Source organism: Rattus rattus, chromosome 8, assembly GCF_011064425.1.
Source record: "Rattus rattus isolate New Zealand chromosome 8, Rrattus_CSIRO_v1, whole genome shotgun sequence".
NCBI lineage: Eukaryota > Metazoa > Chordata > Mammalia > Rodentia > Muridae > Rattus > Rattus rattus.
The window spans coordinates 20,680,880-20,825,058 of NC_046161.1; the positions used below are offsets into that span (position 1 = coordinate 20,680,880).

The window sequence follows — 144,179 nt, forward strand, 5'->3', positions numbered from 1 at the left end:
GGAGCAGAAGATGCGAAATCCAGTCCCCAAACTTCACACAGCAAGTGCTTTACCCATTGAGCACCTCCTGTGCACAAGGAGTTTTCATTTCAACATAGTCCCTTGGATTACTTTACTGGGTTAGTGAATCGCACTTTTGGTGTTGAATTATGAAACATTAAAACAAACAAAAGCAAAATAGCAAGGTTGCCTCATGTGCAGGCTATTTCATGCCAACCTGGAGTCAATTGGAAAGAGGGAATCTCTGTTGAGAAGTAACTCCACCAGAATGCCCCATGGACAAGCCTGTGGTATCTTTTCCTGATTCGTGAATGATGGAGGAGGGCTCAGCCCATTGTGGAGGGGGCTATCCCTAGGCTGGTGGTTCTGGGTGCCATAAGAAAGCAGGCTGAGCAAGCCATGGGGAGCAAGCCAGCAAGCAGCACCCTTCTGTGGCTTTGCAGTTCTTGCCTGCAGATTCCTGCCCTGAGTTCCCTAGATGGTGGACTATGAACCGTACGATGAAATAAACCATTTCCCCCTCGAGTTGCTTCTGCTCATGCTGTTTTACCACAGTAGAAGCAGACCTAAAACACACCTGGATTTTTCCCTCCTATTAATCTATGAAAGCTTTATAACTTTGTATTTTATGTTTATAGACAGCATTTTTATTTACCTTTTGTATATATGAGGTGTGTGTATCTAAAATCACTGTTCTGTAAATGAACATTATTCTGTTTGCAGGACAGCGCTGAAAGGTTGCTCTCCCCTAAATTGTGTTTGCTTCTTGATTAATTATAGAAAATAGCTATGCTTCAAGGCTCTCTATCTGGTTGTTTTTTATCTAGTCGCTTTTAAGAAACTGATGTCACATTGTCTATTTTACTGAGGGTCTCTTGTAAGTTTTCAAGTGAGGCACAGCTGCTCCTTTGACTCACTCCATCAAGACCGAGGTGGCTTGATGTATCTTTTCCCTTTTCTATATAAACTTTAAAGTAAATTTCTTTATAGAAACAAAGCATTTGCTGGAGTTTTGAGTAGAATTGAACTAAACTGATTGTTCGAAGTTGCGAATTGATATCTTGGATAACATGAATTTTTCATAAAAATACGACCGTGAGCACATCTGCCACCCAAATTTAGTTTTCTAACACCCTTCCCCACGAAAAAGAGCCTAGGTTCCTTCTAGAAAAGACTGGCAAGGAAGGTATAAGATGAACCTGAAATAGTTGATTGTAGCAGGAATTGAAGAATGTCTAAAAATGAATCAATAAATGCCATCAACAAGAGAAAGGGTCTTGATGATCAGACCTGGAATAGCGGAGGGTTAGAATACTTATAGATCCGTTATAAACCACTGGTGAATCGGATACCTTTGTCCTGAAACACCAAAACAAGCCGAGGAACTGCATGACTGCAGCATGTCATGCTGAAGTAAATCTGTATTGAAAGAAAATACGCTTGGCCAATTGACAAAATTATAATCTGGATCATAGGTCATTGTTAGATTTTTTTCAGTTGCCAAAACTACTAGGATATTGTTGTTGTTGTTGTTTAAAAATATGCTTTTAACTACTTTGGGAAATGGGCCATCGGGTAAACATAGTCTCCCTTGTTTCAGAAGGCAGTGTCTGCACTGTTTGCATCTGTTCACATGTGCCACAGTGTGTAAGACTCAGTGCACATGTGACAAGGCAAATGCAGCTTAGGCTAAGATTGGTGAATTTCAATAGAGAACATACAAGATTTCATGTACTTACAACATTTCTCTTAAGTGTGAAATTCTTCCAAATAAGACTCTTGAAAGCATGAATTCAGCATACACCAAAATGGTATAGTAACACCATGTATTCTGAAGACCTGTTGTGTGCATGATGACTAAGACCTTGAATTTGGCTAGTCCTACTTCGGTCAGCTGTAATATCACTACGTATACCATGGCTCATGGCTTAGATAAGGCAGGAGTTTTTACGATACATAGATCCAAGTTCGCAGTCAGTTGATATGGGAAACATAAAGTCATGTATCCCTGAAGGTCCCTTGAGTGGAATAAGTGAGTGAAGAGAGCTGAACACTAGGAAAGGAGAAAGGCATGGCTGTGGGGACAGTCTTCCTTAAGGAACAACCCCTCAGCATTGCATCATAACCCAGAACAGTATCTGGGAATGGCTAGGTGGGCTACAATGAAGTCATCTAATCCTCCTCTTTTTATCAGTTGAGGAAAAACCTGGTAAAAGTTCACAGACACCAAGTCTCAGAGTATAGATAATAAAAAGTGTAAGTGTGTGTGTATATAATATATACATATATATTATATATCACACACCATTTATATCACACCATTCTTAACAACAAAAAAATATATCACGCAGTTTGCTTCTGTACAATTTGGGATAATATATAATTTTAGCTGTTTACAAATAAGATGTGATGCATCAAATATTACATAGGGTCGATAATACATTTCTGGCAGAAATAAATATATTGCACTTAAACAGAACTTCAGTAAATGTTACTTCATAGCATTAGGCTTATAATTTTTCCCATAAAACATTTCCCACGCCCTTCCCCCCACCCCGCACACTGCATTACAGTGACTTTTCCACGCAAATTGTTAATCAAATGAAGACACAGCAAACAGGGAAACTGTGACAGGGCCTACTGAGCAGGTGTTACACAATCTCATACGTTAGCAACTAAAAGAACCTTTTCAGACTTTTGAGGAAAAAAAGTTTTAAAGCAACTAAATACAATGTCTTTGTGCCAGAGTAAAGTAAAATACAACAAATTGTATCTTTTGTCCAGATTCAGTATTTTACACACACACACACACTCACACTCACACACACACTCACACACACATACACATACACTCACACACACATACACACACACACACACACACACACACACACACACACTCACACACACACACACACACACACACACATACACACACACACACACACACACACACACACTCACACACACACACACACACACACACACACATACACACACACACATACACACACACTAACACATACACACACACACACACATATACACACAGACACAGACACACACACATACACAAACACATACACACACATACATATAGACACACACACATACACACACATACACACACACACACTATACACATACACACACACACACACACACACACTCACACACACCACTATTTTCCTTGCAGGATGCTTTCTTAAAGGGGTAAGAGATTGAAATTATATTAGGGAGAGAGAGAGAGAGGCAGATAAAGAAAGCTAGTAAATACTTGTGGATTATTAACACATCAAATACTTATAAATGTGCCTTTGTACGATTAAGCTTGCAGAGGAAAGGTGTTTGGTGTTTTATAACAGCTACAGAATAGTAAGCTGTGTTAAAGGGGCTTGTACACTTCCTTAAAACGTTAAAAGTGTGTAACCTTACCTTTGGTGTTTATAGCAATGTCTGTCATTCTAAAACAATATGAAAATGTATATAAAACCCATCCTTCCCTCAGTAACTCTATGGAGGAACAAACCAAATGTTCTATCTTTTGTCGGCTGCTTTGTCAGAGTGAGTATTGTTCTGTTTGCAGTAACTATCAGCTCCCTGCCCAGTTAATAATGGACGTAGCTTTTCTTACTCGGTAAAATGCAGAATAAGAACATGAATTTAAACACATTATCTTAGCCAGCTCATTAGTGACCACTAAGCTCACCCACCTAGCTAATGGGGTGAGAAGTCCGCCATCCACTTTATTCATTAACATATATTTAGTTATTTTTCTCAACCTAATTGCCCCTTACATAGGCAATGTAGCTTGAAAAGTTCATCTCAAGTCGAGAAATAGGATAAATATCCTAACATCTCCCCGAAGTGCTCATAGGCAGTGTGAGACGAGAGGTTTCACTACTGAGAACATTTCTTGAGTTTGGAAAGGATTCATTTTCCTTTTGCTTTGTTTTATTTTTCCGGTTTGGGGGGAGGGAGACAATGCTGTTGTATCTGGAGAAGCAAAGAGGCAGACAGTTATCCCCAGTGGCTGGGGAGGTAAGCACTTAGAATGCCCCAAAGTCGGTGCAGCTCTGCTAAATGATGAGCCTGTATGGAGAGCCTTCTTGTAGCCCCCACATAAATGCTCATAACTTTCTAGATTGGACGCCAGTGTTACAAGCTGGCAGTGCCATCGATGGAGCAGAAAGTCACTGAGCTAGACAATGCTACCTGACAACTGTTGATCTGTCACATACACCTGGAAGTATTTCCACAAGAACCGCTAAGGACAGGAACAGGGTGGGATGGTTCATACCTCAACTTGGAATTATAGAGGGGTCTTTTAAAACCAGAGCGTGAAGTTATGAGCATGTCCATTAGAGCTCAGTAAAGCGAGCCTGGCCAGGCCTCTTCAATAACTCCATTCGACCATTTTTTCTCACAACATAATATCCATAAGGAGGGAGCTCTGAACTGTTTCAAATGTATTATAAATCTTCGTCATTCTTATTCGATTGGATTTATCAATTAATATCTAATTATTACCATCAATTTCGGTGGAACAAACTTGGGGATTTTAAGTGATAAACTCCCCAAGGCTTAATAAAAGTTGACAGGGTAAATCAGAAAGGCACAGGTGGCCCCAGGCCCAAGTGCCAGGCACTCACATGGTGCTGTTTCTCTTGAGGTTTCTGTCTGGTTTATGTAATACCAACAGGGGAAACAAGCACCCAGCGAAGCCTTTTAGGGGGAACGTGTTCAAGAGCCCGCCTTGCTGTCTATCATGCATTTCAGTGCGTCTCATCCTCATGCTGCCTAATTACAAGCAAAATTAAAAGGTCAGGAGATTCCAGCAAAGGATCAGATGAACAGCAATTAAAAAAAAAAAGCTACTGTGAGGCACACCGCTTTGAAAAACTCTAAAAACAATATTAAAACAATCTTTTCATCCTCACGGAAAAGAAAACACAGGCATGAGTTTAGAATCTAACTTTAGAATCTCAACATAAACCAGGGGAGACATGAGGGGCACCCTGCACAATCACGCCTTGGGTTTTTCTGCTTTAAATGGCAACACTTTATTCCAAGGTTCTTTTGTGAGAGACCAATTATTAAATATCAATCCCTTACCCTAGCTCCATGGGCATTTATCTTAAACATCACTCGCAATGGGTTTTTAAGAGAAATGCACGTCTGTGTGGAAACCAACGACTTGTGGAGACTACTACAAGACACACAAAAAGCTGGGTGTCTGACATAAGAGTTTGAAATAGTTCTGTTAACAATTCATGCTTCTTTGTAAGTAAACTATGGACTTTCGGTGGAGAATATCAAGTGCAAAATCTAAAACCAGCATCCCACACTCAGGCTGCGTATGGTGCCTTGTTTCGTAGACTAGACGTGGTCTGGGAAGCCTAACATTAAAGGTACCAAATTAAACTTCAGAGTGGTGTGGCAAATATATTGCATTTATGCCTAAATACACTTCTACTGTCAGGAGAGCTATTTCCCATATCTCTGATTGGACACACTCAATACTTTTGAAGTAAGAGCAGAGAGGAGTAAAAGCTACATATAAAACAAAGTTCAGAGGACCTACATGAAGCAAGCTGGTCACACCCTACAGGTGGAATACACTGTCTTCAAAGCTGAAAGCCTAATGACTTTAGTAAATCTAATCTATTAGGGAAATGTACTACTGCCAAACCAGATGCGCTACCCTGACTATAAATGCTAAGATACATGTTGCTCGAAAATAACGCGGTGGCTATATAGGAAAACATAAGCTCTGGCTTATGCATAGAAGGAAAGCTTAAGAAAATAGCGAAAACCGGAAGAAGCTCCTGCTTGTTAGTGTTTCTGTCAGGGAGTCATTGAGTAAACATGCAGCTTCTTATTAGGGACCGGGGAGGATGGAAAGAAGTCTGTAAATGTAATACAGTCAGACAGGAGGAATCAGCTACAGGGCATATTCACACCCATCAGCACACACGAGAGCGTGGTGAACCATGCACATGGAGAATGGCCACTGGCAAATCCCAGACAATAATGGAAGCAACAGTAAAGCAGATTTATATCAAAAAAAAAAATCAGAATTGGCCCAGTGTGTTTTAATATGCAAAAGGCCTCCTGACGCTGGGGTGAAAACGAAGAGGACTTTGGTTCCCATGGCAGAGAAATTCCCCACAGAAGAGAGACACCAGATTTTGATCGTGTGAGGGAGAGCCCCAGCCATCACATGGGCTCTGGACAGGTCCTCAGTGGCTATGCAACAGCCTATAACTAATGCAGCCCTTGAAAGCCAACCTCTTTGATGATGACAGAGCCTCTTGCTTTAAAATGGCAGTGGAGGGTTTTCACTACATAACTGCAGGGTTGGTATGAGAAAAAGAATTATTAAGAAAAAGGAGGAACTGAAGACAGAGTTTATGGAGTCATGGCCCGTGGATGTGGCAGGGACTTGGTAAAGGCGTTCCCACGTATTCGTTCACGCCACAGGATGTACTAGCACCAACTCTTCCCCTTCTGCAGTAAATGACACAAAGGAAACTAAACATGCCTAAACTACAGCACTACAAACATAGCTACTGGCTTCCATTTTCTCCTGGGAGAAATGGACTTGAGTTAGTCGTGTCAATGCGTTACATGGTATTGCCTTCTGGACGATGCTTTGAACTTGTTGAAAACAGAAAGAAACCTCTAAACGTGGATTTTATACAGGACTGCATCAACAGAACTTTTAACCAGTGGGATTATTAAGCTTTCTGGGCAAACTGATATCCTATTAGTTGTAGGAGTTTGTTGGCTAAACTTCACACTGATTCTCTTCTGGATCCAACCACAAGTGAATCCTGGCCCACGATGCACACCCTTACCGGTAGTTTTTTTTGTGAGTCCAGCTCTCCTCTTTTATAAGTCCTGTGTTTTCTGGAGAGTCCCTGCTCCAATACCCCACTTCCCACCCACCCATCCCTCTCCTGTATTTTCATAGCCATTTGCACATTCTGTATCTAGCTTCCCCCACTCTCAGAAGAATCATACAAATGGTGTCATCACTGCAGAAGAGTGGCGAAGTCCCTGGATGGCAGCATAGGGCCCCTGTTGGAAGTAGTGATGGTATCTAGGCATGTGGAATGAAGGGAACGTGGGGCCACTTCCCTGCATGGAGCTGGCAATTGCAGATGGCGTCAGAGGCATTCCCAGGCGGCTGTAGGGTGGCAGAGAACCCTGGATAGGGTGAGGAATTGGTGTCGCTATGGATGCCGTACTGGTGCCAAGAGCAGTCAGGGGCTGTGGATGCTGAAATCCAGGAAAACTGGAAGACGATGATACCCAGGAACTGAGAGACAAATTGTCAGATGTTGTAAAGGCTGACCCTGGAAGAAAAACACTCATTAGATTCAAGTCGCTACTTCCGTATACTGATGAAGAACGGACAATCGGTTGGTTGTCTTTTGTTGTAGTTGCTGCTGCTGTTGTTCTAAGGCAGGCTGTCACTATGTAGTTCTGGCTGTCCTGGAACCCACTGTGCAGAGCAGGCTGCACTCACAGAGATCCTGCCTGCCTTCGCCTCCCCAGTGCTGGCATTAAAGGAATATGCCACCACACCATGCTTAAGAGCATATTTTGAAAAGTTGCTAATGCCCCATACCCAAGAGTAGTAAGGCAATGCAAATTGAACTTTTTCTTTTAAAGAAGGGGTTGGAGAGGTGACCCCGCAGTGGAGAACACTGTTACTTTTCCAGGGGAAGCAGGTTCATACCCCAGCACCCATACGGCTGTTCACAACCATCCATAACCCCATTCTATGGGAGCCTGACGCCCTCTTCTGACCTTGACAGGCACCAGGCATGCACATGGTGCACATGCATTTACACAGGCAAAACACTCATATACATATAAATGATATGTATATATCATAATAATATAAATAATACAAATATTTTAAATATTATAGATAAAAATATAAAAAAAGGAAAAGAACTCAAAGCTGGGTGGTTAAATCTGAGAAATATTTGGAGAGGGCTGGTGAATGAGATCACAATATACTACATTCTAAAGAAATTCTCAAACATTTGATAAAACTATTAATCTTTTTTAAAAACTCTATATTAGCAATTAAAAAAGATACACCAACAGTAGATTGATTAGAAGGTAGATCCATCTTTCTAGATGAGAAGACTTCATTTACTCCCAACATAGAAGGAAGAATTTACTAAACAGAAAAATATTCAACTGATGTCACGGCCTACGTACTCCAAAGTGGCTGAGCAGTGACACTTTGCCTGAGGATATGATCTCATTGCCTTCAAGATCTCCAAATATTAGCAGCACCTCTCTAAAGAAAGCTGGTCGTGTCTCTGCAAAGCCACCTTTTCCCAAAGCCATCATGAGAACAATAAACAAGAAATTCTTCTTCATCGGCATTCAGAAGTTGAAACAGGAGGGAATGCTGGCTGAATTTTCCAAGTAATGATGGCTTCCTTTCAGTGAGCTATAAAAGAATGTCCTGTGCTTTCCCTAATAATGTCATTTGGTATTTTAGGCAGGGGAGAGAGAGAGAGAGAGAGAGGAGGAGGGAGGGAGGGAGGGGGAGGGGAGGGAGGGGAGGGAGGAAGGAGGAAGGAAGGAAGGAAGGAAGGAAGGAAGGAAGGAAGGAAGGATAGAGATTTCTCTCCTCCTGTGATCATCCAAAGCCCTGTGTTGGGTCACCACTGGCCTCCCTGTCTCCCCCGTTCTCTCTATTCTTGCTTCCTATGTGCTGAGGCCGCTCTCTGAGCTTTCTGCCCAGAGAACCTTTGCTGAATTCTTTGGTGTTCTGGGTGAGCATACTCACATTTGTTGTGTGTACTGAACAACCTTAGACGCCACTTTTAAAATATAGCCTCTCGTTATTCTGGAGTTCACTCAGTAGGGACAGGCTGGGAAGCCAGTGAGCCCAGAGATTTGCCTCCCTTTGTGTCCCCAAAAATAGGGAATTACAAGAGACTGAGCCATCCCCCAAGCCTTCTGTTTAGCTTTCGCTTCAACTATGAGGGCCAGTGCTGGTCTTTGGTCACGACAGTCCTTTTTAAAGTGTTCTTCATTTTGAACTGACCCTAATAAAATAGCTTTAGTTTTCAATAATAAAGCTGAGATTCAAAAGTAGCATGAAACTGTTCCAAAGTGTGGTTGGTGTCTCTTTGGCCGTTGAAATTGTCCCAAAGTGTGGTTGGTGTCTCTTTGGCCGTTGGTCACAGAAGAGCCCACCACTAACCTGATCCAAAGGCTCTAATGCTCTGTCACTAGCAAATAAAACACCTCAGGTGGAGTAGCTACTCAAGCAAACTAACGAGGCACATGAGAATCAGCACCGCAGGCTGCCTCTTCTGAAAAGGCTCAACGGTACTTGTTGGCATATGTTCCCAGAGGTTCAGACACTCCATCAACCCCTGTCATCCCCTGCCAAGCGCTCTAGCCTGTAGCCGTTCCACATCTCCAGGCGGTGCATGGCCTTACCTCGGTTCGGAGTTGTCTGACTCTCCTCCCCCAGGACATCCTCCTCTCCATAGGTGCGGATGGGTGACCGGGCATACGAATGCTTCTGGATCAGGCTCTCCACACTCTCCCTGAGGAACACAGGGACACATACATCACAGGTTCACCTCAGAGAGGGACTTACGGGGAACTCACAGGTCTGTTTTCTCAGGCAAAGGGAAAGATAACATTCGAACCTTGTATGTTCACTGGCTGTGCAGAGACTTCTGGGACATGAGTTCAGATGCCTGAGAGCAACTAAATACAACTAAACATAAAAGGAAGGACAGGGCAGTGAAATACGGTCACGGGGATATGGAATTTAATTGAGCAAAAATACTACAGGGTGGCAATGCATCTTATTAACTTCAGCAGATGATGATTCAAAACAAGTTATGAATTGACCCAAATGTACTGGATCAGGATATGACAAAATATTGGGGAAAGTTCATAATATCAGTAATAAAGTGACTGCATTCACTAACGGCACAGATGTGAAGAGCATTGGCTACATGGACGGTGACGGTGTGGATAATAAATGTAGTAAATTGTTGTGCCAAAAGTAAAAACTACAGAGAGGCTGTGCCAGGAACATAGGCAGCCATTAAGAAATCAGGGTCCTCTTGAAACAGATACATGGTCTTTTAGGAGTGGAAATACCTCTTTCAAAAAAAAATAGCTGTGACCTAAAGACAACACCAAATGAATAACCAAAGAGACAAAGAAAACGAATAGTTTTAATTGTGCGGTATGAGAAAGGAGAAGCCAGTCACCCAATTGCATACTGAGCAAACGAAAATAATAAACCTGATGTCCTAGCTACTATTCGAAATGTAACATTTGACATTTCATATAGATGTATCAATACTTGTGAAAATTACTATCTAATTAACAGTGTCTGGGGTTCCAAAAGGTTACATACCTGGGACAATTCCCAACAGACAGTGGGGAAGGGCCCACTTCTGAGAGTTCTGCTGTTTTCTTAATCTCTATTTGCAGATCTTCACATGGAAGCTACCACTCCCTAACTGCTGTCCCTCTATGAAAATCTTGAAATTAGTTTTTACCAGTATCCCAACTTTATTTTTCTTTTTCAAAATTGTATTGGGTATTGTAGCTCGTTTATTTCCATATAAATTTAATGATTTCTTTTTCAAGCTTACTGAAACTTTAATCAGGATTGTGTCTAAGATGTACATCAATTTATGGGGAATTGACATTTAAAATGTTGAGCCTTTTTCAATCCGTGTACAGTATGTTCTTTCATTTATTTAGCACTAAAGTTAAATAGATTTAAATATACAAACCTAACGTATCTGAACCACATTTACCCCAAAACATTTCATGTTCTACTAAGTGCTTTCTAATTTTCATTTCTAATTGTTCATTTATATTAGATACAAATGTAACTTTCTTTTGCATGCTGATCTCGTATCTGGTAGATTTTTTTGCTGACATTCCTATTTGCCGCAATGGCTCTTTTAAAGATTTGCAGTTTGTGTGTGATCATTCTATGACCTGAAGTAATTTCAGTTGTTTGCTTCTGTTTGTAACAACTGTTATTTTAATTTCCCACAGTTTACTGTTTGTGATTACCTGTGCAGTGTTGAATAGTAGCCGACAGAGCCACTTACTAAGCTCTTCCACTCGGTGGACAACATGACCCCCGTGATTTGGTAGACATCCTTCACAAGACTTGGTCATTGGTCCCTTCTCATCCCATGTTGCTGAGAGGGTTTTTAAAAATCAGAGCAGATTTTGTTTTGGTTTTGGCTTTGATTTTTCTTTGTCTAGTAAGATAATCAAATAATTTCTCTTAGTGGGTTTTTTTGGTTTTGTTTTTGTTTTTGTTGGTGGAGGGTCTAATGTCAACTGTGTTTCTGAGGAACCTCTAATTGGACATGTTAACATCCTTTTGTTGAACTCAATCTCTTAGAATTATCCTAAGAATTGTCCCATGTATATTCAAAAGGGCGTATAAGGATCTAATTCTCTATTTTGTAATATCTTTCTTCAGTCTTACTGTTAAGGTAACGATGTCCTTGTGGCTTCATTTTTTTAATGGTTTCTTTTTCCGCTGTGATAAATACCCTTACCAAAGCACCCTCGGGGGGCAAGGGGAGACTTTATTTTCGCTCATAGTTCAAGGGTAAACCACGTCAGGAAAGTAAAGACAGGTTGAGTCTGGGAAAGCAGGTTATATTGTCGTCACAATCAGAAATGAGAGAGGGATGCATACAGGCTACTCCACTTACACAGTCCAGGACCCCAGCTGGTGAATGGTGACGCCCACAGTGGATGGGTTTGCAATTAATGCAGTCAAGATAATTCCCCCACAGGCATGATCAGAAGATTATCCTAAGCTATTGTAGGTCCTGTCGAGTTGATCGTTAAAACTAACATCACATATCCTTTCAATTCTGTTCTCTGGAAGTGCTTGGATATTTTTGCTATTGTACACTCTTTACATATTTCATATTAGTCATGGGGAGCACCTTAGCCTTTATGGAAATGTCAATTACAAATTTACAGCTTTCAAATTACCTTTCTTCTTGAGTGACAAACGATCGTTTTTTTTTCTTCCCTCAAAAATTTATATACATCATTTAAATTGTTGAAACTATAAGTGTGCTGATTGTTGTACTAGACGATACCATTCCTTTATTACTCCTGGTCTTAACTTCTTATTTTTTGCTGTAGTAAAATACTCCAACCAAAGCAACTTAAAGATGAAAAGATCTTTGCATCTCAATTAAAGACAATTCCCTACCATCATGCCTTAGACCAACCTGGTTTAGGCCATGCTTCATAAAGAGTCCCATTCCGGGAGATTATAGATTACTCAGACTATACAGTGATGTTGTCCCATCACGATTGATTAGGGGGATTGTGTTTTCCTCCTGGTCAGTTTGACTGGAGGATTGTCAGTCTTATTAAGCTCTGCATTAATGTCTCACTGTTTTTCTCCCCTTGTTTTCCACTGGGTTTTTTCCCTATGACTTTGAATCTGATTTTTTCTTCTTTGCCTAGGTTTTTTTTTCTTTTTTGAGATTGAAGATGGGGGTCATTGCCCTTAGACATTTCTTCATTTCTAAAGGAAGGCTATATACTACTCAGGAGTGATTTAGCAGCATCTCAGTGTTTTCTTTTTCCTTCAGTCCAAAGCATTCTGCAGTCATGTTGATATTTCCCTTACTGACACCTGCTATGTAGTTTACAAATATTTAGGCATCTTTCAAGGCTTCTTCATGTTAATGCTCTCTCATACAGGTCTTTGTGGTCCAAGACAAGATTCATAGGACACGGGTGTGTTTGACCTTATTGGGCCTCGTTTTATAGTACAGACCCCAGTCTTCACAGCACTTGTCTGTCACTTACGCAGAAGGCATAGCCCACTATTACTGAAGGGAGTGCTGTAAACTGGGTCAGGCTGGTTAACAGACCTGTTCAAATATTCTGACTTCTTTCTCATTTTTGCCTACTTAGTCAACTACTAAGAGAAGGACATTGAAATTTCCTACTCTGATTATTTGTCTGTTTCCTTTTCAGTCAGGCAGACCTGGGGTTCTGGTGTTAGATGTATAAACAGATACAAGAAAACACCTAAAGGTGACAATTTATCCCAGTCAACTTTAATGTTAGTACAGCTACTCTACTTTTCTTCTTTTTCTTTATTTGTTTTTTCTTTTTGAGGCAGGATTTCACATAGCCTAGAATGTCCTAGAACTCCCTAACCACCTTCCTCCACTTCCTACGTGCTGGGACCTGATATCTGTGCCACCTGTGCCACCATGCCCAGCTAGTCTGCTCTTCTTTTAGTGTTAATTTGTTATATTTGTTTTCTATTACTTTACTTTCAACTCATCTCTTTATATTCTAAGGTACTCTATGAGCACCAATCCAACCCAAAAGCTTCCACTCTTCTGTAAGGGTGCTTAGCATAAGTGCAAGTGACACTCCTGGTTGGCCATTGGTACCTTCTTTTGTCTGCAGCTTTGTTTTGTTTACTTCCTTTGGTTGGGTTGGGTTGGGTTGGGCTTGGTTTGGTTGGGTTGGGTTGGGTTGGGTTGGGCTTGGTTTGGTTGGGTTGGGTTGGGTTGGGCTTGGTTTGGTTGGTTGGGTTGGGTTGGGCTGGGCTGGGTTTGTTTGGTTTGGTTCGGTTCAGTTTCATTTTGTTTCGTTCCATTTGGTTTGGTTTGATTTCATTTCAGTTTTTGTCTGCTGCTCCTTTGCTTGTTCTCTTTGTCCTCTGACTGTTCTCTGCCTTTCTCCTCTTTCCTTTCAGGTTGCAACTTCATGGTTCCTCTTTATCTCCTTTTCTAGCTTAACAGTTAATGTCTCCACATTCATAGTAAATACTTAATTTGTCACAACCTACCTTGAGGTGATATTGTACCTTTCAAGGATTACAGAAGAATCTTATCAATCCTCAGCACTTAAAAAACTTGTATGTTTAATTTACCCTTTCTAGCTCTGTGCCCATCTTTTAAGTAACATTTTCTAATGATCTGTTTATTTTTTATTTTATGTGTACTAATGTTTGCCAGTTTGTACACCTTCATGAGGGTACCAGATCCCTTATAACTGGAGTTAAAGACAGTCATGAGCGGGGGTTGGGGATTTAGCTCAGTGGTAGAGCGCTTGCCTAGGAAGCGCAAGGCCCTGGGTTTGACCCCCAGCTCCGAAAAGAAAGAACCAAAAAAACAAAAACAAAAAAACAAAAACAAAAAACAAAGACAGTCATGAGCTGCCATGTGGGTACTGGGAATTGAAACTATGTTCTTTGGAAGGACAGCCAGTGCTCTTACCTGCTGAGCCATCTCTCTAGCCCCACTATGTAAACTTTTATCTGTCCATGTCCTCTGTATTTCTGCCAGTCTTCCTTTCCTCATGGATATCCAGAATGGGACCCAGCACAATCATTTAGCCTGAAGACTTCCTTTACCAATCAATAGACAAACTTGATGATGGTGAGTTCCTCAGCTTTCATGTGTCTTGAAAATTATCTTTATTTTTCTTTAGCTTTTAACAAGTAATTTTGGTGGCTGTTATAACTCTAGCCAACAGGCTTTTCTCCTCAGTTCTTCAAATACTGTCTTACTCACAAGGAGTCTGTCATTGTCCTGGTCCTCTGATGTAATGTCTTTAATTCCCTTAGTACCTTCAACACTTCCTTGTGTCGTTGATCTCAGCCATGTGATTATGACGTAACTTTTTTGCTTCTTGAGGTCAACCTTTTTTGGACCTTTTGGATTGTGTGTTTAATTGTTGTTAAATTTGGAAACATGATATTTCTTTTCCCATGTTCCCGTGACCTTCCAGGGTCCCCAATTATATACACATGGTGCCTCTTTGAACTCTTTTGGTTTTCTAAGTTGACTCTTTGCTCTCTTTCACTTCAGATAGTTTCTGTTACTCTGTCTTCAATTTTACAAATATTTTCATCTGCAGTGTCTGTCTGCCCTTAATCCCACCCAGCCACTAGTTCACCTTGTGAACAGTAGCTTTTACTTTCAAAGTTTGATGGGGATCTTTCCTTTATCACTCATATTTTTGCATAAATGAAATGCAAATGTGTCAACTCTCTGATTATCGTTATTATAATATCTGCACTACATAAGCTACTTTATTTTCAGTTGGTCCGCTTCATGGTCAGTCATATTCATTCACGTCTTTCATGCCTGCTTCCTTTCTCTCTGTGCAAGCATTTAGACTCAGCTTAGACCCTTGCCAGGCGCTGAATAGCCTCATATTCTGGTACATAATCTGAAACATTGTTGTGGGATTTGCCTATTTTAGTCAGAAATTGTTTATAGTTTTTCTTCCAAGATGTCTTAGATAGGACTGTGCCTAACCAAGGACTATTTTTTCCCTTCACTCATGAAACAAATTTTCTGAAGCATTGCCCAATGTCATATTGAGTAGAACACATCCCCGAGTGAATCCTACAGTCTGGATCCTGCCATCCTTTCAAGCATTCTGTTTCCACTTTCTGGAAATTCCTTCACATATTTGTGTTTAGCAACTTCCAGAACACCCCAAAAAGACTCTTTATAGATCTCTGGGTTTCTTTCACTTAATCCATTGCCTGTTCCTCTTCCTCAGTTGTTCTCTGACTTCTCCTATCACAGGACTCGTCAGCTCTGGCTTCTCAAGGTCATGCAAGCTCCCTTCTCTTTTTCCATCCCCATGTCATGGTCTAAACCAGTGGTTCTCAACCTGTGGTTCATGATGGGGATTGAACAACCTTTTCCCAGAGGTCATCTAAGACCATCGGAAAACACATATTTCCATTATAATTCATAACAGCTACAAATTTGCAGTCATGAATTAGCAATGAAAATATTTATGGTTGAGAACCTGACAACATGAGGAACTGTATTAAAGGGTCACAGCATTAGAAAGGTTGAGAACCACTAGTCTAAACACTCTTGAAAACAGTGAGCTACGGTATCACTTTTCTCTCCATTTGCTTTGTCCTCAAGGATTACGCTGCTGTTTGTTGCCTTTTTGAAAGAGGATGGTGAAAAGAGGAAGAGGAGGGAGGGGAGGGAAAGAGAAAAAAGAGAGAGAAATGTGGTGTCTATTCACAATGGTGTTGTTTGCAGTCATAAAGAGACTTTTTCAGCAAAATGAATAGGGCCCGAGGACATGATGTTCTGTAAAATCTCTGGCTGTAGAAACATAGGCTCTGTGAGCTCTTTCATGTGTGGCAGAAACAGAAGAAAGAGGTCTGACAGAAGAGTGGCGACAACTAGAGACTGGGGAAAGGGTGAGTAGGATGGGGAATTACAGAGAACTGATATTAATATGTGTGTGTGCACTTATGTGCATGTGCCTATGTGTTATGTATGCATTGACATACAGCACTGAAGCCAGCTAAATGCAGACAACTAGTACATGTTAATCAAAAGGAACAAACATAAAGGGTGGCTTTAATCATGACAGACAACTCTGGTACTGTTGAAGCGAGCACCCTCAAAAGCTAATGGCACTTAATGGATTCAAGCCACTGCAGTACCAGAGAGGGATTCTTTGTAGGGTAACTTAGGTCAGTAAGAAAACAGTCAAGTTAGCTGAAAAACCCAATACAATGACAATATAAAATACACCAAATTTGATGCCATTTAAGTCTGAGCCATGAGTCATGGTGTTAATATTTAAAATACAAATTTTAAAGAAATGGACCATTATTTGTACATAAGGAAAAGAACTTGCTTAAACAGCATGGAAAACCACCTCCTTCTGGAATGATTATAAGGGGCCGTAGCAGTCTATTTCTAAAGTATGTTCCTTTTACCACAACTTTCATGTAAGATGCTACATGCAAGCATTTAAATTCTAAAGAGGTGTGTGGTGCCTGCCTCTCTGAAAGGTCCTCTACGGAACATCATTTAAACATCTTCCACATTCAACAAAGGAAAACTCATTCTCCAAATGACATGATGAATCACTGTCTTGTGAAACATTTTGCTTTTCTATAAAAAGTGCATTATATTCATTCTGTCCTTGCTAGACCACTGGTGTCATTACTTATGCTATTCCCTGGGAGTTGGGAGAGACGGGATTTTATCAAAGTGATTTACTTGTGTCAGGCCTGGAAGTGAACTGAAAGCAGTAGCAGTTCTTCTATAAAGGACGGCCTAATTGTATTACTGCCTTTTAAGTGATTGAACACAGTGGTGCATATCAGACCCATCTCCTCAGAATTGCTACAAAGAGTAGACAGCCCATGATGTTTATTTTATAGGGAATCCATGATTGCAGCAGAAAGAAAGGAGCAAAGACTCTATTGAGCCTGAGAAACTATCAGAAGAGTTTCTAAGACACGGTCCCATGGAGAGTGAATAGCTCAGCTAGTGGACTTGTTTTGTACTGCTTGGGTCTGCTGTATCATGCTCTGAGCGACTATAATTTCCACTCCACTTGCCTTGGACCTGCGTACCACTGTAGACCAGCAGTGTCTCTAGCATCGAATGCTAAACTCATCTAAGCTAGAGGATGGCCTCTTTGCCTTAGCTGGCCTTCAGTGGATTTCTTTGGCCTGCTCAAGTCAGAAGTAACTGTCAAGTCTGGGAATGAGTGTTAGAGACACAAGCAGACAGAGATGTCAAGACAGAAAGTGGAAACGAGGATGCTGTTCTCCCTGCGGTAGTGTTCATAGGTCTGCAAGTCATTCACTCCAAGGTTGTTCTCAGAGCTTCAGCAAGCAAAACCAGAACGCTCTGCTGGGAATGCAAATGGTTTCCTGTGTCCTCAGCAGTGAAACATTTATTTCTCAATGGTCCTCTCCCATTCTTCTTCGTATCCCTGCTCTTCTGAACACACTCTCTTTGTCTGCCCCTTCCAGCTGAAGAGCAGGCCCATTTGCAAGATCTTGTCCTGAATCAGCCTTCCTGGGAAACGAAAGCACGGAGCCTGGTTCTGGGGGATTCAGTGTGAAATGCCTTCGAGTCACCAACACATTCTCAAACCACACACTGTCCAGCTCTACCCCAGGGCTTCAGGTTCATCTGCCTCGGGTGTAGCCTGAGCATGTGATGTAGTGCCTAATGGTACAGATGTCAATGCCTGGAACCACGTGACAAAGCATTGTCCTGGGCAGCTGGGGACTGTGTTTGCTCAGTGCTTAACCTAAAGCCCAGCTTGTCCATTTGTCTCCCAGCTTGTCCCCTTGTCCCCCGGCTTGCCCCTGTAGGTTTGACATGTTATTTCACCATTCTATGTCAATGTCTCTGAAATGAGAACTTCAATGTGATGTCACCGTGGATGTCATTATTAGATTATGTGAGTGAGTTAATACACATCTACCTTGGTACCTGACTCAAGGGTACTCAATAAATATGCAGAGATTTTAAAACTATGTTTAATTTCAAGACTGTGTTCTAAAAACTAAATGTAAACAAACGTATTTTAGATAAAACTGACATTTCTAGCCCCAACAGTTTTCTATGCTTTGATGAAATTTATTTTTCTATAACTTCTAAGACAGAAAGAGAATTAAGGTAAATTTATTTAAGTCTAACTTTCTCTTTTAAATATAGACCTGCTTCTCCCACCCCCCCAAAAGTGTTCAATCTAACTTAACTTACAGAAAACAAAATATTTAAAGTTTTCTTGTTCATTAATTTGTCCTATATCTCATTAAGTCTTTATAAATAACTTCTTGTCACAATATTTTACTAAAGATTTATATAGATACATTGTAAATTATAATACATCAATATCTGTAACTTCCCTAAAGCATTTAATAAATGAGAACCTTGGGATAATACAATTTGAGACATATTATAAACCATTAATTTTAATCTGAGAACTGAAATATGTTATGTAATCCATTCTGGAAAAACAAATAACTCTAAATTCATTTTTTAAAAAGCTTTTAGACTTGATTTTTATTTATTTGACTAAATCCGATTGGGTTTTGTTTTCTGTAGTAATATGTATTTCTAGTTCTGTATTGTCATTAACAACTTAACTAAGTAAAGGAACCACTGAAAAACACATGAGGTATATGTTCTCATATTTCCTTAAATCGCAGCTAGGACTAGAAGAAATCTCTTAGCAAAGTTCAAAGAACTCAACCTATAAATAAATCCTGATAAACCCTTAAGGGTCCTTAATTGAAGATGTTGCAAGCCTCTGTTTTGTAAATATATAGCGGCGAATAGGACCAAAATACAAAAGAAAGATTAAGGGAATTGGTGAACTAAGATACAAACCACAACAATGTTATTTGCCAGGCTAAGGAAACATTTGTTTTCTCCTGGCCACACCTGGTTCCCTCCTTTAAAAAAAAAAAGATGTGAACAATATTTCCTTTAGTCCAAATGTATCTCATTGGCTTTCTTTCAAGAGCTAAGGAAGATAATAATAATAATAATAATAATAATAATAATAATAATAATAATAATAATTCCGTTGGCTACTCAGCTAACAGCCGTTAGGTTGAATTACTCAGCTTGCAGCCCTGACTTTCAGAATCCTCTCTTTCTCAGAGCTCGATGGTACGAGGGAGAAAGCACAGACAAGCATTCAAGAGGATGACGAGGGCAGAGATGAACTAAGGGAACAAATGGTACTGAACTCTGACTGTCCTCTCACCTCAAAACTCAACAGCCTCACTCCCAACAATTGTTTAATGGAGTGGGGATGTTTTTAACACCTGTTTCATTTCTTCAAAAGCCCTCTGAAAGGCAGAGAAAAGCCTCTCTTCCTTCATGTTTCTCCACTAGACAAGAGTACTTGAGCCTGGGTTCTCCATAAAGAAAAGATGTTCATCTGTGTCATGGTTTTAAGAAATGAAACATCCAAGATTCATGCTCACTTTCCTAGGGCCAGAATCAGATCTGTCAGAGAGAGAGCCTCATGCTGTTTCTTAATTTGGCAGATGATATCAAGTGACAGTATCATGTGTTAGCGGCAAGGGTATTATATATACCCAGAAGAAAAAGAGATCACAGCGTGGTAAAGAAAGCAAGAAAATATGCCAAGGAAGACAAGTCTATTTTGTAACCACTCACTCTTGAAGTGAGTAACCTACACTTTGCAGAACAAGATCTCATTCCCTTGAGGAAAAAATGAAACATTAATCCCTCTTGATGATACAGTAACTCTGCGACCTCCCAGAGATGCCACATCCCAATGCAGGCACAGCAAACCATATACAACATAACAGAGCTATATTTCATTTATTCATAACAATTGAGGTACAAGATTAACACAAATCTTTAAAACATTCAACAGGTCTTTCAAGTGCACATCCCCACACTGTCACTTCCTCACCCCACACTTGTCATCTTCTAGCCAGAGCCACAAGTGCTAAAATGACCCTAATACCATCTTCACTGCCAATGTGAGAACATAAAAGAGATGCAGACTGACATCGGCTAGCATCACCGACTGGACTCCAGAATAAAACAAGACTTTTATCGCTTAACTCTGATGACAGGAAAGGCAAGCCTGGAGTGTTGGCACATGTCTGTATTGCCAGCATCCAGTAGGCTACTGTAAGGAGATCCTATCTCAAAAAGGGATGAGGAAGTAGAAAAGGGAAAGGTGAAAAAAATCACCTGAAGGAGATACAATTGCTGGGCAGTCACATGGCTGTCAGCATTGCACAGCGTCTTAAAATTATGCCAGATAGCTAATACGTTGTTTTCCCTGTGGGTCTTATGCTATATGCTTAACTCTGAGGCTACAGCAAAGAAGAAGGCATGTTGAATGTATACACTAAAAAACATGACTGTGTTCCAACAAAAATCACTACATCTCACTGGGCTTGCTTCCAAGCCCCACATTTGAAAGTTTTATTCAACGTACGTTTTATTCAAGGTTTTAAAATCATTTTTCTGAAACTCTCAATATGGCTTCTAAAGCAACATGGTAATATAAGCTTATGTATTTAATTTCCTGCCCCACTCACATGCCCAGAGAAGCCCAGAAAATGAACGAGTGCTGATTGCATACTTATACAAGTATTTCCTTCACAAACAGAAAAAGAACGGAGATGTCCACCCATGTGCCATTCACCAGTATAAAGAGGAAGGCCACCTGAAATCAACCAACGAGAAACCTGTGGTCTGGTTCACCTAACCCCCAGCTTAGTCTAGTTAGTGGGAAGTAGGTTCCAGACTCCTGAAGTCTAAAGGAAAAGAAACCAAGGTCCTAGTGTACTTGGTCTCCTGAAGGGTACCATTCACAACCCAGATTGACTAATTCTAGGAGAAGGTGCCTGCTCACTTAGCTGGGAGTGGTTGGAGATTGGCACAAAGAAACTCTGTTTCTGAGGCAGAGAGGGGAACCACATGAGCTGCTCCCACCCAAGGGATCCAACTCACTACCACACTGAATCAAAGTTTCCATGTTGTGGGAATAACAAATCTGTTGACCTTATTCATTCTCAGCTTGAAGAGCTAATGAGTCACCACATGTTTTTACTCAGAATTCATCTTGATTTCTAATATTAAATGAACATTTTATCCTATAAATGAAATTGGAGAGGGGCCATTGTAAAACACTCAACAATAGCAATCATCACATTTTAGAGAAACTCAGCAGAAACTGTCAACATAGTATTAAATACTCCAGAAAGCAGGAAAGCAGGAAACTAACTAGAAGACTGATAAATTCCCCAAAACAAGGATTGAAGGGATAGAGGAATAGGAAAAAGACCAGGGGGAGCTGTGTGCACAGCAGGAGCATTACAAAGTCTGAAGGGAGCCTTTGAACACCGAAAGAAACAGCAGAGAAAAGAAAAGAGAAAGGATAAATTTCTTCTTGAGCTTGATTAAAACTTCTAAGTAAGGGTTTGGAGAGATGGCTCAGCAGTTAAGAGCACTGACTGCTCTTCCAGAGGTCCTGAGTTCAATTCCCAGTACCCACATGGTGGCTCACAACCATCTGTAAAGAGATCTAATGCCTTCTTCTGGTGTGTCTGAAGACAGCTACAGTGTACTTATATTTATAAAGTTAATAAATCTTTCTAAAAACTTCTTAACAACACAAAATCATTAATCATGTTTAAATGCTTACAATGGACAGATATTTGGTACCATGTCTGAATTTTAAGGTGAAAAAAACACTGCAGAAAGAAAAGTTAAGCTCTCTATAACTAAAAACATAAGCTTGGCATCAGCATTTATCCCATTATCTATAAAAGGTAGATGATAGAGTGTTGTGTAACAATTTCCTCTGAGGTAAAACATTTCATTCCAGAAGGAAGCTCATTAAGATGCAAGGTGCTCTAAAGGGGGCTGAATCATCCTATCCTATAGGGAAGGTCTATAAAACCCAGGAAGTAAACAACTCACATGCTTCAGGAAGTCTCTAAAACTGACTAAATACACTAGACTCCCCCTTCCCCAATCTTATATAAGTTGTAAGGGCTGATGCGAGATGCTCTCCAATAAGCTGAGGTGAGCTTTTCATGATGCAGCTGTCATTGACTCATTTCTCCTCGTAAAAATAACTCCTTCACCTATACTCCTGTAAGTAACCAATAAAATCCATTAATTCACCAAGGTGAAATTCATTTATATCCTTAATTTCTTATCAGTTCTTGATATGAGAGGAGAAGACATTAGTTCATGTCTCTCAGAAACAATATCACCCAGCATACACTTAGAAGGAAGATTGAAAGGGTTCAAGGAAAACTGCTGTGACCTTTATCAAGTTTATGCATAACAACAGACATACTAGAACTCCTATTATGGCTTGAATTTTTAAAAGGCCCCAAAAGCTGATGTGATGATGGCTTGGCCCCGGCTACTATTGTTATTAGAAGTTTAGAAGATCATAAGCATCCTGTTCTAGTAAATGGATAGTCCATTGAGGAATTTTCATTGAATGGGCTACTGTGGTGAGGCCTCAAGTGAAAGAAGCAGGTCACTGGGGGAGTTCTTTTAAAGGGTGTACCTTGTCCTTTGCCTTCATGAGAACCATGAGGTCTGAAAGGAGCCTCCTCTGCCACACAGCCCCACAGCCGTGACACACAGTCCCACAACCATGACACACAGTCCCACAGCCATGACCCTCTGCTTCACCTCAGATCCAAAGTGACATAGCCTGCCAACCATGATCTGAAATACCTGAAACTGAACTAAAAATCAGTCCCTACCAATGTAAGTGCTCCCAGGTACTTTGCTACAGAAACATAAATTGGTAACACAATGCATGAAGCTCACAGACACACACACACACATACACACATACACACACATACACACACACAAACACACACACACAAACACACACACACACACACACACACACACAAACACACACACACACACATACACACACACACACACACACACACACACACACATACACACACACACAAACACACACATACACACACACAAACACACACACACACACAAACACACACATACACACACACAAACACACACATACACACACACATACACACACACAAACACACACATACACACACACAAACACACACACACACACACACACACACACACACACACACACACACACACACACACACACACACACACACACACACACACACACACACACACACACACACACACAACACACGGCCTTCCAGAACCAATTGTTATATGTTCACAGCAACTTGGAGTCAAAAGAATCCAACTCCAATTGCTGGAGAGAGAACGGGAGAATGAGTGTGTGAAGAGCTAAGGCTGCAATGATTGTGCTTAATGTTTGACAAAGGCAAGGAAAACAAAAGAGCTCTGGGGATAAGAATCTGGTGATTGCCTGAATGAAGATTACTGGTTGATGAAGGCCAGTGTGAGGAAGACTCCGTTTCCCGTTTTCTAGGATAAGAAAGTTTATAGTTTTATTCACATTCAAAACAGCAAAATGTTGATTTCACAATTGTTTTATTCTAGAATTTAAAGGCGATGATCTTACATTTAAAGGCAATAGTTATTGAAAATCAATGATTGTTAGGGAGGGGAGTTTGTGGCGAGAAGGCTGTGTACCATGTTGTAGACAACAGTGGTTTCGGGCTTTGCCTTCCACGTGAGACTCTGTTTTACACAGTGGAACTTGATCCATTCTGAGCCCAAGTGCTAAGGCTCTGTACCACCATTGCCACCAGTGGTCTAACACAACCATGCAGCATAGATTGAAGAAAGAGCTACAGAAGCAACAACAATACCACTTATGGTGCTACTAGGTTACCTCAGGGACATGAAGCACATCAGACTATATATAAAATGAGTCTGTGAGATTGCCTGCACATGAGAGCACTCAGCTGAAACACTTAAACCAATCAGACATCAATGGCCTAGTGAATATATCAAGACATATCCAGGCATGAATTCCTAAGGACAGGGCTGGAAACATGGTTCAGCAGTTGAGCGCATATATTATGCATGCATAAAACCCTGTCTCAGCTCCCAGCACCACATCAGGAGGCTCACAGTCACCTGTAGCTCCAGTTCCACGGAATCCGACACCCTCTTCTGGGTTGTGCAGTCACCTGCATGCACATATACTCAGGTATGCACACACACACACACACACACACACACACACACACACACACACACACACACTTCTTTTGTCTGTATGACAGTTTTCATCTGACAGCTCCTCAGTTGACAATACCTCACCTGACATCTCCTCACCTGGCAGTCTCACTTGACATCTCCTCACCTGACATCTCCTCACCTGACATCTCCTCACCTGACATCTCCTCACCTGGCAATCTCACCTGACATCTCCTCACCTGACATCTCCTCACCTGGCAGTCTCACCTGACATCTCACCTGGCAGCCCCTGCCACTGAATAGCCTGACTGGGTTTAACAACTGTTACAGGACCACCTTCCATGACTCTTACAACTCTTTTATCTCTGCCTTCACTTTCAGCAAGGCTCTATTGAGCCTTAAGGCCACATTAACCCTTCCTTGTCTACTTTTTCACTCGAATATCATTGTATGAAGTGTCATATGTGACCTGAATGTTAGTGATATTGTTCATTACGGTTAGAATAGAATAAAGAATTTATGTTTGCCCTATAAGTTAACTCGAGACTGGGCGGTTAAAGCCTAAGGAAATGATGGATGGATAGAGCTTCTGAATAATTGTTGGTAAGCCCTGACTGTGGAAGGACATCTACATTGCTGGCATAACCCACTCAGACAACTTTGGGTTTTCACACACTGAACTGGCTTTGATGCTCAGCTGTGACAACTCATGTGAATAATGACAGAGCATCAATCTCACTCAGTTTGTCACATGTATAAAATAGACATGAATGTCTTAGCAAGCCCTTGTTTGGAAGAGTTACAGAAATGCCAACTCTGTAACTCAGTGCTCAGCACATATGAAATGATCCTGTTAAAGTGCTAGGAACAAAACAAGCAGCTGTGCTAAACAGGACTCAGACTCAGTAGAAGCTGTCATAGGTTCCAGCCTCAACTCACAGAAGCCCCGTGCAAATAACTGTCAACAGATTTACAGAGGTTTAATTTTGTATTAGAAAAAGCAAAGAACCTCATGCGTTTTTTCCAGAATGATATTTTTCAACACACATCACCAACAATACAACTTGCCAGCAATAATACTTGGACATTAATACAACCAGACACTAAGTTCAGACATCAAAAATACAATGCAAAGACTTCCATCATTCAGACTTGAGGGCAGCAAGTCCAATGCTGAGAGATGGATGAATAGAGGGCATAAGTGTTTCCATTTAACCTATGCATGCTAGAAGAAAGGTAAGCAGACCAGCGTGGCTAAAGCAAATAGGCAAGTGTGATGATGGGTGGACGCCCTAGGAGACAGGGTAGAGTTCACTGGCCTTTGGTGAGTAGAGTACCATACGTAGGGGAGACGTCCTGTCACTTAGAAAGTCACTCTGACTGCTCTATTGAAGGTAGACTGAAGGACAGAAAGGGAGGAGCCAAACAGATCAAGCAGAAAATTAATGTCATAATTTTAGGGGAAAGGGGGATAGTGGGACCATCTGTGTGGTGTAAGCAATGTGGTAAATATTTGGAGTGACCTGGGAATATTTTGAAGGATTAGATGATTAGAGACATCAACTGATTGAAGACAGAAAAAGAAGAGTCAAGAGTGACTTCCCAAGTGACTGGCCAGAGCATGGGGAAAACTCAATCGTGACTGCATCAGGAGCAATGTGATGTCCGTGTCTTTTATCCATGAATTCAAGGGAAGTTGGGTGGGGGCTAGTAGCACAGCCTATTCTGGGAGCATTGTCAGGGAAACAAAGCTACACACAACAGTTTACTACTAAGGCTTTTGAGTACAGTTCAGATGGGCTATGGGCTCCTTTTATGTTTGTGTCTAAATTCAGGATTGGGATAGTCTTCCTTCAAATTTTCACTAGCTTCCTTGTAGTCATTGCACTGAATGTTGCAATGTCACAGAGCCAATTTAAAACCTGGAAATGCCAAACTATGTTTCATCATGAGATGACATTATATGAAGAAGGTAAACATGAGTAGTCCCAAAGGGACCTCTTAACCTACAAACATATCAGTGTCCTCCTGAAAACTTATATATAAATTCAACAGAAACACAGTCAAAATCCCTATGACATTTTAGGGGAAGACTTTTCAAGTTGTTCTGGAGATTGGATGCATATGGATCAAAGCTTATGAAGAAACTTTAAAGGGAACAAGAAAATGGAGATTTGACATCTCAGACATTTGAGTATTTATTTATATGTATCAATTAAAGAGAAGGACAAAAGCAGCAGCTCGGAAGACTGGAAGACATGGTACAGATAAGAGTTTGGAGCCAGCACTGTCTCCACCCGTGCTCCCCTGAATAGACACAGGTCTCCAGACCCAAATCTCACCCAGAGAGAGCTGGACTCCCAGGAGTGCTGACACACCTAAGATCACAGGCTCACAGGCGCACATGAGAGACAGGCTCCAGACAGACACAGCAAGTCCAACGAAAACCAGAGATAACTAGATGGCTAGGGGAAAGCACAAGAACCTAAGCAACAGAAACCAAGGTTACTTGGCATCATCAGAACTCAGTTCTCACACTACAGCAAGTCCTAGATGCCCCAATACAATGGAAAAGCAAGGTTAAGATTTAAAATCACATCTCATGATGATGATAAAGGACTTTAAAGGGACATAAATAACTCCCTTGAAGAAATATAGGAGAACACAGGTAAATAGATAGAATCCCTTAAAGAGGAAACACAAAAATGCCTTAAAGAATTACAGGAAAATGCAACCAAAAAGGTGAAAGGATTGAACAAAACTATCCAGGATCTAAAAATGGAAACAGAAACATAAAGAAGTCACAAAAGGAGACAACCCTGGAGATAGAAAACCTAGAAAAAAATTGCCAGAGTCAATCACCAGCAGAATAAAAGAAATAGAAGAGAGAATCACAGGTACAGAAGGTACAATGGAAAACATTGACAAAACAGTAAAAGAAAATGCAAAATGCAAAAATCTCCTAACCTGAAGCATCCAGGAAATCCAGGTCATAATAAGATCAAACCTAAGGATGATAGGTATAGAAAAGAGCTAAGATTCCCAACTTAAAGGGCCAGTAATATTTTCAACAAAATTATAGAAGAAAACATCCCTGGTACAAAGAAAGAGCTGCTCATGAACATACAAGAAGCCTACAGAACTCGAAATAGACTGGACCAGAAAAGAAATTCCACCCTTAACATAATAATCAAAACACCAAATGCACAAAACAAAGAAAGAATAATAAAAGCAGTAAGGAGAAAATGTCAAGTAACAGATAAAGGCAGACCTATCAGACTACGAAAGCCAGAAGATCCTGGGCAGATGTCATACAGGCCCTAAGGTCACACAAATGCCAGCTCAGGCTATTGTATCCAGCAAAACTCTCAATTAACATAGATGGAGAAACCAAGATATTCCATGACAAAACCAAATTTACACAATATCGTTCCACAAATCCAGCCCTACAAAAAATAATAGAAAATTGCAACACAAGGAGGAAAACTATACCATCGAAAGAGCAAGAAAATAATCTTCTTTCAACAAACCCAAAAGAAGACATCCACACAAACATAATTCCAACTCTAAAAACAAAAATAACAGGAAGCAACAATCATTTTTTCTTAATATCTCTTAAAATCAATGGAGTCAATTCCTTGATAAAAAGACATAGCCCAACGAACTGGAGAGATAAACAGGACCCAGCATTTTGCTACATACAGGAAATGCAGTTCAGTGACAAAGACAGACACCATCTCATGGTAAAATGCTAGAAAAAAATTTCCAAGCAAATGGTCGCAAGAAACAAGCTGGAGTAGTCATTCTAATATTGCGTAAAATCAACTTCATAATCATGAAAGGAAAAATCTATCACGATGACTCTCAATTCCAAACATCTATGCTTCAAATGCCAGGGCACCAATACTTATAAAAGAAACTTTACTACAGCACAAAGCACACATTGCACATCACACAATAATAGTGAGTGACTTCAACACCCCACATTCATCAATAGGCAGATTATGGAAACAGAAATTAAACAGAGATACAGTGAAACTAACAGAAGTTATGAACCAAATGGATTTAACAGATATCTATAGAACATTTCATCCTAAAACAAAAGAATAGACCTTCTTCTCAGCACCTCATGATATCTTCTCCAAAACTGACCATAGAATCAGTCACAAAACAGGCCTCAACAGATTCAAGAAGATTGGAATAATCCCATGTGTCCTATCAGATCACTAAGGTCTTCAATAACAACAAAACCAACAACATTAAGTCCACACACACATGGAAGCTGAATAATGTTCTAATCAATGATAATTTGGTAAAGGAAAAAATAAAGAAAAACATTAAAGAAATCAGAAATTAAAAGGGAGATGTAAGAACAGAAACTGAGGAAATAAAAAAAATCATCAGATCCTACTACAAAAGACTATACTTAATAGAAATGAAAAATCTGAATGAAATGGACAGTTTTCTAACAGATACCAGGCACCAAAGTTAAATCAGGATTAGATAAACCATCTAAACAGTCCCATAAACTCTAAAGAAATAGAAGCAGTCATTAAAAGTCTCCCAACCAAAAAAAAGTAAAAATAAAAATCCCAGGACACATCAAAACAATCTTTCATTATGATCAAGTAGGCTTCATCCCAGGGATGTAAGGATTGTTCAATATATGAAAATCCATTAACATATTCCACATATAAACAAACTCAAAGAAAAATACTTCATGATCATTTCATTAGATGCTGAGAAAGCATTTGACAAAATTCAATACCCCTTTGTGATAAAAGTCTTGGAAAGATCAGGAATTCAGGGCTCATATCTAAACATAGCAAAGCAACATACAGCAAACCAGTAGCCAACATTAACTAAATGAAGAGAAACTTGAAGCAATCCCACTAAAATCATGGACTAGACAAGGCTGTCCACTCTCTCCCTACCTATAGCCAGAGCAATGAGAAAATAAATGGAGGTCAAAGGGATACACATTGGAAAGGAAGAAGTCAAAATATCACTATTTGCAGATGATATGATAGTATACTTAACTGACCCCAAAAGTTCCACCAGAGAACTCCTAAGCCTGACAAACAACTTCAGCACACTTGACTGGATATAAAATTAACTCAAACAAACCTGTAGCCTTCTTCTACTCAGAGGATAAACAGGCTGGGAAAGAAATTAAGAAAATGATACAATAGTCACAAATAATATAAAATACCTCAGTGTGACTTTAACCAAGCAAGTGAAGTATCTGTATGACAAGAACTTCAAGTCTCTGAAGAAAGAAATTAAAGAAGATCTCAGGAGATAGAAAGATCTCCCATGCGGATGGATTGGCAGGATTAATATAGTAAAATTGGCCATCTTGCTGAAAGTAATCTATAGATTCAATGCAATCCTCATCAAAATTCCAACTCCTTGAACACATGGACACAGGGAATTTTCCTGAACAGAATACCATGGCTTATGCTCTAAGATGGACAAATGGGACCTCATAAAATTGCAAAGCTTCTGGAAAGCAAAGTACACTGTCACTAGGACAAAACTGCAACCAACAGATTGGGAAAAGATCTTTACTAGTCCTAGATAAAGGGCTAATATCCAATATATACAAAGAACTCAAGAAGTTAGACTCTAGAGAATCAAATAACCCTATTAAAAAATAAAGTACAGAGCTAAACAATTCTCAACTGAGGAATATCGAATGGCTAAGAAGCACCCAAAGAAATGTTCAACATCCTTAGGCATCAAGGAAATACAAATCAAAACAACCCTGAAATTCTACTTCACACCAGTCAGAATGGCTAAGTTCATAAACTCAGATGACAGTAGATGCTGGCAAGGATGTAGAGAAAGAGGCACACTCCTCCACTGTTGGTGGGATTGCAAGCTGTCACAACCACTCTGGAAATCAGTCTGGTGGTTCATCAGAATATTGGACACAGTACTACCTGAGGACTCGGCTATCCCACTCTTGGCAATCTACCCAAAAGATGCTCCAACAAGGACACATGCTCCACCATGTTCAGAGCAGCCTTATTTACAATATCCAGAAGCTGAAAAGAACTCAAATGTCCATCATTGGAGGAATGGATACAGGAAATGTGGTACATTGACACAAAGGAGTACTACTCAGATATTAAAAACAACAACTTCATGAAATTCATAGGCAAATGGATGGAACTAGAAAATATCATCCTGAGTGAGGTAACTCAGTCACAAAAGAACACACATGGTATGTACTCACTGACAAGTGGATATTAGCCCAAAAGCTCGGAATCCCCAAGATACAAATCACAGGCCACACGGAGCTCAAGAAGTAGGAAGACCAAAGTGTGGATGCTTTAGTCCTTCTTAGAAGGGAGAACAAAATATTCAAGGGAGGAAATACAGAGACAAAGTGTAGAGCAGAGACTGAAGGAAAGGCCATCCAGAGACTGCCCTATCTGGGGATCCATCCTATATACAGACACCAAACCCAGACACTATGGAGAATGCCAAGAAGTACTTGCTGGCAGGAGCCTGATATAGCTGTCTCCTGAGAGGTTCTGTCAGAGCCTGACAAATACAGAGGCAGATGCTCACAGCCAACCACTGAACTGAGCACAGGGTCCCCAGTGCAGGAGTTAGAGAAAGGACTGAAGTAGCTAAAGGGGTTTTCAATACATAGGAAGAACAACATCATCAACCAACCAGACCCTCCAGATCTCCTGGGGACTAAACCACCAACCGAAGAGTGCACATGAAATGACCCATGGCTCCAGCTGCAGGTGTAGCAGAGGTGGCCTTGTTGTGCATCAGTGGGAGGAGAGGTCCTTGGTCCTGTGAAGGCTTGATGCCCCATTTTAGGGGAATGCCAGGGCAGGGAGGTGGAAGGTAATTGGTGGGTGTGGGGAGGGAGCACCCTCATAGAAGCAGGTGGGGGGATTGAGTAGAGGGTTTCCAGAGGGGAAGGCAGGAAAGGGGATAACATTTGAAATGTAAATTAAAAAATATCCAATTTAAAAAATTTGGAGGCAGGCACAGTGGTGGGAGCCTTTAATCCCAGCACTCAGGAGGCAGAGCCAAGTGGATCTCTATGAATCTGAGGTCAGCCTGGATGGCCAGGTCTACAGACAGAGAAACTCTGTCTCAAAAAATATTGATACACAATCAAGGGAGACTCATAATTAAGTGAACAATTAATGTACCAGTAATACATAACATAGACAAAACAGAAGAATCCTTTAATGAGTCAAAAATTCAAATAGTAAACTATAACTTTGATGACTCGTGTTAACTGTGAACTTGAAAATTCAGAAATCACCTGGGTGACTTGCCTCTGGGCAAGCATGTGGAGGAGGAGTTGACAGTAACAACTGAGGTAAGAAGACCCACATCATGTGGGTGGTGGACAGAGAAGGAAACTGAGCAGAAGCAAGTATCCATCCCTCTCTACTTCCTGGATGTGATGTGACCAGCTACCTTGATTTTCCTGTCAGAAAGAACTCTACCTTGAATGGGAAGCTGAAATAAACCCTTCCTCCCTTAAAGGTTTTTGTCATGGTATTCATGAGATTATATACTATTTTCATAGGTCAATAAGAGGAGACAGATGAAGCAAAATAAACGGAGCTCAGGAAATAAATAGGCCAACGCCTAAAAGAAAATTTGTATTTATCCTATTATATTAGCAAAAATGAAGTGGTGAGCACCCTGTTTGACAGGGTGCAAATAGATGGGCAGTCCATCTTTCTTCCTTTCATTCGTAATGCTCAGAGAGGATCTTTCTTGGAAAAGCTTGGCTGTGTGTTAAACATATTTGAGAATATGTCCCTATCCACTCACTAGAGTTACTTAACTGGGAAGATTCAAACAGATAGAAATTAAAATGGAGGTTACCAAGACCTTGGGCTGAGGGGAGAAAGAAGGAGGGTGAGATTGAGCATACCATCTCTTTGTGATAATGAGAATATTTTGGAAAAGAATAAAGATGGTGGTTGTATGACATTATGAATCTACTTGATGTCACAGAATAGCATACTTAAAAATAGTTAAAATGGTTTTCTAGATCATATGACCACAAAGTTTATTAAATAATTTCTTATTATTAAACACTTCAGTTCTCTCCTAAAATGTTGACATATAAAAATAGAACTATAGCAGGAGAATAAATAAAAGCATATTTTTTTCACTCAGCATTTTTATCTGTGGTTATTTATCGTATGATCACAATCAGGACTACACGTAAAAAACAAAAAAAACAAAAAAAAAAAAAAAAAAAAAAAAAAAAAAATTTCCTTCCAAGCATTGTTCATAATGGAGAAAAAGAACCCTAGATAACTAAAATTGTGAAAAATACGACAATCATTTAAAAATAAATATATCCTGTAGGGAAAATGGTTTAAAAAAAAAAAAAGGAACAGTATCACGTGACTGGTGCCCACATAGGAAAGTACCCAGGCGAGTGCGCAGGCGCCGAAGTCTGCTCCTCCTTTTGTGTTCTTTCCCTCCTTTCAATATTATTTTGTCGGCTTTCTTTTTTTCTACAGTTCAGCAGAAATTTTTTTGTTTTTTTTTTTATTTTTTTACTTTTGTTTGTTTTGTCGTTAAGTTGTGGAGGGTGGGGTTACAAAGGCTCTTAATTTTGAAGAAAATATCCTAAACTTTTCCCAGTTATCTTTCCCTCTTCAGAAGCAGCAGTGAGCTTTTACACCACCCCCAAAGCAGGAAGGAGTGGTGAACAGCAACCAGTAGGAAGCTGTCCCAGGCTTCTTACTTACTATGTGGAACCAGCAACACTTCTTCCCAAGGTCTACAACGCCAGAAATTGATTTCTCCTAAGTCATCGCTTAAGGCTTTTGCGGCGCGCTTCTTAGCTGGCCACCAGCCGTGATAAAGACATTAGTTTTCTTTTACAAATCAGGAGAACTCTGATCCTGCACAAAGTCGCTGAACGGGAAGGGCAGATAGGACACATCGACCTAAGTAGAGCCTGCTAAACCTAAATTCAGAACCACAATGATACTTCACAAAGCACCCGGAGCTGACCGCATGAAAGGGGCCACACTGAAGTCTACGGACGCAGGTCCGGTCCTGAAGGCATTTTGGTTTGGTTGTCCCCCACACACAGTAAGTTATAAATCTACAGCAGGAAACTTGAAATCATTAAGGTCACATATTTATTACATCGTATTCAGTTAGGTTAGAAAAATGCGGTATCTGTCATCATGTCATAAAAAAATGTGTTTTCCTCTCAGATCTCTTCGGAAGAAAAGCTCCCAGGATTGATACAGATAGGACTGTTTTCAATCAGTTACAGGGAACAATTCAATTACTACGTGGTTTAGTGCAGTAACTGACTCCAGACTAATTTAATTTCTTTAGGTCTCTAAAGATCAATTGATCTGATTTGTCCCATCCCCAAAGGCTATTTAGGAAAAATTCGGACTTAAATACCTGGAAATGAAATCCAAAACCTTGGCCAGTTTCACACCACTTAGGTCATCTTGCAAACTTTCAGCTAGTCACGTCAGAGTGCTCTTGTGGCCTTAGGACCATCTCCAGCCACTTAGCTTCACATGCGAGTGAGTGCTCCCAACGTCAGGAGGCTTATTCAATAACTGGAAAATGTGGCCACATGCATTATCAAATCTGCTGTGCTAAAGGGCAGCCAGGCTGGGTATTCCTATCTCATGAGCGTGTGTGCAACCACGGGGCTATTTTTATTCTAAAATCTGTTCTCAAAGTCCATTCGAAGTTGCTCAGACAGGATCTAAAGGATCAGATGCAAGACTCATCTGAGACGAGAGACTCAGAAACATTTTTTCATGTTAGATTTACAGCGTGCTTTTATAAACGTCACTGTCCACAATTTTCCATCAAGCCTGCTCTCTGAAGCTTACAATAGATGTCCATCCACCAGCCTAAGGTGCGTCCCTGATTTCGCCACCTCTGACCCATTGTCAGACTCTCCAGTAATTAGTCCTTTTTTTAAAAAAACCAAACTCTCTGGCTCCCTACACAGCCTCTACATCTGTCCTTGGATTATACCTACCACTCATGCTGTCACTTAGGCAGGTTTAAGAAGAGTCAGAAGTTGCTAAAACATAATTAGCCTTTCATCTGAGTTGCCAAGACAAGATGGACAGAAGTGTCCATGGGGTAGGCAATGAAAGGAATAGCAGAAATGGGTAGCAGTTGACAAGAGAGTCACACAAAGAGGGTACAATAAGTAAGGGGTCTGATACCTATGGTGTGTCCCACCCACTCAGCAAATATATCAGACCTAGTATGAAGATGAAGGATGAAAATCACTGTGAGCATATCTAAACAGTATAAATAAGCAATTGGGTCAAAATCTCCTTGAAAACATTTCAGCGTTAATATTGAGCTAATAGCTTCAGTCACTCAAGGACCTCAAGCAACAATGAACAACTGTCATTGGGAAGGGGTTAAGCTTCACATGCATAACTATGTCTTCTTACAGGACCTCAGATTTGATATTTCTGCTATTAAAGATAGCAGTCTATCTTACAGATAGAATTGTGTGGCCCTGCGTTAAATTACATCTCCTTGTTTCAAAATTCCAAATCACCTTTGTAATTTTGTGTTATCCAAGACATCCGTTCGGAAGGCAAATGTGCCAATCAGTAGGACAGGACGATCAATTATAACTGGGACCCGGTCTCTGACCATGGCAAAGCCCAAATCCAGCATTTGAGAAAGCCGGAAGAAGCTGGGGCTCTTACAACGGTGGAGTTTGTGGTTGGAAGGGGAGGTGCAGAGACTACGAACTGCCAGATCGAAATTCATTGGCATTAAAGGGGACTCGTTCTTACAACCCGCCCTTTATCTTATCTGGACAAAAGAGCAAGCAGAAAATTCTCGTTACCTCTCGATGTCAGTGAGCCTGGAGGAGTCCCGGAATCCTTTGGCAAACGGATTGCTGTCTATTTTCAGCTTGGTTATCTAGAAAGAAAAGAATGGGCACAAAACGATCTCATACCCAAGGTCAAAGAAACAGAATCCGATAGAGTCCATTAATTCCCCAAAGTCCCCAGTAGTACAGTGGTGTCTACTCGCATCATGAGGCACGGTCTGAGTGAGGGACAAGTTCTCAGGGATACTGGGCCATGTGAGATAGCAAAGGTTTGGTGGCCTTTCAGGCAAGGGTGGATAAGAAACTAGAATGTGAAGTTATTGTAAATGCTAGGGAAAGGCTAAGACTCAACTAGGGAAAGGAAAACTACCTAGATGAGAGGACTGTGTAGAATATGTGCGTTGTCAGGGAGTGAAGAGTAAAAGCAAAGACACTGTCTCATTCTGTCTGGGCAGCATCTCACAGTTAAGTTTACAAGCATGCTACTAACGCCATGAAAGGTAAAAAGCTAAGTGGCCAATGATAGCCCATGTCCAATACTGTGCTGATCCTGACACCTTTACGTAAATACAGGAAACGAAGCCTTCAACATATTAACTTACTACCATTATTCTTTGCATTTCACTAAATAGAATCAAATCAGCTATTTTGTCAGCCTTCCGTTCAGTGTTACTTAATAGCTATGCTTCTGTAGAAACATTTACTTTCTAGTAAGAATCAGTCTTCAGTGTTAAGTATCTGCATAGGGGGGATTTATGACTCTTACAGTATTACCATCAACACACAAAGACCCGTTAGAGCCTTTGTATCACACCTCTGCTGTGCACGCATCAGGCTGTGAAGCAGAAAACAAAGGAAGCACTGACTAATAATTTAGAGCATTAGTTAGAAAGAGAATGCAAGACAGTTAACTAGTTAACTAGTGTTTACTAACTCTCTGGATGACTTGGATTAAACCCAGAAAAACAATCCCTGGTTTTGAGCATTGCTGTTAGCACTTAAAGGGACCTCGCAGATAAGCAAGCCTCAACTGATACATAGACTCAGAGGGGCACAACCAGTGCCTGGACCCAAGTACATCCTTTTCCTAGCCAAATTACTGGCACAGAGGGCCTGCAAGACAGTTTTAGCTTGCGAGACCAAAGCTGGAATATAAATTCATCTTTGGAGGGAGACACACACAAAATATTCTGAGCAGGGGAAAAAAGAATTATGGAGTGATGGATACCCTCCTTTTTCACACTGAGGAGAAAATAGTTAAAACAAAGTATGAAATATTACTTTAAAAAAGAATCAGGCTGTATCCAAAGTTCATTTGCAACCACGTTATCCTTTCTCTTCTCACCTTAAAGGAGATGCCATTTTCTTTTCAATCTTTTCTCAATGTGAACTACATTTGCAAAGATGCAAAGAAGCTTTCGCCTCCCATAAAAAGCCCTCCATCACACAGATGAACCAGGTCGATATCCCTCTCTCTCTTCAACACTGGCAGGGCCTGGAGGGGGCCTGTGACTACCATCGGCCTTGAGGGTCACCTGAGCTTGAAACTGGCTGAGAACATGCACTGGAGAACTGCAGGTAAAGGTTAGTGAAGTTTTTTTTTTTCAGCAAAAAAATGGGGATATTGGTAAACAGAGAGGGGGATGCCGCACAGATAAGACCTGTTTGCAATGACCAGCAAGAGCTAAAATAAGCACAACGTCTGAACTGGCCTCTACAGTGTGCACATCAACACTTCAGGAGAATCTCTTCTCATGGGGCTGCCTCTCCTGAAGACCTGTTTGTTCAGAACTTGTGTCTGAACTTCATCTTTCTACGTAAATTGTACACATCTTTTAAAGCCCAAACAACCAATGTGCTCTGAGAGTCTATGCTCCAGCAAGATTTAAGTCTTCAAGGGGAAAAGTCACTTCTTTCTACTCAGCAACTGTAATTTAGAACACTCTACAATGCAAACATGTCTTACAGTTCCTGAAATATCTGGGCAATCATTAACCAGCACCTATGTACTGAAGATTGGCTGTCTTTGGTGCATGGTGACAACACCAGGTAAGGGTCACCTGCCTTGCCTTGACAGAGCCTAAAACTCTATGGAGCAAATGTAGAGATGCACAGTGAAGAACCCTGGGAGCAGTGTGTGTCCATTCCAAGGTAGTGACATTAACGGCATCTCAAACCCAAATGAAGACTTTTAACTATGGGACCAAACAATGAGGCCAATCTTGCTCGAAGTAGCAGATTCTAAAATTGAAAAGGGGTTGGATTGGCCAGTCATGGACATTGTCTGGAGGTAATGGCAGATGGCGTGTCTAACACAGAAGCTAACAAAAGTTCTCGAAGGCTTTTCTCTTTGATGTGAACCATAACAGTCTCTGTCTGGTTGCATGTAAACTGTGCAAGAGAAAGAAGTGTCTTTGTCACGATGGTCGTCTTGTTCTGGAAGGGATTTAGAACAAGTGTACTTGGTTTTCATACTTCCGGGGTTAAAGTTCGGAGGCTCTGAGTGAGGTAAGCGTGGCTAACATCCAGAGCCATGATCCAAGTAGAGAAATGCATGTCACTTAATGTGTCCCTGGTCTAACATTATCGTTCTGACTTAGTGCCTGGAAATGAACTAAGTACATCATGTGTTTCTTTATGTCTTTGAATTAGTTTTCACCATTAAAATTATCTACCACTGATATTTTTAAACGTTGCTTTGTATAACCTTCAGTGGCGTCAGTGGTACCTTTTATTCTCCATGTTTTTATACAATCTAAAACGTCAGAAAAAAACTGAAATAAGGCATGGTTCCCTGTATAACCAGCCTTACTACAAAGGTGCGATGATGGTTTAATTTAGAGCATTAGTTAGAAAGAGAATGCAAGACAGTTAGCTAGTTAACTAGTTAACTAGTGTTTACTCACTCTCTGGATGACTTGGATTAAACCCAGAAAAACAATCCCTGGTTTTGAGCATCAGAGAAGGAAAAAAATAAAGCCAGGTGAATCAGGGGTTGGGATTGTGTTATCCCAGTGACTGACTACAGCAGCATAAGACTGTGGTTAAACTTGAGAACCCACCTCATGCAACTCAGCTCAACCTTAGACCCAGCAGACGACCACACTAGGAATTGCAGGCAGGGTTGCTGGGCTTTATATTAAGAACAAACCAGGGGTTGGGGATTTAGCTCAGTGGTAGAGTGCTTGCCTAGCAAGTGCAAGGCCCTGGGTTCGGTCCCCAGCTCCGGAAAAAAAAAGAACTTATCTATAAACAACACACACACACACACACACACACACACACACACACACACACACACGAACAAAACCACCAAATTATGATTTAATAATTTTACAGACTAGAATAAACTGTGCTGCTTGAAAGCATTCTATTTTGTTTTCTTATTTCAAGATAAAGCACACATGGCCACACACGCACACACACACACACACACACACACACACACATACATTGTATGTTGGGTTTTTTTGTTTGTTTGTTTGTTTGTTTGTTTGTTTGAGACATGGTCTCTCTATATACTCCTACCTGTCCTGGAACACAGTATATAGACCAGGCTGACCTCAAACTCACAGAGATCAGTCTGTCTCTGCTTCCTGAGTGCTGGGAATAAAGGTTTGTTTCATCACACCTGGCCGTAAAATAATTTTAAATAATTTTCACATACTACACAATAACAGACCATAAATGGTCCAATAATGGTATTTAAATTAAAAGCATGAAAACTTGCTTCTGAAAGTATAGTCTTGCCTCCCTTTGTAAACCGGGGAAAGTGGAGAGAGAGGCTATGAAAAGGGAAGCGAGGAAGTGGCCGGGTGAGGCGACTGCACCTGGACCTGTGCACAGGGACCCGTGCAACTCCTGCATGGGGAGTCTGAAGCAGGCAATGCTGCTGACCTATGTCATCCTCCCCAAAGGTTGTAATAAAGGGAGGATCAAAAAAGAACCAGACACTGAATATCATTTGTTCCAAAACCAGAGACAGCTTTTTAAAATGCTTTTTGTAAGATTTATGTTTTATTTTACGTGTATGTGTGTGTGCCTGGGTGAGTTGAGGTTTACTACATATGTGTGGGTAACTACAGGGGCCAGAAGTGGGCATCCAAACCCCTAGAATTGGCGTTGAAGGTGGTTAAAAGTTTGCAGATATGAATGCTGGGACCCCACCCCCAATGCTCTGCAATAAAGAACCCTCTTTATTGGACCGAGCCCCAAATCAGTTTTTCATTATTTACTTTGTTTATGAGTGCTTTTTCTGCATGTGCACTTGCAGGCCAGAAGAGGGCATCGGATCCCATTACAGATGGCTGTGAACCACCATGTGGTTGCTGGGAATTGAACTAAGGACCTCTAGAAGGGCAGCCAGTGCTCTTGACCACTGAGCCATGTCTTTGGGTCCCAAATCAATTTTTTTTCTTTGTGTATGTGAAACCCCGAAGTTTGTATGCTCAAGTACATGCAAAGACATGTTTTTATTACAATTGCAGTGACACAGAGCACAATGCATATGCTAACCAGAAAATACTTTTATTTTTACTATTGCTGTATTTGTAAGTAAATGTGTGCACAGTTAGAGGGCAGATCTTTGACACCAGCAGCTGTGCAGAGAAGGGCGACTTCACAGTGGTTGTTATTTCCTAGCAGAGCAGCAAACTCTGAATCCAGCTGGGGTCCCAGTCATAGGTATAATTGGCCCTTGGAGACCATTTCTCCAATTATCAGGAAAAGATCTGACCAAAGGCATTTAGAAATGAAACCTGACCTACACTTCAACTCCACATCAATGATCTGCCGGCTCAAAAACAACGTATGACCTTTAAATCGTAAATTATAAAATAGTTTGTTGAAAGTGTAATGTATTTAGCGTTCATCTAATAATGTAAAGAAATGCGATCATCCCTTGCAAAAAGAAGAAAAAATGGGTAAAGAAGGCCCCATTTTCATTAATTCTAAATAAAACTACTGGTCTCAATAAGAAGGTCTCTCTCTCTCTCTCTCTATCTATCTCTCTCTCTATCTCTCTCTCTATCTCTCTCTTTCTCCCTCTCTCTCTCTCTCTCTCTCTCTCTCTCACACACACACACACACACACACACACACACACACACACAATCTTTGGGGAAGTTTGATTAGAATTTAGCAGACATAAAAACAACAATCACATCAAAAGTTTAAGACAGAGAAATGGGCCCAAGTGGGAGCTTTTAAATCATCCCTCCTTTGCATTGTATTTCTCTTATTGTGTTTACTGTAGGAAAATTAATACACACCGTTGGACAGTGAAAACACAGTTGACTCCAGGAGACCTAGAAGCATGTCAAGAAGACCAAAAATGATAATCTCTGAACTGATTTCTAAGGAGACCTGTATCGGTTTTATCCACTGAAGGAAATGTATCAGCCATTTGCACAACTGCCCTGCTATAGCAAATCACAGCTATGGATGGTTTTATGCTAAAGACTGTTTCAAAGACGGATTACAGAAATAAAATCAGGGATCTATTGAGAAAGGCGCTCCCCCTGGGGGCTCTTTGGCACTGATGGCCCATTATTATACTTTATGATGCCACCAAAGATTGACGGGTTCTTGTGACTAAATTTTGAACCCACCTGTAATATCAGTTATAAAAATAAACTTTAGTGGGAGGAGTAATTACTGCCAGAATCTGCATTCGTTAGCATTTTAACTTATTTAACACAGTAGTAACATTTTCAGATTCAGCTTTCAGAATCACTTAGACATGATTACTTTGTTGGCCTTGCAATGTCACGAAAAAAAGACATAAGACCTAGAAGATAAAGCCATCTTGACGGGTCTGGCACTTATCAAATATGTAGCCTTGGGTGCCTGTCCTAACCATTCTGGGCTTCAGTTTCATTATCTACGAAATGACACTCACTGGACTTCCATTGGCGATTAATGTCAGAATTAAATAAGATTATTGAGAAGGATATGGGACGACTTTTCTAAATTAAAATAACCGTCTTAGACCATGAATTTTAGTTGAAGCTCATAACTGGGGTGGGGGGACCAAGGTCTCAGTGGGTATTACTGGTTCATACTAAAATCCAAATGGACTGACTACCGCATAATATAAGGGGTGTTTTTAATAATAACCGTCTGAGATGTGACACAGGCGATGTGGACACAAAAATAATACCCTCACTCCAGGGACACGCATACTGGAGTGGTTGATAAGATAAACACAGTAGTGTCAAATGTCAGGGCAGAATGGACAGGGAGTGGAAAGACTGAACCAAACTTGGAAAAAGTTAATTACGAAGCCTGAGTGGAGGGCGTATGGGTTCATCTCACCACTTACTTCTAAGGCTTTGTCTTGAACACTGAAGTTTCTCTGAGTAAATAGTTCAATGGAAGAAGTAATTCAGTGAGATTAGCACACGAATGCACATGGTATGTATTGGCTGAAGAGGGCTCAGCTGACCCTCTAGTTGAGAATGGTAACTCACATATCCTCTCACTACCCTCTAATATTCAGCCCCTCACAGATAAACAGTGAGTACGTTGGGGGGAAGATGATATCTTGAATCCCTCTGGGAAGGGATGTCTAAGGGTCCGATGGAGCCAGGAGCTAAGAGGGGGGGAGTTCTTTCTCTCTGAGAAAGGGCGCTTAGCTCACAGGTCTAGGGCTCTAACCACCTTGGTTCAAATCTATGCTGAGCACAGCAAGCCACCTTCAGGGATTAGTGTAGCACATGCCTCAGTTTCCCAGCTGTATGCTGCATAATAAAAATGCTATTTCTCTGCGTGGATAATATTCCTGAAAGATTAGATAAGAAAACATCCTTTAAGTGTTGCTTTGTATGATAGCAAGTGCACAAACCTTTCCTTCCTTATACGATCTAAGCAGTATGGCCGAAGACCTGATGGTATTTATTTAGGATTGCTCCTGGGCTGGAGAGATGGCTCAGTGGTTAAGGGCACTGACTGCTCTTCCAAAGGTCCTGAGTTCAAATCCCAGCAACCACATGGTGGCTCACAATCATCTGTAATGAGATCTGAAGCCCTCTTCTGGTATGTCTGAAGACAGTGGTAGTGCACTCATATATAATAAATAAATAAATCTTTAAAAAAAAAGGATTGCTCCTGTGCCTATTAAAACAAATACAGAGCGCTCTGTGTAGAAACTTCCCTTCTAGTTTGTTCTAACTCATCACATCTCATGTTTTTAAAACAAAGAAACTTGTAATTTACTTTTCTAGTTTCGGCCCCTCCCTCTTAGAGGGAATTCTGATAACAGCATTGAGAGTTTCCATATAACAAGTTTTTATTTCCTCCCAAAACGGCAATGCAGTTTCTCGAAGTGTCCTACATGCATTTTTGAATCACAGAACTACCCATTAGTGCAAGTGAGCAGAATGTTTCAGGATCCTTTCTAAATTCCTAAGACCCACTTCCCGAGTGCTTGCAAATACAGGTGAGGCCAGCTTCAACTGTCCAGATCTTCAGGGCTGGAGGGTGTTCAGACTCTGGTCTATTCACTGAGTTTTACTTGGATGTTTTCTGAAAGTCTCTCCCTTCATATTATCATTTTGGAGGTCAAAAGAGGTAATACTTTGTTTATACAATAAGGTGATTTACATAACAACTGTAAATCGATTTATCTTAGCAAACACACCAACAAATTTTAATTTGATGTATTTCTGTGTGTGTGTGTGTGTGTGTGTATGTGTGTCTGTATATGTGTGTATGTGTGATGTGTGGTGTGTGTGTGTGTGTGTGTGTGTGTGTGTGTGTGTGTGTGTGTGTGTGTGTGTGTGTGTGTGTGTGTGGTGTGGTGTGTGTGTATGGTGTGTGTGTGTGTGTGTGTGTGTGTGTGTGTGGTGTGTGTATGGTGTGGTGTATGTGTGTGATGTGTGTGTGTGTGTGGGGTGTGTGTGTGTGTGTGATGTGGTGTGTGTGTGTGATGTGGTGTGTGTGTGTATGTGTTTGTGTGGGGGGGATGTGTGGTGGGGTGTGTGTGTGTGGTAATATAGTGTGTGTGTGTGTGTGTGTGTGTGTGTGTGTGTGTGTGTGATATGTGGTGTGTGTGTGTGTGTGTGTGTGTGTGTGTGTGTGTGATGTGTGGTGTATGTGGTATGGTGTGTGTGTGTGTGTGTGTGTGTGTGTGTGTGGTGTGTGTGTGTGTGTGTGTGTGTGTGTGTGTGTGTGTGTGTGTGTGTGTGTGTGGTATGTGGTGTGTGTGTGTGTGTGTGTGTGTGTGTGTGGTGTGTGTGTGTGTGTGTGTGTGTTTCTAGGGATCTGCCTCAGGTTATCAGATCACACACATCTCCTCCTGCCGAGCCATCTCTATGGCACAATCACTGGCATTTTAAGGACCAAATGTGGGTAAGCACTCTTGGTATCCCTGAACAGTGCGACCTCAAAGTTCCCAGGGCATGTTCCCATACATCATCACATGTGACTTTCCTGCAATTCTCAAAAATAGTCTGGTTGGTTCTTAGCCCCAGCTTAACAGTAAGGGAAATGCCAGAGTTGGTTGTGAATAAACCCCAAGCTCATGTAGAAGTTACGCGCACGTGAGCCTTCTCCACCTGCTGTGGCCATTCCTCTTTCTTAGCACAGGACTACCTGTGCTGTCAGCTTCCTCCCGCCTTTCCAGAGCCTCTGCATCGCCCCTGCCTGACCCACCCAGCCAAGTTGGATGCTCGGCCAGCAGGTGGCCCATGATCAGCATCTATGTAGACTGGATAACACACCAGCTGCATGACAAGAGGAAGGCAAGCATCCTAGCTACTTACAGCCAATCAGACAAAAGCAAGGTGACGTGCTCTGAGCAGCCTAACTGTTAGTTAAACTAAAGGTTTGAGCACCTTTTACTACGTACACTCAGAAGAATTCTACTCCCTGACTTATTCAACTGCAGGAAAATTACTCAGCCTTTCTTCCTTCCCCTCAGCTTCCTCCTCATTCTGTATAAACTGATGCTTCAAACCTGTCCACCTTTTCCTGACCAAGAAAGAAGAAAACATTTGAGCAAGTGCCTAACAGCACTTGGCCTTAGAGGGAGATTGATCAGTGTTTACTACGTCTAAATCTTATGCAAGAAAACAGTGCTCACGTTGGAAACACAGAGCATGACCATGAATTTTAGAAAAATATAACCTGACGTTATAACTGGTATTTTGATGTCAATGAAATAGGATTGCAGCTTATTATTTAAAGAGACATTCACACCATTTTCCTTATCCTAGGTTGTGGCTAAGCCGGTTTCTGGAAGTATCTCGAGTGTTAGTAATTTGATCAGCTGTCTACAGGGTACTCAAGAAGGCACAGTGGTTTGGATTCAGGTTAGGGGTCGGCCACGAAGCAGCCTGCACTATAGAAAGAAGGTCCTGCGAGACAAGCTGGTGCTCCATACACTCTCAGAGGCTGTGACGCTCGTGTTCATGAGCTCTCTTTCTCCAAAGCAACTTCCGTTTTGAGTGCTAGAAAAAAAAAACCTGTTCAGGAACTGAACTGTCGAGGACCCACTCACCAGTTGGTTCTGGTAGGCTGTGACTGCTGTGAACACTGTCTCTGGAAAGATGAACGTCCTGAATTCTTCCGACTTCAGATTGAGCAAGGAGGCCGTGTGGTCTTTCTTCTTTATGATGTGCACCCTCGGCTGGTACTTGTGCATTGAATTCAAAATTATCTACAGTGAAGAGATGGGAAGTCCTGAGTGTTCGCATCCTTCACTGGTCTATCTAACCTACAATATCAAGTTCTATTCTAAGATTAGAACCAACTGCTTCCTTCTTCTGTCAAGCCATTTTCATACAATAACAGAGCCATCACAGTGAACCACATTTTACCAAAACAACTGCAAATTACGTGAGCCCCCTTCTAAGATGATCGGGGCAGGAGCCATTCAGAAGGTACGCTCTGTGTATTAGCTTATTTTAGTGTGTGTGTGTGTGTGTGTGTGTGTGTGTGTGTGTGTGTACACGCCTCTCTGTAGGTGTTCCTGTGTGTGTGAGTATATGTGCCTACGCATGTGGAGACCAGAGGTGAATGTTGGATGTTTTCTGAAATCCCTCTCTACATGACAGACTCCCTCACTGAACCTGGAGCTCACTGCTAGATTGACTGGGTGGTGAGCTCTAGGATCCCTCTGTCTCCACCCTGTACCCCTGCCCTGCTGAAACTTGGCTTTTAACATCCTTGTTGCAGGCATCCCATATCAGGGCTTCCTGCCTGTGTGGAAGGCATATTATCAACTAGACTATCTCCTTGGACCACATTTTATTAGTTTTTCAAAATCAAGCCTTGGGCAAGTGAGATGTCTCAGTGGGTAACAGTGCTTGCCTCCAAGTGTTAATGGCTTGATTCCTGGGAGCTACATGGTGGAAGGTGTAAGTTTTCCTCTGGGCTCCACACATGCTCTGTGGCATGAATACACACACACACACACACACACACACACACACACACACACACACAGCACAAGAGAGAGAGAGAGATGATAGATAGATAGATAGATAGATAGATAGATAGATAGATAGATAAATAGATAAAATTAATAGAAGGGGGCTGGAGATACAGCTCAGTGCTTAAGGGCACTTGTTGCTCTTGCAGTAGACATCAAGCGCTATTCCCAATAGCCATGTGGTGCCTCATAGTCATCCATAACTCCAGTTCCGGGGGACCTGATACCTTCTTTCACTTCTGACTTCCACACAGCCATCAGGAAGGACCTTGGTAAACTCACATGCAGGCAAAACACTCAAACACATAAAATAAATGAATGAAAATTAATAATAGTAACAACAAGTCTTCTAAAATATTTTGGGAGTTTTCTGGTCTAGTTCCAGCATAAAATGTATATTTATGTTTTCTAAATGAAAAATATTTTCTAGGAGGTCATACTGTGCTTCACAGAGGAAAACATAAAACGATTTAGAAATACAGTATTGTATTAGGCAGTGGCGGGTTAAAACATCTCGAATCTACGAGCAAGCAAAAAAGCTGGTGCTAACCTCCATCATGGACCATAGTGAGAATAGAGGAACTGTTACTTTTATTGTTTGTGTACAGTTACCCATGGAAGCCAGAAGAGGGCACTAGATCCCCGTGACCTGCAGTTACAGGCATTCACGAACTGCCTGACACAAGTGCTGGTGTCCTCAAGACAGAGCAGCAAGTGCCCTTCAGCTGCTGGGCTGGCTGGACATCTTGCTCCCTTGGGAATTACGCAGGACTGAAGAAGGGCTCACAAACGTAACCTGTGTTGTGACAACTTCTTTGACTAGTACCTTTCCCTTTTAAAACTAAATTTTAATCACTGCCACGGCCATCGTCCATTCTATTGGTACAAAAAGTTGCAAGTCCTTAGCAATGATATGTCTCAATTTAAAAGGCAGCTAAGAAATAGTATTTTCGTTTATCCTTCCTTTAATTAAAATATAAATGTATGCCACTGTACAAAATGAGCAAAGAAACTCTTTTTTGCTCTGGTTTGCTCCGTGATTTGTTTATTTCCAGGAAGGGTTCCACTTTGTACCCCAGGCTGGTCTTAAAATCTTGCCAATTCTCCTGCCTTGTCTCTTGAGTGCTAGGATTACAGAAATGACCTATGACACATTTGGCTGGACATAATTCATTTTTAGGTCTAAAATGTCTCCCGCTTGTCTCCACCGACAGACAGCTATTTAAATGTACAGAGCTGCTCTGCCTTTGGGGTGGGGGGTTCAGCTGTACCCTGTCCTCAAACACTGCAAATCCCTGGTTTCAGGAAGCCCCCTGTATGCAGTGCATGAGCCACTAGGAGATGCTTGTTTCAGGACACTGCGGCTGAGGGGCCCCTTGTTTTCTTGGCTAATGTGGACAGATATGGTGTGGGGATAGGGGGTAGGGGGGCTTCCGCTGAAGGTATTTACAAACTATCCACTAAATACCAGGGTAATTGGTACGAGGCAGACATGTGCATCTTTGGGTGGTGTCTCAGCAAATGTGAACAACCTCACATTGGACCAGGCGTGATTGTGCACACCTTTACTGCCCTCACTCACAAGGCAGAGGCAGTTGGATCTCTGTGAGTTTGAGTTCAAGGCCACTCTGGTCTACATGGAGAGTTCCAGGGCAGCTGGGACTACATCGAAAAGCCCTGTCATAAATACCTTAGATCCGAAGTATTGCGCCTATACTGATCAAGTACACTTTTCCTTGTCTTTATTCCCTAAACGACTCAGACTAATTATTCACGTAACATTTACATTGTAGTAGGTTTTACCAGTAGCCTACGCACTGCTCACGATATAGAGGAACTGTATGTCAATACTGTCCCATTTCATATAAGTGACTTGGGCCATGGTTTCTCTATTTAAGACACCTTAGAACTAATATCTGTAGCAATGAGAGAACTGACCACATAGCCGACGTCTTCCTGTCAATCTTCCTAACCTGTAAGCTGACCCTGAGTCACTGGATGGAAATGACTTTTGTACCTGCCACTTTTTCAGGTCTCACACTAGAATAGGAACAACTAAGGAAAAAGAGACTTTTTTTTTCAAATATATTGAAATAAGCTTTGAAAAATACCATTATTTCTCTGTGTATAATGCACTGCCTCCGAGGAATTCAAGACAGTGAGGTTTGATCATAGATCTGGAGCCAACTCGAAGGAGCGATAGCGAGTGTTTGTCTCCTAATGTACGTATTTATCAATATTCCTCATAAGTTCAAATAAGAAGATAAGAAAAACTTTCAAAGAGCATTCCCACCCACGCATAAACATAACAAACAACACCCCCCACACACAAAAACCAACGTAATTCAAAACTTAAAGTTTAAATAACAGCCCTCCTACTCCTAACCCTCCTAGCCAGTGTCCTTGGTAAGGGGTACAAAACAAACTCAGACTCCAAGGCCTGCTGTGGCCCTCATGGACCTAGGAACTACCAACAGAAGAGCAAACTGTGTTTTTCTAAGGAAATGCCTTCCTGGGGATTGCTGATGCTCCTGACAGAGACTAAACATCTATGATAAAAGAGAATCGTCGTCAAGCTGGTCCAAGAAGCTGGTTAAATAACATAGTGCCTAAGAGCCTGTCTTTCTCAGTTCCAGTGGACACTAATTCTGGTGACAAAGGGTATTATTACACAGGACAAGTTTTAAGGCTACAGTAAATATACGCAGCTGCTGACAACCGAACAATTTGACACGGTCGGATTGTCAGAGCTCCTGAAATCCAGTTACACCTAATGCTGACGATAAAATAAAACATTTAAATTCGGAGTAAGAAATCTACTATTGAAGTCTAAAGTCCCAAATAATTCTTAAACTTCCGCATGTCGAAAATGCAAGATGAATTAAAAAAAAAATACTTTCTGCCTGCAAAGATTTCAACTGGAACCTAAAATATTTTAATATGTATCACGTTAAGTAGGACCGATGACCGACCTACAAAGACTATCTCAGATAGTTCATAAATCTTTTTTTTTATTTACCCGACCCCTAGTTCATAAATCTTAACATGACAAAAAAGGTCCGACAGGAGGAAGCATCCTCTATTCTTTAAAGGTATAAACTAGGCCAACATTGAAAAGGTCTTTTCGCTTTCCAACAGGTCAAACAGCAGAAACTCATTAATCCACTCCAGTGTCTCTCCAAAGCTCCTCAAAGTCACAAGATAACCTGGTCACCCTGGCATGGTCATGAAAACAAGGAAGGTCTGGGGGCACGAGGACAGGGACACCAACCCAAGTCTTTGCTCATGCCCAAGTTCAGCCATTTGAAGCCATCTCTAGACTGTTCTTACTGTCTTTTTAAAGTCATTTTCATCTATGACACAAACCCAATACAAACTAAGCCTTAAAGTCCCAAGAGCCTTACTTAGTAAGAAAATAAGAGGGATTTTTAAAGCCAGGGAAAGAAACTGTGAAAGAAACCATGTTTTTTCTGCAACAAAGGCAAAAACACAGAAATCATCTCTTCAAAAGGAGCACGTAATCCTGCCTTGGGTTCTCTCGCATAAAATCTACAGGAGAATCTGTGCAAACATTTCTATCTAAGAGCATTGAGTCATAGCACTTGGGAGATGACTCAGTGACTAAGAGTGCTTGCCCTGAAAGCAAAAGGTCCTAAGTTCAAATCCCTAGCACCCATGTAAAAGCTTGGCATGACAGCTGTGTACGCCTGCAACCCCAGCACTAGGAGACAGAGATACCAGGATCCAGGCAAGGAAAGGCACCGCATGCATGGCATTGAGCACCCGCACCTCATACATGTGTGCACATGCTCACATGTGCATGGGTTCAATTGCATCCAAGACAACGCCTTAACGAGGAGCATTAGGACAAGGCAAGAGTCCTTTAGTCAGTGACTGTTTGCCCTATCAACTCAGCTCTGAGCTGGATTCTCTCTTTTTCCCATAACCCACACTACAATGATCTCTTTACTGATGCAAAATGAGATGTGCTTTTGTTTGGCTCGCTTTGCTTTCTCAGTGTCATTGGGAAATGTCATTTGGACCAGGTTAACCACCTCCTGCCTTGCCTTCCCTGCTGGGATTACAGGCGAGCGCAATATCCTCTGCTTTGTTCATAATTGCAGATACTGTCAGTGTCTTAGCATGTATGCAGCTCTCTCAGAAAGGGGTGTAACTGCTATTGCCGGTGTACCTGAAACTAAAACTTAGAGTCCTGGAGGAAAATGAGCAGTGACTGAGCCTGCAGAAAGACACACGGACACTCTGGGCTCCTTTTGGGGAGAAAACGGACAACTTTGTCTTACAGTTTGGCGTGTTTGGTGTATTTGGTGCAAAGCGAGGTCCCTGGGAGTGCCAGACCTCATCTAGAGCTTTCACGGTCATAAGAACTCTGAGTTACCTTGCAAACACACTTCTTCTAAGAGAAGTACCTAAGGCATTTTTCTTCTGGCTTTCAGATAGCCCTGCAGTATTCAGAAGAGAGACCTGAATGCCAAGGGGAGAGTTAACTTGAAGCAGAGGGAGCCCTAGCCATTCGGTTTGTCTCTGATAGACGCATCTCAGACATTCACCCAGGCTGTATAGCGACATGCTACATGACTAGAAGCTTTGTGAATTTATTTGGAAATGAGGCCCTTGCGGTCTGCTGTACCTCATGTGATGTGCTCTCCAGAACACACTTAAGAAACTCCAATAGAAAGTCTCAGCCCCACTTTCTCCATGAGTATTATTAATATACTAACAGAAGTAAGATGCTTAACCCTAAAATAGACTTGCCGGCCTCCCTAAATAACATTTGCTTTGTTTTATTGGCAGAGTTTGCAATAGTGTTGGGGCGCCCTTGGCACGGAAGATCCCACACCCATTGTACAAAAGAGCCCTAGGAGCAGCTTTAGTAAAAGCAGTCAAGATTTTCACAGAGTGACTCAGAGATAGCAGGAAGTTAGATGGAGGAGAGGGGAAGACAAAGGGAAGAGGAGGGAGGATACTTCACATCACATGTTCACTCCATCTAAGAGAACCCGCGGATCCACGGCTCGGTACTTACATGGCCATGTTGATCCAGTTCATTGTTGGTGAGCTTCACCTTTTCGAAGGACACCATCTGTTTGAGGAGCTGCTCGCCAGTAAAGGGAGAGTCTGGATGCACGTAGAGCCTGCGGGGTGTCGGAGAGCTTTACTGGGGCATGATTTAACAAAGCGGTCCTGAACTAAGCGTATTGGCACACACGTTCTGTCACGTCAGCACTCAGAAGGCTGAGGCAGAAGGATTGAGAGTTTGAGGCCAGCTTGGGCTACAAAGTGGGAACCTGGATCACAACACAAACAAAATTCGGTGTTTCTTCTAAATGTTTTGATGATTCTAAAGGAATACATAAGCATCATATAAAGGGGACGTTTTGTTTGCCCCATGTATCTTGAATTTATTAAAATAGCAATCCCAAGGTAACGCCAAAGCACCTAACGTACTCCGTCATGTCCCTGAGATCTCGGGAGTGAGGAATACACTTTGTATTATCTGCTGAGCAAGCCGCTTTGCAAAAACGAGTTGTTTCCTTGATATTTTTCCACCTCTGGTTTACTGTCTCCATTTATCAAGTGTCTGATCTTATTGTCAGAGGTATTAAAAAAAAAGCCACAGTAACGTCTAAGTTTCCAATATGGGCATTATTGTAAAAGCAACGGAAAGAAACAATATAAATGAAATGAGAAAATAGTTTTAGAAAACCAAGTTATTTAAACTTAAACATTTAATTTAATTTAAACAATTTAATTTACAAATACAAAGGCAGGCTAATTTTCGATACAGGGCCCAGCAAATGTTTACTGGTCCATAGATCAGAGAGCCCGCCGTCCTGCCTACTATAAACGCCAGCATTCGGCTCTGTCGCCAACGATACACACATCTGCTAACGGAGCGTTTTAACAAGCTAAGTGAACCTCTGGTTATTAAATTGATTTGTTTACAGGTAGTTTAAGCAAGAAAGCTTTGATAAGAAAAATCTGTTTATTGATTGGTTACCGAGTGGGAGGAACACAGTCTCACTGTGAAGGTCACCCACTCGTTCACTCCTGCTCTTGCCCTAAATACAGCACTTTGCAAATCTTATCCCTGCTGTCTTCCCCACCAAATCTTCTAAAACTGGAGTGAGGGGACAGAATGCATGAGGAGGAAGAAATAAATCCTTTTGTTTTATAAGACAAATTATATTTTTCCCTTTCTTTTTTCCTTTTTTTTTTTGTTTGTTTGTTTGTTTTCTTCTTCCTTTTTGTTTTTGTTTGTGCGCTAGGAACTGACCTCTGGAATTGACACATGATAAGTTCATGGAGCGATATGACCAGCCCTGACAAATTCCTTTACCCATATACCAGGATATTTATAAATCAATTTTGCATAGGACCCTTATAGCTGGAATTTATAAATAGTTTGGTTGAAAAGGCAGGGGAAAGTCATAAAACGAATCTCCCTGGCAGTATTTGGGTAAAGAATGAGACATCTGAGCCATGTTCTATCAGACAAAAAGACTTGGAATCCTACCCATGCCGAATGTGCAAAACAGGCCAGGAGTGCGGCCCAGAGGGGCAGGCAGGGCCAGAGAGTCCTGCCCCACACACACACACACACACACAGGGGAACTTTACAGGCCTCCTCCAAGGCCCTTACACTGTTCTCAGGAGGGTGCCCATGACTGCCTTGTGAACCAGGGCAGTTGATAGTTCAAATACAAGAGCATCTCAAGTTTTAGCTCTCCAAAGCAAAAGTTTTATAAATAGTTATTTTATTGATCAGTATCACAGTGTCCTTCTCTCCTAAAAATCCCAATTTACTAAAAGACCTAGAAATTGATGACACGCCCATTCTCCAACATATTCACTGTCCATAATCCCACCGCATAGCTATTAACTTTTTTAAATAAAGATTGACTTAGTGGTATGGAAATGTAGTCGTATGATACTTTTGTCCATGAATTAAAACTACTAAAACTACCAAGTAATATTATCCTGATTAGAATAATATTATAATAATACCAAATAATATTATTCCTGATTAGAAGTCACTGGCTTCAGTCTGAGGGAAAAAGAAAGTCTTCTCAGATTTAGAAGTTTCATAGAAACTCACTTTGTGCCAGCAGCTTAAGGGTTCTAATCTCCCAAGCTCCCTCTTCTATGCAGTGGAAAAAATGTAACAAACTGTTTTCTATAATAGTAACAACAACCCGGAAATTTCCATAAATTATCTAAAATGTTTCCACTTCACACTTTTATCTAATATTAATTTAAATAAACTGAATGAGGGTACATGAAACGACCTACAGGAAATCCTTCCTTCCTCCTTCCCCTCCTCCTGAGCTAAAATGCCAGCAATTGCCTAAAAAGCTGCAGTTAAGATGGCAATAGCCAGAACAGATTGAAAACACAAACAAGCATGTCATGTTTCTGAAGTCCCGCTGGCCGGCAGCATTTGCTCATACTTTCAGAGAGGAAGAAAAAAAGAAGGGTAAATAAGAATGAGCCACCAGAGAAAAAGAAAGGCCAGAGGAAGCAAAAATGAATCTGTATGCAAAAAAAAAAAATGGTTAGGAATCTGATCAAACTCATACCCCACCCCTTGAAGTCAGTGTTAAAGGGAAACCTAGAACTGAGCATCTGTAAACCAGTAAAATCAAAGTCTTTCTACTGAGGCAGGAGAACCACGGATTTGAGTACAGCCTGAGCTATGTAATAAGGCTGTCTCATAAAATAAAAAAAAATTAAACAGAATTGGCTTCTCAGAAGTAAATAATGCAAGTCACCAAATTCTATCGATTTTAATATCTATTATGAAGTATTTTTTTTCACTCAAAAGAACAAATTGCAATTTACAAGTATTTTTTTTTTGTCCTAATTGTTTAATATGCTGACTTGGAAGGTGGCCTTCCAGTGAGGTCTCTTTAGGAACAGAAGGCCCAGGAAGCTGTTGTCTGTTTCCTGGTGCCTTTAACAGACTGCAAGGCCCATGGTGTGCTCACTGCTTGAGATGCAGATACTCTCAGAGTCGTGTGTACACCATCCCAGTGTCTGTGGTGTCAGTGTACTCTAAAACACTTCCACCGACCTTAAATCTGTAAATTAGAAGATTGGGTGTGATCTAACTTTCAATCATTGCCAAAAACTAGTCATGAGAGCTGCCTTTTGTTATTCAAAAATGATGGAGTCCTGGAATGCTCCTTGCTCTGCATTAACACTTATAGACAGAACCCTGTAACGGGCTGGTGTTCCCACTCCTCCTGAATCCTTCTTTGAATAAAATGCTCCAAAGGGGAGTTTAGGACAGGGTACACCCCCAAAAATTACTAACAAAGGCAACCCAAAGAAACAAGTTGAATTGTCTCCAATGTGTTAGCTATGATTAATGTAAATGAATATATTGAAAACTTATTGAATTATGTTTATCCATCAGAATTGTAGAGGGGGAGGAAGAAATTGCTTAAAACCTGTGAATCTTCTGTGGGTCAAGACAAATCAATTTTACTGAAGTGGTGCTTATTGATATGGATATAATCACACTGTTAACAATTTCCTAAAATATATTATGTGCACGAAGATTTTAGGGCAACTCCCAGCACATTTATCTAATCTGACTCTAAGTAGCCTATTAGAAATATTACACATACACATGTACCTTTAAAAGGTCACATTTCTAACACCCATTCAAATTTCACGAATGTCTGGGTTTAATTGTGAAAGATAAAATGAAAGTTATCCTTTTCTTTATGCACAAACTTCACCTTTCTTGAAGACTAACCAACATGTTTTGTATTCAGTCCTTGCTTAGAAATCTCTTTTCCAGCCAGAGGCCGGGGCTTTGAAACAACTCGCTTAGCATTCACATAAATCAGAAAGATTAATACCCCTCTACTATGCGAGTAGCCCAGAGTCACAAACCTGGCTGGCAGGGGAGGATCAGCCTTGCCAGCCACCAGCCAGGAGGACCGGTGATAGGCATAGCGATATCTCTTGTTGTCCACCGGGACGATGTCCATCAGGACTATGTACTTGGCCTCAGGATCCACTCCAGAAAATGACACGCGGATGGTGGGGAACATCCTCCTGACAAAAAGACAGAGGCCAGATTCACTGTTTGTAAAGAGCCAGCTCGAATTGGGGAGAAAGGAAGAGGGTTGGAACGACCCACCCGCTAAGCGGTTCCCAATTTCCCTCTTGGTTTTTGCTGTTTGCTTGCTTGTTTGCTTGGCTTTGTTTATGAAGCTGCAGAGATGTGTCCACAGAAACACGACTTCCCTCCACCCCCCAAAAAATGAATTTATACCTCCTTTCCAGGGGCCTTACTGATAAGCAAAAATTTTACACTTGTTTTGTTTTCTCCCAAACAACCAGAGATGACTAAGTCGGGGCACTCCTTAGGGAGGGGATTCGGGGATTCGTAGAGTCAGATTCTGAAATCAGTGAGGAATTGCCCAAGGTCTAGAACCACCCGTGGACCTTATGCAGCTTCTTCTGCCCTTGTCTGGAGCAACCCGGCTCCGGAGTCCAGGCCACCGCCCCAGCCTCCTTCCAACCCGTAGTTCCATCGTTCCCATTTTTTGTCCTCTGTCCGGGTTTTCAGCTGACTTTTCGTAGGAAGCGGGAGGCTTCAGCAAACTGAATATAAACCGGAGTCTCTCCTCCTCCTCCTCCTCCTCCTCCTCCTCCTCCTCCTCCTCCTCCTCCTCCTCCTCCTCCTCCTCCTCCTCCTCCTCCTCCTCCTCCTCCTCCTCCTCCTCCTCCTCCTCCTCCTCCCCTCCCTCTTCCTCTTCCTGTCTGTAGCTTCTAGCCAAACTCTGTCCACACGTGTCTTGCTCGGAACCTAAATGCCACCAGGGTGGGAGCGAAGACCCGCGCTGCGCGTCAAGGTGCCCATCTCCGTGTGTGATGTCTCCTGCAGCCAGACCCTGTTTCACTTCCAGTTTCATGGCCCTTTCTAAGGGAACTGGTGGGAAGCACAGACTCCCGAACTCAGTCACAGCTCTGCGCCGGCCGGGCAGCTCCCAATCAAGGCTCCTGAGAGCTCAGCGTGTACCCTTTGATCAATGCCCGCCCGCCTGCCCGCCCATGTCACCTACCTGCCAGACTTGGTGATAATCATCTCCGTGCCCAGTTCATGGAATTTGTCCCAGAGCTCCTTCGTTTCCAGGCTGCAGGCGATTTTAGCCATCTCTTCGCTGGGGATGATGGGGGTGGTGGGGATCAGTGGCTCTGTGCACAGAGAGGATGAGGAAGGACTGTTGCCCCCGCCTCCGCCAAACTCCGCGTGAGCATCCAGGCTAGTCAGCTCACCCAGCGGCTGGGCACAGGACGATTTCTCCACAAATTGTTCTGGAGGAAGTAAGAAGGAAGACTGACTTCTAGCACTAGCTAACAAGAACACTGTAGGAAGGATCTGGGGAGAGTACCCAAAACATGCACTTGGATTTGACGCTAATAAATTCAGAGACTGGCAGAAAAGCGAGATCCATTACTGTGCAAAGTGACCTGGGACATGCTCTGGGGCTGGGCGCTAAGTCAAATGAGCAGTGTCTATCAAGAACAGGGGCCGATTTATTACTTATGTGGCTGAAACACTCTTAAGAATAAAATATGAGGAATGAAGGAAAGGAAAGGCTGTGGTCCTGAAGGGTAAAATGTAACTATTACAATCACCCCTCTAGACTTTGTAGACGCAGAGGGTGGCACTCAAAAAATACTAGCACCCAGCTTGCTAAATCACAGAAGTGGGCTCGAACAGATTTTTTATATTTCATTTATAAGTTAAGGACAGATTCGTGGAGCGATTATGTATGTTTTTCCTCCGAATAGCCCTGGAAGTGAGGGAATCAACTTCAACTCCAGAAAGCAGGAAATGAAAGAGGAAAATGTTTTGCCACCCAGCAGTAGTTAAAATACTGCTACCTATGAACCAAACATTCCCGGGCCCAGCTGATAAGAGACTGGACCTCTACACTAACTTTGGGGTAATACAGAGTGAGTTGAGTGTTTGTTTGTTTGTTTGTTTTTGTTTTCCCCTGCCAATTATTTTTTATCTCTTAAAAAAGAAACTACTTCAATCCCCCCCTAATCAAACCAGGATGTTCTAACTGCTCTCTAGAAAGCCAACCAGTTCAGGCTGTGTGTATGCACATTCACACGTGTGTGTAGTGCGGGCTTGAGTTTATGCTATGAAATGGTTTCTTATTTTGTATGCTTCTTACTGTGAGGCCAACAGAAAATAGATGTTTGGGCTTCTCATGAAGCGGTAATTAAGTATTATCGAATGAATTGCTGTGCAGGCTGTTTCAAAATCAAAGGAACCCAGATAGTGCCAACATCCTGAAACACTCTTGGAAGCAAATGCACACCACATCTTTATAGGGAATTGAGAAACAACCTAAGTGTCTCTTATTTTCCACGGACTGACAGGCAAGCTCTCTAAGTATCACCTGGCCATAGCACTGCAAAAAATAGAGGATGACAACAAAATAGAAGTCCCCAAGAGGTTATTTGGAGTAGAATTAATGGAGCATCCTGAGACACATTGGAAAGCCACCTTTTGCAGATTTTTAGTTCAATGAAAACAACCCTCTGTCTCTTAACAGAACTGTTGGGTGTTTGCGTCTCTGAGTCTTGATTTAGTCGTACATTAAGTAATTGTGTTCTGTTGGGCTGGTGAGTGTCAGGGATAAAAATAATATGGACTAGAGCTGTTATCGAAACAGGTGAGCAGGCTCCTTTTCAGGAGGGGGTAGCTGGGGGGTGAGAGCTAGGACTGGCTTAGAATTTAGAATTTGTAATTTTGACTGCAGAAAGATTTTGTTGGTGTTTTTGTCGTATTTTGTTGAGAAAATTAGAGGAAGAACTGATGCGGAATGATAGTAGTGGAGCTAGCAAGCTTCCAGACCACTGCTCACAGGAGTTTTGACCTGAGATCTTCTTTTCCTACTGGGTACCAAAATGATATGGAGGTATTAAATTCCCTAGGTAGAAAGGATAATGATAGGAAGCTTCAGCAGATCCAACTTCTACATTTGAGGCCAATGCTGTCCTAAAGAGTGGGAATTGGTTGGCTGGCTGGCTCTCACTGCTTTCACAGATCTTCAGTTAGACTGAATTTGGGAACTCTTTTCCACACTAGTTTCATGGTCTTACATCTCCTTTTGGTATCCCTGCTATTTTGGACTTTAGTAATCTCCTGTCTCTGGGTAAGCTCCTTAGTTTCCCAAGCCCTTAAGGTTTCTTCTTTACTGTTATCTTGGATGTGATATGTATTAGAATTGGGAAAGGATAGAGAAAAGAAAAACGTGATTTTTTTTCAATTGCCTTAACTTAGCTATTTTAATTTCTGATTTTAAGAATAGTCGGTGATTGGTGTATGTGATAATTATTTCCGAGGCCCCTAGAAAATATGGCAACTCTCTTTCCCTGGGTTGTAAGGGTTTTCAGAAACCCTGTCTTGAGCAGTTGCCTTTATACAACTCAAGAGATGCTCACCGCTCATCTATCTTTAATCTGTTCCTAGTGTCCTCTGTAAAGAAAACAGTTTTTACAAAGGCATTGTAGCTGGAATTTGGGGAGGCTTTTGCCAGTCTCGATTGAAAATGGCAAGTATAAAATGGGGGTTCCTGACCAGACTCGCGCTTCCCTGGAGAAAACGGCTGCTGCGCGGAAAACCGTCTTATTCTCTTTTAGACTTATAAGACTGTTTATGGTGACAGAGAAATTAAACTGGTTTCTTGTTAAGTCGCTCAGCATCTATGCTTCCAAGCGCAGGCTCAGGTGTTATAAGCACCGTGAATCCCGCATCTTAACCCTTACTTGTCCTTGAATTTGTTTTCATTCAAACAAATTTGTATTTGTACAGCCTTCGTACTAACTACTTGACGTCGGGATTCCAGGAAACTAGGGAAAACGATACAAACCCAAGTCGGATTTCCACGATGATGGTGAAACCCCCCAAAGAAAACTTGGGAGGAGAAGAAAAAAATCGTTCTCCCGGGACTGAATCCTGGTCTATAGTCTTAGACTTAGCAGTGGATCCAGCCGGTAGAAAAAGCTAGCTTTGCTTCCCACGGAGCAAACCGCCCGCACCCAGGAAACAGAGTTACAGGGCCCCTATTGACGGCCTAGCACCCCGACTTACCCAGGGGTTTGATGGTGTTCTCTGCTGCCTCCTTCTCCTTGGGGCCGCCGCTGGACATTAGCGCGGCGATGGAGAAGGCATTGGCTCGAGAGGAGAGCTGAGGCTTGGGCGACGCCGTGAACTCCATGGTTCCCAGCGTGCGGTCCTTCTCAGGGACCTGGGCTGCCAAAAGCACAGTCCAGCTTCCCCGAAGGGAGACAAAGACCCAAAACGCAGCTCAAAGTTCCCAAGAGCAGGAAGAGCGGAACTGGGGACTCCCGAAGAGTCCGTTCCCACGTTCCTAGGGCTCTATGATGGCCTCTCCAGTCCACTAGAGCAAACCAGCACGAAAGTAGGGTGGGGACCAGCCGGGAACTCAGAACTGTGTGTAAGCCCACGGAGCAAAACGCGGGGTCCCCAGAACCCGCGCTGAGTTCTCCCTCCCTTCCCTGCTTGGGACCGCGGGGTGGCCCAGGTCTCGGAGAGGTGACGATCGGCCGTGGGACTCTAGAGGGTGCAGAAACCTGGGAATCGGATCTCCTCTGCAGAGCGCTGCAAGGCGCGACCTAAACTGTGCCTAGGCGCCTGCTGCCTCGCGCCTTAATTTGCTAGCGGTGACCGTCCCTGTGAACAGCAGCCAGTCAGCGTGGTCTCACGTCACTGCTTCCTGGCTGTGCGGCGTGGGGCGGGGCCAAACGGCGCCCGGAGGGAGCGCCTAGGGCAAGGCGCCCTCCTACCTCAGCGCTCTTGGTGGAGAGCCGGAGGTGACACAGTGAACCGTGCCACTAATGGGGTGGCGCAGCTAACCCTTACCACCCCGGCCCAGTGTCTCAGATCCCGCAGGAGAGGAGCATGCCCTGTCCAGAAAGGTACTTTCACCGCCACCCAGAACCAGAGATACTTGGCGCAGGACGGAATGTCACCAGAGGAAGCCCTACTGAGTTCCGCTATTTTCACTCCTTTGAACTGGAGCTCAGAAGTTTCCAAATAATTGAAAAGTGCCCAGTGATGCAAATCCCTCATCACTGAGCAGCATTAGCTTGACGATGCTTGCTGCTCAGTGCCCAGTGCTAGCTCCCCTATTTGATGGTCCCCAAGACATCTACTTTCGCAGAGAGCTAGAGAGGTACAGCTCTGGGGAAGAAATGCTGAACTGCAGGGTGAATTCCTGTAGGAAGGATTTGTTTATTTATCTATCTATGCATTTATTTATTTATTTATTTATTTATTTATTTATTTATGAGAACCTGGCTTTCTGCCGCACAGTGATTGCTTCTCTTCTAGTCTGACTTTTCTATTCTGGAGACTCTGAAAAGTAGGGCAGTGACCCGAAGCAAAGAGCAGGGTTGAGACATGGAGCTCTATGGGGACTATGCGACAAGTAGTGGGAGAGTGTGACCTTCCCAGCTTTCTGGCTTTCTGGGACACAGAACCATCCATCTGCCTTGCAGACTGGACTAGGGACTTCCCACGGCCTTGTGGGGGGAGTTCTGTTGGCCTTGCTCAGTCTAAATAACTCGAATTCTCCAAATTCGCAGGGTAATCCGCTTCACTTGCAGCCCTGTAAACTCTAGAGCACACACACACACTCACTCAAGCTATACTTGTAAATATTTGCCCTCCTTTCCAGTCAGTTGGTCTGGCGATTAGGAACCTCTTGGTAGGTCTTAAGGGTGCTCGGGTTGGGGGTAGGACATAAAAAGAAAGACATCTCCTATCTCCCACTGCATCCTCTTCCCAGCTCCTGAAATAAAGTTATGGGTGAAATGGAGAGCCAGAGTAACTGTTAAGAACATCCTGTGTAAACAGAATGTTGGCATCTAAGAAGTTCTGATTTAGGCTGGCCTGGCCATCCTGTCCATGCTTGTTCACTTCAACATCGCTGTTGTAAAGTGTCAATGTTGGGGGAAATTAGAAATTAGGAAAACTGAAGGCTTTCCATACTAGAAGGTGGTTATTTTTTTTCCTCCTTGTCTAGGCCACCAACTTTTAAAAAAATGGAAGGAACCCCCTACCGCTTATCCTCCACCCACGTCCCTGTAATTCCCCTTCCCTAGATCATGAAGCCCCAGGACTCACAAGTGTATGGATACAAGCCCAAGCCAGTAGAGTATTGGATCCCCTGGAACTGGGATTACATCTGTGGTGAGCCCTCTATGTAGGTGCTGGGGAGGGAAATTCTCCGGGTCCCTGGAAGAGCAACAAATGCTTTTAGCTGCAGACTCATCTCTCCTGGCCTTAGATACAGTGTCCTAATCAAAGTAATGTTTTCTTTTTATTGCAAGGGTCACTTTGGTTTGCTTCTTGTCTGAATTTTTAGTTTGTCAAGGAAGATGGATTTCTTTGAAGAAGTGAGGTTTTTAATTTGGGAGAGGGGGGGCTTGATATAATGTATTAATTAATGTTGTAGATTTTGTTTGTTTGTTGGATCTAGTTTTCAATAGCTCACCACGCCATTACATCTCAATTAATAAAACTTGCTATTCTGTCTTATACAAGGGGAGGTACTAACTTTATTGCTTTAGTGTCTTAGATTGCAGTTGGAATGGCGTCCTGAAAGACATCAGTTACAGAGAAGCTGACTGAGCACAGGAAAGCAGAATTCCTGAACTCACTTTCCACTTTCTTACAAGTGCCACTGTACCCCAGTTCTGGGACTCAGGCAGAAAATCATTCAAAAGCAGAAGACGCTGAACAAGTGGGAGGAGGCAGCAAGCTAAAGGGATTGAACCGAGTGCTTAAACAAGCCCTAGACCAGTGGTGAGTCACTTGGGTGTCCCTAAGCTATGCATCTTGCCAGCGTTGAAACTATCGCCACGGTGAAACATCACTGCAGGGTTATTATCCTGGTAAGCTGTTCTCCTCTTAGATCCACTGCCTATGCAAATCAACGTGTTGCTGTAAGATGAGGAGCCCGTGCTGACAGAGAGGAACTGCCTCGGGGTAATTCAAGCCTTCTACCTAGGGAAGCTGAGGGTAACTAGCTCTGAGGTCCCTTCAAAACCCCTTGAGGAGCAAGGGTTAATGCATAAAACCACCCATGGAGCTAGAACAAAGCAATCACATTAACACTTCCCTCAACCCTGGCCAGGCTGTTGACAGGCTGTGTGTTCAGGCTGCCTTCAGATACTGGAGAAGGCATTGGACTTGAGGAAAGCTTTGAGTCTTGACTTTTAACACTTGTTAGCACTGTGGTTTTGGTTAGCCTTTCAAAGCTTCGGTTTCACCGTCTACTTTAAAACGGGACTAATACTTGACTGCTATGCGGTAGATGGCTTTGTGAATTTAAAAGTGCGCAGTGTATAAAGCGCCCAACCGTAAGTGACAACGATTGCTCCACATAAGCAGAGCAGTGTAGCTGTTTAATCGTTTGATTTTGAGCTGCACACTCTTCATCACAGAGATCCCAAACCGTTCCGGAATATACACACGTAGAGGCACTTGGATTATCACAGACAGCTAAACTTCGGAGCTAGACGAGCCATCTAAGGTTTTGGTATTGTCTGGAAGGACTAGGCAATGTCCCCTAATATATGACTCGCATGTTAGAAAATTCTCTATTGTAGCCCCCTGAGCTCAGGAACTTAGCTCCCTAAAACTGTCTAGGAAGCAATCGGCAACCCGCTTTCTGCAAAGGTTTCTAATTTAACGAATGCTCTGTGAACGCTTTGCCAGGAGCTGCAGGGACAGATCCTGCAAAGATCTAGCTGACAGTCCGCAGGCCCCGAGGGTGAGAGTTGCCCCTGGGCGACCGGCCAGGTATCAAGCAGAGAGTGCCACTGAGCAGCTGGGGTTGGGGGGCAGAAGTCGAGAGCAATAGGGACTTCAGCTTCTCAGTAACGAGGCAACTGCTTCCTATAATGGCCTGAAGTCCTGTCCCGATCTTCCTTCCGTTCTTCAGGGTTGACACTTTAAAAGCGACAGCAAAAGGCCGCTGAGCCTTTAGATCAGTAAATTTAGTTTGCAGAGGAGGGACGCCCCAAACAGTGCGGGGAGTAGGGCGGTCACATCCCTGAAGGGCCCCGAGCTGCCTGGTGCTGGGTAAGGAGCGCTCTGCGCAGTCAGACTGCAACTAGCGAGGAGAGGTTCCACGGAGACGTTAGGTATTTTCGAACACAAGCGGTTTGTGGGAAGCAAGGGCGTAGGGTCTCAGTAAAAGCCGCAGGACGCAGGGGTTGGGCGCTATACATCCAGACCTGCAGGGGACCTACGTGTCACCAACCTGCTTTGGGAGCTGAGTGAATGCGCACCTGGGATCTCACATTCCTGCCCAGCCTAGGCTGGGAGGAGAGAGATGTAGCGCGGACATTAGGCCGTTGCTGTCCATCTTCAGTACCCACGTGAACTGGAGATTAGAGGCTGCGGAATATTTCCTTAGCTGCAGGCGCAAGGAGTCCAGCAGCCGAGGAGATCCATGGCCACGGGTGTCCTTATGGGACCGGTCCTATGCTTGCCAGAGTGTTGGCCTGGCCCCATTCCGCAGCGCCTTTGGACCTGTGGCCTTGGTGGCTCAAGTTCACTCCGCCCCTGTATCTTTGCTTTAAGATCTTTGCTTCTGTGTTTCTACGAAGTGCATCACCTCCCAGCACCAAACCACCGGCTACTGAAGGCTGGCTGCTCTTTAGAAGTCAAGGATTTCAAATACTTCGATTTGTTTTTAAAAAATCACATTAAAATGTGTGCTTGATTGCTGAGGTTGGGTCACTTCTAAATTTGGGAGTCTCACCTGGTCCAAAGCTTGAGAGGAAGATTAAGAATTTATGCGAGGCAACAATAAACGGTAGAACCAGGACCGGACGGCAGATGGGCAGCTTTGAAAGAGTCGTACCTGCAATCAGTGCCCACTCTTAGAGCACTGCCCCCCTCAGCTAGTGGGGAACAGACACGGGCTTAGTCCACTTGGGCCTTTGGTGAAGATCCAGTTGGACAAATCCTCTCATGGTGCGAGAGGAGGTGCATAGGGCCTGTGTGGATAGCTGTCGCCACCATCAGCCAAAGAATCCTTCCAAAGCTGCGATTTCTTGGGAGTTTAAAAAGAACCAAATTCAAAGTGCATATAGGAGAGCAGCCACGTCTGTCTTAGGACTCCATTTCCCTGTCAAGAAGGGCCAGTTTGGGAGATGCTACCCTGTAAAACCCCAGGCAATCCAATCCGCTCAAATGGTTCCTTTTGCTGCCACAACTGTGCACTGCCCCTTCTGGCAACTGCCGTAGTGGTCCCACACTAGCCACTCTGAGCTAGGTAGGAAGACGAAGCAGCCCTTCTGTTACAATAGACCCACGTCTCTATCGCGAGGTGTAAGACCTGCCTCTAAGGTCTCTTCCACTAACCTTAGGGAGACGCTGGAGAAGCCACTGTTTGAAGCCCCACCCCTACCCCAGGAGTTGACAAAACTCAGCCATTAAGATTCACTGGCTTCAGACAGCCCGTGGCAAATGGGAGGGAGCAAACCCTATGCATCCAGTAAACAAACAAAAACAGTGCAGTGTTTGTTCATTTAGTAATATACACTTTGGTATGGTTATTGTGCCAAGCTTAGCGATCAGAATCCTAAACGCTTGTCTCAGTATAACTTAATATGAGATATGGATATATATATATATCACATAGAGAAATTATAGGAAATATTGGGCTGGGCACTGGTGATTCAAGCCTTTAATTCCAGCACTCAGAGACAGAGAAAGGTGGATCTCTGTGAGTTCCAGGCCAGCCTGCTGGTCTACAAGGATACAAGGAGAAACCCTGTCTTGAAAACAAAATGGAAAAGGAGAAGGAGGAGGAGGAGGAGAGGGAGAAGGAAAGGGAGAAGGAGAGGGAAAAAGAGAAGAAGGAGGAGGAGGAGAGAAAGAAACTGTAGGGATGATTTAAGGAAATTAAGAGAGAACTTAGAGAATTCAGCTTATTATAGCATCCATAGGGAAAATAGGGGTGACATTTCCATCCAAGAACAAATAAACAGCGGTTCAAGACCTTGCAGGGGAAGGGCTTTGTTTCCACATCTGCAAATATGGGAACTGATGAGATATCAACCCCAGCTATTACTAAAGGAAGCCAAGTCTATCTTGTGTGTGAGCAAGGATCTCCATACATTCTCCTGCTGGCCAACATCACACACACACACACACACACACACACACACACACATATATATATCTATATATATATATATATATATATATATATATATATATATATATATATATCTTATCAAGAGGATGCGCTCCAGACCACGGTTCCAACCACACACTTAAGTAGGTGGATGAACCTCTGGCTCTCTGGCATCTGTGTGCTGGATCTCAGGAACTTTGTGGTGGAGAGAAACCAGTGAGAACCCTGGAGGAGGGCAGCTTCCCGCAGGATCCAGGAGAGAGGCTGTTGCTGTGAGCGCCTTGTCGGAATGGCTGCAGACCCACAGCCGTCGCTGGGTTGCCATGCATTAATTCACACTCTGAGGGTGCTTGTACCTTTCAGTTTTTCCAAGAATCTGAAAAGCGTCTGTTTTACACCCTTACAATTGCCAGGCTTGGCGATGGCTAAGTAAGTCATTTGCCCAAGGCACAGGAGGTGTTTCAGGGTGCAGTAGGGATCATGCCTGGTCTGTGTGATGAGTCCTCAATGCTCGCCCCAGCATATATCAATGTCGACACTAGCTTCCTGGGTTCCTGACAGAACCAATTGCTGGGAGACTAAATAATGTGTGAAGAAACTTGGAGAACCGAGGACCACCGAACTCTACAGCTTTGGTAGTTTCTTCCTGAGAGAGTTACTACCTAGTAATAACTGGGCATTCCTCTTCAGTTCCACAAAATCCTCTTGTACCCCTAAATTTGCCACACAGTCAATATTAAGTCAGCTCCGGTCCGTTTTGGTGGTGTGACCCTAGCCACTGCTTTGCTCTGGGCCGTATTTTCTCTTGTCTTAAAAGGGCAGGGGTGTTCTGTAGCCCCGACATTACGGAAGATTGAGTGGTCCAGCATGGGCAGGACTTGTGCAACACCAGACACCCGCTGGGGTGTGTCTGAGCAGGGCGGGAAGCGAGCTAGTTGGTGCCGTGATTGGCAGGTCGTACACACCTGCACTTCCTTCCCAAAGCTCAAGATACCTGAGCCACCGCTCAGCTGTAGGATGGCTTGGTTCCCTCCCCTCTATCCCTAGCATCCGCTCCGGGTCCCAAACCCAGACCGTAAGGAAGCCATCCGGCCCTTGGTGCTGAAGGCGCGATGGCGGAGCTCTAAGTGGCCCGGCTCTCGCCGATCGCCCCAGGCCAGCACTGCGGAGGTCCCTAGGATCTTCTTTTGGGGTCTGCACCCGGGTCACCTTTGGCCCATGGCCTTTCCTCCAGGACCAGAGGCCAGGGACTGCGCCTCTAGCTGCAGCTGCGGTGGCCCTGGGGCTGGGAAGCAGACGCCGAGGCGGAGCCTCTGCCACCGCTGGTCCCTGCTCTGCCGGCGCGGGAACCGGGCGCTGGCGGCGACGGGGCCTTCCTCTGGCTGCCCCGCCATTTAATCAGGGCTATTATCAGACTGGGCTTGCAGGATGGCGCCGGCCAGCTTTACCCCCATTATCACAGAGCGGGTTGGGGGTTGGGTCCCTGTCGCAGCTGCAGCACTTCTGGGGTATTGTGACAAAGGGCCACGCATCGCCTCTACCCAGCTTTCTACACGCCCATGTTTTATTGGAATTTGATTTCCCAGCTTTTCATCTGACTTTCCAGTTCTATACGGTAGAGGCCACTCACCAACTATTTTGAACCTCTGTTTTCTCATCTGAAAAATGGGTCTCGAGGGATATGCCGCTCCAGTGAATAAGATTAAGGAAGATGACGCCCTGGAGTGTTTAAGTGTTATGCGTTGCTACTATTACATTAGAATTTGGCTTCTTCAGAGAGAGAGAGAGAGAGAGAGAGAGAGAGAGAGAGAGAGAGAGAGAGAGAGAGAGAGAGAGAGAGAGAGAGAGATTACTGACCAGTCCGCAACTCAAAGCAATTGATTCTTCTACTTCAACCCCCTAAGCGCTGGACTAGGAAGGCAGAACTTGGCTTTCTCAAAGCACCCCTCCATTCCCGTAACCCCAGCCCTCTCAGTTAAAAAGGAGGACAAAGGAATGGAGATTGAAAGAAGTTGAGCAGTGGCTTGGGGGTTTGTCGGTTTTCACCACTGACTAGATTAAAGTTACTCCAGTCTCACTGGGACCTGTGTGACCTTGGGTAGATCACTTCCCCTCCCTGTGCCTCCTTGGTCAGAGCACCTATGTCCCCTGATTAGACTGTGGGCACATTAAATGAGCCGACACCCTGGAAGACTGAACATTTACCCAAGGTATTTACTGATTGCTATTAGCAAAATGGTTTTCCAAGCCACAGACTTCAGACTTTCAAAAGACCTGCACCAGCAAGTTTTCTCCTGATCCCAAGGGGTATATCTATGGGGAAAGGATTCCAGTATTAGCTTGGAGAGAGGAGCTGTGAATCACCTAAAACCCTGATCTTCAGTTTCTTTACATTTCTTACAGGACATCTTATTGACGGCCCTAAAAACAACAGCTCAGCGTAGATCAGTCACCATTATTATCAGACTTAGCTTTTTAAAAAAAGCCTCCTTAGCACTCACGGCAAGTCTGGTATTATCAGCATAGTTTCTAATCAGTAAAGTGTAATTAGCAAAGCAGGGCTAATTAGTAAAGTGACCTTCTAAGTAGTGAATGTTTGTGAATCGTTCTTAAGTGGGATGTGCTGGGCGCTCAGCCCAGTCCCACAGCCGGCATGGGATTCCTTCCCCCTGAGTTGAGAGCTTCAGTCTTAGTGGCTCCTGCTCCTCTGTTTCTCCCAGAGCTTGATTCTAGCTATGGTTTTGAGATGGCTGTCCCTTCACCATTTAAAACAACCAGCTATAATAATGGGTTTCAAGTGCCTAGATGTACCAAGAGGCAACACCTTGCTTTCTCTCACTTAACGGATGACAGGAAAACTCACAAATAAAACTTTCTGTATTTCAGGCAGGTATAAGATTGATGGTGCATTGGCTTGAACCCTGGGCTGCCTCTCAGCCTCCAGTGCTGTTAACCCAACTCTCCTAGACTCTCAAATGGATTTGGAGAGCTGGTAATGAACAGAGATAGGAAACAACCGGGGCAGAGGGAGAACCCGGAGGAGGCAGAGGATCTCTGCTGCTTCCTCTAGACTCTTTAGCTGCTGTCATTCCGTCTGAAGGCTTCATTAGTAAGTGTAACCACCTCACCACTGAGGTGCCAGTGATTTCCATAACGGACCGTATGCTTCTAGCATTGTTCATTTGTGATACCATCTAAGGAGCATTTGCTGGGATCTAATATATGTTAAACCCCATGTAGATGTGGTGTGTGTGTGTGTGTGTGTGTGTGTGTGTGTGTGTGTGCGTGCGTGTGTGTGTGTGTACATGAACACATACATATAATTTCACTTTGAAATAAATTTTACTTTTTAGTAAATAAATTCTACTTTATAGGGCTTTGGATTAAAAAAACCAAATTATTATTTTTTAAGAGTTTGAGAGAATTTATCTATTATTTATTTTAAGCATTCAGGAAAAAAAAATCCACATTCTTTAAGACAGTAGTTTTTCTATATGGAGTTCAAGGTCTTCAAGGACCTGAAGATCGGATTTTGTGTGTATTTCTTGGATCTGCCCAGAGCTGCTGGACTCATAGCCAGAATCAACTGGTTTGTAAGGCAGATGCATTCCTTATTTGATATTGAATCTTCAAGGAGCAAATGCTGTCCATAAGCTCCTCATTTACCTGACAGCTGTCAGTTAGGCATGCTTGGCTTTCTCGGAGCAGCCACCTCCCGCCCTGTCATCTTTCAAAGTCACTCAGCACATTGATAACCTTTCGGATCTATTGATGTGCAAATGGTTTAAAGAAAATGAACAGGATTTTTTTTTAAAGAATTATTTATTTTATGTATGAGTGCACTGCCGCTGTCTTCAGACATACCAGAGGAGGACATTGGATCCCATTACAGATGGTTGTGAGCCACCATGTGGTGGCTGGGATTTGAACTCAGGATCTCTGGAAGGGCAGTCAATGCTCTTAACCACTGAGCCATCTGTCCAGCCAAGGAAATGGACGGGATTTCATGTTCTCCATCTCTCTCCAACTCCTTTTATAAAACTCATTCAGCTCTCACTTGACACATTCTGCTCCCCGACACACCCTTGATGGGTATTGATCTCTATTCTCTCTGTTTCAGATCTTTTTCCAACATCACTGTACTTCTGAGGAATCAACTTTCCGAACACATGAAACTTTGATGTTACCACGGAGAAAGTAAGAGGAATGGGGAGCCTTTGCTAGGCGTGGAATTAAGGCTTGCAGAATGGCAGTTAAATTGGTTTAGGTTCTAACCAGAACCAATAAGATAGAAGCTAAAGAATAGAGGCCAACCAGCTGAGGAAACAGAGTAGCCTTGTTCCTCCCTGAGTGAGACTAACTATAGCATGAGGGAGGTGCTGTCCAAGCCACAAATTTATAATGTTTTATGTGGTGATGTATTTTAGCCCCTGAGTGCCATTATATAGTAACAATAGATAGTGTTCTATATCATATATTAATATGTATAAATATAAATATATACAAATAATACATGATATGTAAATATATGTATATTTATATATTAATAACACAATATAATATTTAAAATACAATATAAACATATAAAGTAATATATAAACATATAATTTTATTACCTAAATATGTATAATGCATATTTATATCTATCATTTATATAATAGATAATGCACAATATATTATATATTTATATATAATAAATTCTATATAATATATAGTTATATAATAGAACTAATAATACTATTATTGGTAATTATATAGTTTTATATATGTACTTATTGTGGTGGTTTTAATGTGCTTGGCCCAGGGACTGGCACTATTAAGGAGGGTGGCCTTGTTGCAGTGGGTTTGGCCATGTTGGGGGAAGTGCATCATTGCAGGGGTGGGCTCTGAGACCCTTTCCCTAGCTGCCTTCGGAACAAGATACAAACCTCTCAGCTTCTGCACCATGCCTGCCCGGATGCTGCCGTGCTTCTGGCTTGACAATAATGGAATGAACATTTGAATCTGTAAGTGGTTCCAACTAAATGTCTTTTCAAAAGTTGCCTTAGTCATGGTGTATCTTCACAGCAATGGAAACTATAACTAAGACAGTTACATAAATATATATATCATATATTATGTAATATTTTACAATATAAATTATAAGATAAATATATAATATAAATTATAGCATACATGATATATATAAATATATGTATTGATATCTGACTGCAAATTTGGAGGAAATAAGGGAACTGGAATGGTCTTGATGAAAATAGAGACTTGTGATATTAGTCTAATATAAATATATTTATATAATATGAATATATTTACTTTAAATATATATTTATATAATATAAATATAGTCACACATACATATATATGTATATGTATATCCAAGATCTATAAATAGCAACATTCTATCAAACACACTCATGTTTGTGCAGAGAGGAAGAGAGACAAATACATAGGCACACAGACACACAGACACAGATACACACACACATAGACACAGAGACACACAGACACACTTGTTCACACAGGTACACAACTGACATGCTGAGATGTGTGCTGTGAGTACAGACAACCTTCCTTTCCTAATCGATGCTTACTGTAATGCAGGATGATTAGCCTCTTGGCTTAAAAGGAGGTAGAGTGCAAGAAACCTGAGAGTAAGACCCCACTAGACCTCTTAGAATAAATCATGTGGCCGGCCTAAGAGGCTGGTCCTCTTGAAAGGGAGATCGCCCACTTTAACTAAGGCCTTGCAGGAGGCTAATTACTAGTTCTGTCTTTCACTACATGGGAGCAAAGAACCACCTTAGATCCCCCAAGGCCTGTTGTTCTGAAACAAAAGCCAGATGATTCTGGGGTCTGTTTACATTTCACAGATAAGGAGGGAAGTGGCTAAAAACCTGTGGGACTAAGGATCAGCAACTTACTGCTCAGCACACCCCAGACCTGACTCTTCCCGTCCATAAGAGGGGACTCTCTGGGGAAATGTGGAGGACCACCAGAAGTGGGGAAAGCCTGAGAGAATATAGTGGCTGGATATGAGCCAAGTACTGCAGCATAAGGTATTAAATGCTGCAGTGATACGTATTATTTTGTAAGGTGACTAAAAGGCTTAAAATGAATAATTAAAAATAATTGATTACTTTAAAATTGCAAAGTGGATAAACTGCATTTCCACAGAATAGACGAGATCTGGCTAGCTATAAATCTAGAGGAAATGAGGGGTTTGGGATTGTCTTGATGAAAATATAGATCTTGCTGTGAAACGAGCTTTAATAAGGGAAGATGGTATTAACATTAAGTAAGAGATTTGCTAAGGCTGCACTCAACTTTTATCAACCCAGAACAATTATATTTAAGTCTGATTAGCGAGTTTTAGTGAGTACTTGTAGCAATCAGACCTGCTTCTCTGTTGGTTTAAGGAGCCTGGGTTTATCAAGTTGGCAGCCATGTAACCATATCTGTCCTTGGCTGTTAGCAATTATAGACCTTACGGCTGCTGTTGAGATGGTCTAGTTTATCTGACGACTGATGTGCCTTGATCTGAGATTTATGTTACTGACCCTGGAGGCTGGAGAGATGGCTCTATCAGTCAATTGCTGGCTTTGCAAGCGTGAGGACATGAGTTTGGATCTCCAGGACACAAAAGGACTGCAGGGCTGGTGTGCCTGTCATCTTAGCACTGAGGAGGCAGAGACAGGAGATCCCTGGGCCTTGTTGACTAGGCCAGACTGGCGGAATCTATGAGCTTTTGGTCAGGTGGCTGACCTTGTCTCAAAAGAATCATGTGACAGTAATCAAAGAAAGTTTCCTATGTTGACTTCTGGATTCCACATGTGTGTACACACACACACACACACACACACACACGTATGTTGTAGCTGTCTTCAGACACCAGAAGAGGGCATAGGATCCCATTTCAGATGGTTGTGAGCCACCATGTGGTTGTTGGGATTTGAACTCAGGACCTCTGGAAGAACAGTCGGTGCTCTTAACCACTGAGCCATCTCTCCAGGCCCCGGGATTCAGCAGCTTCTAATTAGTGATTCACTCCAGCAATAGTTAAGATTTCTGTAATTAAAGTCATCTTGCTGCCATTACATGCTGGGCACCCTTGGGGTTCCCTCTCCTGCCAGCTCTGAAATCTTCCTAAACAGCACGAACATTTGTAATGTTTGGACTCCATGTACTCAGTTCCCAACATGTTACCGTATGTTTTACTTCATGTATGATACAGACCACAGAAAACAGTATTGTTGCTAATGCCATAAAAAATGCACTTTTCAGACACGCCTTTTCAGAGCCCTCGCCTCTGCGCTGAGGTTCTAGTCTTTCGTTCACTTGAAGAGCTTCATTTAGTACCTCCAGTGCTTAAGATCTGATGAGAAACAATTTTGAAAACCCTCCCACTGGTTTTGAAAGAGAATTGTTTTTAGATTTACAGACAATTGCTAACATGGAATTCTCGAATGCACCATCCTGGGGGCTGGAGAGGTGGCAGAGTGGTTATGAGTGCTGCACTGGTTGGTCTCCTTCGTCAACTTCACATGAGCTGGAATCCGCAAGGAAATGAAGCCTCAGGAGAGACACCACCCCATCAGATAGGCCTGTATGTAAGTGTGTAGGGCATTTTGTTGGCTAATGGTTGATGTGGAAGGGGCGGGCTCATGGTGGGTAGTGTTGTCCCAGAATTTAAAGCAAACAAACAACAAGAGAAGCTGAGTAAGCCTTGGGAAAGAAGCCAATGAGCAGCATTTCTCCATGGCCTTTGTTTCAATTCTCACCTCTGGTTCCTATACTGAGCTCCTCTCTCCTAACTTCCCTTCATGATGGACTGGATGCCGGAAGCCTTTCCTCTCCGGGTTACTTTTGGTCACAGTGTTTATCCATGGTGTGGTGGTTTGAGTGACACTAGCTCATATATCTGTATATGTAATTCCCAACTGATGAGCTATCAGGCAAGGATTAGAAAGTATGGCCTTGTTGGAGGAAGTTTTTCACAGGGGTAAATGTTGAGGTTTCAGAATCCCATGCCAAATATAGTCTCCCCAACACCCCCTCCCTCTCACTCCTGCTTGTGAATCAGGATACAGCTCTCAGCTACTTCCCCAGCCCTGTGCTTGCCACACACCCTGCCACAACAAGGGGCTAACTCTCTGAAGCAGTAAGCAAGCCCTCAATTAAGAGCTCTCTTTTTGCCTTGACTATGCTGTTCCTTCACAGTGATAAAACTAAGCCAAATAAAAACCTAACTAAGACAGAAATTGGTAACTGCTCTGTAAGGCATTGCTGGGACAGATGTGATCTTGTTGTTTGGAACTTTGGCTAGAAAAGCATGGAGAACTCAGAGCTTAATATTCTATTGCAGGGACAATAAATGGAGTGTGTCAGGCAAACTTCTAGTAAATGTTTATATCAAACATGTTAAAATGAACAAACAACATGGAATCATCCACTGTCTCTTCCTGACACTTGGGAAGGCCCTATTCTGATCTTACACACGTGGACAAGTATCTTGTCTATAAGATTCTATTTGAGATAGGTATAATGATGTCCCTCTGGCCATATCAAACAACAATGTGTGTGGGTAGATTTAGGGTAAGCAAAAAGGTAAACTAATAATTAATATTCAATAGAAGCGTTTGTTATCCTTTCAGGCACTAGAGACCATAAAATCTCTCTAGCTACACATATCTTATACTCCACTTTTTCCTAAGATTTAAAAATTATTTTAACAGCTACTATACAGTAGGGGGTTAAATGACAATATACAGGTGCTTGTCACTTAAAGCCATCCATCCCTCCTACTTAGGTGTGAATTCCTAATCAGTTCTTTGATTGCTAACATATTCCACATACAAAGGCATATTCAAGTACATCACTCCACAGAAAGTTCTTCAGGGATAAAAGCTGAACTTTCTAAGGGAGAGGAACAGCAAAAGACGAACAAGTTAACGGGAAGAGGGCATTTCAAACCCATAAGAAGTGTCCAGCAGTGACAACCACTCAAGGAGTCATTAGATTTGCAGATTAAGGAGGCAATCCATGGTTTTCCAAAGAACATTTGATTAGAGTCTCTGGGGCTGACACCAGATTGCAGGCCATGGGGCCCTGAGGCTGATAGTCTAATGGGAGTGGCTTGTATGAGGCTTATCTCTGAGAAGTTCCATCCCAAGCACGGATCACCCTCAGTGGCCAAAAGAAGGGATTAGGGTTGAAATGCAGAAAGTCCTGCACATCTCTCAGGGTCATTCAGATGTTCCTCTGAGAGCTCCTGCTGACCCACAACTTGATGACAGTCTGTCAACACCTAGGTATCAACCTCTCTGGCAGGCAGGTTCAAGCTACCCACCTTTCACTAAATAATGAAAAGTATCATGGACAAGCTTCCTGATGCACAGCTCTAGTATTTTGTAGCATAATTAGCTCTCTCTCTCTCTCTCTCTCTCTCTCAATCTTTCTCTCTCTCCCCCTTCTTCTCCCACCCCTTCCCTCTCCCCCTCCTTCTCTCCTCCCCCCCCACAAATATAGAATGAAGATCTAAAGTTGTCCAAGCTACACATTTTGTACAACTTAGTCTTCATCTTTGGGAGCCCACAGGTGAAGTGGGCATGAGAGGAAATGGTCACAGCAAAACATTGCCTGTTAGAGGAATGGGGAGATAGTGTGGGCTTGTTGTCTGAAAGAGCTTCCTATAGATCTCAAAAAAAAATGTGATCAAGAGCTTGCAACACAGTTAACTAATGGAGGGCAAAAATTGATGAAGGGGGTTTATTAGAAGGCTTCACCAGCTGGCAAGAGAAGGGAGCCCAGAGGAAGCAGTGCTTCTGTTTTCCCTCTCACTTGCCAAGCCATAGGATGATGTGTATATATTGCTTAATAATTAAATGAGAAAATTAAAGTGTGCTTGTGGTTTCAATAAAGACAGACATTTTCTACAAAGTTGGCTTGAACTCCAAATTGGAAAATAAGTGCTTAAAATTACACTAGTGATCATGTAGTCGCAGTGTCCTTGGGTCGAGAATCACCTGCAGAGAGAGATACCACTTGTTTAAAGCCAAATCTGAAAATGCCCAGTCACACAGTGGAAGGTAGGGCCATCCTGCTGGTATAACCCAGGCGATAGCAAGTTACATACTGCTCCAAAGTGTGTCTTTCTCTAGACCTGGTCCTTAATGAACTCTCAAAAACAGGGGAATTGTTTCTTCCGCACCCAGAGCTGCCCCATCAAGGTGCTGCACAAATGTCCCCCCTAATCTTTTCTGATGACAAGCCTGGTGACCTTTGGTGGCACTCGGACTTTTTAAGGAGATGAAAAGAATCACCAAGCACAGAAGCTAAACAATCCAGTGCCCGGGATTAACAGCCCATGTCTAGCCTTCATATTGAATTCTTCATCTTGCTCAGGTTCTCGTTAACATGAGGCAAAGTATAAAAGTTCCAACATCAGAGTGCTGGGGTTTCTTCTTGGTGCATTCCTGTAGCATACTTACAATGCTCACCTCTCAGCGACAGCAGCCACCGGGGAATCCAGGTGTCATTCTTGGAGGAACATTTCACTGGTGAGCTAGGGACACTCATGGTCTTAACACGTACCTACCTGTTCTTAATTCCCCTTCAATACTGTGTCAGGGAGCAAAGGTTCCCTATGAGATCTGACAAGCGTGGGCTGTTGAGGAAGTGGAGGGGAAGCACTCTGCTCATATGACTAATTAGACAGGCTTCATGCTGGGTTGCTCTTTTTTGATGCTGGTCCTAGTCCTAATTGTCAGTTTGCTCCTTGGAAAACTGTGGTTGAGTTCAAATACTTATGTAGCCTGTTTCTCTTAGGGCTTGGAGCTGAAGGTGATATAAGGTGACAGCAAACAGGGAAGAGAGACTCATTGCACCCAGCAAAGCTTTTCAAGTTCCCGAGCAAGCTTAGAACTAGAAGCAGCTCCGGAGGGTGGGGTTTACCGCTTGCTCTCCTCCAGGACATAGTAAGCTTCTGTCATGTCAGCCAAGAGTCCAGACGTGCTGACTAGAAGTTAGACCAGAGGCCATCTCGGATGTGTGAATAACACTTGGCTCATGGATCTGGGGGAAGGCTGAGGAACAGAATGTGAGATGGACGCTTGGTATGATGGTTGAACTTTCTTACACGACCCTATCCCTTTGCCTTTGGCAACATAACTTTCCAGCTAGCTATTCCCAGTAGCTAGCGTTTGTTTCCTCAAACAAGTCAAAGTTGGTTTTGTATGGACTGGCAGTAAACACTGCACAGGATTTTATGTTAGTTTCAAGCCAACAACACGAGAATCCAGAAAACATGGATCTTTCCTCTTCAGAGAACACTGCATGCACAAACCTGAGGGTAGAGAGTTGTATGTCTCCAAACTGGAGCTTCCTAGCTGAACTCATCCTAGGTGACTCAGTGAGAAGCTAAGCCAGCATCTGACCATGATCCATGGGCAACCCTAGCCAATACTAACTTAGCTTTACTCATCTCAGGGGCTCAACTGGGACTCAGTGATCACACAAACACATATGAATGAAAGGATATTGACTGTAGTTATAGAACTTCCGTGTGTGTGTGCGTGTGCGTGTGTGTGTGTGTGTGTGTGTGTGTGTGTTTTAATTCGGGTCTTCTGAGCAAAATAGAAAACATGGAGTTAGACAAGCAAGAGACAGATTATATGAAACGTCAGCAATGGAGGGAAATAGAGATAGAGACAACCTTCAAACTAAGAAATAAGTTGGACTTTCATGAAATAACACAGGAGTGTTGGGCAAAAAAAAAAAAGCCTCAGACTATAGGATGGTTTTATGAAAGTTCTGGCAAGTCTGATGAAGATTTCTTGAACCATGCCCACTGGAATAGAGCCCCATGCTTCACAGAAGTGGGGCTGTACTATTTACCTCAGTATTATCAGTCATGGGTTGGGAGCAGCCTAGAGGAAGTGGAGTTGCACTGTGAACGTGGGGATGGATCTAGAAGGACATCAACAGGAGCCGTGAGTCACTGATGAAGAGAGTTGGGCTGCATAGTGCTTTGTCAATGTAGCTCTATTAGCGAGGTAGATCAGATAGCTCTGATACACGAAGCAGACAGGGTTCTAGCTTCCAGAGCTTTCCACTATGTCCTGAGTCAGGTATCTTTCACCTTTGATCACTCTGATCAAAACTAAAGAAGGAAAAACAAAAATGAGAAAAGAAGCTTTTTCCTGGAATAACTTCAAAGTTTGTCACTGTTTGTTGCTAACAGAAGCACCGGGAGCATCCCGAGAAAACGCAACTGAACCTGTATTCCATTCCTTAAAGGGCACAGGAGGATGTATGTTGTTCATCGGTTTGTCTAAAAAAAAAAAAAAGGTGGGGTACACAGTGCTCTCCACAGCATACCAAAAGGAAACTGAGTCCTTGGCCAAGAAGCAGAATTGGCTTCAACCTGTCTGATAAACCTTACCGAATATTGGTGGTGCAAACCCTTCTTGCACCTGTGTGGCCTGGGTTAGGCTGCCTCATTTCTATTGTTTTTACACCGCAAATTCATTATAAGCATTTGCAATCAGTATTATTAATTAGTTTTTATGGACATCTAGGGAGAAGACACAGCCACAGATTCGATTAACATTTATGGAGCTCTGTTTATGAGTTAGGCAGTTTGCCAAGGATGGATCTTATTGAATTTTCACCAAAACTATGGAAGGTACTGAATATCTCTATCTCAAGATATGTTTCAAGAACCACACTGCTATATAGAATGAAAAGGTCCCTTAACTTCACAAGCTGTGTGCTCAACACACTTTGTAAGTATTCAGCAAATTCTATGAGCTGAACTATTTGATTGTCATATCAACCTAGTCCCTGCTCTTAAGTTTCTCATAGATTAGGAGGTAGAAAGAGATCATGATCAAATACAGTGACTCTCAGCCTTTCTAATGACGTGACTCTTTAATGTAGTCCCTCATATTATTTTGTTGTTTCTTCATATTGTAATTTTGCTACTGTTACAAATCCTAATGTAAATGTGTGCTATGCAGTCTATCTGGTATACTCTATGAGATGTGTACAGCACCTGAGAACTCGAGGCTGTCGTGGGCATTGAAAAATGGCTATGGGCTGGTTGCCACCCATTTTGTATGCTGAAGCCTTATAGATTCATTTGATGGTAGATTTTTCAGAGGGATGATTAAAGTAAAACAAGGTCATATGGTTGGTTTCTCATCCAAAATGGCTGGTGTCCTATTGAACAGGAGAGCAGGAGACACAGACTTGTGTATATACAGAGGCGCGGCCATTTGGGGACATGGTAAGAAAGCTAAGGGAGAGGCCTCAGGAGGAAATACTTGCATGTTGACTGGGGGCTCCTGGTCTTCTGACCTGTGAGGAAATAATGCCAGAAACATTTCTGAGTGAGGCGGACACCTAGGCCAAGCAAGGACTGGATGAGCAGAGTCAGACTTTGAGTTGCCTTTCTATGGGTTCACCTAAGGTTCTCCAGCAAGTCACCTCTTATCTCTGGACCTCAGATGATCGTTTATTGATGAAATGAGGGATAAGTCCAGAAGTGTTTCCCCAAATATGTCTCACAGAACAATGACACCCTGAGATATCTTAAACAAGACAGTGGGGGAGGTTCTCTATGGCCTACTATGTTGGGAGCACCATCCACCACACTGTTTCCAAAGTATTCTGATTTGGAGCAATATGATAAAAGTTATGAGGAGTCTTTCAGCAGGAAAACCTGGTGTTATATGGAAACTATCAACTTGATTTAACCATTTAATACATTTCTATAGCACACTTAAAACTCATGCTACAGAGAACCCATAGTGACTGACTCACATACAAATGTCTGCTGCTTTTATCCCCAAACCCAGGGAGTTAGGAACAGTAAAATTTACAACTCAAGTCTGAAATCTTCTGAGGTTAAGGGTGAATCCTATAATTTAATCATGAAGAACTACTCCTAACATGTACAAATTGAGAAGTATTAGTTGGGCCTATGTTCTCTGGTTTGATAATTTATTTTTGTTTCTCATCTTTAAAGCTTGCTCTGTCTTTAACCTATTTCTTTGGTAAAAATTTACCTGCCAGTGTTGACTAACATAGGCAACAGTGTTCATCCTGGGTTTATTTTTGTTTTAACTGTACAAAGTGTCTCACCATCAACTTGATGTTAGCTGTTCTCTGAAAAACTGGCTTTTATTATGTTAAGAAAAATTTCATTTCTTATTTTTAAAGAGTTTTAATGGAGATGATTGCTGATTTTTAACAAAATCATTTTTTCTTCTAGAGGGACAATACTGTTTTTAACATCATCAGTTAAACCTTTGAATCAGTGTAATAAATTATGTTGATTGATAAAATGATTCTGATATTGCTAAGATAATAATACCTTGGATGGGATTTATTAGTGTGATACATTATTAACTCATTTCAGAATTTTAAGTTGTAATTACTGGCTTTCAGGTGACTATACTCAGAAGTATATATTTTTTTAAAAAACTTACATAAAACAAGTCTGTGCTCATGAGAATTTCACCAGGGTTCTTTAGTCATTCAGTAAACAAGCTGTCCAGATCTAGTTCAGTTAGCTGTTAGTCTATGAATATAACAATATCTAAGAATGAACGCACAGAATTTAACAAAAAAATGGCCAATCTCTAGAGACATAGTTAAAGAAAGTTCTGTTTTGAAAGTTCCAGAGGAACTGATGCCCTCTTCAGGCCTCTGCTGACATCAGACACACGTGTGATACACAGGCATACGTGCAAGCAAAATATGCAATACACATATATTATTAAATTTGATTTTAAAATCTATGTCAGCAATTGTCAGTTTCCACTTCTAATCCCACTCTCTTAAAGACTGATATATAAAGGCTGATTTTCAACACACAATTGTAGTTTGGGCTGTAAGAACACCATATCTAATATCTACTAACAAATACACCTGCAATTTCCTTTTTCAATATAACTTTTTAATTTCTGAGAATTTGGTATGTAAATACTATATTTACATCATTTCCACCTCTTCATCTCCCTCTCCAGCCTCCCCTATGTCCTTCTCAAAATCATGATCTTCTGCAATTATTCCTCTCTCTCTCTCTCTCTCTCTCTCTCTCTCTCTCTCTCTCTCACACACACACACACACACACACACACACACCATCAGTTACTTGTAGCTGTTCAGAACTATAACATAGACCCACCCACAATTGGTTCAAAATTCAGAGAATTTGTAACTTCAAAATCCAGAGAATCAATAGCTGTTTTGGTTCATCTACAACACCTGCCGATTTCTTGTCACATGGTCCTAGCTAAGAAAATGAATCTTATCTCCATCTCTTCTCAGACTGACTAGAATATTTAAGCAATCCAGCTGGAGTAATTAAGATGATAAAGTGGAAAGATCCCCAAGGCTGATATTTAATTTCTTTTCCTATTAATGTGAAACAAAGACAGAACATACGACACCAGGAAAATTGCATTGGGCTGGTTGATTCGCCTTTTAACCAGTTTATTTTGCATTCATTATTGATTTAAATGCTTATTTGAATCTTGATAGGCATACTCAGATACACATCAGGGGCAGATTATTAATTTATGCTCCTCTCAGAGATGTTTCTCAGCTATAGAAACAATCAAGGTCCATGTAATTGCTGCTGCTGAATCTGTGGAAACTTTGTGGGCTTTCCAACCCCCAAACTCCCAGACCACTTCTCTGCTAAATGAGGAGCAAGACCTAATGGATCACAGAGTATCAAGGCTTGGAAGGAGCCTTGTGGACAGCTCATCTGGCTTCATCACTAGTACAGACTTCTGGTCTTCAATGAATCTCCCTTCCTACATGATGGTTTCTTTGAATGCTAGTGAAATCAATGAAGATAGACATCATATCAAGAAGTTAAAGAAAAGTATTAGATAATGGAAAGTAATAGCCCTCTTTTATTTTAATTTTTGGACCCATGTTGGAGACTCATTGTGTTATATTCAAATGAACCTATTGTAAGTTGGAGTATTTAGCGCATCTGCCTTTCACTACAGCCTAGTTGAGCAACATGGTGGTCTGTGGCGTTGTCTTCACTTTCATGGATGACTAGGGGTTGTCTGTGCAGTTGCCTTTACTCCATGGATGACTAGGGCGTGTGGCTCATTGTTGTTGCCCAGTATCTTTTTTTTTTTTTTTTTGGTTCTTTTTTTTCGGAGCTGGGGACCGAACCCAGGGCCTTGCGCTTCCTAGGCAAGCGCCTTACTACTGAGCTAAATCCCCAGCCCCGCTGCCCAGTATCTGAAAACATCAGCCCCTATATTACTAGCTCATGGAAACATGCAACTTCCCAATTGGAGATGTAGTCTCCTTTAAACATGTATCACTTTTTAGATCACCTTAAAGTTGAGGAATGCAAAGTCGCTGTATAGAAGAGTCTATGCTCCTCAGTGATTACAGGGTGCCAGAGCCCATTGTGAAACGCTGCCTACCGCTGTGCTCTTTTACCACAGTAAACCATGTGCTAGAGTGCTTAAATAAATGGTTTGGTTTTGCTGTGACAGATGACCTAAGTCTTTCACTGTTGCATTCCTCTGACCTCTGAAGACTGGATTTACAAAGTGTGATAAGACCAGCCTTAGATGCCTACTGTTGGGAAGTAGGCAAGTCATTGTGGGCAAACCTCGGCATGGTGGAGCATCCTCGTCCTGGTCAGCCTCTTCTGCTATCTATGACCAGGAAGCAAAGAATCTTCTGAAGCTCAGGTCTCAGGGGATACTGAAGGATGACGAGCTGTTATATTATTAGGCTGACACCTGGAAGTCCTCTGCCACAGCAGTTAAGGGACTTATCATGACAATTGCAGTCATGTAGCAATGGAGCTAAAACCAGGAATCATAGCACCCAGTCTTTGGTGTCAATGGCAGATCACCCTCTAGTCAGAATTACTCATCTCCACAGAACTCTGGGCACGTTTTTCCTCCCTGAAAACCCTCTAGGGAAGGGCATCTCTGTTACAAAGCTGAAACAGCAAGTGATGACTGGTTGTCCTGGAGTTCTCACGGCAGTGTGTGTTTTTATTCTCGAAGATACATCTGATGGGTCACTGGGCAAGTCAGTGACGTGAAATAAACCACATTTTTGATAGCTTGGAACACAGGGAGGAACTTAACACTATTTAGGGACTTCTGGAAATTTCTCAGTGATAATGGGAAATGACTAAGTCTTCTGGGGAAGATAATTTTACATGGTTTTAGTGAGTCTTTTATATAAAAAGCCATAGGTGGGGAATATTCCATTTGATACCCATCCTGCCCTCTAAATGTATATTGAGCTCATAGTAAGTCTGAATGAGCCATCTACAGAGTTCATAACTGAACCCAATAACCAACTTACCTTCATGCTCAGGGGAAGGGTGGAGGCAACGTGTCTTCCTTCTAGCCACTGTGGCTAGACCCACTGACATATTTCACTGTGCTAGAAATACTAAATTGCGTTTCTTAGTTGTAAATACTAATCAAGCTTTTGCTTGATTTCCTGTGGAATATTTTTCCTTCTTATTTTTTTTCTAATAAGTGTTTTGAATGTTCATTTTTTTGTGTATGTGTGGATAAAAAGATGGTATTCTTTAAGTATTCTGATATCATTTGACTTATTGGGAAATTAAAACTTTTTGGAAAAAATAAATTTTTGATGAATACTTTGTTTTTGAGTTCAACCAACTGGCATGTTTTCCAGTGTCTAGGATGGTGAGTTGGGACAGACTTTCCCAGAGACTGCAGCATGATTATTGGGGTAATGAGGTGGTAGACTGACCCAAACCAATTCTACTTCCCTAGTAAGAAAATGAAAACAAAGTACATCCCCCAAACGTAAAAGGAAATATACAGTGAAGATGAGAATATAAAGTAGTACATTGAAAGGCATTCACAGGGCTGGAGAGATGGCCGGCAGGTAATAACACACTGCTCTTGCAAAGGACCCAAGTTCAATTCCCAGCACCCACAATCAGGCTTTTCACAGCTGCCTGTAGCTCTAACTCCAAGGAACACAACATCTTCTTCTGGCCTCCATGAGAACTTGTACTCCCATGCCCATATCCACCTACGTACAATTAAAAATAAAACAAAAATCTCTTTCTGAAAAGACACTACAATAAAGCAGACAACCAAACCAAGCACTTGGTTTCAAAGGAACGATATAATTGATAAAAATACATGATTGTCATATATTAAATCCCTGTACCTTATTAAAATAGGAATAAGTAACATGACATGAAACATAGAATTTATTTTTAAATACTTAAAAAACTGTAAATTATCAAATGATCCAAGTGTGATGTGATAGTTAAAGACTCCTAATGTAGAACCGGGGAGGCAGATATGTTTGCAATATAAATGTGCATTTAATCAATTGACAAATTGGCCAAGGGGAGCAAGGACAGCCTCTCTTGTTTACTAAAATATTACTTAAAGGCTATAATTTTTCCAATTAAAAACTTATCCGGCTATATCCCACATGCACTAGAAGTTGTTTGTTTGTTGTAGTTTCCATGCTTAATTTCTTTTAAATTGTTTGTAAAATTTATTTCTATTATATGCATGCATGTAAATAGTGTGTGTGTGTGTGTGTGTGTGTGTGTGTGTGTGTGTGTGTGTGTATTCATAGATCATGATGAACATGTGGAAACCAGAGGACAGCTCCGTGGAGATGGTTCTCTCCATTTGTATATGGATTTTGGGATTCAACTCAGGGTTCCAGGCTTACACAAGTGCCTCCCACACTGAGCTATCTTACCAGCCCTAGAACTAGCCCTCAAACTGAAAATTCTATGTCCATTATGATTTCTCGTTTGACTTATAGATTATTGAATATATTCCAAGAATATGGGTATATTCTAATTTCTTATGTGATTTCAAATTAAAATTTGATGAGAATCTATGGCCTAGTTTACATTTCTTCATTTTGTAAACATAATCATTTATGTGCAAAAGATGTGGAGTTGGTGGTTCTGCCTCCCAGAAGCATTTCTGACCCATGCTCTTTTTGATTGTGTTAGAAAGGAGGTAAATGTCAGCATAATCACAATTAACTATCAGTTTCTGAGAGGGATAGTTCTCCTGTGTGTATGTCCTAAAGTCTAATTTTTATAAGTAACTTGTATCCATTTGAATTCTGATTTGTAGACATGTTGAATACTTACATGCAATATAGTATACGTAATTATGTTTTCATATATATATATTTAGGAATGTATCTTATGAACCATTTTTAATCAATAATCCTTTTCTATACATTATAGCATTAAACTGTGAGGATTGCTTTAATAGAATATGGTTGAATTTGTTTTTAAATGCTTTAGACTCATTTTAGCGCTGGCCTTTGCCTTTGCCACTGTGTGGAGTGGGAAAGGCCTGCTTTATCTCTGAGTGATACCCAAACAAGTCTTTTTTTTTTTTTTTTTTGAGACCGATATCTGATGGATTACATGCCTGGCCAGCCAGATCAGTCCCATCCACCCTATACAGGATGAATGCCAGGAGCAGCTTCCCCAACATCCAGAGCACCCTGAGGGGTGTTCCGTTCCTTCCGTGGTTCTCAGGGATGGGTAACAACATGGCCATGTGCAAATGTTCAGCATCTGTGTTCAGCTGGGGCTGTGATGTGGGGGAGGGTTGTTTCTACCTTGGGTGTTTATCAGGCTTCCTCCTGAAGGATAATAACAGTCTTCCCTTCTCTATTCCAGACTGAAAATACAACCACATCATACCAGTCCATGCTGGAGCCTGAGGATGCTTGGGCAGAAAATCCCACATGTACTTCTCACTATACTGTTTACATGAACTGTCTCTCTCGCCCGTGTCTTCCCATCCTAAGATTCCCTCTTGTTCATCTAGGATCTCTTCTGCTTCCTAGTGTAAGGTGGGCATCCGGTAAGTGGCAGTAAGGTGGAAACTGAGTAACTTGTGTAACAGCCAATTCACAGAAGAGTATAAAGTGCAGTGATGTAAGAGGAAAGCTTCCTTTACACACCTGGGCAAGCCTTCAGAAGTTATCATCATTTAGAGATGAGACCAGGTTAATTATTATGCATATTTTCATATTTAAAACCACATCTTCCTTTGGTCCCAGTTTATCATGCATGTCCTTATTTTCCACAACCTTCTCCCCCATCATCTCTTGGAGTTTCTGTTCCACTTGAGAAGAATTGAGGATGAAGCCAGCTATCAAACACAACAGATGCCTGGCTTGAACTGTTAGAGTCCAACTCTCTATGTGATGACCAGGTTTTATCACAAGGAATGTTACCAAGAACTCTGCCCGTGGTATCTAAGACGTGTGTTCCTTTATAGACCACAGCATCTAAATAACATTTAGGGCTATATTCATATATATATATATATACATATATATCATATATAATTATGTATACTATATTGCATGTAAGTATTCAACATGTCTATAAAACAGAATCTAATAACAATTGGCTTGTGAACACGAGGCTCTATATCTTGCCCCCCGACTATATAAATTATCAAGTGGGACTTATAGCCCTTTGCTCTAGTTTGCTTTCTGTTGTTGTCATAAAACATTCTAACCAAAAGCAATTTAGGGAGGAAAATTTTTACTTGGCCCACATTTTTAGCTAACAGTCCATCACAGAAAAACAGAGGAAAGAACTCAAACAGGAACCCGGAAGCAGAGGCCACAGAGCATTGTTGTTTACTGACTAGGGATGGAGCCACCCACAGAGGGCTGGGTCCTCCCACATCAATCATTAATCAAATAATCTCTCACAGGCATGTCCACTGACCAGTATGGCCTGGGAAATTCCTCAACTGAATTTTCCTCTTCCTAAGTGACTATAAATTGTAGGCAGAAATAGCTTGGGTTGGGGGGTGGCCAAAAGACACCTAAGCGCCTACCCTGCCCCAGCCTCACTGCAGGCACCGCTACTATGATCAAATACATGATAGAGATATGGGAAGAGGGAATAGGCTGTAGAGAGATGGGAGAGAAGGTGGAGCCAAGTGGTTCCTACACTGTGGAAAGAAATGGAACAGAAGATATGAGGCAATGAGGAGCAGGCAGATATGAGGGCCTGTGAGACCATCGGAGGCCATGGTGACATCCAGGCCCATGCTTTCCCACAAGGTAGCCAAGTCTGGGTCCAGGGTCCTATCTCAGCCAGGGTCTATGCTGCTGGCCCAGGTTCACGTTACCTCCAAAGGCCAAAAGGCTATGACAATATCCCTGGTCTAGGCTGCAGTCTGAGTCTACACTGATATCCAGCACTGTGCTAAGCTGCCCCTGCCCTTCACCTCAGCAAAGTGAGAGGGCTGCCAGGCTGACTAACACAGCTACCACCTAGATCCTGGGCTTTGAGCTGGGTTGCCACAACATCTACCCCCACCCCCACCCCCATGAGCTGCTGAGATCTCTATGATTCAGTGAAAAGCAGGATATCTGAGAAGAGTCTCAGTGAGAATCCGGTATTGACAGTGTAGCAGAAGTCAGAGGCCTCAAACCAGACCAACGAATGACTCATTGTAATGAAAATTTGCAAGTAAAGCTGTTTGATCAAAGAGATTGTGTGACACATCTTGAAACATGGCAACTTCAATAGCAAGATATTTTTCTTTTGGTGGGGGAGACGCAACGGTGGAGGGTGGATATGGAAGGACTGAGAAATGAGTGTCATTGGGATGCATAATGTAAAATTCGTAAGAAATCAATAAAAAATTAGAAAATATAAATAAGTAAAGTTATCATGGTTGTTTAAAGTTTGGGCATGGTCTCAAGGCCTGCTGTAGCTCCTAGGATCTCTCTCTCTCTCTCTCTTTTTCTCTCTCTCTCTCTCTTTTTCTCTCTCTCTCTCTTTCTCCCCAACACACACACACACACACACACACACACACACACACACACACTTACTTTGTCTGGAACTTCAAGGAAGGAAATCCACTCATGGACTATAGAAGAGAGGGAATGGGTTTTGGGTACTGAGATAGGAGGAGAGTTCACGCAGATGATACCAGTAATCAAGTACTCATCAATTCAGCAAGGTCAAAATGGTCATAGATCAATGTGGTAGGGTGGAAGAGGGTTACCCATGATTGGTCATGGGAACTGCATTGATATCTCTGGAAAGATAAATCTCCCTGCAAGGACTGCCCTGGACACGTTTAGTATTCCTGTCAGTAGGGCAGTGGCACCCCACAAACATTTTATCACAACCATAGAAGTTCCCGTCCACTTCTAAATTCTCACTAGTGGGATGTCATCACCCTTTGTTCTGGACCAATAGTAGGCGCTGAAGAATCCTGACTCCTTATTCTTTGCCAATTGCTTATTGTGAGTCTCTAGACAATGGTTTTCAGGTTTGCAGTTTTTTGTTTCCTCTTCTAGAGGGCTGAAAGGACTGAAAGTTCTGAATGAATTCCTTTGTCCTTTGTATCTACGCACTCCATAGTTTCCATGTTAGCGATACTTCTGTTCCAGTCACACAATTCCTGAAGTAGTTAACTGATGAGAACGAGGGGCTTATTCCACTAATGATTTTCAGAGGTTTCTTCTACCTGTGGTACTTTGCTCTGTCTCTAGAACCCTGGCAGCACAGTAAATTACAGACAGGGTACAAGACAGAAGAAGTCAATGAAGAGAACTAAATAAGGGAGTGGGAGAGAGGCCCATGGCTCCTGCAGAATTCTTCCTTTAAAAGCCCCAGAAAGGAATAGCTTATTCTGTACTTCTTGAGCCCAGATGGGAACGAAAATCCAATACAAAGGGAGAGTGGGTTTCGTGGTCTCCTCGAGTTTCCATGGGAGGCTCTTTGTCATTGTTGGCCTCCTGTTTGTGTCCATTTGACTTCTCTCCTCTTCCAACTTAGCCCTCCCTCCAAGAACCAGGCTTTTATCGCTGGGGGCATTTGTTAAAAGTCCTGTCTTGCTGTGTAAGATTGCAAAAAGGAGCTGTGTACCCAGGAACATTCTCACCATTTCGATGTATCAATTTTTGTCTCACTTGCTTGGCCGAAACGTTTCCCCTTGGGGTGTTTTTACTCACTTGAGTGCTTTAAGCCTACATTAATACACTTATTTCAACTAGACCTTTAATCAATATTTCATGGAATGTATTGAGGAGATCCATTTAAACTCTTCTCGTCTATGCAGGTGTAGGACTGACACAGCCCTGGCTTAGGAAGGCAAGCATCATATGCACACAGATGAAGATGTTCCTACATCTGTGAAGCAAAAGCTTATTGGGATGCTTGCACTTGGCAATGAATCATTTATAGGACGTGGACAAGGCATTTTATGTTTTACAAAATGGAGAGTTTTAATCCTTAAATATATCTGAGACCCATTACTGGCATGACAGAGTCAAGGACAACCATCAGATTGACCTTCTAGCGAGAAAGATAGCAACAAAAATAATTGAATAGTTAGGCCACTTGGAATCCCAAAAGATTGCAGTATTTGTGATATGACATATTTTAAAGAAACCTTGGGTTTCTGTTGTCCATAGATAAGAAGCAATGAGTGAGAATGTAATTACAGTCTTGGTATGGTAATCCCATTTGGGTGAGTGGTGGTAAATGGCATGGTTCTTGGTAGGGTTTCTATTGATGTGATAAATACCATGACTGAAAACTACTTAGGGAGGAAAGGGTTTATTTCATCTTGCAAATTATAGCTCATTACCTAAAGAAGTCAGAGAAGGAACCAAGACAGGAACCTGGAGGCAGGCATTGAAGAAGAGATCATGAAGAAGTGTTGCTTACTGACTTGCTCCCCATTACTTACTCAGCCTGCTCTCTTGTATCAGGGGTGTCGCTGTCCCTAGTAGGCTGAACTGCATCAATCATTCATCATTGATTAATCATGAATCATTCATTCATTCATCTACACACAATGTGGTGCAGTCATTCTTACGACTGAGGTTCCTCTTCCCAGATAGCTCTAGCTTGTGTCAAGTTGACAACAGAGACCTGACCAGGACAGAGTAAGTGTTGTATTGAGGGTGGGTGAGGGTATGTAAAATTCTCGCTCTAACACTGGTTCTTACATGTGTGAACATCTTGCTTTACATCCCTCTGGAGGCAGAACCTAAGCAGTGACATCTTGACTTAATAGCGAACACATGTTAAACACTTGTGTGCGGGAGGCTCCCCGAAGTCCTTAAGAGACATTACTTTTTATAATCCCACAATTACCCTTCAGCAGAAATACCACGGATTACTGGTATCTATGCAGTCAACCTACACAGGGTTTCTTCTTACTTTTCTCCTTCAATTTTTCAAAATTCTGTTAGCAATATTAGAATAACTTTGTTGAATTGATTTACTAGGGTGTTTCAAAGAAATTGGTTTGCTGATCATTTTAGGGACAAACATGTTTATAAGGCCGAGTTTTCAGATTATAGAAGTAGCACCTTTGCTAATTCAGATCTTTGGTTTCCTGATGGAACTCTCAGTGTACAGATCTTGTAAATTCTGTGTTACATTCGAGTAACTACTACATTTTCGGAGTAATCATAACTGGTGTTCTAGTCTCTCTTAAACATTGTAGCTCAGTAGTTTCTGCCTGATTATTTCTCTAGAACATAGAAATGCAATCTTTCGTTTGTTGATCTCAAATTCTAAAACTTTGCTAAATTCACTTAGAGTTATTTTTTTTTTTGAGAACACAGGGGACTTTCTCTGTTGACAATCACTTTATTAGCAAACAGGGGTTCCTCACTTTATAACGGGTTACATTCTTAATTGAAGCTCACACATAAACCTATCGTGGGCATCAGTAAATCAAAATGCTGTTTGCTCTGCTCTGTCCTCGGACAGCACTTGGAAGCACCGTTAGTCTCTTCACTGCGGCCATGTCAACATTTCCAGAAGATTCTGACCATCTGCAAAGTGCTTCATAGGGAGTGGGGGATGGAGCTTTGAAAGATTCTGTAAGATCTGAGGAGCTGTGGAGAGCTCTGGGGAACACTGGCCAGCTGCATGGGACTGAGAGGTCCAAGCTCCCAGCGCTCTGGGGCCTTTATGCCTGTCACTTTCTCTGGATGGAAGAGTTTTAGAAGCAACAACAACTGTGTTGGGAGAAGGTTTTCAGAGACCAGGTCCCCACTGATCTTGAAAAAGACCTTTTTACTGGTGGCATTAAAGGAGACACTGAAGAATGTTGCCTGTGAATCTAAGAGAGGAAAACAGAGGTGACAGAAATCCTAACTGAACTAGGCCATGGGTGGATGAGGAGCTGTTTCTGTACTTGCTACTGACCGTGACTGACTCTGAACACCCTGGTTCTTCACAAATAGAAACTGACTGGCCACACTGAACAAGGCCACAAAAGATGTCATGGGGGTTGAAATGGTTCTGGAAGGTTTGGTGGTAACCATGGAGTGACAATTCTGGTGGTGGAGGAGACGTCAATGGTCATGGTGACCTTGGTGGCAGCTGTGGCGGAAAGAATGGTGGTCGAGATGATGACAATAGAGTAAGTAACTGTGGAAGCACCTGTAGGGGTGGTGAAGACTAAACTGATGTAAATCACACAAATGGCATTAACCTTTTGGACAAACGAAGAGTGAAAACTTGGGAGGCAGAAGCTCCGTTCTCTATGACAGTGGAAGCCTGTGCTTGGTCGAGCACGGAAATAAAGCGGATATATGCTCTGTGCCAGCAGCCACAACAGTAGGCATGGCAATGGCTTTAATTGGTGATGGAAAACACAGCTTAGGAGGAGAGGAGAGCCGGAGAAGTGGGAAGAGGCCATGGGTTACAGTGTAATCAAGCACAGTGGTAGCAAGGCCTCCCTGCATCAAGAACATGGCTGCTAGGTAGTGCTCATGTGAATGCTGGCAAAATTCAAGAACTGACTTTGTGACTGATTGATAGCAAATTATTTTTCGTGTGTTTTTTTGTTTGTTTCTTTCTTTTTTGTTTTATGGAAATTGAAACATTCGAGTGCAGAATTTTGCTACAGACAGACTTTTTCTTTTCTTTTCAGACAGACTTTTCAGATTGTTGATTGTTAAATGACACATTCTAGCCAGGATGTTGAATAAAAGGCACAAAAGCATTTAATACACATAACCTATCAAACGTCATAGCAGCTTAGCCTTGCCTACCTTGAATATGCTTAGACCACTCAGTCTACTTTGAGTGCCAGAGGAAATCTCGAGTAAGCAAGACCTGAGTGAGCCTCTGCTCTTGGCACAGGCGAGGCCATGTCAAGGAGTCCAAAACCTCAGGCTCATGGAGAGATGCCAATGCCTTCCCATGATCCACGTGTGCATGTTGACAGTGTGCATAAAGAATGCATACCGTAGCTCCTGTTACTCTCCAGTGCCTCCCGCAACCCTCCCCACTCCCACCCAGAGCCACACTGACCTACTGAGATGAGCTAAACCTATCCTCTTGATCCGGTTGTATATCAGAAACCCTGCCTCCTTGCTTATCTAAGGGTAACAACGGGCCTACTGGTTCCTGTATGCAGTAACCGTGCCTTTCTGTTCAACTCTATATAATAAACATTCTGAGCTTCCGGCTTGCTTCAGCATCTCCAGTAGTGCTCCAGCTCCAGGCCACCGGATCCCAACATTCTGTCTGTCATTGGTTCAATCCCTATCATTTAATTTCCTCACAGTCCCCACTCAGGTCCGAGTCTCTAGAGGCCGTGAGTGGATATGGCAGCGTGCAGCTGAGCCAAGTCACCTGACCTGAGGCCTCTTTCATAATAAAGAGTTGAACGTCTCACGTCCTGGTACAGTGCACTGTGGGCTGTGGGTTCTTGGATTGCACATGAATGGCTGGCTGAGTGGGGCAAGAAGCTTGCTACCCCTGCTGATTGAGCCTCATGAAAGAGTATGACACCATGACGCCGCACTGTGAAACTAGAAAGAGATTCAAATTTAAAAACTCAAAGGCAATTTCTTCCAGATGCACGTGGCTTCCACACCAGTGTAGTTTTAAAAAGTTGTAAATATAAGCATAAGCACCTCACACTGGGAATCGCATGCAATTTTTTTCTTTCTATTTTGCTTGTCTTTCATCACGCGATTACTGCCTTGTACTGCCGGGGACTTTCAGTGTTGAGCTGAAGGAGATTTGGGGAGAAAGAAAAGATCATCTTATCCTATAAATATGTTCCTTGCCTCATAAATATTCATAAGACCTCTTTAAAATTTACAAACAGAACCCCCAGGGCTGCTTCCCCCTGAACCCCAGCCTCTCCACCCTGGCTTTGCTTACTCTGCTTGGCTCTGCTAGAGTTCTGCTTCAGCCTCCCCTCCCCCTCCCAGTTATCCCCTGCTTTCATTTTTAAATTTTCTTTGAATTTCAGAACATCTTCCATTTTGGTGGCTTCTCTTCCTATCTCTCTGCCATCCCCAGTCCCTGCCCTTCTGCCCTCCTGCTCCTGTGGATGAAGTTACCCTTCTCACTCCCTCCCTTAAAGCCTCTTCCTCCAGGCCCTTGATTGAATTCCTGCCTTCAGGAAGACAAGAACCTGAAGGGCCCTCACCATATATGTGAATGCTGGTTAACAAGTTAAGAAATGCCTTCTATCTCAGATCTACGGAGAGTGTTTTAAAAAGGCGTAAGTGGGTGATGAATTTTACACAATGACTTTTTTTGTTCTATTGGTATGATCATATGGGTTGCTTCTTTTTTTAAGTCTACTAATACAGCAAATCACATTGGTTGGATTTTCCCCAGTTCTCCCAAGCATCTACTTGCTTCCCCATGTCTCTGGATGTGTTTATTCTTCTCTTCAGACTGGTGTCCTTCACGGTACTTTATGTATGTGAGTACACTGTCGCTGTCTTCAGACACATCAAAAGAGGGCATCGGATCCCATTACAGATGGTTGTGAGCCACCATGTGGTTGCTGGAAATTGAACTCAGGACCTTTCGAAGAGCAGTCAGAGCTCCTAACTGCTGAGTCATCTCTCCAGCCCCCTCTGCATCTGACTTGCTCATTCTCATAGGTGTATGAGTGTTTCATGCTGCATTAAATTCTCTTTCCCTAATAACACATAATGCACGCCATTTCTTCATCTTCTACTTGCATCCTTTTTGATGAGTAGTTTTTATTCCCCGGTGACTCCTCCTAAAATTTGTATGACCTGGTGGTGTGCGTCTTTAGCTTTGGCACTCAAGAGTCAGAGGCAAGTGGGTGTGTCTGAGTTTGAGACCAGCCCAGTCTACATAGGAAGAGCTTGTCTCAAAACAAACAACCCTTCCACCAAACCAACCGAACAAAACAGTGTGAGCATCTTTGTAAATGCATTACTTATTTCTTTTTTACGTTTGAAAGCAACACAAACTTGATGAAATTTCTGTGAGCGTGAAGTCTAAGTGGTAAGAACAAAGGTCCATCCAGTTTTAGTTTACTACTGCTTGCCCTTCCCTTGCACCTGCATCAGTTCTTCCTCAGGCCTGCGTCGATAACTCAGCCACATTGGAGTCTGCTGCCCACAGTTATCCCTCTGTGCGTCCTTCTGTCCATCACCAAGCTTCTGATTTCTAATCTTTCTCCTGACTTCACTGTCTGATTTGCTGGAGAATTCATTTCCTTTTATTTTTTTGTTTCCAAAAGGACTTTTGGATAACAAATGTTTTGAGTCCTGGTCTTTTTCAAAACAACCCCCATTGCACCTTACATGTAAACAACTATTCCAATGCCTTCTGGCAGTCCAGGTTGAAAAAATAATGTTCTATATTGGCCAAATTCTAACTCATTTACAAATATTTTATTCCTTTATTTTCAAGGTAAGCTCAGAAATTCCACGAGTACATGCCTAATGAACATCTGCGTCTGTTCCTTTTGTTCACAGGTCAACAGTGAAATCTCAAGCATTTGGTCATCTTAATGAAATTGTGGTGTATTGTCACTGTTCCTATGTCCCCCATCTTCCTCAGCTTGCTTTTTAGTTCTTAATTTCTTATAAAATAGGCACATCAGTGGATTCCTACTATTTAAATTGGCCCAGATAAAGCAGTTATTGTTTGTAAAATTTGGTTTTATGGAGCATTTTTGTTTCCTGGACCTCTGTATTCAAATAGGTGGTCCATTTTCACTTCAACGTTCAGTGTTTCTTTTGAGATAATATGATTTTGATTTGTGCTTTTAAAAAATAGTGCCCAGTTCACCCTCAGCCTAGAGGTTGTGTTTCTCGACTATCAGGGATCTCTGGGATCCTCCTTACGTTAATGGACACGTGAGTTTCCTTCTTAAGGATATCATATCCGTGAGTTTGTTCCCTGAAGGGAAGAGATGACTGTCAGTCAGGCCTGCTGACGGGTGTGTTTATATCCAGAGAGAAGGTAAGACAGAATCTAAGAAGCATGCCAGAGACAGACCTCATCCTGTTACTTAGAAACCTTCTAGACCTCTCGATCCCTTTGGGGGTTGAATCACCCTTTCACAGGGGTCAAGGTTACCTAAGACCATTGGAAAACACAGATATTTATCTTATGATTCATAACAGCAGCAAAAATCACAGTTATAAAGTAGCCATGAAATAATTTTATGGTTGGGGGTCCCAACAACACGAGGACCTGTATTAGTGGGCCACTGTGTTAGGAATGTTGAGACCCACTGGTCTAGGGCTTATTCTCGCCCCTTATGTTCCTCATTTCTTTTCTTTCAAGTTGAAAACCCCTCTCTCTCTTCTCCTCCCTGAAGAGGGATCCCTTCCTCAGGGGAAGTGTCCTTAGGGACTCTCCAAGAATTTAGGGCAGTGGGTCAGCCTGCAGAAACGTGCGGAGGCCACAGACCCTGCACTTGCATGAGCTCCTTTCAATGGTTTTTATCCTGAGGCTGGGCTGTCTAGGGTCTACCCAGGACCCTGTGTTTGTACTCCAGCCATAGAGGTTCTGGAATGCTTGGGACCAGCAGTGGTGTTCTATGCATCCTGACCCACGGCTGCTGATCTGTGAGGTCCTCTACTCTAGTATCTTTATGACCTCCTTCTTTCTGATTCCCTAGCTTCCAGAAACTCTCTGCAATGCCTCCTCTCCTGCTTTCTAGATCATCCCATGTTTATTCTTAGATTATGGGTGTTGTGTCATTTAAAGTAGATTAGAAGAGGAAGGCTGTTCTAATTGGAACAGCTAATCTATTTTTGATGCATACTTAGTGTTCTATAGGGCGATCAAACTAGAAGCTCTGAACAAAATCTGAATTGTGGTTTAAATTATCTTTGGTTTCTAAATGAAATCTTTATGCCATGAGTTCTTATCCTAGGGTGTACAGGATGTTAGCAATCCATTACTCTTCCTGTCACAAACCTATCAAACTGGCAGCAGACAGCTGAGCTGGAGAGATAGCTCAGTGGTTAGGAGAGCATGCATCTCTTGCAGAGGACTCGGCTTCCATTGGCAGCACTTACGGAAGAGCGCCTCATAGTCCTCCATCACTCCAGGTTTGGAGACCTGATGCCCCATTCTGGCTTCCCAGAACACGAGGCAGTGCACATCAATACATACAGACCAAGCACCCACATGCATAAAATGAAAATAAATTACTTTCAGAACAATGTCAGTAGACAATTTATAAACTCTAAAATTGTTTATATAATTCAGAAAAGTTTTGTACAATGGGATTTTCCTAGCATTATATTGGGAAAGGTTGGAAGAATTGCGCAGAGAATACCCATTGACTTCACTATACAGTATTCACTTTATCTCGTTTGTATCTATTCCTCTGTCTAGTTCTTTTCTGTGAATTTCTAGGGAGGCATCAAGTCTTTTTAACCATCATTTTCTCTCTTTCCTCTTCCCGTGTTTCTCTACCTTCTTTTGTCATTAGAGTCTCTGAATCTCACACCTCTGCTGCCCTGACTGTCTAACCGGGAACAAGGAGGTGAGATGAGGAGATTGACTGCTTTAAGGGGCAGCTGAAAGGTCGCCTCTTCTGCAAAGCCTTCTTTGACTAAACACACTGATGATCTCCTGAGATCTCAGAACACTTGAACAGACTCCTGCTTAGCCATTTATCAGATGGGCAATGTGGTTCCTCTTTAACATGGATGTGCCTCACTGTGACTACAGGATCCTGTGTGTGTGTGTGTGTGTTCCCATGCCTGACTATAGGGGACAGTGGATTAGAACCTAGGTTTTACTCATTTCTATGTCCAATAATTGAATCAGCTCATGGGACCTACAGAAGAATGAACCAATGGGTTAGCAATGCTCTCTTGATTCATATAGACAACGTGGTTTGAGTCTGCTTTTGCTGATCATGGATTTTATTTTATTACTTTGGTAGGTCAAATTAGAATGGTTTTGTTTAAGAATATTTATGACCTACAAGTTTTTAGTGAGATGCTTAAAGAAGACAGAATAATGACCCTATTAAACTACAAACCACAACTCCAGGTTTATCAAGGGTGGCTATTGCTGTGCAAAAATGGAATGACTGTATCAAGCCCTAATCTGTGACTCACAGCACACGTCTTGCCATCTGTGCTATTTATTCTTTGATCATGTGGTCAGGTCTTTCCAGGTTCTTCCTCAGAATTCATAGAAACCATGCTGCCATAATGACAGTATTTCTGGTTTTCATTTTTTTTTCACTTCAAAACCTTTCCCATGACTAAATTTAGTAGTGGATTTAACAATACCCACACCAACAGCAGCAGGGAAACCTTGACTCTTGGTGAAACTTCCCTCTATGACAGGCTGTCTTTGGTGCAGTGATTCAGGAGCCAGGCCCACAAGGGAGCTCAAGGCAGGTAGCAAGCAGGAGCCAAGGTTCACCGAAAGGGTATGGTAAGTTATATTGATGAGTTAGACTGCTTCCTTAGATTGCCTCTGATTTAAAACGGCCTCCCAGTGAAGGAAAATTGGACTAGTTGACTGATACCACTGAGGTGTGCTTTCTACACGGCTAATAGTCACTGTTTGCTGACTCAAGGGGAAGGAACCAAGCTTCTTTTTCATAAATGTCTTCATGCTTTAAAAGTAATGATCAAGGGGAATACTAGAGCACAGAGACACCAAGCCAGGCTACAGGCAAAGTTAACCCATTACAGTGTTCGCTGCTGAATAAAAAAGCTCATTTGCATATTGCCTGGTGCAGGGTGGGATTGGGTGGCACATGACTTGCCGTTGGCAGACTGTAGCCCTCTTGCCTCTGTTTGGTATGAGTTTTCCAGATCAAACATAACAATTATGACCCGGAAGGGAACAGTAGGAAGGAAGTGCGTTTCACACTAAGAGAAATCCCCTAGCTGGGCTCTTCCTGGGTGATGTTCCACCTGGTTGGAGAGTTCCTGCAGCAGCAGCCTATTGCTCCAACATGCTTCCCATGGCTGCCCTCCCTGCTTTGCAGCCTTGGGACAATCTGTGTTTGTGGGAGCAGATAAGGAATGAGCTTAGAGGAGCCCTTTATCAGCTCCTTGTGTTCACAGAGGCCAGATGATCTTGAAGAAGCTCTTGGGCATTTAAAGAACCAATGTGACAGGGATGCTTTGATTCCCGTGGTCCAGCCATCCCTCTGAAGGCAGTGTTTATACAAACTTGAAAAAGCCTGCCACTACTGCTCATCACCCTTGTTTTTCAACCTTAATGGTAATTGCATTCCAAAGACTGGGAAGATTTAACCTTCCCATCAAGGGCTCGATTGAAAACTCCCATTTCTGTGGGCCTGGGAGCATTTGAGCCTAGTCCTGGAGGGCACTGCAGGTGTTGCTGCCCTCAGGGAAGTTTCTGCCTAAGTGTGTTGAGGTTGGTCCACGGAGAACTTTGGCTTATTTATAAATTATTATTGAGCATTCAAAGTTCTGACTCTTTTAGTTCAATGCACCAAACAAAATACGTTAAAATTTTGAATAAAATAAAAATTCAAGAGTCAGACGTCAAAGCTTGCTTACCTCATTCAGTGGAGACTGGAACCCCTTTCAACTCTCATACTCAGAACCCCATGTTCCTCTAGTCATTTTTGATGGCAGAAATGGAGCTATGGAAGAGACAGAGCACCTCTCAGTTCTTGGGCATTAGATGCCCTTCCCCATCTTCTATCATCCTTCTATCATCTGGATTTATCCATATTTTCAATTTCCAAAAGAAAAACTATTTTGACTGGGTCATAGAATTATGTGCGAGGATTAAGTCACACCTCACCCCTTCCTCCCTGCCTTTCCTCAGTCAGACTCTAAAGGTTAGAGATGAGGGCTGGGGAAGCCAGTTCCTGGGTCTTGAACATCCAGGGATGGCCACTCCCATCTTCTTGGCACGCTGACTGCCATCAAGCCCTGACCTGGCATCGTGCATTGTTGAACCCTGCTTCCAGGCTCAGCCCTGGAAGGGTGCCAGCGGCTCTGGGCACAGCCACCCAGATGAAAGAATCTTGGGCTCTATCCCTAGAATCAAGAGCAAGTGATGCTGATGGAGCCTTCCCCTCCTTTGCAAACACTCGGCCTCTGGCAAGCTTCTGTTCTCTCTGTCCAAAAAAGCCAGCTTTCAACAGCCCTGCTTTTAAGACGCTTCATCACATCCTTCTTCAAGAGCTGCCCTAGGGTGGAGCTCTGGGCTGATTTCAAACCACCAGCTTGCCTGGCACTATGAATTCCACAGGCCTGGTATTCGAACCTCACAGTTGTCGTCTTCCTCATCTTGGGAGAAAATGCATGGGAAGGCAAGATGTTTTGAATAATTTTCATGTGAATAGTGTGTGTGTGTGTGTGTGTGTGTGTGTGTGTGTGTGTGTGTGTGTGTGTGGTGTTTGTATGCATGCCATGCCATGTGTGTAGAGGTTGTGGGGCAACTTGTGAGACTCAATTCTCCTCCTTGCACTATGTAGGTCCTGAGAGTGGAGCTCAGGTCCCAGACTTGACAGAAAGGCCTTCACCAGCCACTGACCCAGACTCTGGAAGGTGCAGGTTTTACCTGACCTGAAGTTCTGTGAAATGTTAAAAGTCAACTTTAAGAACATTATGAAAGTAAAAGAAAGTGTTGGGTGAGGTTGTTTTATCTTTGCTATCTCAAAACGCTCATCAGAAAATGACCCAGAACTGGCAAGGCCTGCTTGGTCAAGGTGTCAGTCCACCTTATAGTAGACTAGAAGTGAGATAGAGATTAAGGAGGCAAAGCAGGATGTCCTTCATTCTCCCGACCCCACACTCCCCTAACCATCACCCCGACTTAATTTCCTCCAGCCATGGTTCCTCTGTCTGCCATTAGAATTCTAATTTCCAGTTCAGTGGATTTAAACCATTGGTTTCCTCAAAATGCTCATAAACTAATTATTTCTGGAATTTCCCTCACAGGTTCCCTAGAAGCTTGCTCTATGTCTCTTGAATGTCTTTTAATCCAACAGGGTTGGTGATCAAGATTAGCTAGCATAGGTACTCAGCACGCTGGTGTAGAGTAGTGTCTCTTGGAAGCTACTGCACAGACAGCCTGATGCCCAGTCTCTAGTGGGGCTGGGAGTTGACAGAAGCATTAGGAAGGGTGCCTAATATGAGGAGCCTACATCATTGGGATGTGCCTGCCCCTTACTGCCTCTCACTCCCTTCTAGCTGCCACACTGAGTGCCTTCTCCCAACACACAATCTCACAGAGAGAGAGAGAGAGAGAGAGAGAGAGAGAGGAAGAGGAAGAGACAGAGAGACAGAGACAGAGAGACAGAGAGACAGACACACATGGAGAGACAAAAACAAATGCACGAGTGTGCATGCACACACATCGATTTATCTCAGTGTACAAGCTCAACGCAAGCCCAAAACAATGAGTCAACTGATCATACTGGAAACCTCTATAAAAGATACCCAGTTAAACCTCTGCCCCTTTAAGTTTGATTACAGCAGGTACTTTGTTATGGACAGGCAGCACTACACACTCTGCCAAATACCTATGAACATTTCAAAATGACTAACCCTGGTGCCAGTACACTGAAGTAGAGAGACTAGGAAGAGAGCTGTGCAAGCGAGAGGCCCTGCAGCCGATGTCTCAGTGGCTGCACGGTGGCTCTATCGCTGTAGGAATATTCTCCTTTGAACCCAGCTTCTCTTCCTCTAAGACCGTATTTTATGTTTCTGAAAATGCTTCCTAGGTGATCTTCAAGAAGAGTGCATGTGTTATTTTTTTTATCCCAATAATTCTATTTTGGGAAATATAGCCTAAAAAGATGTCTAGATCATGAAAAATCTTCATGCACAAAATGTCTCCTGAAGCATTCTTTATAATCTCTCAAAGGTTGGAAATTTTGATGATTAACTGATTGAAAATAAGAATGTATGACATTCATCTTGGGGAGTTTTAAAAATTTTTATTAATGATTTATTTTTATTTTATTTTGTGTGCATTGGTTTTTTGCCTGCATGTTTGTCTTCATGAAGCTCTCAGATCCCCTGGAACTGGAGTTATAGACAGTTGTGAACTGCCTTATAGATGCTGGGAATTGAACTTGGGTCCTCTGGAAGACCAGCCAGTGCTGTTAACTGCTGAGTCATCTCTTCAACCCCATCTTGTGGATGACTTATTTTTTAGATATAAGATCTTGCTTTGTAGCTCAAGATGACCTCAAGCACAGAATTCCCCAAGGGCTGGAACTATAAGTGTATACCACCAGTCAAGTATGCCAACGGTTTAAAAAAAAAATGCCTACAATAATCCCGGAAGAGTGACTGTATGGATGCTCTCTGAAAATGGCTGCAGATGGGAGGAGACTAAATGGAAGAAAACTCAGTCAGTGGAGTGCTTGCCTAGGGTGCATGAAGCCCCGGGATGAGTCTCTAGAGCAAGGTAAAACTGGAATGGTCATCCTAGTACTGGAGAAGCTTGAGGATCCACAAATTCAAGGTCACCTTCTGCTACTTAGAAAGTTCAAGGCCAGCCTGGGCTAGAAGAGAGCTTGTCTTCACAATGCAAAAGAAAATAAAACAGCAACACATCTCAGTAATAGAGAAACAAGCGAAAGAGTTACAGAAAGCAAAACAAGACAGATGGAATTTTACTCCATAAGGAGTCCAGCCGTACCCCTGGTCACGCCAAGATGCTCTGCTGAGCTGAGTCCTGCCCAAGAAACCAGCCTTGATGTCTGAAGGCATCAAGAGAGCCAAGATCATGGTGTGGCTGCACACGGTGTACCCAGAAAGCCAATTGGAGCTTAGCACGGTAAAGGGATGTGGGGTTCAGGAATGGAGAAACTTGCATCACTCCCATTTCTTCACCTCCTACCATTGCTTGAATTAGCTTCATGTGAAAGAAGTTAGTCCAGCATCCTGATGGTAGCAACAGAACCACCCAGCTCCTGACTGAGGAGAGGGCCACAGAGGAAATGTGAACCTGAGCTGATCTGAATGCACCCCATTCTTCCACTCTGACCTACATGATGAGATCACAGGAAGTTTGTGGCAGGATCTTTTTTGTTATCCTAAGGACTGAGAAAATGTAAACAGAAGCTGATGAGTTCTCCACATGACCACAGAAGCCCTAAGCACAGATTGACAGACTCCAAAGCACCAGGGAAGTCTGACAGGAGTTGGCCTTCAGAAGACACACATACTTCTCATGTTTGAATTTCTGAGACCAGCATACCCTCCCCGTCTTGTGCTGCCTGATTCGAAAGAAAACATAAGGACCCCTGTTTTTCTAGTGGGAAGAAATCTTGACTGAGATGAGGAAATGCTACTTTCTATTCCATTTTATTAACTCTTAATTTCAATAAAAAAGTTTTTACTTTCTGTGTACACTTCTGTGGGGGTTTTCAGTTCATTTTTTCTTTGGTTGGTTTGTTTTTGGGTTTGTTTGTTTGTTTGGACAGGTTCTCCCTATGTAGACCAGATTGGTCTCAACCCCACAGAGATCCGCCTACTTCTGTCTCCCCAGTGCTGAGATTGAAGCCATGCCACTGTATCCCACACCAGTCTATATTTTAATTGTTATGTTGTTGTGTTTTAATTTGTATCTTGCTGGAAATGCCTTCATACCTATTTCTTTCTTTCTCTAAACCTGATACCCATTAATCTCTCTAGTTTCATACCTCTAACCAAGTCATTCCTTCTCATTCTTACCACACCTATGGTGACCTCTTTTTCTATTGGTTCTTCATCCCATTCACTTCTCACTGCATTGATAAGTTCAGTTCTAAAAAACAAATCTATACGCTATATTTTCTCCACCCTGTACCCTATTTCTGCCTTCTCTAAACATTGCAGAGGACACAAGTGAAGCACTCAAGCGTCTTCTCCTGTATCATCTTCTTTTTCTCCTGCATTTTTTTACCAGATGGCTGCCAAACCATCATAGGTTTTCCTACAGTTGATTTTCCTCACATCAAAAGTAAATCTATGTTAAGACAATTCACCAGGAAGGTTCACATAAAACAGACAAGTGAAATCAATAGAAAATGGAGGAGGGGTGAATAAAATCCAGAAAACACATTGATCTTAACATATGGGTAAATGCAATATCTGAAGTTTGTAACTTCTCAATACTGGAAACTAACAATAACGAGATCACTGAATTTACATAAAGACTGTGGAATCCTACCTTTTCTTTTGTTTTGTTTTCTCAGACAGGGTCTCAGGAAACCCCAGCCCTGCCTAGAACTCCATAGGTAGTAAAAACGTGATGTACTTCTGACCCCTCTGCCTCTCCTTCCAAAGTACTGGGATTGTAGCCTTTGGCCTCATGCCAGTTCAATTGGTGCTAGAAATCAAACCCAGGGCTTTATGCAAACACTATGCCCAGGGTGCAAAACTCTCAGTCAAAGTCTGACTTTTAGAAAAGGGTCAGTGATGATATAAGATAAATAAGCAGATATATATAGTAAGGAAGTCAGTACAAAACCTAGAGAAGAGTTACCAAAGTAGATGATGTAATCAGACATTAACTTGGAAAAATAAAAATAAAAAACATGGAGGAAAAGCTTTTCTAGGAAAGTGAGATACAGGGAAATAACCAAACGTAAGTTTGACAATGAAAGAGTCAGTCAATCAAATACACCAACAGAGAAAGTGGGAAAGAAAATGAATTCCAGAGGTTTAGGGCACAGTTGATATAGTAATGCTCATAGGCAAATAATGAACACAGCCCAGGCTTCCAAGATCTCTGGGCTTTATTCCGCAGACCCAAACAAGAATATATGAGGTAGGAAAAATAAAGCTGATACAACCTCTAAAGACTTAGATCACTTATTCAATGAAACTATAGTTGAGGACTTCTCAAATCTAGAAGGAAACCAAAGGACATCAAAACACAAAAGGCCAAAATAGAGGTTTCCAAAGAACAATCTTTCCATGTCATGCCATAGTCAAGATGTCAAAATTGGAAAGCAAACAAACAATACTGAAAGCTGTGTGGGGGGAAAAAAGCTAACATACTTACAAAGGCAGGAACATGAGAACATCACATCTTTTCTCAGCAACCCCCAAAAGCAAGAAATTGTGGAATGATACATTTGAAGACTTTAAAATAGGTAACTCTTAACCAAGATTGTCACACTCAACAGATTAGTCTTTGTAAAAACATATATTCATTTACTTAGTGTGTGTATGATGTGTGTGTGTGTGTGTGTGTGTGTGTGTGCACGTACATGTAAACCACAGCACCTGTGTCAAGGTCAAAAGGTTACATGTACAAGTCAATTATCTTTTTCCATCATTTGAGTCCTGAGGATTGAACTTACAAGGCTTGGCAGCAAAGCCTTTCCCCACTGAACTAGCTCTCTGATGCCACAAGGTCAATCGATAAAAAACTGACGAATAATAAAAAAAAACCTTCAAGACAAGAATGCACAAGGCAGTTCATTACAGTCAGCCCAATACTACATACAGTTCTGAGGATTTTTATATAATGCACAGAGGAAGAAGGAAGACAGTCTCAACATACGTCATGCGAAGAACTGATGAACAGAGGGATGCCAGGAAGGAGTGAAGCTTATCTAACAGAGCAGAGCAGCAAATCCTTACTAACAACAGGGCAGGGAGAAAAGAAATACCAACAACCAGCTAACCAAAACAGCTACCAACAAAAACTCTGGGAAACAGGAAACAGTTCTCAGAAGCAGTCTTAAATGCAAATAGGTTCCACTCACCAAGTAAAATCAAAGCGAAATAGCAACAAACAGCAAAGCAGAGTGATTGCATTTAAAAAGCAAAAGAAAGGAAAACAAGGTTCTGGGGCTGAAGAGATGGTTTAGCAGTTAAGCACACGTACCCGAGTTTGTAAAGGACCAGAATTCAGTTCCCACAGCCATGTCTGGAGGCTCACAACTGGCTATAACTCCAGGGATCCAATGTCTTTGTCTAGATTTTCTGTGCACATGGACACACACACACACACACACACACACACATACCTAAATATTAAGAGAAAAAAATCCCACTATCTGATATCTCCAGGAAACAAACTTATTTAGCAAAGACACACCAGAGTTGAGAGTCAGTGCCTGGGAATCAGACTACCAAGCATACAGAAGCTATCGACAAGTTGGTGTAACAACTGTCACGTGTGATGAAGCAGACTTCAACAATAAATAAAGAAGGCCATCACATATTAATAATGGAAGCAATTCATCAAGAAGACACAAAAACATTTATGTCCTGAATCTTAGGAATCTCAGTTTCATAAAACAAACACTGAAAAGCAGAAGAGGTCACATGGGTCCTGACACAGTGAAAGTTGGAGATGTCAACACCTCAAAACCAGCAAAGACACTGCCAATCTACACCATGTACCACCTGCATTTGATGAAGACCTGCTGAATATTCCACTCGAGAGACAAGGAAGACATACTCTTTCCAGAAGCACACAGATGGAATATTCTCAGGACACACACACACACACACACACACACACACACACACACACACACACACACAAATACAAAAACAAGCAAACAAACAAAACCCCGAACCCCTCCTAACAATTGAAAAAATTCCTTTTATCTTACGAGCCAACACTGGAAAAACTTGAACAGCAAAAGAACTTTCAGCTGGAAGATCTAAGACTCTGCCTTAGAGTGAACAGTAGGTCATTGGAGAAACCAGGGAGGAGATTTCCAAGTGTCTGTAGGTAAAAGAAAATGAGAGTAGCAGTCATCAGTATTGATAACCACATGGATTCAAGTGAAAACGTCAGAGAAATTTCAAATAACCTACCAGTGAGGCACATCGAAGTTCAAGTTGACCAAAAGGCCAAGACGGAACACAGTACATAGCAAGAAATAAAACATATTGTGATACAACTAGAGATTAATGTGTATATATATACATATATATTAAGTCAAACAAAGAATTGGTTCTTAGAAAAAAATAGCTAAACAAAAAAAAAGAGAGAAAAATCAAATCTTAAATTAGAGACGGAAAGGGAATTCTTACAACAGGCATCGGTGACATTCAGATCATTGGGAAACATTTTGAAAATGTATAATCTCAAAAAGCTAAAAAAAATATGGAAAAATAGGTGTTCCTAAACTCATCTGATTTACAAAAGTAAAATTCTCAAGACTGAAATAATTTTAGCATATCTGGGCAAGCAATGAAGCCGAAGTGGCAGTTCAAAGGGTCTCAACAAAGAAAAGCACTGGCCCAGAGGGACTCACCCCTGAATTCCAGCGGACATCTAAGGGATCTGTAACAGTACAAACCTACTACATTAATATAAACTCATTAAATAAGCCAGTACTACTTGATACTGAAACCAGATCATAATACAGTAACAATGGGGAGGGGGAACACACACACAAACACAGAGAGAGAGAGAGAGAGAGAGAGAGAGAGAGAGAGAGAGAGAGAGAGAGAGAGAGAGAGATCTGTAGATGACTCTTCAACAATATACCCGGAAACTTTATTCAGGACCCATTCAGTAACCCATAATCAGTCCCAATGAACAAAAGTTATATCCACTGTTTGCAAATACATAAATGCAATATAACCTCTAAATAGACTTAAGGACAGAAATCACAGGGTCATCTTGATAGATGTAGAAAAGGTATTTGAAAAAGGTGAACATGCTTTCATGATGGAAGTCCTGAGGGACTTAGGATGACATAGTAAGGATTTTATATGGCAAAGCAGAACTGATAATAGCATACTAATGAGGGGGAGAAATGGACATCACGACCTCTAAATTTCAAATGAGAAAGGGTGCCCATTCTCTTCACACTTGTTCAATGGAGTGTTTAAAGCTTTAGCGAGAGCCACAGGTAAGAGAAATGTATAAAAGGTTACAAGTAAGAAAGAAACGAAATTAACCCTATTTGCAAATTTCAGGTACGTACAGTTTCTCTGCTTAAAATACATTGCAGATTCTACCACAAAACTTATAGATCTGGTAAACACATTCGGGAAAGTAGTTAGATTCAAAACTTAGTAACTTTTTAAATATACATGTTTGTTGAGAGCTAATATCCAAAATATACAAAGAACTCAAGAAGATAGACTCCAGAGAGCCAAATAACCCTATTAAAAATGGAGTACAGAGCTAAACAAAACATTCTCAGCTGAGGATTATCGAATGTCCAAAAAGCACCTAAGAAATGTTCAACATCCTTAGTCATCAGGGAAATGCAAATCAAAACAACCCTGAGATTCCACCCCACACCAGTCAGAATGGCTGAGATAAAAGCTCAGGTGACAGCAGATGCTGGCGAGGATGTGGAGAAAGAGGAACACTCCTCCATTGTTGGTGGGATTGCAAACTGGTACAACCACTCTGGAAATCAGTCTGGAGGTTCCTCAGAAAATTGGACATAGAACTACCTGAGGACCCAGCTCTACCTCTCTTGGGCATATACCCCAAAAGATGCCCCAACATATAACAAAGACACATGCTCCACTATGTTCATAGCAGCCTTATTTATAATAGCCAGAAGCTGGAAAGAACCCAGATGCCCTTCAACAGAGGAATGGATACAGAAAATGTGGTACATCTACACAATGGAATACTACTCAGCTATCAAAAACAATGGCTTTAGGAAATTATAGGCAAATGGAGGAACTGGAAAGTATCATCCTGAATGAGGTAACTCAGTCACAGGAAAGCACACTTGGTATGCACTCATTGATAAGTGGATATTAGCCAAAAAACTCGAATTACCCAAGATGCAATCCACAGACCACAGGAATCTCAAGAAGAAGGATGACCAAAATGCAGATGCTCCCGCTTCTTCTTAAAAGGGAGGAAAATATCCATAGGAGGGGATATGGAAGCAAAGTTTAGAGCAGCAACTCAAGGAATGGTCATTCAAAGCCTGACCCACATGTGGTCCATATATATACAGCCACAAAACTAGGTAAGATTGATGAAGCTAAAAAATGCATGATGAAAGGGACCGGATATAGATCTCTTCTGAGAGACACATCCAGAGCATGTCCAATACAGAGGTCAATGCTAGCAGCAAACCACTGAACTGAGAACAGGACCCCCTTGGGGGGAATTAGAGGAAGGATTGAAAGAGTTGAAGGAGCTTGCGACCCCATAAGGACAGCAATGCCAACCAACTAGAGCTTCCAAGGACTAAACCACTATCCAAAGACTATACATGGACTGACCCAGGGCTCCAACTGCATATGTAGCAGAGAATAGCCTTGTTGGGGCACCAGTGGAAGAGAAAGCCCTTGGTCCTGCCAAGGTTGGACCCCATTGCAAGGGAATATGGGGGCGGGCAATAAGGGGGATATATGGGGGGAACACCCATATGGAGGAGGGGGAGGAGAAGGGGAGGGAAAGGGAGCTTAAGGACAGGAAACTGGGAAGGGGAATAATAAATTTACTTTGAAATGTATGTAAAGAAATATATCTAATAAAAATTTAAAAAAGAACAGTAAAAGAAAAGCACAATAATTATCACATTCACAGTAACTTCAAAAATCCAGAAAAAGTCTGACTAAGAAAGTGAAAGACTACTCTAAATAAAAACGTGAAGATGTTCAAAAGGAAACTGAAGGTAACATTGGATGTTGAAAAAAAAAAATCTTTCATGCTCCTGAACTGGCAGAATTGATATTGTGAAAATGGCTGTATTACCAAAAGTAATCTACAAATGCCCAACGGAAACTCTTCAAAGTTTTGATGACATCTTATAAAAAGCCTCAAAAGTGATCCTAAAATTCATCTTAGACAGACCCAGCAGTGCATAGTTAAAGTGCTGTTAGCTTGAGCAAAGGGAACACCCGACTTCCAGCCCTACCACAGAGCCATACTAATGACAACAGCACTGTGCTGGTGCAAACCCAGGCGTGCGTACCAATGGAACACAATAGAAGATCCCAAAATACACTACACTGTGACCACCCACTTTTTTACAAAAGTGTCAGAAACACTTTTGTAGAGGCCAGAAGAGGGCATCAGGTCCCATCCCCTGAGCTAGAGTTACAGGCAATCGGGACATGAGTGCTGAGAACTGAACCCCACTCCTTCACACCAGCAATAAGAGTTCTTCACATCTGAGCCAACCCACCAGTGCCAGAGAAGAACTTTCTAAATCAGGATTTCAATAGCAAGGAATGTAACCCCAAGAACTGACAGATGGGAATTACATGAAATTAAAAGGTTCTGCACGGCAAGGGAAGCTATCAGAATAAATAGAGGAAAATCTTTGCCAGGTGTACTCTAGGCACAGGGCTAACCTCTAGAACGTACAAGAACTGCAAAGATTAAACACACAGACAGGAGTAGATCTGCCAATCAGTAAATGAGCTAATACTCCGAGTAAATAGATCTTAAAAGAAGACACACAGATGACTAGTAAAGAACCTTTAAACTTTTTAATATAGTTATCCACCAGAGAAATGAAAATCAAAATACTTCGAGATTCTATCTCATCCCATAGAGAATGGCCGCCAAAAAGCAAATGACAACAAATGCTGACCACGATATATATTCTAGCCAGTAAGATTTCTCAGAAGACCAAAAGCAGAGCAACCATATCATTCAGACATATTACTTCTAGGAGTCTACATCCTACCATACTCCTGGATACTTAACATGTCCATCGCTACTACTCTAGTCACAACTTACAGAAATGGAACCTTCTACATGTTTATCAACAGGTAGGATAATGAAAATGTACAATTTTATTCAGCCAGAAGGAAAAATGAAAATGTTAGGATATGAGTATATCTGGAGATTGATATATGTAATGAGGAAACCAGGGTTCAGAAAAATAAGTGTGGTACACTGTGTCACATGGAGATCCTAGCTTTGATGTGTGTGTGTGTGTGTGTGTGTGTATGTGTGTGTGTGTGTGTGTGTGTGTGTGTGTGTGTGTGTGTTTGTGAGTATGGGAATGGATCACAAAACCAGAAATGGAGCTATGATAGGAAAAACACCTTTTCAGAAAAGGGAGAGAGGGCGGCAGGATGCAGGTAACATGAGAGGAGACCTCCAGATGGAAGGTCACAATGGGGAACAAGGTAATGACTTGGGAGCAGGATCAAGCAAAACAATATTCAGATCACTACAAATGAAACTTGGTGTGTTACTTACAATAAGCAAATAAGGAAAATAGCAAATATATATATATATATATATATATATATATATATATATATATATATATATATATATATGGGCTGCCTGCACTTTGGAAGTGTTCTTGAAATTCACAAGTCTCCTTGGGAGAACAGAAGAAAATACTGAACTTCTAGGATCCTTCAAAGTTCCAAAGTTGAGCGTGAACACTCATTCTTCTCGAAGGAAGTTTCCTTTGAAGATACTGTCTTGTTTTGTCTTTTTAAAGATAATACCTCATTAAGGTCTGAGTCAATGGTGTCAACTCATCCTAAAGTAGGCTTCAGCAAGAGGCTTCCACAGGGATCGATGGGGACAAAAGGACCTAGTAATGCATAAGGGCTTTCCTTCATGAGATGAGTGAATTCAAGGACAAATGGAGGAATCTTGGAGGAATCCTGGGAAGGACCCATAAGGAGACATAGTCTTCACAGACAGCGACACTTGTATTAAGCAAAGCCCGAGATAACAGCTTGTGATGGCTAAGTCCTCAGTTTTACAGGATCTGGAGTCACCCAGGAGCTGAGCCTCGGCACTCCTACAAAGGATTGTCTTGCTAGGGTAACTGATGTGAGAAGACCACAGCACGACCACTCCCAGTCATAGATCCTATGCTGTAGACACTGGAAAAGAAAGCCAAGAATTCATGCATCTCCTTTTCTGATTGTAGATGTGATACAGCCGGCTGCTTCAAGGTCCTGTCGCTCAGTTTCCCCACCGTGATGGACTGAACCACTGGAGTGCGATCCAAACAAGCCCTGTCTCCTTTAAGTTACTGTTGTTGGAACATTTTTTCACAGTTACAGAAGAATGGAGTGAGACGTGGCCTTTGTGAGGTACACTTAGTTACATAGTTACATTCATAATTGTCTTTAGGGAGTCTAAATAGCTATACAATAGTAACTAACAAGATAAGAAGCTTCAGGTCTTTGGCTCAAGCTGCATTCCAGGTGTTTTAACTTTTAACCCAGAATTCCATACCGTAGATAAATGCAGTACTATTTTAACATTCTAATCAGTTAATAAAACAAAGGGAGAAAAATCATGATTTTCTATACTTCAAGTATAGAAGAGACATTTCATAAGTTCACTGTAGTTTCATGATCAATAACATCAATGAGCACTATAGAATCTTTTTTTCAATCTGAAAACAGAAGGAAACTTCCCTAATCTAATGATTGGCTTAGATAAAACAAAATCAGAAATGCATATCTAATCGTGATTAGGAATAGATATTTCCCCCCTTGGGATTGGAAAATAGACCCAAATTCTCGCCATTTAAAAAAAACGTTTCTCGAGAGTAATGAAAAATAAGAAGCTAAATGCTTTGGATGGCTGCTGTCGACTGCTTCTGTCTTCTCAGAAGGAACCACAATAGACTGTGTATAAACTATTGGATGAAACAGTCTAATATGGAGCCAAGCACAGCGTCCATACTGTAAAATCAGCCAAAGAATAAACGTCACAACACCGCCAGAGTTGTATCCAGTTCAGTGTCCTCACCCATGAAGCTGTGGTATCTTGGCAGAACCTCAAGATCCACGTAGGAGAAACATGCCATGGACATGCATTTCACACTGAAATAAGACTAAGGTGCGAGCTCTTCACCCAACTGTCCCACAGAATTAATGAAATCCCAGGCAGAATTCCACAATTCCAGAATTCCAGAATTCTTTGTGGAAACTGATTAGTTAATTTCAAAATGTAAAAGATCTAAAGGGGAGACAAGTTTGAGGAAGACAGAGTTGGAGGAATTACCCTGCTAAGCGCCAAAACAGACAATGTGGTATTATTTGTACTTTATGATTATATTAAAATGGAAATAAGTCAGATGCCCACTGGTAGACTAGTAAATAACTTGTGCATTTCTGCAATAAAAATTTTGTGTAGTTGTATAGTACTGACTGTGAAGGCACCACTGCTACGTGCCACACCACGGGGAAGCATGATATTGAGCAAAACAAGACAGGTGTGTGCGTTTTGCATGTTACGGTTCTGTGTATGTTAAGTTCATGGCTGAAGTTAGTCTATGGTGTCCACAGTCAGGTTAGAAGAGGAGGGAATCATAATTACTGTGGGAACACAGAGCTTCTGGGCTGCCGGCTATGCTCATTTGTTGACCTAGGGGAGAGTGAGTCATGGAAGACTATCTCTTTCAACATTCATAAGGAACTGTATGACCCGTGCACCCCCTTCGAAACTCACTCTGTAGTACATCTCCTTAGAATGTTCCAGAAGGCTTCTTTTGTATGCCAATGGGATTGTTGGGTTTATATGCTGTGTTTAAACTCCGTTTAAAAAATAAAAATAAAGACGATTTGTGTGTTTGGCCCACAGAGACCAGTAAAGTGTCAGATCCCCTAGAGCTGGAATTACTGGATGTCGTGAGCTGCCCGTCTGTGTCCTCTTGAGACCTGTGTAATCAGACTTCTGGCCTAATGTGGGTTCTTTGAGAGTGAAGGAGAGCTTCTTAGCTTAGAAGGACTTTGTGCGCCTGTGCACATGCTTGCCCGTGTGAAGAGGACACAGCCTAGGTTCCCAGGGACTTGGGGGAGGTGTTCTATAAGTTCCAGTACAACATAGGGAAGGGGGTCCAGAAGCACAGCCAAGTAGTCTTGGAAAAGCTATGACCCAGTTGTCATTATCTCAGGATTGTTCAGGAGGGGCTTGTCACAATACGACACTCCTTGCTATCTAGGAGAAGTTTCAACTCTTGCCACGAGCTATTGATCCAGCAAACCTGTTGTTTCTAGAATCCAAGATGACTGACTATAAGAGCGACTATCTCCAAAAGGACAAGTCAGAATGAGATCACAGATATCAAGCTTCTGTCCCTCTTTAGTTACCCACTGGGCGCATGTATTGTAGTGGGTTTAGCAAAAGTCACCTGTTCGTGTTTATAAGGATGACACAAAACCAATTTGTTAAACACTCTGGCTGTTTCCTTAAGTATCCATCCTTTTCTTTCTTAGTAACCTTGGTTTGTCTGATATAGAAGTAGAGTCCCCCTAAAAGGCTTGGCTTCGCCTGCTTCCCGCAGTGATTTGTGGCGGTAAATAGTGGGTGTGGCCAGACCGGAAGGGTGGTGGAGGCGGGGCCTCTGGCAAAGCTGTTTGGGTTTAAACTTTACTGGGCGATTCTCATTCCCTTTGTTCTTTCTTTCTGATCACAGATCAAGTGCAATAATACCCAAGGACCTCAACCCTGGCTCCGAGGAAAGCCTGAAAACAGGGCCCATCTTCTAGAACAGCGGAGATTGTAGAGTTTCTGAATGCCGGCACCAGGCCGGACTCCTTCCCCCTTGGGAGAGAGGATTTAAGTTAGTTTAATTTATAAAAAGAGTCGAGCACTTCTCATACATAAGACACTGTGCTAGTGTGTTGATAGGCTGTTCCCGTTTCAGATGAGGTCCCTAAATTTCAGAAAACAGATAGAATCAGTTTGGGATTCTGAACCTGGGTGTCTCAACTTTATCACTGTAAAATTCTTAACTGTCTAAACCTGTAACATCTAGACATCTGACTCACGTAAAATGTCCGTTAGTCTGTTGCCTACTTTTGAGTTTCAGAGTTTTGTTTTATACTAGTCTCCCTTTTTAGAAACCCCTGCCTTGCTTTTCCATTGGGAAACCCCGGCTCATCCTGCATGTTCTTTAGAAGACTCCTGGATGGTGACGGCTTTGCTCTCCCTGTGCCTCCAGTGCTCTGTGCAGAGCTTCATGAAGATAGGGCTTATGGCGAGTGTTTACATGCCAGTCTTGGCTGCACAAGCCCATCTTCTTTAGGACCAGAATATTCCAGTCTTTCCTCTCACCTTTAGTTGACGACTTGGCCAGAAAGGAGAAGGGGAGTAATAAAAATGAAATAAATGTATTGAATGACTATCTGACGGCAGACTGGGCAATCTAGCTTTAGATACTTATGGTGATCTTCAGAGAGTGACTACAGAGTACCAGGACTTCCCTTCTTGTCTGTCTCCTAAGCCACTTGCAACACAGAGGGAATGTCCCTAGTGGTCTACTTTAAAGAGAGACCTCTAAGAACTCAGGTGATTCCCCAGACTCTGAAGACAACTGTGACAGATTTCCAATTCAAAATATCTTTTTTTTTTTTTTGCTGTGGAATGTGACTAAAATGTTAATAGAGATGTGGCTATTTTGCCTTAATTCTTTCCAGAAATCAAATCAATTTTGAGGCTGCATCCCTTTTCCAGATTTTGAAGACCGCATCGGTCTTAAACGAGACTGTGATCAACAAACCTAAGGGAACATTAGTGAGCAGTTAAATACTAATTAGCCGAGCCCTTGCTAATCTCCAGCTGTCAAAGCAGAGATAGAGACAAAAAGCTTCAATTAAACCTAAGTTGGTCCCAGAGGAGGAAGAGGTCAAAGGGGAATGTTCAGTCAACTGTGAGGTTATGTGAACCAAGTCCTAAGGAATTATCGTGAAGAAGTAAAAAAACTTACACGTCCCTATACTCATTTAAAAAGACATCATATCGAGCTGGAAAATCGCCTTTTGTCACTGTCTTTCACCCAAGCTCTCCATCATTGAAATGGTTCCCACCACACTTGGGATCAAGTTCAAAGCCTTTTCTCTAGAGTTGTCCCAATGGAGACTTCCAGTTGCTTGTCACTTCCTCCAATCTTCCGATCTTGCTGCGAGCCTCTTCACGTACAGGGTGCTCAGACAGAACTGGCTCTAGCCTGCTCTGTGCAGTCCAGGTCTGAGCCACTCAGCTTGAGTCTACCTACTCTTCACAATTCACTCCATTAAGAAGTAATTGACAAAACAATTCCATTATGAAGTCACTTCCGGTCTTCCCCACAGCCTTAACCATCAGGAAAGACAGAAAGAGGATGGCTGGAGGGTGTCATTGCTTTGTCTCACGTACACAGGTCTGGATGAAGGACTAGGAATGGACACCAGACATGGCTTCCCAGTCTTCTGTTCTCCTGACAGCTCTAGCCAGCCTTCCTAGAGTCAGTCAGCCTGCACAGCCTGTGACAACTACGAGCACAAATAAAAATATTAGGAACTCATCACAAAGTTGAATTTGGTCAATTTAGTGGATTCCGTATTATTTTAAAACAATACATTGGAGGTTAAAGTTATTTTCTTTTCATTAATGGTTCATGCATTTCTCCCTTTTAACCCTTATTTGGAAAAAAATGTTAAATTCAGACTTTATTGTTTTTGAAGTATCAGTAGTTTGTGCAATTTCAATGTTTAGAGTATATTAGAGTTTTAGCGAAGCCTTTCCTAACTATATGTTTTTAACTAAATTGCTACATTTTTGCTCTTCAAAAGTAACAAACTATTCTACCATTTATGTGCTAATAAGGTTGAATATATATTACGTTAGTAAACCATTTGATTGCTATCATAAGAAATTCTTCACTATAACTCCTTACCGACTGAATTTACCACTTCCACTTTCAGTAACTCATGTGATACTGTCACATGTCAGGTTACTTAGGTTTTTTGGGACATACAAACTCTTGGAGTGTGAAGACACTACCCCAACACCAAAACAGGTCTCTGTTGATGTCTTATAACCTCCAAGAAAAGAGCTATTCTTTTTGCGGTGTCAGCCTACAGCCCTGATGATAGCATGTGATATGTATGTGCTTCTCGCTGCATAGTCTGCTCTGTGTGGGTTGTCAGGGTAACGTCAGGGAGCCAGATCATTTGCAGGTTCAAATAGGAGGCCCGTTTAATCCCAGTGTTCAGTTTAATGAAGAAAGAAAAAGCTTTCACAGAATGGATTACATTTAACCTTGAAAATGTGTAGAATTTAAAAAAAAAAAAAAAGGAAAGGAAATTCCATTGGCTCTTTCTAAATTCCACTATTAGAACTCATCCCTTATCTACTCATTGGTTTTTCTCGAAGTACTTCATTCAAAATTCCAAGTGTCTTTGGAAGGTGGCTGTACCGCATGAGAACAGATGGAGACGCAGTGGTTGTAAGAGGCAATGGTGGTGGTGTGGGGAGTAGTGGAGAGAAATAGCAGAGAAAGCTTAACTGGTCTACAGCAGGGCTTTACGTCTGTGAGTTAAATCCCTACAGTTCACTGCTGCTTCATGGTCCTCTACTTCTTAAACGTTTTGAACAAACACAACCTGGCCTTTAGATTTTGTTCAAGTCATGCTGACACCTGTCCTCTAAGAAACCCATTGGCACAGTAGAGGCTCCTTCACCCACTTCTTGGTAATGAACTGGGATGTTCATGGCTTTCACATGTGTGGCAGATATTTCAGAGTTCCAAGGGTTAGGAATAATAGAAGAGAATGATGGAATTCCAACCAGTTTTGTGAAATTATGATCTGCAGAACACAGGTCTTAGGTTCATCTTGGGTCCTGTTTTTGGCTTTTGTTTTGTTTTGATTTGGTTTTGTTTTGTTTTGTTTTTAATACTGATTCTAATAATTAAAGCAGAACTTAAAGGTGTAGTCTGTTCTTTGTGGCTGGGTCACAGTCAACGCTATCATGGTCCCATAGCTGCTGTGGCTACCTGCGGTGGGCCTGCCTATGACTGGGGAGGACAGTTGTCACTCAGAGATCCCAGCTGAACTATTGGTTTCTTATGGACTATGGAGGGGCACACGTTGTCTTCTGCATTCTGCTCATTAAGGAGCCCATCAGGTTCCAGCAGACAGCTCCAGTCTCATGGCCACATTGACCACCCTGATCAGAATCAACAAGACTCAAAGCAAGACAGAAGACAAGATGTGAGTGTTGGAAAGATACTTACATGGAGGGTAGGGGAGTAATAAATAGGGGGAAAGGTAATAAATAATGGGCTGAAGGGGGTAATGGAGTATGGGGATTAGAGAAGGTGTGGGTTGCAGTAAACAAAAATTCTATATGTATGTATGAAGCTGTCAAAGAACAAATTCAATAAGTTATTTTAAAAAAAAATCTGGTAAGACAACCTCGAATCTTAATCTTGAGCCCTCTTAGAAAATGGACTTTAAGCTTTTAGAACTACTTACCATAAGTTGATTCAGGTTCAGCTCAATTTGATTAATAATTATCCATTTGCTGGAACCCTAATAATGGAGTAGTTAATTCCTTGGGCTTTTCTAAAAGACGATCGTATCTTGAAAATAATGATAACTTTTAGTTTTCTCAAAGTTTCTGATTGTTACTCCTTTCTCTTCTCATGCTGGCTATTCTGCAGAGCAGGGTCTGGTAAACCACGGAATACTTCGTCTACACATTCCAAGATGTTTATGCAAGTACCTATTTACTATGTGAACGTTTACCTTGAAAGCATGATTCAGAAATGTGCCGTCCAGGGCCTGGCTTTGAGCAGCCTCTTGTAAGGCTGGCCTCAGCTGCAGGAAACCAGCTGCCTGACAGAAAGCCTTCCGGAGCAGCCTGAAGTGGACATAGGAACAAAGTGGGAAAGAAGGTCGGTCGGTGGAAGCCATGTTAGCTCAGGGCAGGCACTCAGTGGACAAGACTTGCTCCAGGCCTACCATAGGTTAGCCAAGCCCCTTGGGAACAAGTCAACAGCTGGGCTATGCTCCTTTCGATCTCCTGTTTCCCATGCCTTACCAGCATCACATTGACTGACTTTTCAAACATCTCGTGCCAAAGTGCTGCTTCAAGATCTGCTTTGAGAGATCCAACCTTTAACAGACTGGGATTTAGAGTAACATATTAATAATACTGATTAAAATGAGTATTCTAGCCTGTTCCTAACTTGAGAGATGCACCTCTTAGTCATTGTTAGGGAGAATGTTTGGTACCTATTACAAGTGGATATTTGCTACTTCTTAGGAAGTCTGCAAATAGGTAAAATAATTGCATTTCTATCTATTACAGTTTATTGGAAATGAATTATAGATCTTACCACATACATTTTTTTTAGCAATTTCCAGGGGTTTTTTTGTTACATCTTAGAGATTTAGTACTAGTCAAACATCCTATATTATAGATTAAATGAGGGTAATATCTTTTTATTTAATTTCCGTGCATAGCATCTAAAATTTTCTATTTTAACATTTAAGTAGTTAAGAAGTACTGTGGAAATGAACTCTTTGCTGTTGGTTAATGTGACAACATCACTACAGCCTGATATGGCGCTGCCATACCATCTAATCCTTTCCTAACTCCTAGTGACCACTGATTTTCTGCATTCCTGTGATGTTTGTCTTTGGATCCATGTCCCATGTAATGCTTTGGGAACAGTTTCTTCAGCTCGGCATTTTCATCTGAGATTTTCCCATGATGCTGCATGTACGTCTTCCTGGTTTCAATACCCTTTATTGTTGAATAGTTAAAAATACATACGGCATCCATTGCTTGCCTGTCCGTTCATTGAAGATGTTCCTTTCCAGTTTGGGGCTCGTATGGACACAGCTCCTATATCCACCCATGATCAGGTTTTGGATGCTCAGAGTTTGCATTTCTGTGGGGTAAACAGTCAATGTTGCAATTTCCGATGCCCTATATCCCAAGCAGCCCCACCCCTTGCTTTGCAAATATCGATGAAGGAGGACTGTTGTTATCTTGCATTCTTCCTGGCATTAATTTATTTTTATTTAGTTTTAATTCACTAATCTAACAGGTGTTTAAAAGTATCACTATGATTCTAATTTGCATTTTCCTAATGATTAGTGATTCCAAATATTTTAGCGAGTGCTTTTGTATCTATTCTTTGGAACATCTAAACCATTGAACATATGTTTTCTTGCTGATGGATTTTGCAGGTTCTTAAAAATATATATTCTAGAAATAAGCTCTTTGTCAGAACCATGATTTTTAAGTATCAGTTTTAATCCTACTAATCTTTTTAGAGTACAAGTTTCTAATTGTTTTTTCCCCTGAGGGCTACAGAGGTGGCTTGATACTTACAAGCAGTTGCTTATCTTGCAGAAAATCCAGGTCTGGTCCCTGAACTCTATCAGGTGGCTCACAAACACCTGGAACTCCGGATCTAGGAGACCTCACGCCCTGTGACCTATGTGGGCACCTGTACACACGTGTTGCACATAACACACCCAGGCACCTGTGCATCCGCATAGACTAAAATACCTTTTTCTGTAATATGCTATTAACCTCGCAAAAAAAAAAAAAAAAAAAAAAAACATTCTAACTCAAGGTCACACAGATTTTCTTCTGTGCTTCTTGCTTCTTGCTTACGTGACTTCACATGTGAGTCTATGACTGGAGGAATCCATGTTTGTATATTGTGGGAAAGCAGGGCTGTTGTTTCCTTTTCATACGGGTGTTCAATTGTTTTGAAACATTTACTAACAAGACTATCCAAATGGCTCTGCCCACGAAGAATTTTTTTTCTCTCCTTTTCTCCCAATTGTTTTTGCAGTTCTAGATCATTGCCCTGTCCCATAAATCTTAGAGCCAGGCTTCTGTGCTGACACAAGTCTCAGTGAGATTTCAGTTGCAACCAAGTTAAACCTATGGGTCTAGAGACCATAATGAGAATGGGAATCTTGATTGTGGATTGTTGAATTCATGTGCATCTCGTACCATAGCTCCCTTGTTTAGAGCTCAGGACATTACATAAGAGTGTCAACACATAGAAAATCCTGCCCTGCCATGGTCCGTCAGCTTCTTTGTTAGGTGTTTCGCTCTCCTTTTGAGCTATTAAAATGGTAAATGTTTTTTTTTCTTGAAGTTTCCAATTGTTACTTGCTAATAAAGAGAAATGCCACTGATTTTTATGTGTTGATTTGTGTCTTACACTCTTGTTAACTTCCTTTTTAGGCCATGAGCTTTACTGTGTCAATTTCACAAGTCTTTTTACTGTACCAGTCAATTATGACCTTGTAACTTTTATTCTTCATGATGTTTATATAAAAGAATGAATTGATACTTACACGCTAAACTTGTCTTGTATTTCGGGCATAACCCCCACTTGCTGTATTTGTCCTTTTATTCATTTATTCAGTTAGTTTGCTAATGTTTAGCTGAGGCTTTTTAATCCCTTTTCTTGAGGAATCTATGTCTTTAATTTTCATTTTTTACCTTTGTCCAGCTTGGGGTCTAGTGAGTGCTAGCAGTATGAGATAACTTTGGAAGTGTCTCTTTATCTTTTTAAAGAAATTGTACAAACTAATTCTTTTTCATTTTCAAATGATAGAATTTATAAGCGAAACCACAGGGACATGGAACTATTTGAGGGCAAGATTTAAATGATACATTAGACTAAAGATAATCAGATGATTTATTGGTGGATGGGTTTGGTAGCTGTGGTTTTCCAGGAATGTGACCATTTTATTGATGGGATTATTGTGATGTTCTTTTCTTTCTGAAAAGATTTTCTTTACTGTTATATGTGTATGAGTATTTAACCTGCAAGTATGTGTATCATGTGTGTGACTGGTACCCACAGAGGCCAGAAAGGGCATCAGATTCCACAGAGCTGAAGTTACTGGTGGTTGTGAACCACCAAGTACTTTCTCAGAATTCTCTGCAAGAAGAGCAAACACTCTTAACTATTGAGCCATTCTAACCCAACTCGCTAGTTGGTTGTTTTTTTAATTCTGATTTTTCCATCATATCTCAGTAATCAACCACCTAGTTTTCTTTCAACTCTTAAAAGATGGTTAAACTATTATTCTTTCTACCAAATGCACATGCAAGATTTCTTTTTTTTTTTTTTCTTTCCTTTCTTTCGGAGCTGGGGACCGAACCCAGGGCCTTGCGCTTGCTAGGCAAGCGCTCTACCCCCAACCCGCAAGATTTCTTTTAAGTCTTACCGATCTGAAAAGTTTTCTTTGTTGGGCATACATGAAAGACATCTTAAGTTTGTATAAAGTTTCTTTGACTAGAAGGTTTTCCCTTAAGAGAATAGGTAGGTGAGAGTTTATTATTATTTAAATCCTAGTATACGAAATAATTGTTGTCAGATCTGGGTTTTGCTCCATAATAGGAGATGTAGTTTCCATCCTGAGCTGGAATCCACAGGCGTTGTAATTCAGAGCCTGAAACCATGTTTACAAGTGTGAGTCAGTTTTCAGTCATTTTTATTTGGAGTCCAGTGAGTTCTTTTAATCTCTGGGTCAGTCAGATAAAGGCTCGGGCTGTCTGCTATCCCCGGCCTCTTCCTTGTAAATGCCATCCTGCGGTGCTGGTCCATCTTTCCCATTCTGTATGCAGACCGACTTCTGTCTGTCCTTTCTCTCTTTGATTCTCTGCAACCTGATGCCTTCTTGGTCCCAGACCTTCTGTCTCATCTTAGACTCCTGAATTTAGGTGCTTCGGCCCTAATCTATCGACTTTGTTTTTTATCTGCACTCTTCTGAATATGTCAACTGGTTTATAAAATTTTATCTTAATTTTTGCAGTAGATACCGACCTCCTAGGTTTACACATTTAGACTGTCTTTGTTACACTGTTCTCTCTCCACTGTTTTTCAGTACTTAAAGCAAATTTACATTGGTTTTCTTGTTTTCACTTAGCACAGCCTAGCACAACATAAAACAGTGTTTGTTGATTTTTGTTTTTCAAGGCAGGGTTTCTCTGTGAAGTCCTGGTTGTCCTGAAACTCACTATGTAGACCAGGCTTGCCTCAAACTCAGAGGTCTTTTTGTCTCTGACTCCCAAGGGCTGGGTTAAAGCATCTACCACTACCCCTCGTGACCATACGATAATTTAATAGGCACTTGTTTAATCAATGACTGGTAAGAAAAGCTAAGTACCACTGGCTTTGCTCTCACATTACTTATGGAATAACCTAATCCTCTTTTCAGGTCTATAGCTGTAGGCTAATTCACACCCATAGTCTGCAACCAATTCCTGGGTGTTCAAATAAGGCTCCTTCTGACCCCTCCACCTTTCTAGAATGCAAACTGATAGATTTTGTGGACTAGCAGGGTCCTCCTGGCTACAACTTTTCCCCTGTGCTTGCTCAGCGGCAACAGCTTCTCGTGCTGCTTAAAGAGCCCATGCGCAATGAAATCAATGTGTCTGCATAATCTCTCCGTCCAGCGGATCAACGGTGTTAGCTCTTTGACTGTAGGAAGATGTTACCAAGATCAGAGAGGTTGACTGGCAGATGTGTTCAATCTTGGGAGGAAAATCAGATGCCTAATTCATTCTCATTTCTCTCTCTCTCTCTCTCTCTCTCTCTCTCTCTCTCTCTCTCTCTCTCTCTCTCTCTCTCTGTCCTTCACTCATTTGTTCTGTTTTTCAAGACAGGGTTTCTCTGTGTAGCCCTGGCTGTCCTGAAACTCGCTCTGTAGATCAGGCTGACCTCGAACTCAGAGACCTGCCTGCCTCTGCCTCCTTGGTGCTGTGATGAAAGGCGTGAGCGACCACCGCACTACTGCAGATGCCCAATTTTTCTGAGTGGTTCTGAGTCTGTAGAGGAAGAAAGTACGCCATGATTTTACCTTCCGTTTCTTCTTCTGTGGGCTTCCTTAATTTATTTGGAACTCAGGAAATGTTAAAGACAGATCTATAAGACAACCTAATTTTTTGAACCAGAACTTTGCCTCTGGTGTTAGGATTTCGTAAAAAGTGGAGCTGGAAGCAAAAGCATTTATTGCAAATGCGCGCCTATTACTGATTTCGCTAGTCATGCCCACCTCCTCCCGCGCAGTCTTATTGAGAAATTCACCAAAATTAAGTGTTCACATAGCACAATCATCCCAGAAAGACGGTAAGGGATGTTTGAAATCCTTACAAACATTTATCAGGGTAGGATAACAGCAGCTGTTGCCAAAACTAGTATCTTACCTCAGATTATTCATGGCTGAAGATCTCCAAGGTCTTCTATTATCAACTCATAGTTTCTTTATTATAATGCTGACAGGGTACTCATTCTTAAATCAGTTCAGAGTTATCAACTCTTCTCCCTCGTGAACTCCCAGTCTGATTAGCAAACTCTTATGTATTTGATTATAACAGCTCTCACAGAGTCTTCCTAAGGTATATTTCTAGAAATATCTGGTTAGAACCCTAAAACACTAAAGTGTGTGGTTCTAATGGCAGGAAATCTTCATAATACATGTTATTTTACTCTTAGATGTTCTTACTTTAAGCCAACCAAAAGTGGGGCTCATCATGACGTCTCTGTACACATCGCTGTAGCCTATTCACACCCCTACTCTCCTCAGTCACCATTACCCTCACCCCACCCCAGGAGTTTACTTCCCCCAGCCAGAATCACCAAAGATTTGATTTCAAATTAAGAATTGATAAACAAGGTTGTCTTGTTGTTGTTTAAGTGTGTGTTTTGCACTCAAGAAAGATTAAAAATGTAGGAAAGCCCAGAGGCCTCTTCTTTATTGTCTTGCACAGTTCTTAGGCTAGAAAGCATGGCTACAGTAGCCATGAGCTCCAGACTGATCTGGCTAGCGTGTGCCTCAGAACTGGAGGCTTTGAAACACTCAGCAGGAAACAACCAACAAAACTTCAAGGGCAGGAGAGCATGGATTGAACACATATGGAGATGCACTTTTTTATTCAAAACATTTCTGGAGACAAGTTTTCTGATCAACTTTTAGCAGTCTCATATATATATATATATATATATATATATATATATATATATATATATATATATGAAAGCAGTTAGCACAGTCCAAGCTGCTCCATTTACTGGTCTCAGATCCAATGTTTTCCTTTGCACAATGGTTGTAATCATGTTTTCCCAGGTCTCTCAGCAGTTAACACTAATACGAAGTAGCAGACAGTTTCTGTCCCGTGCATTTCGAGAGCAGATTTCTCATATGGCAAGACAAGAAAGGGAAAAAAAAATCATTGAACATAAAATGAGGCCTGTATCTGAGGCCCTGTGAGGTCATGTCTGTGCAACAGATTAGAGTCCTGCTCAAGTTTTTCTATTGTCGACATGAGGGACTTGATGATTACAGAGGGATTCTGCTTTGGAACTGTCAAGATTTAGCTAGTTGACAAGACCGGTTCAAAAAAGCCAGCCTTCACCAGCAGCCTAGCCAGAGCATAAAAGGAGTTGAGACTTCTCTAACTCACCTCCATGGTTTTTATCAATCTCCTTAAAAATCGGTATTGCTGTATTAGGAGTCTGTAGTTCTTCCCAACATAGAGGACAAAGTCTAAGCTTTGCTTTGCAGTTCATGTCCAGTCAACCCCAAATGTAATTGTGCCTACAATGCCAGTAGCTGATTCATTCCATAAACATTAGAAACATATCCTGCATGGATGTGTTGTAGGCAAACAAAAGAAGTAAGTCCCAAACTAGCAGACATGCTTGCCAAGGTACAACCTTTCTTGTCTTATGCAAAGCTTCACATGATATGAGAACCATAGCACATGGGTTCCCCATGAAATAGAGGATCAAATGAGTTTGCTTGTGGGTTTCTAGAGAAATCCCCAAGGCCTGGACTAGAGAATAGTGGGGAAGATGAAGTGAAGAAAGAGAAGCCAGAGAAGTAGCTGAAGCCTGAGGTTGAAGTCTTCTAGAGTTCCCCATGCCAAGTGAAATGAAGACACTGTTGGTAATAACATTGCTTAAAATCTAGTCTGAATTTGCGTGTTATATGCTTGATTCTCTTTATTCAACAGAGTTGAATCCTGTAAAGTTGCTCCAACTACTGCCTGGGAAAAACCTGAGCCTTGCTCCAAGGAGCAGGGAAAGCAGGTTCCCATGAGAGTTTGCTCACACATTTTATTAACTGCTTAGCACAACCTACTGTCTGTCTTCCACTTAGGGATGCCCGGTGTAATGTGTATCACTGGTTCATTAACGTTGACCTCACCACCCCCAGCACTCATGTTTCCATGCAGTTCAGTTCATGGGCAGCATTTCACTTCAGCACTGTAGTGGTTAAGAGTACTCATTATCTATTAATCATTCTCGAGGTTTCCCAGGCTGAACTTGAACTCACATTCAGGCAGGACTAGTAAGATCTTTCTGTTATTACTGGGAGAGGCATGCACCACCATGCAATTTGGTGGTATTTTCTATGACAGATAATGGAACAGAATTGAAGACCCTCGATGGGCACTTGATTTTTTGACAAAGGCCAAAACCATCCAATGGAACATTTTCAGCAAATGGTGCTGCTGGAGGTCAACATGTAGAAGAATGCAGATCGATCCATGCTTATCACCCTGTACAAAGCTTAAGTCCAAGTGGATCAAGGACCTCCACATCAAACCAGATACTCAAACTAATAGAAGAAAACTAGGAAGCATTTGGAACACATGGGCACCTGAACAAAACACCCATGGCTTATGCTCTAAGATTACAAATGGGATTAAAACTGCAAAGCTTCTGTAAGGCAAAGGACAGGCATTGCACCAACAGATAGAGGCATATTTGGTTGGTAGGGAGACAAATTTAAAAAAAAAGCTAAAAGAGAAAAGCTGAGGAATGCCGAATGGCTGAGAACCTAAAGAAATGTTCAACAAAGTCATAAGGAAAAGGTAAAATCAAAACAAAAACCACACCAGTGAGAATGGCAAATCAAAACTCAGGTGACAGCAAATGCTGGCGAGGATGTGGAGAAAGGGGAACACTCCTCCAAAGAGTACAACCATTCTGGAAATCAGTCTGGAGGTTCCTCAGAAAATTGGACATTGAACTGCCTGGGGTCTTCTTGGGCATATACCCAAAAGATGCCCCCAACATATAAAAAGACAGGACATGTTTGTAATAGCCAGAATGGAAAGGGCCCTTCAACAGAGGAATGGATAGAAAATGTGGTACATCTACACAATGGAATATTCTCAGCCATCAAAAACAAATGAAATTAAATGAGGGCAAATGGTTGGAACTGAAACTATCATCCTGAGTGAGCAGAAAAGACATACATGGTATGTACTCATTTTGGCTATTAGCCCAAATGCTTGAATTACCCTAGATTTTCGGATGATCAAAATTGAATGCAGGCTCCTGAGAGACACAGCCAGAATACCTTCAGGAAACCACTGAACTGAGAACAGGACCCTGTTGAAGGAATCAGAGAAAAGAACTGAAGAGCTTGAAGGGCTCAAGAGAATGCTTCCAGGAGAACCCAAAGACTATACAGGATGGAGTCTGACCCAGGGTTGCAATGAATATCCTGGACATGCTGGTACACTAAGACTGAACCCTATGAACTAGACTTGGGGAGAGGGGAAAGGGGTTGGGAGGGAACACCCAAGGAAGGGGAGGGGGGGGGATGGAACGTAAAGGGAATAACACTCCAAATGTATAAGAACCTAATAAAAAAAAAAAGAAAATCACAAAGTGTAACAAAAGAATCTGAAGCTGGGGTCTTCCCAGACAGACAGGACATTGTCTATGGGCCCTGATAGCGGTTTTGCCTACAATGACCTTACAGCACCATGGCCTCATTTTCACTTCAAATAATGATTTTCATCTTTGGGTAGACAGTAGAATGTTCTGAGAACACAGGCTTAAGCTACACACAACCATCCTTTCCAGATGGACTTACTGAGAACCTATTGAAATCACTAACAGAATCTGAAGATACCATGGAAACAGGCCAATAGCTTTCTTATACACCACCAATCATGACTTAGACAGTAGAATGAGGGGAAGTTTGGCAAGCTAAGTAAGAAATATATAGGAATAGTGTGAATAAGAATTGAGGCGTGCCTGTGTATAATAAACTTCAAAACTTTATGAAGAGACATAAAAGCAAGACTTTGAATTCAAGTCCCTGGACATACCAACCATGTTCTTACATGGAACTCTCTACTACAGGGAGGCAAAATCTTTATTTTATTTATTAATGTGCCTGGTAGTTTGAATGAGAGGAATTCTGATAGGTTCATACACTTGAATGGTTCCCAGCTTGTGGTCCATTTAGGAAGGACTAAGACCTTGTTGGAGGAGGGGTGTCACTGTGGGCGGACTTTGAGTTTCAAAAGACCACAGCCAGGCCTAGTGTCATTGCTCTCTGCTCTGGCTTGTGAATGACATGGAGGCTCTCAGCTACTTTTCTCCCCCACCTCTTTTTTTTTAATAAGTTGCCTTGCCTTGATCATGTTGTCTTCTCACAGCAATAGAGCACTAACTAAGACAATGTGAAACAGTCTTAATGGCATTATTTTTGGAGATCCGCATGAAAATTATTAAAAAAAAATAATGAGGAGGTACCAGAAAAGGATAGTAATTAAGATCATGTAAGAGGAACAGTGGGAGGGGGTCCACCCAGCTAAGAAGCTGCATAAAGTTACAGTCCGTGAGACAGCTTGATATCCTGTCGCTGGGATGGAATGTCAAGATAAAAATCACAAAGACAAAAACTCTGACAAAAAGTGACATTGAAAGCACTGGACCAGAAATAGGTTGTTCGATAAATTATATTGAGGCAGGCACAGTGGATTCATCTGGTACAAAGGATGAAGCTAAAGTACAAAAGATTCTAACCAAAATAGCTTTCAGTTGACTTTGGGATGTAAACTGCTCTAAAATGTAGATGAAATACTTGAATATAACTTTAAATATTAGGGTGGACAAGGTCTTTTTCTTTCATATGTCATAAAGGAATCCTAAAGAAACAAATTAATTACTACATGAACATTTAGAACTATGTAGCACAAAAGAAAGAAAGAAAAATGAAGCAGGAAAAATTATCCCCAAAGTAACAAACTGAAAACAACTATAATCTTTAACGTTCTTAGTGCCTACAGCTCTCTAAAGAGGATCAGAATGTGAAAGTATGTGAAGTGGGGCTGTGAACTAAATGTTTGTATTACCTAAATCCGTAGGCTGAACCCTAAGTGTCCAATGTGACAGATCTTTGGGTCAGAGGAAAATGGATCCTGAGAGTGCAGCCTTCAGGACAGGGCTCAGGCTCTCCTAAGAAGACAGGGAAGGAAGCATTTGCTGTTCTTTCTGGTGAATGTGGTCACAGCAAGCTGACAGTCATCTGCAAGCCAGGACACAGTCCACACCAGACGTCAGGTTTCCATTTTCACTTGCCTGTCAGACCTTTTGTCTAAGACAGCAAGCGAACCTACCTCTGTCCAAAAAGTAGCTAAAGTCTAAAATTAAAGGCAATTAATTCAAGGTTACCTGACAATCAAGAAATGAGAATATGTATGCAGTAATGTTTTACCTACAAGATAAGCTGCAATGATGAGAAAGGTAACTTCTCCTGTGCCGTTGTGTTGGCCACTCAGATGTTCATCTCTTGCAAATTGAACCTTGAAGGGCTGGGAGACATCAAAGTCTTAAAAGATGCTCACCTGGCCTCTGTGCTCAGGCTTAATTAATTCAACTTAGCTACATTTGAAAAAAAAAAAAAGAAAGGGAGGAAGGGAAAGAGGGAGGGAGAGAGAGAGAAATAGAGAAAGAGAAACAAAGAAAGAAACCAAGAAAGGGCACAAAGGTGGGAGTATGTGGTATTCTAGGGGTCTTAGGGAAAGTGGGAGGTGAACCAAGGTTAGATATTATCAAAGTACATTGTATACATGTATACTTGACGAATAGCAAATACAAAACATTAAAATGTGCACAACCTTTAATCTAGAAAAGATCACTTCTAGTATTTTTCTTCAAGGGCATTGTCATAACTACATTTTTAAACGTAAGAGATTTTTGTCACAGCTCCCTTAGAAATATATTTCTAACTTGCTCGAGTAAAGAATGGCAACTCTGCCTAGGAGAATGTTATGTAGCCATTAAGAGGTTGCTTTAATTCCTGGCCAGATATATGCAATCTGCAATGTAAACTGTGACAAAGTGGAAAACAAAGTTGTAAAGCAATGACTTTGGTCACTCAGGTCGTCTGTCGCTCTAAGTGTCTGCTAAGTTTAAATATACACAATGCAATTAAACAATAATAGGATCTTAGCATCCTTGCCCTAGACCTAAACTATGCACACACAGAAACACGGAGCACACAAGTAACGAAGAACAGGCATGGAAATATGGGTATCAGTTGCTTGTGAAAACATGTGACTCGTTTCTTCTATTTAATTCTGGGTCCCAAATATTGCACGATGGGCTTATTTATTTCGGAACATAAAATCATAAAAATTGATAGTTCCCTCTTCTTGTATCTCGTCTCTTCCACCCTTTAAGCCATTGTCCCATTCTCTCCCACATATTTCGGTCAGGATTCAAAATAGGAAGACCACTTTCACCTTAGTTATAGAAACCCAAGGCTGAAGCAGAGGAACTTGGCTGGGGAAGAATGTGAAGTGTGACATAGCACCTTTGTTTCTTCAGAGAGAAGGGTGTATGTTTAGTTTCTCAGAGATTCAACCCACACAGCCAGGGCCTCTTGTGAGTACTGACTCTGCCTATGTCCTCTGCTGCTTCCCAGCTCCCTGGGCTGGCTCTTCCAATATTTCCAGTGTTCGATACTCTCCACTGCTGTATAACAAGAGTCCAGGTCCTCAGCCCTACAGCAAAGGCCTTTCCATCTGGTGTCTGTCTTCCTGCCCCTCATGATCTCCATTATATCTTGCAGTGCAACCTAACCAAAGGAGTTCTAACCAATAGCCTGATCTATTCTACTCTGGCTTCTGCTCATGCTTGGCCTGGTCAAACCAGCCCATCTGTCACTCAAAGCTGCTCAGCTCCTATGCCTGATCTCTCTCTCGCTCTCTCTCTCTTCCTCTCTCTCAATCTTTTCTCTCCCTTCCTCCACCCTCTCTGTCTTTTTACAAACAACACAGACACACAGACACACAGACACACACACAGACACAGACACACAGACACACACACACACACACACACACACACACACACACACACACACACACACACACACACACACTTCCCCACTGCACTTCAGGCTTTCCCTGTGACTATAAATCTGGAGTTTGATCCTAGCTCCTGTCTCTGACTGACATCACAGTTCTCAATACGTAAGCTAACCTTTTTTGTGTCATCCAAAGTGCACATTTGTTAACTGAATTCAGCACACTAAATAGGAATCAGCATAACTGTGCTTGCTGCTATAAACATTGTCTTTATTATTTTTTTGATGAAATAGTGGGATGCTTATATATTGTTCTACTGGAGTCTTCTTTCTAAGAGTTCTCCTGTTCACTAAGAAATGGTCAGGGAAAATATTTTTTAAATTGCATGTTCCTTGGGAAACCAATTTATCTAACAGTTTATTAGTCAGGACGCAGAGTCGAGCAATAAAATCTGATTTCTTCTCCATGCTTCCTGCTTTCCTTTAAACGACAGGGTTCCATTTATAAGGACCATAAGCCTTGGGATATAAGAGTTATAGTTTTCAAATCCATCCCATCGTGGAGATGACGGAGGAAGATCCTGGTTATTTTGAGCTTGACTAGATCAGACGTTTTCGCGATGACTTTGTCAGCATAGGAGCTGCTCATTTGGCCTGCGTTCATGTGTGTCCTGAGCTGGGAAGTAGCTTCCAGTTGTTTTTCTTTCCCAAGGTGGGGCATGGCCACTCAGACCCATCTAATGCTGTGGACTTGCCTTGAGGCCATGGGCCCTGTGTGTTTCCTACAAACGCATCTGGTGTTTAGTCCCAGAGCGAACGAGAGGCAAGTTGGTCTGTAGGGCCTGCTTGTTCACAGAGGCCTTATCAGTTGTTGATGAGACCCTGTCTAGGCTCACAGACAGGCTGTTTCCTCCAGTCCCGAGCCTGAGCCTGCTGTGGAGCCAGAAGAAGGTGATAAGCGCCCGAGAAGATTTTTAGGAGCCTTGCCTATCTTTCACACCAAGTCGCCAGTGTACATTTTCCATGGTCGCCATTTACAGATAGGGTGGCTGCTCTGGATAAGGCTGGGGCCGGAGGTAGGCGGAGGTCATTAAAGGAGCAAATGGCTTTCCAATTAACTTCCCATAGGACTTCTTCAGGATCCTTGAAAGCTTTATTAACAATTCTTTTTCTTTCTTTCTTTCTTTCTTTCTTTCTTTCTTTCTTTCTTTCTTTCTTTCTTTCTTTCTTTGTTTCTTTCTTTCTTCCTTCCTTCCTTCCTTCCTTCCTTCCTTCCTTCCTTCCTTCCTTCCTTCCTTCCTTCTTTTCTTGTGAAAACACCAAACCCTCCTCAGGCAGACCAGGAACTTCTCGCTAACTCCAAAGCAAGTGGACAGGGCAGACCTCATGGTAAAAGAATGAGAGTCTCGCTGGGTCTCAGCTGTGGGGAACGTTCTGTCTGAGTCTTCGGGGCAGGAAGGCTATGGCAACAGGACTGGCTGCCACAGAGCACCACTGAGGGAGGCCAGTGTCAGCAAGCATTGGAATAGAAACCAGGCTGTGGACCTAACTGCTGATGTCTTGATGTTTCCCTACGTGCATTCCCACCATTGTCCAAACCTGAGTGAGCTGGGCCAGAAGGTGGGCTCCTGTTCCAGGGCCCTGAAAACCTACTTTATCTCTGCACTCTGGAAGGAACTGATGGAGAGGGTCCACTCTGCTGATGAACTGCTCACACAGGAGGTTGGCCGAGGGCTGCAAGTCAGATTTAAAAGGTCCATTATCCTCTTCTTGTTCGAACAAGTAACTGTGTGTTCAAGAGTAACCATGAGAACCGAGGACTGAAACACAGCAAACACAGAGACTGGATATTTACCATCTCATTGGCCATCGAAGGTGTAGACTGTCTTAGCGAATGGTTCTTATGACAGTTTCCGGAGTTAAGCCACATACCCAGGCCCCGTCCCACAGCTAGAGCAGGAGACAAAGCTGGATGTTCAGTTGATTGTCTGTTTCATTCTGCTTCAGGGTTTTGCACTGTTTGGGTGTGCCCACCGCCCCTGCGAGCAAACTTTAGCAGGGTGTGGAGCTAGAACAAAGCTTTGGTGAGAGGTCGCTGGTGGGGATGGGGTGGTGTGAGTTGGGCAGTTCTGAGACTTAGATGAGGATATTTTATGTCACCTGAAAGCTCACTCCCACCCTCGGATGGAGTTTTCTAGGTGACACATCGAACTATTGCCAGTGCTTGGAAGCACATGCTGACTGTTGTCACTTACTTTGTAATATTGCCAGGTTTCTCAGAACCACGCTATGGAAAGCAGTTTGCATCTAACACATGCATTTGAGTGAGGTAATGTCCACATTGCCGTCAGGCATGCAGGGAGTGGACAGTGAGTAGGGGCCAGGATGCTCATCACTATCACCACAGTTCGTGGGAAACAGCAGTGGCCTGAGAGTTGACTGAAGCACTTACTACATGGAGAAATGGATCAGGAGGGTGGGACATGGAGAACACAAAGGACAGGGGTTCATCTAATCCCCCAACCAGGCACAAGGAGTAGCGCTCTCAAGTGTGAGCATTGTTTGCCATTAGAGGCAACTCTCCCATTCCTTGCCTTTGGAGAGTTGGCACTTCTTCATGGATGCCATGTATCCTGAGACACTTAGACTCTGGAGAGACACACGAGGTGGCAATGCCATTCTACCCCCTACCACTCCCGGAAGAAACAAAGATTTGTTGATCTGGAGAGGAGGTACCCAGCACTAGTTTACTGTCCTGCCCAGTTTCCTTTGCTTTGGAACCGGATACCTCAAGACAACCCTAGGCACGACCACCAACTCCTCACTCTGTATGCAGAGCTCCATGCACATGGTGCCTTGCTCGCTTGGCTGACACTGAAGGTGGACAGCAGAAGGCCTGGCCATGGCTTCAGATGTCAGTGCTATTGTCCCTTGGACTTCCGGGCAGAATTGTTTTTCTACTGATACTTTGGGGCTCAGCTGAAATACTCATCCCATTGCTTGGAGAACCCATGAACCCGTTTAAACTTTGGGGACAGGCTGCCACAAAGGGTGCCTCAAAAATCACTTTCTGACATCAGAGGTTTTACTTGTCAAAACCGTGCTGGAAGTGTTGTTAGGGACTTCTGTGCTGGTGGGAGATGCCAAGACCTTGGCGAATGTGATTCATTCAGAGTAATAACCAGGCCTGGCTGGAGAGGGCGGTGCACGTAAGTATGTTATGCTATGGGAGAGGAAACAGAACAAAGAATGTTTTACAACATTCTAGGGAGCTAAGTCCTAGCAGAGACTGGACCACACTGCCAGCACTCCTCTGGCTGTGCATTCCCAACACTGTGCTCTGCAGTGTGGAGTTGGGCTCATGGGGATAGTAAGACACTGTTAAGTGTTCCCGGGGACCATCTGTCTGTGACTCAATAGCCTTGGATGAGCACTGACACTGACCATGAGGATGTCACCTGCTCTTCCTGGTGGTGCAACACTAGCCCCAGGTCTCTCTCTCACCACGATGGAATGTGGCTGATGAACCCCTAGAGAGCCCCATTACTTGAGTTATACTATGTGTCCTAGCATTTACAAGCCTTCCTTTCCCAATTTTTTTTGCCAATAAAACCAAGAAGTAGAAATTATCCATTAGGAAATTTTGTTTCTTCTTAAATGAAAGCGATCTCATAATCTTCCATAATAAAGTCCTCTGCAGCCACCATCAAACCAACTAGAAATGCAGCTACCCAAGATTTTCAAAATACACTGGTTTTTAATAATAGTGTAAACAATGGTTTACTAGAAGTAAATTTCAGCGTCCACAGAAGTAGTTCCAGTCTCTCAATTTCACTCACACACACAAACCAGGGTTCCCCCACGGCTGTGTCCTGGAGTCATTCCCAGGACCTGCATTCACCAGTGAAACTTTCAAGAACTTGCCTCAGAGCACTTTGCAGACCTCCAGGGGTGATTCCTTGTTTAGAATCAAATCTAAGCAGCAAGCCCAGTTCTTGCCCTCAGATGGTGAGGATTATTTGGGTAGAAGAAGCCATGAACTTCCTGCCCCTCTTAGTCTTCTCCTCTTGGAAAACTGTGAAAGACCAAGGTGACTTGTTTATTTTGCCTTTCCCTAGTCACTCTCCGTAGGTATTGGCTTAGAGAGTTTCCCTTCCTCTTGCCAAAGTGATTTCAGAAATTAAACAATTATCACTGAAAATCCATGGAATCTTGGGTCAGGTAAGGTGTATCTTTAACCCCAGCACATGGGAGGCAGAGGCCGGTACATATCTGTAGGTAAACCAAGCAATCCGAACTCTGTCAATAAATAAGTAAGGAAATGCACAGACAAGATGTAAAAGATGTACACAGTAGAATACCATACAGCCTTAAAGATGGACGCTCCAACACGTAGGGATGCATACATGAAATTTGAGAACATTGTGCTAAGTGAAATAAACCAGGCACAAAGGGACAAACATCGTGGGACTCCACTTAAGTGAGGTGCTTAAAGTAGTCAAACTCACGGAGTCAGAAAGTTGAATGATGGCTTCCAGGGCCTATGGAGAGGGGAAGGAGTGGGAGTTTAATATGCTTGGAGTATTTGTTAGCATAAGAAGATTCTGGAGGCAGAGGGTGGTAATGGTCCACAACAGTGGGCATGAACTTAATATACCAATGAAACACTTAAAATGACCCCAAAACGTATATATGTTATCATGTAGACATATGCCATCTGTTGACTATAGTTTGTCAGATCTTCAGCAGAAATGCCAGCCCTCTGTTCAACACCAGGGGCAGTACCATAACTTTCAGGTCCTCTTTGCACCAAGGCCAGGCATGCTGTGAGGCAGATGGCAGAGTTCTGCAGCATGCTGCTGTCTGAGACACTTAGCAGAGGCCTTTTCCCGGGTTCATGTTCTTGGCGACATGATAATGCTCTTAATTAGCACAGTGACCCATGTGCAGACATCCTGACAAGCCAGGCTCTCATGCCTGGGATAGAGTGGGAGGGAAGACGGGAGCTTCCAGCAGCCAGTCATGGTGGGTCTTCACTTAGAACAGCTCCTAAGACATGGGGAACTGGAAGGAAGAGGGGCCCCAGATAGAGAGGGCAGGACGAGAATGCTTTGCTGACAGAAAGGAGATTTGAGACCAACTTCTAATGGTAGTGATGTCTTAATCTCATTGCCAGAGAATAGTGAGGGGGAGTGGGTGTCCACTGAGGGCCAGAGCATAGTCTCTCCTCTCCCATTCCCTCCCCTCTTCTCCCTAACTTTCCTCCCCTTCCTTCCTCTCTTCTCTTCTCTTTCTCCTCCATCTTCCCACAAAGACCTTATCAAACAAACAATTGAAAGTAACTATGGAGACCCTCATCTATAACAATTGGCATCCAGTCCTTTCTCTTCCCAGAGACAGGTCCACTAACAACAAGTGTAATGTTGGAGGGATTCAATGATGGTTCCCCAAACACGGACAAATACCTAGACCTTCTTTGCAAAACGGGTCATGCAGATGCACTGAAAAATTCCAGGACAAGATCACCTTGGATGTGCCAGGTAATTCCTAAATTAGGGTCCATGTAAAAGAAAGGTAAGGGTGAGAGAGATGCAGGCAAGGCCCAAGGAGGATGGACACAGAGAGAGAAAGGATACAGCCACACCCCCAGGAATTCTTAAAGACATCAGTAGCTACAGGAGGTCAGGGAGATCCATGATTTTAGAGTTCTGGGTAAAATTAATTCTTCCTGTTCAGTGCAGCAGCAAGAAGATGCAAATATAAATTGCACACTCAAAATCAATATGGTAGTCACCTCCAATGTTAAGTCACAGCCAGTGAGCCTTGGGCATTCTTTCTTTCGAATCCATGGCTGTGCTGTGCTGGAGCAGGGTTTCTGAAACTCTCCTGTGTACGTGCATTACCTGGAGACTTGGCTGCTTATCACAGTGAGCTACCACTTGTATCCAAGGTTCAGCATTGCTGAAATGCTTCTTGTGACACAGATGTTGCTAACGGTAACCACACTCTGAGCTCACAGAGTTAAGTAGGACACAGGCTTTCCAACAGTATTAACACTGTGTAAGAACATAAGTTCCCAGACTGGAGAGGTGGCTCAGTGGTGAAGAGCACTGACTGCTCTTCCAGAGGTCCTGAGTTCAAATCCCAGCACCCACATGGTGGCTTACAACCATCTGTAATGAGATCTGATGCCCTCTTCTGTCTGAAGACAGCTACAGTGTACTTATATATAATAAATAAATCTTTAAAAACATATGGGCTCCTAGCTCCCCCAGGCTTCACCCAGACCCCTTGAGCATGCTATGTACATTTTACAGGTTTATTCACAGTGGTTGTTTGTCCCACGGCAGTCAGAGCTATACCAAATATTGCTGTCCTTTAACAGCGAGAGGGGCAGGAATCAGCCTCCTACAGACCTCTGTGGCGCATCTTCCTCATCTGCTAAATGAGGGACTAGGGTTTCCTAGGTTTCTGCAGCTCACTGTTTCTCTCACATGACAGAAGATTCTGTTACAGGTCTTTGCTGTCTTTTACTTTCTGCTTGAGGCCTTTCCTCAGTTTCCTCCATGCTAAATACATAAAATACCGTGAAAGTAACCATAACTCTGTTCTCCTTTGCACATCGTTCCTGTGGAGGGTTTGTTTGTTTGTTTTTTGTTGTTGTTTTTTGGTCAGGTCTGAGGATTAAACCTAAAGCCTTGTGCATATCAGGTAAGCATTCTGCCCCTCAGCTGCGGCCCTGGTTTTGGGAATGGCTAATTCTCATAAATACCTGTTGCTGGGTCTTTCTCATCTGTCCTTTGTTCTCAAGGAGAGCGTGTACTCCGCCTCTCTCTCTCTCTCTCTGTCTCTCTCTCTCTCTCTCTCTCTGTCTCTCTGTCTCTCTCTCTCTCTCTCTGTCTCTCTCTCTCTCTCTCTCTCTCTCTGTGTGTGTGTGTGTGTGTGTGTGTGTGTGTGTGTGTGTGTGTGTGTGTCGCGTGCAGCAGTTAACCTCACTGGCCTCATCCCTGTGGTTTGCTCATGCTGAACTGGCTTCATTCGAACTTGGTGTGAAGGTCAGTGCGGCAGCCATAGTGTGTTCCCTCAGCTCAATCTGGGGTTGCTGCTCTGTGGGCATGAAGATGCTCTCTATGCCTGATGCCTTTATCAGGATGTCGCCCTCTCAATCACTGGCTCTTACGAAAAGCACTTTAAGGGACAACATTGCAGGGGTTCCTGCATCTGCTGGGGAGTGTGCAGTGATCTCAGCCTCAGTCATCTCAGAGAAGCCATCTTCAGAACCATCTGTGAATTCCTCTGCTCTCTTGCTGCTTGGCCGCACTCACCAAAGTAAGTGTTTATAGGGCTCGGTCTTAAAAGTGAAACAAAACCAACTGGCAACTGCTGATGTGGGAGCCGATGCTCACCCCGGGCCCTGCAGTTCGCTGAAAACACAGCTGCCTTCTTCACAGACCGAGGCTCGACTCTTTGCTCACCTCCCAGAGTGACAGTGCTGCGAAAAGGAGATCGGACAATGACTGTAACCTCCTCCTCAACTTGACTGGACCTCATTTTGCTTGTCCACACTGTCTCCCCTCATTCTTCTCCCCCAACCTCTCTCTCTCAGTGAGATTTGTTTGGTGACAACATCAAAGAACCCCATGCTTACAGGCACAGATAAAAGGAATGTACCTAGGGTAGAGGCACGTCTTGTATGTTCTCACATGTTTTGTATGTTCTCACATGACCTCGCATGTCTCAGATGCCTCAGATGTCTCACATTTTCACAAGTCCTCACAGGTACCTCTTCGTCCACCATCAGATCTGTGTTCATGGTTTCAGCTTCTCTGTCACTCAGGCCCAGGAGGGGCTCTTTTCGGTCACCTGGCAAAGCCGTCCTTCAGGCCTCACTATGCATCAACAGAACACTTTTCCATGAGGCCCTTGGAAGATTGCTAGCCAGTCTCTGATAGATGCTTTCAGATCATGTGACTCTGGTCATAGCTGACAATGAGCTGGTTTCCCGGGGACACACCTTCATCGCTGTACTCTGGCCTTCGCGTATAAACTCCAAGAGAACCTTTATTCAGGGCACTGTGGATCTTGGACCATAGAGCGCTATGGAAAGTATCACCTCTTTCCCTGGTGTTCTCAGGCCAGAAAGGGTGAGGCCAGAGAGAGGGACAACAGAAGGATGTGCAGGAGTCAGACACAGTGTCCTTGTAGGGCTCAGTCCGGCATGTACAAACCCTGAGAAAGACGGGCTGAGGGTGTGCTGGTTGCTGTGGGAAGGGGCAGGGGAGGCAAGTTCTCAGCTGTGCGCTGGTGCTGTGCACTGGGGAGGGAGTCCACCGCACTCTGCCACACTATACTCCAAGGGTCGTGGCACTGTGTGAATTCCATTTGCAGGTCCCTTTTTAAAAGGCAGCGCTGGCCTTCCTTAATGGAGAAGAGCCACTCTGAGCTCACAGCAGAGAGAAGGCAGTTCCCCAGGCACATGGGAGACATGGACGTCACCCACTTCGCTTCTGCTGGCCTCAGCTCCCTGCTCCTCCCGTCGCCTGCATTCTCCATAGCCTGTGCACATATACTAAAGGTTTCTTGTGTCTAAACATCAGTGTGTGATACTCAGCGTGATGGAGCAAAGTGATCCAGTAAAGCTCTTGGGAGAAAAAAAGTGCATCTTTGCCACTAGCTGGGGGCAAAATTTCTGTAAGACACAAAGACCACTAAATATAGAAAAAGAAGGAGGAAGAGGAGGAGGAGAAAAAGAGAAGGAATGAGAAAGGAAAAGAAGAAGGAGACAAATTGCAGTTCAACAGAGTTAATGTTTTTACTCACTTAAAGTTACTCTTAGGAAAACGAAAGAACCAAAGGGTGAGAAAAGCATTCTAACGTGCATAGGTACAGAAGACACATCAGATCAAATAAATAATCCATTCAAGTCACAATAAGAACATAAACCAGAATAAAATTAGATAAAGGCCTTAGCATCCACCCTCTAGACACATAAGTAATCTATAAATATGCGTGATGAGCACATCTGGCTACAATCACAAAGACTGTGTTAAAAGTATGTCTAATGAATGCAGAAAAGCAGAAGTTGCCTATATTTCAGGTAGCAGCGTGTCTGAGTGTGTGTCCTACTGCTGTGGCAAAGCACTGTGATGGAAAGTGACGTGGGGGAGCCTGTTTGGCTTCCTTCCTCTTCACACTCCATCACCCAGGGAAGTCAGGGCAGGAACTCAAGCAGAGCAGGAACCTGGAGGCAGGAACTAAGGGAGGAATGCTGCTTACTGACTTGTTCTCCATGACTTGCTCTCTGCTTTCTTACACTGCCTACCAGGTAACCTAAGACGACCTGCCCAGGGATGGCACTGTCCACAGTGGTCTGGGGCCTCTCAAATCAACCTTTACTCAAGAAAATGCCCCCAACAGGCTTGCCCCACGCTAGTAAGAGGAAGGCATTTTCTCAATTGAAGTGTCCTCTTCCCAGATGATATTAGTTTGTGCTAAATTGACAACAACAACAACAACAACAACAACAACAATAAAAGAGAAAATGGTATAATCACTTGGGGCAACTGTTAACTTTTGAGGAAACAACTACCTCATGGCTCACAAAGTCTGCGTCTATGTATTTATCTGAAGAAAATGAAAATATGTGTCCATAGCAAGACTCATTCTACAATGTTCACAAGTGTCACAGCAATGAGCCCAAAACAATTGGATTGTTTATCAGCTTTGGAGATAAATGTGTGGACAACAAGACAAAAGGGAAGATTCGTCTGTGGGGGTAGAGCATGTGGCGCTGTGGGGATGTTGCTAGTGCTTACACTGGTTGTGAATGGAAGGACAGTTTGTGGTACAGCAATATATAGAATGATTCCAACAGCTTAAATCAACCCTTATATACACAAAAATATAACTGAATCTAGAAAGTGTGTATGCCATACACAAATGACTTTTTGTGTGTGCTTCTATTTACATAAAGTTGTAGAACTTGTGAAAATAATCTCTAGTTACAGGATTAAAATGATAGTTTTCTCTTGGTCATGGTGTCGGAGGCTGAAGGGCCAGAAAAACTGTCTGGAGAGGTGGAAATGCTGTTGGTCTTGGGTGGGATGTTGGCTATAGAATACACTGGATTAACATGGGTCCCTGTCACTTCTAGACTAACATATCCTAGCTCTACCTACTGGGACCATCAGCCAAGACAGCCCACATCTGCTCTCCCCACTGGGCCCTGCCTCTGACTGCAAGGAACTCTTCTGTTTGATCCCTTTTCTTACAAAAGATCAATGATGCTCCTTACGGAGAGCCCAAGTCTCATGCTTCACTGAGAGTCTCAGTGGCTTCACTATCTCCAAAGCTCCGAAGTGTCACCCATGGTCCCATGTGAGGCAGATTCTCTCTCTTCCCAGTCCTGCCTTTGTCCCTTCCCATGTGTACCATTCAGAGCATGTATAAGAAACTTTCTGCATATATTTTTCCCCAGAAAATAGAACCAGAAGTGGTTCCAGATCATGGGATTTTAAATGGAATTTTGGAGAAAAATGGGTGCCCACAGGTTGGCATGAAGACTCATCTGTAGACGGATGGAGAGTGTGACTAGTCCACGGCTGTAGGGTGTAGCCGTGTCATGTGTACTTGTGTACTTGTGACAGATGTGTCTGGGACATTTACGATTCATTTAAATGAACTGAAGGAAATCCTGACTGCAAGGACGTTGGCCCTGAGTGGTTGTTGCTGTGTGTAAAGACCCACTGAGGAAAGATAGCGATTGGCTCAGGATGCTCCTCACCAAGTCAAGGCAAAATATGGAGGCAGTGTTGAGGAAATTAATTGTAGCTGAAGGGGAGACAGTATGAAGAATGTATAGGAGGGGCTGGAGAGATGGCTCAGTGGATAAGAACATGTGCTGCTCTCACAAAACACCCCAGCTCTGATAACCAGTTCTTATGTCGTCCTGCTCGCAACCACGTGTAACTCCAGATCTGGGTGTCCTGACACCGCTGGCTTTTGTGGGTACCTGCATTCATGTGCACATAGTCCCCCAAAGATATGCGTGCATGTATATAACATTAACAATAGACTGTATAAAAGATACAGGTATAGAACTCAAAGGATAGTTGTAATAGTCTGCTTTCAGTTGCTGTGACTAAACGCCTGAGACAAACAGCTTTAAAGAAGGAAGGTTTTTATTGGCTCGCAGTTTCAGAGTTTTGACCCAGAGTGACTTGGCTCCCTTGTACGGAGACCCACCTGTAGGAAGGGAGCATGTAGTGGAGCAGAGCTGCTAACCTTATGGCAACCAGGAAGGAGCGGGAGAAAGAGATGAGGTGGAGAAGAAGAAAGGAGATGAGGAGAGAGGGAGAGAAGGGGGTAGAAGAGTAGAGGGGCAGGAGAGACCCAGGGTCCTATTCTCAGCTCCATCTCCACTGACCTAACATCCTTCTACTAGGTCCAACCACCGAAATCTTCCAGTATCTCCCTGAGGTGTCACGGGCTGGTGATAAAGACTAAAGTCTTTCAAGGCAGCAATGGGGCTTCAGAGTGGGTCCACTCCTCATACTAGCAAACCTCCAACTTCAAGGCAAGAACTCTAGTTTGGAATAAAAAGAACCATGAAGATTGTGGTAGGATATAAAGTAGATAATTTGGAGAAGCTCAAAGTCCTACATAACTCCAGTGTCGCCTGCCTGCAAATGGATCTCTACAATAATTATAAAACTGCTGGGCCCTTTTGCTTAGTGAAATGCAGAGATGGTGAAATAGTGAGGCAATGTGTGTCTTCACTCTGACTCTTCCCCATTCCCACACCATCCTCCTACAGGCTGTGATGGATAACAAAGGAGAAAGCCCCACACAGCCTGATTGCAGAGGTCCTGGACCTCCCAACGCCTGACAGGGACTGTTTGCAGATGTGTAGGTGGGGGCACAGACTTAAGAGATGGATGGTGGAGCCCTCGCCCTTGGATGCCACACTCCACCTCCACTCCCCAGCCTGGATCATCATCCCTCATAAACAACGTGGCTTCATATCTGCCAGCTCGCCCGTCTTGTCTGTTTAGAGTAATTGTTCAGCCAATGTAACTGCGGTCCCAAGACCCTGACCCTGACTCTGATCTGCTGGACCTACTTGCCCTACAGGGAAGATTGCACTGTTCAGCCCAACAATACAAACTTCCTTCCTGTTCAAAATAACCCAGATCTGCCTTGTGTGTCTTTTGGTTTTTGCTTAAAGGGACATTCAAGGGAATGTGAGAAATTATGTTGTACCCTGGCGTCAAGTGTGAAGACAGAGGAAATAAGTTGTAGGCTAATGATGCAGGCCATAAAAACCAAACAAACAAACAAAAACAAACAACAACAATAACAACAACGAAAACCCAAAGAAAACATTTCTTTCACACAAAACACTGGGCTATCTGGTTATTTGGAAACAGACAATGCTTGTGATTCCTATGGATAAACAACACTAGCTAAGACTTGTCAGACAATCATCGCATACCCAAAAGTCCACTGTTCGTCTTTCTATCTCTTCTACTGACAATCAGTGAGGCGAGTTACAGCCCCACTTATAAAGCAAGCAAGATGCAGAGAACCAAGGGGAATGACCTGAGGCGATAAAGTCTGTGAGCCGCACGCTAAATCCCACTTGGGGCTGCTGACTGTGGAGCACATGCAGTCTCTGCTACCTGATCCTGCATCTTGACTGCGGACTCTGGAGCCTCAGAGACTGCCTGACTTCTAGCCACTGGGCTTAAGAAAAGACATTGTTTCTCTCATGGTTTTGAAGACAGAATCCGTCATAAAGGGCACTCCTTGAAGACCTTCTGTTTTGAAGTGATAAAAGCAAGATTGAGAAAAGGCTCCCAGGCCCCTGATCTGGTCTCACCCCTGCCCTCGGAGCCAGAAAATGTGATTTCTCCCATCATCCCTCACTTACAGCGCATGCTCTGCTTCTTGCGTCTGCAACGAATTTTTTTTTTCCTTAAGAAAAGAAGATAGCGTGGGTTAATTTCCAGTTCTCCACAATTTATCTGTACTGAGCTGGAAGAGTGTTGAGTGGGAAAGGGTTTCATTGTCCACCAGGGCCTCACAGCTCTTCAACACCCACCACTTCTGCCTCATGTCAGGGGAAAGCAAATAGGTTTATTAAATGGCTGTCAAACTGAATGAGCGAGCACCAAGAACACACGGAGGGAGATTGGATTAGAGGCAGAGGACATGCCACACTAAACAAGGGCACAGATTTATGGCCTCGGCCACGTAGCCTTCAAAATGATGCCTGAGGTAGATTTGAGTACAAAGAGGCCGGACTGAGGAAGTGCGTCGTGATGAATAGATGGACAGATCAGAATTGGGCACCTTCCCGTGGGTGCCCAGCACTCCGATCATTTGTTGCTGTTGATTTTTAAAATTATGTGTATATATGTATGTCCATGTATCTGTGCATGTGAGCGAGCATAGTACCCACAGAGGCCAAGAGGCCAAGAGGCATCGAATCCTCTGGAGCTGGAATCACAGGTGACTCCGAGCCTCCCCACTCCCCGAAAGCTCTCTCAACCACCGAGCCATCTCTCCAGCCGTGCTCAGAGCATTCAGAAGTACATGAGTAATGGCCCATGCTTAGAAGACCACGAACTCTCATCCTCACCGGGGTATGAGTGTCCAGGAAACAGACTGGACGACTTTGTGAACGAAGGAACTGAATTCTTCTGTGCTGCCAGCCTGCAATGATCTTAGAATACCCATTCGCCCCAGCTATTGGTGCACTGTCGTCACGTGATTCACTGTAGCCCAAGGAGAAGCAAGATGAGATTGGTTGGGTTTCTACCATTCTCTGAATGAGCATCCTGACCTGTCATTCTTTTTCTTTCCTGAGAGGGCGGGACGCATGCTTCATTCCTCACCTGTCTGACTCCTCTGCAAATCTCTCCCATGTCTATCTAGTAGGAATAACCTGAACTTGCCAGATGCAGTTCTTTCAAGGTAATACAGAATGGTGGTTTGAATACCCAACTGACTATGATATTATGTAAGAGTGAAGGGTGGGTTGGGAGACAGTTCTGCAGGTAAAACATTTTGCCTTGCAAGCACGAAGCACTGAGTTCAAATCCCCAGAACCCACATAAACCCCGGCACAGCAGCACGTGTCTGTAATTTCAGTGTATCTATGGAAACAAGGAAAGCAGAGGCAAGAGACTTCCTGGAACTCACATGCTAGCTATCCTGGTTTCTCCTCTGGCAAAATAAAATAAGAGACCCTGTTCTCTGACCTCCACAGGCACAGCATGGCACATGTATGCTTGTTTTCACACATGTATACATGTGTGTGCCCCAACACAAACACATACACAGAGTAGATGTTAAAAAATACTTGGGGAAAAATTTCTTCTATCCAATTATTTATCTGTACCTCTAGGTCGTGGGCATAAGTGCCATTTTCAGAGCATTTGTGTTAAAATGTGAAAGTATTAAACTACTCACAGAACAGAGCAAACAACGTCTGTGAGGGGGAGAGGTGCAATGGGAAGAAAGCATGTTTGCTTGACAAGGAGAATGGACGAGAACAGAGACTGATGCCTGAAGCTACCGTACGTTCATAGTCTTCCCCTCGCAAACACGAAGCATGGAATGTAATCACGGCTATGCTGAGTCCATTTACGGGTGCCACGGCACTTTATGACTTCTGTGTGAAGCCCATGTTAGGAGCCTCATTTTGCAGATAAAGAAGCCAAGACTCAGAAGGACTCTGTCATTAGCCAAAAATCACACAGTTGACCTGGAACTCCACACCACGTTTGGTAACTTGGAAGCCCTGGCCTTCAGAACTTTGGAAACTCGTGAGAACCTGGGGTTCCAAGAAAGTGTAGGAGTCTCGGCCAGGAGTCCGAAGAACGGTGGGGAGGCCAAGATCTGCCTGTGAGCTGTGAGGTGGCCATGTGCCTGGGCACCAGTGCTGAGTGTCACTCTCAGCTCCAGTGTGGGCTGCCCTGAGATTCCAGATATCAGAAGTCTCATCTGGCAATCAGCCTGTTATAATTCATCCCCCTTCACAACCACCCCCACAGAGAGTCGCTGTCTCAGTCGGCCATTGAGCCACT

At 42.5% G+C, this 144,179-nt stretch overlaps 1 protein-coding gene across 1 annotated transcript; it reads right to left on the reverse strand.

Moving 5' to 3' along the window:
* Positions 1-7,020: 7,020 nt before the first annotated feature.
* On the reverse strand, positions 7,021-59,061 carry Tbx20 (T-box transcription factor 20). The gene is made up of 8 exons (XM_032910489.1): positions 58,935-59,061; positions 55,885-56,137; positions 54,707-54,871; positions 50,829-50,937; positions 44,849-45,007; positions 35,362-35,438; positions 9,484-9,593; positions 7,021-7,361 (listed from the first exon to the last, which is right to left on the reverse strand). Exons 1-8 carry the CDS (start codon positions 59,059-59,061, stop codon positions 7,021-7,023), a joined length of 1,341 nt encoding a protein of 446 aa, XP_032766380.1.
* Positions 59,062-144,179: the final 85,118 nt, after the last annotated feature.

Excerpts from the sequence above, each read along its gene's own strand:
- Tbx20 (XM_032910489.1), bottom strand. The coding sequence starts at position 59,061 with ATGGAGTTCACGGCGTCGCCCAAGCCTCAGCTCTCCTCTCGAGCCAAT. Across the intron at positions 54,872-55,884 it reads ATTATCACCAAGTCTGGCAG|GAGGATGTTCCCCACCATCC; the intron begins GTAGGTGACATG and ends TCTTTTTGTCAG. Across the intron at positions 50,938-54,706 it reads GATCCTCCCCTGCCAGCCAG|GCTCTACGTGCATCCAGACT; the intron begins GTTTGTGACTCT and ends GACACCCCGCAG.